General features: G+C 45.6%; 1 long non-coding RNA gene across 1 annotated transcript; it reads left to right on the top strand.

Moving 5' to 3' along the window:
• Positions 1 to 13739: 13739 nt before the first annotated feature.
• On the top strand, positions 13740 to 81833 carry LOC138672016 (uncharacterized). Its single transcript, XR_011319531.1, has 3 exons — positions 13740 to 13821; positions 14345 to 14383; positions 81543 to 81833. It is a non-coding gene; the product is annotated as an uncharacterized lncRNA (long non-coding RNA).
• Positions 81834 to 144179: the final 62346 nt, after the last annotated feature.

The following is a 144179-nucleotide window of genomic DNA, read 5'->3' on the forward strand; positions in this document are numbered from 1 at the left end:
GCTTCACAGAGTAACCGCGAGAGGCAGGCTCTGTGCCCTGTTAGACTTTCACAGAGGCACAGGCCAACTACCCAGATGTGAGCAGTGAGTGGTCATGCATGCATACACAATCTCCTCGCCGGAGGAGCCAGCATTCTAGGGGCTTATTTCAGCCGGGTCCCTGAACACACTCATACACAATCTCCTCGCCGGAGGTGCCAGCATTCTAGGGGCTTATTTCAGCCGGGTCCCTGAACACATACAAACGCATGACCACATTGGCGCAAAGCATATGACAAAAGACAATACTAGCGCATGGCCGTGCGGTCATGCACAGTTTATATAGTTACAGCACAGGAAGCTGCTACCAAAGTTTTGCCCTTTCAGGACCTTCCTGGAGGACCAATGGGATGCGCTGCAGTACCTGAACATGTGACCGAACATGTGACCCTCGACCTCCAATGGGAGACCTTGCCCTGGGCATGCTCAGTGTGTGTAAATAAGGACTTAGTCCCAGAGAGGCCTGCTCGCCGCAGATCAGTGCAGGGTACCATAGGAAAGCCAGAAAAGGCAGTAGTGACCCTATGCACCGAATCAGCCTCAGCGAGACGCTGGGAGCGACGACTCCGCTGAGCAGACCCCACTGCGGCCGATGCTGAATGGGAGACCGCAGCAGACACGGATCGAGATTCCCCCTGTGCAGCAGAGGAAACTCGACTCCTAACATTACCCCCCCCTCCCAGGGCCCCCCCCCTCCTTGAGCCTCACTACGCTCAAAAGCTGCAATAAGCAGCGGAGCCCGAATGTGCTCCACAGGCTCCCAGGTTCTATCCTCTGGGCCGTGACCCTTCCAGTCCACCAGATAAAATTTCTTGCCACGTACCACCTTGCACCCCACAATAGCATTCACCTCAAACTCATCCGTGGATGAACCCGATGTCCCAGCAGGTGACTCAGAAAACCGGGACAAATGAACGGGCTTTAAAAGGGAAACGTGAAAAGTATCGGTGATATCAAGGCGTGGAGGAATAGCCAAACGGTAGACCACAGGGTTGACCTGTTCCAGAACCTTAAACGGGCCAATGTAGCGAGGAGCAAACTTAGTGGACTCAACTCACAGCCTGATGTTACGGGCGGAGAGCCACACTAAGTCGCCAGGAGCAAAAACCGGAGCGGGGCGCCGGTGTGTATCAGCCGAAACCCTCATTCTCTCCTTGGAGGCCCGGATGGCATCCTGTGTGCGGTCCCAGATGTCACGTGCCTCCACCGCCAAGTCTGCCACCCTAGAATCGGTGGATGACACGGGCATGGGCACAGGGACACGCGGATGCTGGCCAAAATTAAGGAGAAAAGGAGTTTGACCAGTGGAATTGGCTACGGCGTTGTTCAAGGCAAATTCCGCCCAAGGTAGCAAAGATGCCCAGTCATCCTGCCTAGCAGAGACGAAATGTCGCAAATATGTCACCAGAGTCTGGTTGGTTCTCTCCACCAACCCATTCGTCTCGGGATGGTATGCAGAGGAGAGGTTTAACTCTATGCTGAGTAAACGGCAGAGCTCTCTCCAAAACCGAGACGCGAACTGGGGACCCCGATCGCTGACAATCTTATCAGGCATACCATGCAATCGGAAAACGTGCTTAATGAACAACACCGCCAAGGCCCGTGCTGAGGGTAACCGAGGAAGCGGCACCAAATGCACCATCTTAGAGAAATGGTCGGTGACAACCCAAATAATGGAGCAGCCATGCGACTTGGGTAGGCCCACCACAAAGTCCATCCTGACCATCTCCCAGGGCCTGTCTGCCACCGGTAGAGGGTAAAGCAACCCAGCAGGCCGTTGCCGAGGAGACCGATTCTGGGCGCAAGAAACACACGCCTGAATATAGTCCCTGACATCTCGGGCCATATGCGGCCACCAGTATGTTCTCACCAAAAGCTCAGATGTCCTCTTGGTCCCAAAATGCCCGCCCACTCTGGAGGAGTGAGCCCAAGAGAGAACCTCCGGTCGCAAGTTAGCTGGTACGAAAGTCTTGCCCGGGGGCACAGACTCAAGCGAAACCGGAGCTACAGTTCTCAGGCTCTCAGAAGGGACAATAAGCCGAGGCTCCTCCTCCTCCTCCGATGACACTACGGAGCGGGAGAGAGCGTCAGCACGAACGTTCTTCTCCCCGGAGAGGAAATGGAGAGTAAAATGGAACCGGGAGAAGAACAGGGACCATCTAGCCTGGCGAGAATTCAGCCGCTGGGCCGTTTGTAGATATACCAAGTTCTTGTGGTCAGTGAAGACTTGGAAGGGAAAGCGAGCTCCCTCCAAGAGATGTCTCCACTCTGAAAAAGCCAACTTCATGGCTAGCAACTCCCTGTCCCCGATGGAATAATTCCTCTCCGCTGGTGTGAAGGTCTTGGAGAAGAAGAAGCAAGGATGCTTCCGACCTTGAGCATCCTTTTGGAAAAGGACTGCTCCAGCACCAACGGATGAGGCATCCACCTCCAAGATAAATGGTTTATCAACATCGGGGCGATGTAGGATGGGAGCGCTAGCGAAGTGTGACTTGATCGAGAGAAAGGCTTTGGAGACCTCCTCTGACCACAACTTGGGATTTGCTCCCTTTTTGGTGAGGGCAATCAAGGGAGCTACCAAAGTTGAGAAGTGTGGAATGAACTGGCGATAGTAATTAATGAACCCCATAAAGCGCTGCACCGCTTTAAGAGAATGGGGTTCCTGCCAGTCCATTACAGCCTGTAGCTTGGCAGGATCCATAGCCAAACCCTGGGCAGAGATGATGTAACCAAGGAAAGGCAAGGACTCCTGCTCAAACACACACTTCTCCAACTTGGCGTAGAGGGAGTTTGCCCGTAAGAGGTCGAAGACTTTGCGAACATCTCTCCGATGGGAGTCAATATCTGGAGAGAAGATGAGAATATCATCCAGATAGACTACGACCGAGGTGGTGAGCATATCCCGGAAGATGTCGTTCACAAAGTCTTGGAAAACGGCTGGGGCATTACAGAGCTCAAAGGGCATCACCAGATATTCATAGTGCCCATCCCTGGTGTTAAAAGCCGTCTTCCATTCATCCCCCTCACGGATGCGAATCAGGTTGTAAGCACCCCGCAGATCTAACTTCGTAAATACCCTCGCTTCCCGTAGCCTATCAAACAGCTCAGATATCAGGGGTAATGGGTACTTGTTCTTAACGGTGATGGCGTTAAGACCCCTGTAGTCTATGCACGGACGTAAGTCTCCAGTCTTCTTCTGTACGAAGAAGAACCCAGCCCCTGCCGGTGACACTGACTTCCTAATGAATCCTCTTGCCAGATTTTCTTGGATGTACTGAGACATTGCCTCCGTCTCCGGAAGAGATAACGGATAGACTCGACCCCGGGGAGGCTCAGCACCAGGCAAGAGGTCAATAGGACAGTCATAGGGGTGGTGAGGCGGAAGGGTCTCCGCAGCTCTTTTGGAGAACACGTCTGCATAGGGCCAATAGTGCTTGGGGAGAGAGGAAAGATCTGCGGGTACCTGTGTAGTAGCAACCTGAACGCACTCCCTCTGACATCTACCCTCGCAGGATTTACTCCATCCCAAAATTCTCCCAGAGGACCACTCAATATGAGGAGAATGGTAGCGAAGCCATGGTATCCCCAACAGGACCTCATCAATTCCCTCAGGAATGACTAATAGGGAGATTATCTCCTGATGTGATGGAGACACAGAAAGCGTGAAAGGAATGGTTTGGTGGGTAATCTGTGAGGGTAGTGTTGACCCATTTACCACTCGAACGGTTACAGGCTTGGCGAGCATCACCAAGGGTATTACGTGATGCTGGGCAAAAGAGGAAGACATAAAATTACCCTCTGCCCCAGAATCCACGCATAGCTCGACCATAAGAGTGGATGGGCCTATGGTAATTGTCCCCTTGAAGGACAACTTTGAGGCAAACGTCGCCGTGTCTAGTGTACCTCCTCCAACTGCCACTAGACGCTGACGTTTCCCCGATCGCTGAGGACCCTTGGAGGCAAGATGTCCTGACTGCCGGCAAACATGAGGGACCTTATGTGCACGGGTGGACTGAGACTTGGATCCCGCTCGTGTCACCTCTAAGGCCTCATGTGACTCGGACGCCTGGACTGGAGATTCCAAAGGTTTGGCAAAGGTGGGAGCCAGCCGAAACCTCTGCCTACACTGGGCTCGCTCCAACCTTCGCTGAAAACGAAGGTCTATGCGAGTAGATATGGCTATGAGCTCCTCCAGTGTGGCGGGAATCTCCCTAGTGGCCAAAGCGTCCTTCACATGGTCAGCCAGCCCCCTCCAAAATACGGGAATGAGGGTTTTATCTGACCATTCCAACTCAGACGCTAATGTCCGGAAGAGAACAGCAAAATGGCTGACCATGGTTGAACCCTGAGTCAAAGCCAGCAGTTGGAGCGCTGTATCCTTGGTGACTTGAGGTCCTAAAAAGACCTGTTTCAGAGAGTCCAGAAACCGAGGAACACTCCGCACCACATGATCGTTGCGCTCCCACAGCGGCGTAGCCCACTCCAACGCTCTGTCCGACAAGAGGGAGATTATGAATCCCACCTTTGCCCGCTCAGTAGGGAAACGTGCAGCCAGGAGCTCGAGGTGTATACCACATTGGCTCACGAAACCCCTACAGGACTTACTGTCCCCAGAGTATCTCTTAGGCAAAGGAAGGTGAGATAGGGTCGGAACAGAGGTGGCAGTGGGTAAAGCTGCTGCAGCCACGCTAGCAGCCTGAACAGCTATTGCGGTAACATCCACCGCCGAGGTTGCACGCTCAAGAGACGCCAACCGGCCCTCCAGCAGCTGGATGTACCCCTGCAATCGCTGTTCATCCGCCATTACTTAGCCAGATCCTGGCGCTAGTATACTGTTAGGGTTGGCGGAACGCACCAAATATATTGTTTATTAAATGGAATTGGTGCGTTCGCAACCTGGGATCCACCGTGCAGGAAAGTACCTGCTGCTAAATAATGGCGGCTCTATATGGCGGTATATACCAACTCTGTTAGCTTCACAGAGTAACCGCGAGAGGCAGGCTCTGTGCCCTGTTAGACTTTCACAGAGGCACAGGCCAACTACCCAGATGTGAGCAGTGAGTGGTCATGCATGCATACACAATCTCCTCGCCGGAGGAGCCAGCATTCTAGGGGCTTATTTCAGCCGGGTCCCTGAACACACTCATACACAATCTCCTCACCGGAGGTGCCAGCATTCTAGGGGCTTATTTCAGCTGGGTCCCTGAACACATACAAACGCATGACCACATTGGCGCAAAGCATATGACAAAAGACAATACTAGCGCATGGCCGTGCGGTCATGTGCAGTTTATATAGTTACAGCACAGGAAGCTGCTACCAAAGTTTTGCCCTTTCAGGACCTTCCTGGAGGACCAATGGGATGCGCTGCAGTACCTGAACATGTGACCGAACATGTGACCCTTGACCTCCAATGGGAGACCTTGCCCTGGGCATGCTCAGTGTGTGTAAATAAGGACTTAGTCCCAGAGAGGCCTGCTCGCCGCAGATCAGTGCAGGGTACCATAGGAAAGCCAGAAAAGGCAGTAGTGACCCTATGCACCGAATCAGCCTCAGCAAGACGCTGGGAGCGACGTCTCCGCTGAGCAGACCCCACTGCGGCCGATGCTGAATGGGAGACCGCAGCAGACACGGATCGAGATTCCCCCTGTGCAGCAGAGGAAACTCGACTCCTAACACTAGCTGCCACCACCAATTATTTATACAGGCCGATTGGATACCTTTGTCACAACTCTGTTCCTACCCTGTCCTTAACGCTAGGGGCGCCCTAGCTATACCTGCTCACCAGATTATTTCTGTTGGTGAAGATGTCGGGGGCCACATACTGTATTCCTGAATCAGCCTTATATCTGTCCCCTCCCCATGCCCAGGTAAATGTTGATCCATAGTGTATGTATATACACAAACCAGACTAACAAGGGAGGATGTATATGGATAATTGAAAATACCTATCATAGAAATATGCACTTACAGACAACAGAGAGGAACACCGGGGAGAAAAGAAATGAAAAACAAATAAGAGAGAATGAGAATTTGTACGCAGCCGAAACATCAAGCAACAGTCACAGATCATCACTCCAAATGCCTCTACCAACCACCACTCCACACCAGGCAGTCTAAGACTAACACTGGCAATTCAAATTGCCAGAGGTGAGTATATATAGGAGTGGCCAGTGCTGAGCAGCTGAGATCATCAAAGCAGGAAATCTTTAGAGACTCTAAGCTGCACAGTTTAACCCATGGACCATTTAATATGAAGGAGAAGTGCTTCTAATCAGAGCAGGAGTATGTGAAATCAGACGCTGTGGATTTCTGGCCCCTCTTTGTCACGGTAAACCCATGACAACTTGATATACTGTAGGTAGCATATGGCTTCAGGAGTGCAGTTTACAGAGCAAGAGGGACGGAGCTATTAAATATTATATCTTTTATCCAGAAAGGTAGGCAGTGTTTATACAAATATTACAAAGATGTTACAAAACGGGATCAAAACAATACGGTATATACAATTATAAAAGAGACTAGATGGTTGCCCGATTCTAACGCATTGGGTATTCTAGAATATGCATGTCCACACAGCCACGTAGTATATTGCCCAGTTACGTAGTATATTGCCCAGCGACGTAGTATATTCCCCAGCCACGTAGTATACAGCACAGAGGCACGTTGTATATTCCCCAGCCACGTAGTATACAGCACAGAGCCACGTAGGATATTGCCTAGCCACATAGTATATTGCCTAGCCAGGTATGTCACCGGTTAAAAAATAAAAAATACACATACTCACCTTCCGATTCGAGGGCCCCTTGTAGTTCTGCCGCCTGTGCGAGGTACAGGCGGCAGGTTCCGGATTATCGCTGGCGGCGGCCATCTTCCAGAGGTCGGCCGGGGCTTCAGGAAAATGGCTGCGGGATGCCGCGCGTGCGAGATGGAGATCGCGGCGGCCATTTTCCTGAAGCCGAGTTCCATTGCAAGTCCCAGGCTGGTGTGAGCAGGACCTATGATGACGTCACGGTCACATGACCGTGACGTCACGGCAGGTCCTTGCCGCACACCAGCCCTGGGACGGGACCGGAGGCTGGCGCTTGCAATTGGAGCGGTCCGGGGAGCGTGGCGAGGAGCGAGAAAGGCAGCGGAGGGTGAGTATCGCAGGTGTTTTGTTTTTTTTATTATTTTTAACATGCATATTTTTACTGTTGATGCTGCATAGGCAGCATCAATAGTAAATGGTTGGGGGACACACAGGGTTAATAGCAGCGGTAACGGAGTCCGTTACACCGCGGGCCGTTACCGCTGCCATTAACCCTGTGTGAGTGGGATTACGGAGCGGGCGCCGAACAGTGAGTGCAGGGGAGTAGGGGAGGGACTAATCCGACTGTGGCCGTCGCTGATTGGTCGTGGCAGCCATGACAGGCAGCTGCCGAGACCAATCAGCGAACGAATAACCGTGACAGAAGGACAGAAAGACAGACGGAAGTACCCCTTAGACAATTACAGTGGGGCAAAAAAGTATTTAATCAGTCAGCAATATTGCAAGTTCCACCACTTAAAAAGATGAGAGGCGTCTGTAATTTACATCATAGGTAGACCTCAACTATGGGAGACAAACTGAGAAAAAAAAATCCAGAAAATCACATTGTCTGTTTTTTTTTCTTTTTTTTTGCATATTATGGTGGAAAATAAGTATTTGGTCAGAAACAAACAATCAAGATTTCTGGCTCTCACAGACCTGTAACTTCTTCTTTAAGAGTCTCCTCTTTCCTCCACTCATTACCTGTAGTAATGGCACATGTTTAAACTTGTTATCAGTATAAAAAGACACCTGTGCACACCCTCAAACAGTCTGACTCCAAACTCCACTATGGTGAAGACCAAATAGCTGTCAAAGGACACCAGAAACAAAATTGTAGCCCTGCACCAGGCTGGGAAGACCGAATCTGAAATAGCCAACCAGCTTGGAGTGAAGAAATCAACAGTGGGAGCAATAATTAGAAAATGGAAGACATACAAGACCACTGATAATCTCCCTCGATCTGGGGCTCCACGCAAAATCCCACCCCGTGGGGTCAGAATGATCACAAGAACGGTGAGCAAAAATCCCAGAACCACGCGGGGGGACCTAGTGAATGAACTGCAGAGAGCTGGGACCAATGTAACAAGGCCTACCATAAGTAACACACTACGCCACCATGGACTCAGATCCTGCAGTGCCAGACGTGTCCCACTGCTTAAGCCAGTACATGTCCGGGCCCGTCTGAAGTTTTCTAGAGAGCATTTGGATGATCCAGAGGAGTTTTGGGAGAATGTCCTATGGTCTGATGAAACCAAACTGGAACTGTTTGGTAGAAACACAACTTGTCGTGTTTGGAGGAAAAAGAATACTGAGTTGCATCCATCAAACACCATACCTACTGTAAAGCATGGTGGTGGAAACATCATGATTTGGGGCTGTTTCTCTGCAAAGGGGCCAGGACGACTGATCCGGGTACATGAAAGAATGAATGGGGCCATGTATCGTGAGATTTTGAGTGCAAACCTCCTTCCATCAGCAAGGGCATTGAAGATGAAACGTGGCTGGGTCTTTCAACATGACAATGATCCAAAGCACACCGCCAGGGCAACGAAGGAGTGGCTTCGTAAGAAGCATTTCAAGGTCCTGGAGTGGCCTAGCCAGTCTCCAGATCTCAACCCTATAGAAAACCTTTGGAGGGAGTTGAAAGTCCGTGTTGCCAAGCGAAAGCCAAAAACATCACTGCTCTAGAGAAGATCTGCATGGAGGAATGGGCCAACATACCAACAACAGTGTGTGGCAACCTTGTGAAGACTTACAGAAAACGTTTGACCTCTGTCATTGCCAACAAAGGATATATTACAAAGTATTGAGATGAAATTTTGTTTCTGACCAAATACTTATTTTCCACCATAATATGCAAATAAAATGTTAAAAAAACAGACAATGCGATTTTCTGGATTTTTTTTTCTCAGTTTGTCTCCCATAGTTGAGGTCTACCTATGATGTAAATTACAGACTCCTCTCATCTTTTTAAGTGGTGGAACTTCCACTATTGCTGACTGACTAAATACTTTTTTGCCCCACTGTATGTATATAGATAACAAAAGTACTAAACCTGATGTGAAGGAAATTGCTCAGAGCTTAGCGGAGGGAAGTACTCCTTAGGAGAATGGATAGAACAACAGCAAACTGTACCTTCTAGGATTGACAAATAACCAAAATTCAAACTCTTATTTTTATTAAATCAAGGTTATGCTCGCATATTTCTCCTTGGTGAGCTCATATGGGGACTGATTGAGGAATGTCCTAGATCTTTTAGAAGTTTGAGATCCTCACCTTTCAGGATATCTTCTCCCCTGGAGTTCCCAGGCTGGAAATATCATTCTCATGTTTCCTATCACAATTATATCTTCTATAGAGAAACATGGCATGGATAGCATCATCCATCTGATGATCCATCGACCAGCCTTACGGTGATATGAGTAAATGCATTATGTTCATCCCTTTGCTACGATGATGAAAATATACCTCCCGTGAATATCGGATTGATGCAAACACCAATATTGATCACTGACCACTTGCTCCAGAGCGCCTGAGATTACTCCTTTGAACAGAGGAAGCTAATTCCTTTGAACAGAAGAAGCCTCTGTACCTCTCTGCCTTTGAGTACATGAATCCTAGTCTTGTGGCTGGTTCTTATCAAATCCCCTGTGGTAATTACCTGTTCACAGCAGGAGGTCCTACTTTAATGGAGGTTGAAGTGTCAGCTCTTTCTCACTTCCCCAGTTATTATTAATTCCATACGTTCGTTGTAAGGGTGATATGTCCCCTCTCCTGAAATGTCTTTATTCATTTAATTTTTTTCTCTACAACAGTCTTGCTATGTTTGAGTCCTATCAGTCAACTAGATATGTGGTGGGGAAAAGCAGGCTGGGGTTGATGCCAGACTAGTCTATGGTTCCCGGCTGGATATTCTAACTATATTTTCACTGATATGACTAAGTGTTTCAGAGAAGTATATATCTGTTTGCAGTCACGCAGACAGGCTTTGATTTATGTTGTCTGCGGTATGGACAGCACGAATCAAGTAACAGGTTCCCTTTAAAAAGCTGCAGTTACTCTTGCATAATGTACTTTGATGCTTGAAGGTTTTTTATGTGATGACTGTGGCTGAAAGAAGCATAAAACAAACATCATAAAACATGACCACTAGTGCTGCTTGTCTAGTACTTACAAGAACTCCATGCTATAGGCTATTACATCTACTGTATATACAAATAAGGACACAACTGATACAGAATCCCAGAAGTCTTCATAATTATTTCCTTTTTACAGGAAATGCTTAACAGCCCTGTAATCTGGAGTGACTGCTAAGTAGTAAAGCTGTCATTTACCCTCTAGATCTTTTTCCTAATATAATATGGAATATATTTTCACCATGTACTAAATACTTAGAGCTTCTTTGTAGTACTCTGACTTAGACTAAACTATCCCTTTACTGACTTCCTGTAACAACTTCCCCATCAAAAACTGAAGTTAGAAGATTTATAACGAAACTCTGAACCCCAAACAAGTTCAGTATTGGAAATTGTTTCAGTGTATGTCAGCCTAGGAAATAACCATCTCTAAGCATAGATTGTGTGATTTGTCATTGATCAAGTGCATGTATAATATTAGAATGAAAGCAGATTGTTACATAACTATCATCTTCTGTCATATTTATGCCAGGACCGTGACCATTTGTACAATTATAAAATTTACCATGAAATGTCGGTCATGCTGTATTTCACAGGAAACCTAACATCACTTCCAAAAATACTTTGCGAATCTAGATGCTGTTAAAGGGGGTGACCCATTTGGGAACCCTACTTTTTAAAGGTAGCTCGCATTATGGCAGACTTGAGCTGTCCATATATCACACTAAAAGCCATTAACCTGAAAGGCAGTCAAGTAATGCTACTTTTTCCATGCAATGGCTACTGTATGAGAAATACCAAACTGATCACGTCTTCATTTTGCTAAGCAAGTGCTATTTTACCAAAGGAGTTGGAAAAGGGATATGGAACGCTCTGATAAGACAACCCCATTAGCAGGGCCGGTTTTAGACAAATTGGGGTCCTGGGCAAAATTCAAAGTGGGGCCGCCAATCCTGAAATATTCCACCAACAACACTGTTAGGCCATGTCCTCATAACACAGGTATGTGTTACACCGATATCGGTGTCACCAGTGTTTTCAATCAGTGTGTCGTCCATGTGCCATCTGTGTTTTTCCAGTATGGATACGGGAAATTAAATTGCAAAGCTTCTCACATACTTTCTGTGTTAACCCCTTAACGACCGTCGATACGCCTTTTAACAGCAGGAGTTAAGGGTACTTAAACCACAGCGCCATTAATTAACGGCGCTGAGGAAAAATTGTATAGCGCCCCCCAGAGTCGAAATTTCTCTGGGGTCTTGGCTGCCCAGGGTACCGAGACCCCAGAGAACCTGAGTGTAGTGTGACCACCAGATCAATAAGTGTAGGTAAACAAGGTTCCTCTTCTCCCTATGCGTTTCATCACCAATGCAGGAGACTCATCAGGGGAGTTCAAACAAGTATAGGTACCAATAGGCACTAAAAAGTCCAAGTATCAGAGAGTCCGTGTATCAATGCGGGTCCCGCAGTGGCCAGGTACCCATAAGGCTGATGTGACTGTCTGCATTTGCAGTCTAAGGTGTTGTTGTGAATTCTGTTGTCGAACTCCCTCCTGTGGTCGTGAATGGTACTTCGGCGAGTTCTGTCCATGGACTCCCTCTGGTGGCTGTGAGTGGAGCTGCTGCTTCTGAGGATCCTTCCACAGGTGACGTGATTTATCCTTTGGTTGGCTGCTCTATTTAACTCCACTCAGATCGTTACTCCATGCCAGCTGTCAATGTTCCTGCATTTGTTCAGTTCGCTCTTGGATCTTTCTGGTGACCTGTCTACTCCAGCAGAAGCTAAGTTCCTGCCAGTTATTATTTGTTCATTGTTGCCTTGTCCAGCTGGATATCATGATTTTGCCTTACTAGCTGGAAGCTCTGGGATGCAGAGTGGCATCTCCGCACCGTTAGTCGGTGCGGAGGTCTTTTTGCACACTCTGCGTGGTCTTTTGTAGTTTTTTGTGCTGACCGCAAAGATACCTTTCCTATCCTCAGTCTGTTTAGTAAGTCTGGCCTCCCTTTGCTGAAACCTGTTTCATTTCTGCGTTTGTGACTTTCATCTTTACTCACAGTCAATATATGTGGGGGGCTGCCTTTTCCTTTGGGGAATTTCTCTGAGGCAAGGTAGGCTTTATTTTCTATTTCTAGGGCTAGCTAGCTCTTAGGCTGTGAAGAGGCGTCTAGGGAGAGTCAGGAACGCTCCACCGCTATTTCTAGTTGTTGTGATAGGATTAGGGGTTGCGGTCAGCAGAGCTCCCACATCCCAGAGCTTGTCCTGTGTCAGTTTAACTATCAGGTCGTGCCGGGTGCTCCTAACCACCAGGTCCATAACAGGTGTATCCTCTGGATACACGGACTCTCTGATGCTTGGACTTTTTAGTGCCTATTGGTACCTATACTTGTTTGAACTCCCTTGATGAGTCTCCTGCATTGGTGATGAAACGTGTAGGAAGAAGAGGAACCTTGTTTACCTACACTTATTGATCTGGTGGTTGTCCATAGCAGGGCCCACTTGGGGACTGTCCTTGTCAGGACAGGAGTTACAGAGGGATTACAGGGTAGATAGCACCCATATACCCCATCCCGTTGCTACTCCCCTGGACCATCACTTCTTTAAACCTGACAGGCTGAAAATATCTGCTATATCCATGTGTCCGTCTTGATTGGTGAGACCGCTCCAATGTTTTAACTTTTGAGCACTGGTTATTTTTGAGCACTTTGTGTTTCTTGTATGTGTTTGTTGCTGTTGGATTCCAATGATTTTAGATTTATTTAGTAATAAAGGTTATGTTTTATAATGGTTACCCTCCTTAGCTGATATTATTATGCATTATACTATATGGAGGACCATGGGGTGTATTATACTAAATAAGCAAAATGCTGCTTATTCATTGAGTAAGTGGCTTGTTTATGCCAGAACAAAAATCATTGTTCTCGGCAGCACATCGCACAGTGAAAACTGCAGATATGCTGCTGATAACATGATGATACTGTATGGGGACAGATTGATCTATTAGTGATTGTTCTGTCCCTGTCATTATTACTCAGCCAGTGGAAAGAGGCCAGGAAACAAAAAATGAACAACTTCAATATTGTCCATCACGCTCGTTTAGCGGACTGAACTCAGTGCATGTAAATACAACAGAAATGCTTCTGGGTGATGTGCAATATATGAGCATTTGGGGCCCCATTTTAAACTTTTGCCCAGGGCCCCACTGTGTCTAAAATCATCCCTGCACCCAAAAACAGCATACAGCAATCTCCAGCAGCAACTACGAACTCCAACTTCAGCATACTAACTGCAGCAAGCAGGGAAGAAAAACTTTTACAGACGGGATAAGGTCTGGTCAGATTTTATAGCAATAGAAAACAAGCAGATAAGGAGCAGGTGAGAGATGGAGCTGAATGTCTCTAACCAGCATACAAAGAGTTGTTAACCTCTTCAGCGCCAAAGGAAACAAAGTCCATTTAATATGAGGAACAAAACACACAGGCTAAATGGAAGATCTGCGATTCACACTACGCAAAGATCGCCTAACCTCAGATATCCCAGGAGGACATGACAAACTTGTGACAATAAGTTCAAAAGGTAGAAAGAAGTGTCTTATAAATGGAGCCAGAAGCATATTTCAGATTGCACGAGCTACTGATTTGTGCAAAGATTGATGAAATAATATTGACTATTGAAGAGAGCAAAAGCGTACTTAGATTAGTCTCCACAGCCTGACAGATGAAGTATATACACGGGGGCATCGAGGTGAATGTTAGTTCTTCTATTATTTTTAGGACATTAAAAGCTGTATGCAAAACATTTTATGGGGCTAGAAATTCCCTTTAAAACACTATTCTAAGATTGGTGATGGTAGAAAGCCTCTTCTTAGGGTGCCATATTATCTCCCACCGCAGTTAAATTGCATTCTCTAGTTTCATTACAACCGACCTTAAATGAACTGAAACAAAATCTGATCATTCAGCAGGATTAAAATACATCTGAAGTACCACCTCCCTAACATGTAGTATAATATGTTTGAATTACTAAGGTTACTAATAAAATAAAATGTGGATAAAGGGAAATTATTATTTTACTTGCTTTGCTCTTTTCTTTTAAGCAGATCTGTCCTCGAATTCCAGGAAACAAACTGGATTATGAAGTAAGTGCAGGACTTAAAGGCCTATTTAATAATGTATGCATGATTTAGGGACTAATGCACTTCAAAGGAGTTGTCCAGGCTTGGGATAAAAATCTGCAGTTACTCGACATTATGTTGAGCACAGATTTCTGAATACTGAGAACTTGAGGTGTGCACGCTCACAGATTCTTCGGGAACGATGGTCATTTGATCAGAAGTATACAATTTGCATACTTTCGCTCACATTCCAACTACAAGTTCTAGATCTCGCTCGGAGCACTTCTATTAATCTCTTAACCCCCAAGGGTGGTTTGCATGTTAATGACCGGGCCAATTTTTACAATTCTGACCACTGTCCCTTTATAAGGTTATAACTCTGGAACGCTTCAACGGATCCTGATGATTCTGTTTTCTCGTGACATATTGTACTTCATGATAGTGGTAAAATGTCTTTGATATTACCTGCATTTATTTGTGAAAAAAATGGAAATTTGGCGAAAATTTTGAAAATTTCGCAATTTTCCAACGTTGAATTCTTATGCTCTTTAAATCATGTCACACAAAATACTTAATACCGGTAAGTAACATTTCCCACATGTCTACTTTACATCAGCACAATTTTGGAGCCAAATTTTTTTTGTTGGGGAGTTATAAGGGTTAAAATTTGACCAGCAATTTCTCATTTTTACAACACCATTTTTTTTTACAGACCACATCACATTTGAAGTCATTTTGAGGGGTCTACAGTCATGGCCAAAAGTATTGACACCCCTGCAATTCTGTCAGATAATACTCATTTTCTTCCTGAAAATGATTGCAAACACAAATTATTTGGTATTATTATCTTCATTTAATTTGTCGTAAATGAAAAAAACACAAAAGACAATGAAGCAAAAAGCAAAACATTGATCATTTCACACAAAACTCCAAAAATGGGCCAGACAAAAGTATTAGCACCCTCAGCCTAATACTTGGTTGCACAACCTTTAGCCAAAATAACTGCGACCAACAACGTCCGCTAACCATCAATGAGTTTCTTACAATGCTCTGCTGGAATTTTGGACCATTTTTCTTTGGCAAACTGCCCCAGGTCCCTGATATTTGAAGGGGGCCTTCTCCAAACTGCCATTTTTAGATCTCTCCACAGGTGTTCTATGGGATTCAGGTCTGGACTCATTGATGGCCACCTTAGAAGTCTCCAGTGCTTTCTCTCAAACCATTTTCTAGTGCTTTTTGAAGTGTGTTTTAGGTAATTATCCTGCTGGAAGACCCATGACCTCTGAGGGAGACCCAGCTTTCTTACACTGGGCCCTACATTATGCTGCAAAATTTGTTGGTAGTCTTCAGACTTCATAATGCCATGCACACGGTCCAAAAGTCCAGTGCCAGAGGCAGCAAAGCAACCCCAAAACATCAGGGAACCTCCGCCATGTTTGACTGTAGGGACCATGTTCTTTTTTTTGAATGCCTCTTTTTTTCTCCTGTAAACTCTATGTTGATGCCTTTGCCCAAAAAGCTCTACTTTTGTCTCATCTGACCAGAGAACATTCTTCCAAAACGTTTTAGGCTTTTTCAGGTAAGTTTTGGCAAACTCCAGCCTGGCTTTTTTATGTCTCGGGGTAAGAAGTGGGGTCTTCCTGGGTTTCCTACCACACAGTCCCTTTTCATTCAGATGCCGATGGATAGTACGGGTTGACACTGTTCACTGTTATACCCTCGGACTGCAGGGCAGCTTGACCTTGTTTGGATGTTAGTCAAGGTTCTTTATCCAACATCCGCACAATCTTGCATTGAAATCTCTTGTCAATTTTTCTTTTCCGTCGACATCTAAGGAGGTTAGCCACAGTGCCATGGGCTTTAAACTTCTTGATGACACTTCGCACGGTAGACACAGGAACATTCAGGTCTTTGGAGATGGACTTGTAGCCTTGAGATTGCTCATGCTTCCTCACAATTTGGTTTCTTAAGTCCTCTGACAGTTCTTTGGTCTTCTTTCCTTTCTCCATGCTCAATGTGGTACACACAAGGACACAGGACAGCGGTTGAGTCAACTTTATTCCATGTCAACTGGCTGCAAGTGTGATTTAGTTATTGCCAATACCTGTTAGGTGCCACAGGTAAGTTACAGGTGCTGTTCATTACACAAATTAGAGAAGCATCACATGATTTTTCGAACAGTGCCAATACTTTTATCCAACCCTTTTTTATGTTTGGTGTAGAATTATATCCAATTTGGCTTTAGGACAATTCTTTTTGTGTTTTTTGACTTAAGACAAATTAAATGAAGATAATAATACCAAATAATTTGTGTTTGCAATCATTTTCAGGAAGAAAATGAGTATTATCTGACAGAATTGCAGGTGTGTCAATACTTTTGGCCATGACTGTATATGATAGAAAATAACCAAGTGTGACAGCATTCTAAAAACTGCACCCCTCAAGATGCTCAAGACCATGTTCAAGAAGTTTATTAACCCTTCAGGTGTTTCACAGAAATTTTTGGAATGTTTAAAAAAAAAAAAACCGAACATATAACTTTTTTTCACAAAAAATTTACTTCAGCTCCAATTTGTTTTATTTTACCAAGGGTAACAGGAGAAAATGGACCCCAAAAGTTGTTGTAAAATTTGTCCTGAGTACGCCGATACCCAATATGTGGGGGTAAACCACTGTTTGGGCGCATGGCAGAGCTTGGAAGAGAAGGAGCGCCGTTTGACTTTTCAATGCAAAATTGACTGGAATTGAGATGGGACACCATGTTGCGTTTGGAGAGCCCATGATGTGCCTAAACATTGAAACCCCCCAAAAGTGACACCATTTTGGAAAGTAGACCAACTAAGGAACTTATCTAGATGTGTGGTGAGCACTTTGACCCATTAAGTGATTCACAGAAGTTTATAATGCAGAGCTGTAAAAATAAAAAATCATATTTTTTCACAAAAGTGACCTTTTCGCCCCCAATTTTTTATTTTCCCAAGGGTAAGAGAAGAAATTGGACCCCAAAAGTTGTTGTGCAATTTGTTTTGAGTATGGTGATACCCGATATGTGGGGGTAAACCACTGTTTGGGCACATGGCAGAGCTCGGAAGGGAAGGAGCGCCATTTGACTTTTCAATGCAAAATTGACTGAAATTGACATGAGACGCCATGCTGCGTTTGGAGAGTCCCTGATGTGTCTAAACATTGAAACCCCCCAAAAGTGACACCATTTTGGAAACTAGACCCTTTAAGGAACTTATCTAGATGTGTGGTGTGCACTTTGACCCATCAAGTGCTTCACAGAAGTTTATAATGCAGAGCCGTAAAAATAAAAAATCATATTTTTTCACATAAATGATCTTTTCGCCCCCAATATTATATTTTCCCAAGGGTAAAAGAAGAAATTGGACCCCAAAAGTTGTTGTGAAATTTGTTTTGAGTATGGTGATACCCGATATGTGGGGGTAAACTACTATTTGGACACATGGCAGAGCTCGGAAGGGAAGGAGGGCCTTTTGACTTTTCAATGCAAAATTGACTGGAATTGAGATGGGACACCATGTTGCGTTTGGAGAGCCCCTGATGTGCCTAAACATTGAAACCCCACACAAGTGACACCACTTTGGAAAGTAGACCCTCTAAGGAACTTATCTAGATGTGTGGTGGGCACTTTGACCAACCAAGTGCTTCACAGAAGATTATAATGTAGAGCCGTGAAAATAAAAAATCATATTTTTTCACAAAAAGGATCTTTTCGTCCCCATTTTTTTATTTTCCCAAGGGTAAGAGAAGAAATTGGACCCCAAAAGTTGTTGTGCAATTTGTTTTGAGTGCGGTGATACCTGATATGTGGGGGTAAACCACTGTTTAGGCACATGGCAGAGCTCGGAAGGGAAGGAGCGCCGTTTGACTTTTCAATGCAAAATTGACTGGACTTGAGATGGGACATCATGTCGCATTTGGAGAGCCTTTGATGTGCCTAAGCATTGAAACCCCCCACAAGTGACACCACTTTGGAAAGTAGACCACCTAAGGAACTTATCTAGATGTGTTGTGAGAGCTTTGAACCCCCAAGTGTTTCACTACAATTTATAACGCTGAGCCGTTTTTTAGCCCCCCAAATTTTTATTTTACCATGGGTAACAAGAGAAATTGGACTCCAAAAGTTTTTTTCCAATTTGTCCTGAGTACACTGATACTCCATATGTGGGGGGTAGCCACCGTTTGGGCGCATGGCAGAGCTCGGAAGGGAAGGAGCACCTTTTGGAATGCAGACTTAGATGGATTGGTTTGCAGGCGTCACGTTGCATTTGCAGAGCCCCTGATGTACCCAAACAGTAGAAACCCCCCACAAGTGATCCCATATTGGAAACTAGACCTCCCAAGGAACTTATCTAGATGTTTTGTGAGAACTTTGAACCCCCAAGTGTTTCACTACAGTTTATAACGCAGAGCCGTGAAAATATCAAAAATCATTTTTTTTCCACAAAAAAATATTTTTTAGCCCTCAGTTTTGTATTTTCCCAAGGCTTACTGGAGAAATTGGACCCCAAAAGTTGTTGTCCAATTTATTCTGAGTATGCTGATACCCCATATGTGGGGGGGAAGCACTGTTTGGGTGCATGGCAGAGCTCGGAAGGGAAGGAGCACCGTTTGGAATGCAGACTTAGATGGATTGGTCTGCAGGCATCACATTGCATTTGCAGGGCCCCTGATGTACCTAAACAGTAGAAACCCCCCACAAGTGACCCCATATTGGAAACTAGACCCCCAAGTGTTTCACTACAGTTTATAACGCAGAGCCGTGAAAATAAAAGATTTTTTCCGCACAAAAATGGTTTTTAAGCCCTCCAAATTTTTATTTCCCAAGGGTAACATGAGAAATTGGACCCCAAAAGTTGTTGTCCAATTTCTCCTGAGTACGCTGATACCCGTACACAGGCAGAGATGCTTACCTGCTCAAGGCCTATTATTGCACCTGAGCTTCTGTCACCTACCATCTTAACTTGGGTCGGCTGCACTTTGGTTAGTGTAATTCTTTGGAGGCCTTGAACAGGTAAGCATCTCTGCCTGTGTACTGTTTATTTTATGTAAAGAATAGTGGAGTTTTTTTCCTCCTATGGTGTGTTTTTGTTAGAGTAGGACTGGCAATACGTAAGGACCCTTTTTCGTGGGTTGCCAGCTTAAATATTATGGCCAAAATACCAACCAATACCTTACATACATTGTTATGTTTTTGGTCACGTCTTTTTTTCAGGGTGCAGTTGGGCCCTAGATGGCTCTGTAAACTGTGGCCTCTGTTCACACAGGATGCATTATAGCAATGGCTGGCCCGCTTTGTGGCGTCATTAATAGGCCTTGAGCCATATGCTCTGCATTTCTGTGTGAACATGCCACATACAGATCATTTTGCACAGGTGTGCCAGGTGGCCAAATCCTGATTGTAGGCTGGCTGCATTATCGGTATTATTGCACCTGTGCTTCTGTCATCTACGATCTTAACTTGGGTCCGCTGCACTTTGGTGAGTGTAATTGTTTGGAGGCCTTGAACAGGTAAGCATCTCTGTCTGTGTACTGTTTTTTTTGTAAAGAATAGTGGAGGTTTTTTCCTCTTATGGTATGTTTTTACGCTAATTCCCCATATGATAGGGTAAACCCCTGTTTGGGTGCACGGGAGAGCTCGGAAGGGAAGGAGCACTGTTTTACTTTTCAATGCAGAATTGGCTGGAATTGAGATCGGACGCCATGTCACGTTGGGGCCCTTGATGTGTCTAAACAGTGGAAGCCTAACCCTAACCCAAACACACCCCTATCCCTAATCCCAACTCTACCCATAACCCTAACCACACCCCTAACCCGAACATGCGCCTAACCCTAACCCCAAACACGCCCCTAACCCCAACACACCCCTAACCCCAACAGACCCCTAACTGTTGTGAATTCTGTGGCTGAGTTCACTTCTGTGGTCACAAGTGGTATTGCAGTCTCTGGGCTTCCTCCCTCAGGTGTTTTGGTGAGCTCGTTGGCTGCCTTGCTATTTAGCTCCACCTGAGTCTGTCTTCCTTGCTCCTTGTCAATGTTCCAGTGTTGGATCTGAGCTACTGCATCTTTCCTTGGGCCTGCTGCTCTGCTAGATAAGTGCTTCTAGTTTGTTTTCTGTTTTTTTCTGTCCAGCTTGCTATTGTCTTTTGCTGGAAGCTCTGAGAAGCAGAGGGGTGCACCGCCGTGCTGTTAGTTCGGCACGGTGGGTCTTTTTGCCCCTTTGCGTGGTTTTCGTTTTAGGGTTTTTGTAGACTGCATAGTTCTCTTTGCTATCCTCGCTCTGTCTAGAATATCGGGCCTCACTTTGCTGAATCTATTTCATTCCTACGTTTGTCTTTTCATCTTGCTAACAGTCATTATATGTGGGGGGCTGCCTATTCCTTTGGGGTATTTCTCTGAGGTAAGTCAGGCTTGTATTTCTATCTTCAGGCTAGTCAGCTCCTCAGGCAGTGCCGAGTTGCATAGGTAGTTGTTAGGCGCAATCCACTGCTGCTTATAGTTGTGTGAGGATAGATCAGGTACTGCAGTCTACAGAGATTCCACGTCTCAGAGCTCGTCCTATTGTTTTTGGTTATTGCCAGATCTCTGTATGTGCGCTGATTACTGCACGCTGTGTTGCCTGATTGCCAGCCATAACAGTACAAGGAGCCTACCAATGATTCCCAATAGAGGGAAAAAAGAAATCCTGACATCATTTTTTTTTCTTAGCTCTGTCTTCAGTCTTTTTTTTCCCCTAGACATTAGAGTGCTTCAGGACACAGCTGTGGACATGGATATTCAGGCTCTGTGCTCCTCAATGGATAATCTCGTTGTAAATGTACAAAAGATTCAAGATACTATTGATCAGAAATCGATGCTAGAACCAAGAATTCCGATTCCTGATTTGTTTTTTGGTGACAGAACTAAGTTCCTGAGCTTCAGAAATAATTGTAAGCTATTTTTGGCCTTGAAACCTCATTCTTCTGGTAATCCTATTCAACAGGTTTTGATTATTATTTCTTTTTTGCGCGGCGACCCACAGGACTGGGCGTTTTCTCTTGCACCAGGAGATTCTGCATTGAGTAATGTTGATGCATTTTTCCAGGCGCTGGGATTGCTTTACGATGAGCCTAATTCAGTGGATCAGGCTGAGCAAAATCTGCTGGCTTTATGCCAGGGTCAGGATGATGTAGAAGTATATTGTCAGAAATTTAGGAAATGGTCAGTACTCACTCTGTGGAATGAATCTGCACTAGCGGCTTTGTTCAGAAAGGGTCTCTCTGAAGCTCTTAAGGATGTAATGGTGGGATTTCCTATGCCTGCTGGTTTGAATGAGTCTATGTCCTTGGCCATTCAGATCGGTCGTCGCTTGCGCGAGCGTAAATCTGTGCACCATCTGGCGGTACTGCCTGAGAGTAAACCTGAGCCTATGCAGTGCGACAGGACTATGACTAAAGTAGAACGGCAAGAACACAGACGTCTGAACAGACTGTGTTTCTATTGTGGTGATTCTACTCATGCTATTTCTAATTGTCCTAAACGCACTAGGCGGTTCGATAGCTCTGCCGTTATTGGTACTGTACAGTCCAAATTCCTTTTGTCCATTACCTTAATGTGCTCTTTGTCATCGTATTCTGTCATGGCGTTTATGGATTCAGGCGCTGCCCTGAATCTGATGGATTTGGATTATGCTAAACGTTGTGGATTTTTCTTGGAGCCTTTGCGGTGTCCTATTCCGTTGAGAGGAATTGATGCTACACCTTTGGCCAAGAATAAGCCTCAGTACTGGGCCCAGCTGACCATGTGCATGGCTCCTGCACATCAGGAAGTTATTCGCTTTCTGGTACTGCATAATTTGCATGATGTGGTCGTGTTGGGGTTGCCATGGCTACAAACCCATAATCCAGTATTGGATTGGAACTCTATGTCGGTAACCAGCTGGGGTTGTCAGGGAGTACATGGTGATGTTCCATTTTTGTCTATTTCGTCATCCATTCCTTCTGACATCCCAGAGTTCTTGTCGGACTTTCAGGATGTATTTGAAGAGTCCAAATCTGATGCCCTACCTCCGCATAGGAATTGTGATTGTGCTATCGATTTGATTCCTGGTAGTAAATTCCCTAAGGGTCGTTTATTTAATTTGTCCGTACCTGAACACACCGCTATGCGCAGTTATGTGAAGGAGTCCCTGGAGAAGGGACATATTCGCCCATCGTCGTCACCATTGGGAGCAGGGTTCTTTTTTGTAGCCAAGAAGGATGGTTCGCTAAGACCGTGTATTGATTACCGCCTTCTTAATAAGATCACTGTTAAGTTTCAGTATCCCTTGCCATTGATTTCTGACTTGTTTGCTCGGATTAAGGGGGCTAGTTGGTTTACTAAGATTGATCTTCGTGGTGCGTATAATCTGGTGAGAATCAGGCAGGGAGATGAATGGAAAACGGCATTTAATACGCCCGAGGGTCATTTTGAGTATCTGGTGATGCCGTTCGGACTTGCCAATGCTCCATCTGTTTTTCAGTCTTTTATGCATGACATTTTCCGTGAGTATCTGGATAAATTCTTGATTGTTTACTTGGATGACATTTTGATCTTCTCAGATGATTGGGAGTCTCATGTGAAGCAAGTCAGAATGGTTTTCCAGGTACTGCGTGCTAATTCCTTGTTCGTGAAGGGATCAAAGTGTCTCTTCGGTGTGCAGAAAGTTTCATTTTTGGGGTTCATCTTTTCCCCTTCTACTATCGAGATGGATCCGGTTAAGGTTCAGGCCATCCAGGATTGGACTCAGCCGACATCTCTAAAAAGTCTGCAGAAATTCCTGGGCTTTGCTAATTTTTATCGTCGCTTCATCTGTAATTTTTCTAGCATTGCCAGACCATTGACCGATTTGACCAAGAAGGGTGCTGATTTGGTTAATTGGTCTTCTGCTGCCGTGGAAGCTTTTCAGGAGTTGAAGCGTCGTTTTTGCTGTGCCCCTGTGTTGTGTCAACCTGATGTTTCTCTTCCGTTCCAGGTCGAGGTTGATGCTTCTGAGATTGGTGCAGGGGCGGTTTTGTCACAGAGAGGTTCTGGTTGCTCAGTGTTCAAACCATGTGCTTTCTTTTCCAGGAAATTTTCTGCTGCTGAGCGTAATTATGATGTGGGCAACCGAGAGTTGCTGGCCATGAAGTGGGCATTCGAAGAGTGGCGTCATTGGCTTGAGGGTGCTAAGCATCGCGTGGTGGTATTGACTGATCATAAGAACTTGACTTATCTCGAGTCTGCCAAGCGCTTGAATCCTAGACAGGCCCGTTGGTCGTTATTTTTTGCTCGTTTTGATTTTGTGATTTCATACCTTCCGGGCTCTAAAAATGTGAAGGCGGATGCTCTGTCTAGGAGTTTTGTGCCCGACTCTCCGGGGTTATCTGAGCCGGCGAGTATCCTCAAGGAAGGAGTCATTGTGTCTGCCATCTCCCCTGATTTGCGGAGAGTGTTGCAGAAATTTCAGGCTAATAAACCTGATCGTTGTCCGGCCGAGAAACTGTTCGTCCCTGATAGGTGGACTAGTAAAGTTATCTCTGAACTTCATTGTTCGGTGCTGGCCGGTCATCCAGGAATCTTTGGTACCAGGGAGTTGGTTGCTAGATCCTTCTGGTGGCCATCTCTGTCACGGGATGTGCGTGCTTTTGTGCAGTCCTGTGGAATTTGTGCTAGGGCTAAGCCCTGCTGTTCACGTGCCAGTGGGTTGCTTTTGCCCTTGCCGGTCCCGAAGAGGCCTTGGACACATATTTCGATGGATTTCATTTCTGACCTTCCCGTTTCTCAAAAAATGTCGGTCATTTGGGTGGTCTGTGATCGCTTTTCTAAAATGGTCCATCTGGTGCCCTTGGTTAAATTGCCTTCCTCCTCTGATTTGGTGCCTTTGTTCTTCCAGCATGTGGTTCGTTTACATGGCATTCCTGAGAATATTGTTTCTGACAGAGGTTCCCAGTTTGTCTCGAGGTTCTGGCGAGCCTTTTGTGGTAGGATGGGCATTGACCTATCTTTCTCCTCGGCCTTCCATCCTCAGACTAATGGCCAGACCGAACGAACCAATCAGACCTTGGAAACATATCTGAGATGTTTTGTTTCCGCTGACCAGGATGATTGGGTGTCATTTTTGCCGTTGGCTGAGTTCGCCCTTAATAATCGGGCCAGCTCGGCTACCTTGGTCTCTCCATTTTTCTGCAATTCTGGGTTCCATCCTCGTTTCTCTTCAGGACAGGTTGAGTCTTCGGACTGTCCTGGTGTGGATTCTGTGGTGGACAGGTTGCAGCAGATCTGGACTCAGGTAGTGGACAATTTGACCTTGTCCCAGGAGAAGGCTCAGCTTTTCGCTAATCGCAGACGCCGTGTGGGACCCCGACTTCGTGTTGGGGATTTGGTTTGGTTATCTTCTCGTCATATTCCTATGAAGGTTTCCTCTCCTAAATTTAAACCTCGTTTTATTGGTCCGTATAGGATTTCTGAGATTCTCAATCCGGTGTCTTTTCGTCTGACCCTCCCAGACTCCTTTTCCATACATAATGTATTCCATAGGTCGTTGTTGAGGAGATACGTGGCACCTATGGTTCCATCTGTGGAGCCTCCTGCCCCTGTTTTGGTGGAGGGGGAATTGGAGTATATTGTGGAGAAGATTTTGGATTCTCGTGTCTCTAGACGGAAACTCCAGTATCTGGTCAAATGGAAGGGTTATGCTCAGGAAGATAATTCCTGGGTTTTTGCCTCTGATGTCCATGCCCCAGATCTTGTTCGTGCCTTTCATGTGGCTCATCCTGGTCGGCCTGGGGGTTCTGGTGAGGGTTCGGTGACCCCTCCTCAAGGGGGGGTACTGTTGTGAATTCTGTGGCTGAGTTCACTTCTGTGGTCACAAGTGGTATTGCAGTCTCTGGGCTTCCTCCCTCAGGTGTTTTGGTGAGCTCGTTGGCTGCCTTGCTATTTAGCTCCACCTGAGTCTGTCTTCCTTGCTCCTTGTCAATGTTCCAGTGTTGGATCTGAGCTACTGCATCTTTCCTTGGGCCTGCTGCTCTGCTAGATAAGTGCTTCTAGTTTGTTTTCTGTTTTTTTCTGTCCAGCTTGCTATTGTCTTTTGCTGGAAGCTCTGAGAAGCAGAGGGGTGCACCGCCGTGCTGTTAGTTCGGCACGGTGGGTCTTTTTGCCCCTTTGCGTGGTTTTCGTTTTAGGGTTTTTGTAGACTGCATAGTTCTCTTTGCTATCCTCGCTCTGTCTAGAATATCGGGCCTCACTTTGCTGAATCTATTTCATTCCTACGTTTGTCTTTTCATCTTGCTAACAGTCATTATATGTGGGGGGCTGCCTATTCCTTTGGGGTATTTCTCTGAGGTAAGTCAGGCTTGTATTTCTATCTTCAGGCTAGTCAGCTCCTCAGGCAGTGCCGAGTTGCATAGGTAGTTGTTAGGCGCAATCCACTGCTGCTTATAGTTGTGTGAGGATAGATCAGGTACTGCAGTCTACAGAGATTCCACGTCTCAGAGCTCGTCCTATTGTTTTTGGTTATTGCCAGATCTCTGTATGTGCGCTGATTACTGCACGCTGTGTTGCCTGATTGCCAGCCATAACACCTAACCCTAATACCAACCCTAACCACACCCCTAACTCCAACACACCCCTAACCCTAATCCCAACCATAACTGTAACCACACCCCTAACCATGACACACCCATAACCCTAATCCCAACCATAAATGTAATTCAAACCCTAACCCTAACTTTAGCCCCAACCCTATCCCTAAATTTAGCCCTAACCCTAATTTTAGCCCCAACCCTAACTGTAGCCCTAACCCCAACCCTAGCCCCAACCCTAACCCTAGCCCCAACCCAAACCCTAGCCCCAACCCTAACCCTAGCCCTAACCCTAGCCCCACCCCTAACCCTAGCCCCAAACCTAACCCTAGCCCCAACCCTAACCCTAGCCCCAACCCTAACCCTAGCCCCAACCCTAACCCTAGCCCTAACCCTAGCCCCAACCATAACCCTATCCCCAACCCTATCCCCAACCCTAGCCCTAACTCTAACCCTAGCCCCAACCCTAACCCTAGCCCCAACCCTATCCCCAACCATCACCCTAGCCCCAACACTAACCCTAATGGGAAAATGGAATTAAATAGATTTTTTTGTTTTATCATTTTTACCTGACTAAGGGGGTCATGAAGGGGGGTTTGATTTACTTTTATTGCAGGTTTTTTAGCGGATTTTTGTGATTGGCAGCTGTCATACACTAAGACGCTTTTTATTTAAAAAAATAGTTTTTGTGTCTCCACATTTTGAGAGCTATAATTTTTCAATATTTTGGTCCATAGAGTCATGTGAGGTCTTGTTTTTTGTGGGACGAGTTGACGTTTTTATTGGTACCATTTTCGGGCATGTGACATTTTTTGTTCGCTTTTTATTCCGATTTTTGTGAGGCAGAATGACCAAAAAATAGCTATTCATGAATTTCTTTTTGGCGAGTGCGTTTATACCATTCATAGTAACATACATAGTAACATAGTAATATAGTTAGTAAGGCCGAAAAAAGACATTTGTCCATCCAGTTCAGCCTATATTCCATCATAATAAATACCCAGATCTACGTCCTTCTACAGAACCTAATAATTGTATGATACAATATTGTTCTGCTCCAGAAAGACATCCAGGCCTCTCTTGAACCCCTCGACTGAGTTCGCCATCACCACCTCCTCAGGCAAGCAATTCCAGATTCTCACTGCCCTAACAGTAAAGAATCCTCTTCTATGTTGGTGGAAAAACCTTCTCTCCTCCAGACGCAAAGAATGCCCCCTTGTGTCCGTCACCTTCCTTGGTATAAACAGATCCTCAGCGAGATATTTGTATTGTCCCCTTATATACTTATACATGGTTATTAGATCGCCCCTCAGTCGTCTTTTTTCTAGACTAAATAATCCTAATTTCGCTAATCTATCTGGGTATTGTAGTTCTCCCATCCCCTTTATTAATTTTGTTGCCCTCCTTTGTACTCTCTCTAGTTCCATTATATCCTTCCTGAGCACCGGTGCCCAAAACTGGACACAGTACTCCATGTGCGGTCTAACTAGGGATTTGTACAGAGGCAGTATAATGCTCTCATCATGTGTATCCAGACCTCTTTTAATGCACCCCATGATCCTGTTTGCCTTGGCAGCTGCTGCCTGGCACTGGCTGCTCCAGGTAAGTTTATCATTAACTAGGATCCCCAAGTCCTTCTCCCTGTCAGATTTACCCAGTGGTTTCCCGTTCAGTGTGTAATGGTGATATTGATTCCCTCTTCCCATGTGTATAACCTTACATTTATCATTGTTAAACCTCATCTGCCACCTTTCAGCCCAAGTTTCCAACTTATCCAGATCCATCTGTAGCAGAATACTATCTTCTCTTGTATTAACTGCTTTACATAGTTTTGTATCATCTGCAAATATCGATATTTTACTGTGTAAACCTTCTACCAGATCATTAATGAATATGTTGAAGAGAACAGGTCCCAATACTGACCCCTGCGGTACCCCACTGGTCACAGCGACCCAGTTAGAGACTATACCATTTATAACCACCCTCTGCTTTCTATCACTAAGCCAGTTACTAACCCATTTACACACATTTTCCCCCAGACCAAGCATTCTCATTTTGTGTACCAACCTCTTGTGCGGCACGGTATCAAACGCTTTGGAAAAATCGAGATATACCACGTCCAATGACTCACCGTGGTCCAGTCTATAGCTTACCTCTTCATAAAAACTGATTAGATTGGTTTGACAGGAGCGATTTCTCATAAACCCATGCTGATATGGAGTTAAACAGTTATTCTCATTGAGATAATCCAGAATAACATCCCTCAGAAACCCTTCAAATATTTTACCAACAATAGAGGTTAGACTTACTGGCCTATAATTTCCAGGTTCACTTTTAGAGCCCTTTTTGAATATTGGCACCACATTTGCTATGCGCCAGTCCTGCGGAACAGACCCTGTCGCTATAGAGTCACTAAAAATAAGAAATAATGGATTATCTATTACATTACTTAGTTCTCTTAGTACTCGTGGGTGTATGCCATCCGGACCCGGAGATTTATCTATTTTAATCTTATTTAGCCGGTTTCGCACCTCTTCTTGGGTTAGATTGGTGACCCTTAATATAGGGTTTTCATTGTTTCTTGGGATTTCACCTAGCATTTCATTTTCCACCGTGAATACCGTGGAGAAGAAGGTGTTTAATATGTTAGCTTTTTCCTCGTCATCTACAACCATTCTTTCCTCACTATTTTTTAAGGGGCCTACATTTTCAGTTTTTATTCTTTTACTATTGATATAGTTGAAGAACAGTTTGGGATTAGTTTTACTCTCCTTAGCAATGTGCTTCTCTGTTTCCTTTTTGGCAGCTTTAATTAGTTTTTTAGATAAAGTATTTTTCTCCCTATAGTTTTTTAGAGCTTCAATGGTGCCATCCTGCTTTAGTAGTGCAAATGCTTTCTTTTTACTGTTAATTGCCTGTCTTACTTCTTTGTTTAGCCACATTGGGTTTTTCCTATTTCTAGTCCTTTTATTCCCACAACTGCATTCCACGCAGTTTTATTTTCCACATCAGTACAATTACAGCGATACCTCATTTATATCATTTTTTTATGTTTTGGAGCTTTTATACGATAAAAACTATTTTATAGAAAAAATAATTATTTTTGCATCGCTTTATTCTGAGGACTATAACTTTTCTATTTTTTCGCTGATGATGCTGTATGGTGGGTTGTTTTTGTGGGACAAGATGACGTTTTCAGCGGTACCATGGTTATTTATATCCATCTTTTTGATCGTGTGTTATTCCACTTTTTGTTCGTTTTTTTTAATTTTTTTATGGTGATCACTGAAGGGATTAACTAGTGGGACAGTTTTACAGGTCGGGTCATTACGGACGCACGGATACTAAATATGTGCACTTTTATTGTTTTTTTTCTTTGCTTAGGAATTTTTTTTTTCACATGTGTGAATATTTTTGGGTCATCATGTTATAGGGTCAGATCGCTGATCTGACACTTTGCAGTGCACTGTGTCAGATCAGCGATCTGACAGGCACTGCAGGGATGCTTGCAAGCTCTTGCTCTGAGCAGGCGCTTGCAAGCCACCTCCCTGCAGGACCCGGAAGGCCCCCCACGGCCATATTGGATCTGGGGCCTGCAGGGAGGAGGAGGTAGGAGACCCTCGGAGCAACACAATCACATCGCGTTGCTCTGAGGGTCTCAGGGAAGCACGCAGGGAGCTCCCTCCCTGCGCGTTGCTTCCCTATACCACCGGAACACTGCGATCATCTTTGATCGCAGTGTGCCGGGGGTTAATGTGCCAGGAGCTGTCCGTGACCACTCCTGGCACACAGTGCCGGATGTCAGCTGCGATAGTCAGCTGACACCCGGCTGCTATGGGCCGCACTTCCCCCGTGAGCGCGGCCGATCGCATATGACGTACTATCCCGTCACTGGGAATTAAGTCCCAGGTCACCTCGATGGGATAGTACGTCATATAAGGGGTTAAGAGGGGATGAACATGTCTAGTCAGCATGCAATCACTATTAGACAAATCACATATGTGCGGTAACCTGACTGCCTGCCTGCTCTCACCAGCAATGCCAGAGAATCCAATCAATGTGTGCTCAGCATGCTGTCAGGATTCAGTAGTCTGCAGTCACATAGAGTCACATGATTTCATAGAGACTTACTTCATGAAGCGAGTATTGTTCAATGACAGAGGAAGCTCATGTGAGTCCTTTCACATGCAATCATTGGGATTGTACTGTATGTGACTGAACAAACGTTAGGGCTATTATTCATTCTGTGGCAAAGTCACTGGCAAAATCCTGGAGGGGAGATATGTATCACTGAGGTTATTAGATTTAGTGATATGAACCTAGGAAAATGCTCTGGCACACGAAGTGCTGAGAGGGATTTATCTGCCACGTTAAGGGCTAGGTTTAGTGAAAATCTGAAGAGTTGGTGGGAGGCTGTTCATCATATCTCTACCGTCCGTAGGGTAGAGTACACAAGGTAAATACACAGCCTTCTGCCTCATTCAGAGTTGTGCCTGCTCATGATAAGAAAATGTGGACCTTTTTATTTTTGTTCCTGAGTGGTTGGATCCCTGCAGCAACACGGACGGTGCAATATGCTATGTTTTTTTATTTTCCTGTTAAAGGGAATCTGTCACCCCAAAAATCGTATATATGAGCTAAGGCCACCGGCATCAGGGGCTTATCTACAGCATTCTGTAATGCTATAGATAAGCCCCCTGATGTAACCTGAAAGATGAGAAAAACAGGTTATATTATACTCACCCAGGGGCAGTCCTGCTGAGGTCCAGTCCGATGGGCATCGTAATCCAGGTCCAGCGCCTCCTATCTTCATGCGATGACGTCCTCTTCTTGTCTTCCTGACGTGGCTCCGGCGCAGGCGTGCTTTGTCTGCCCTGTTGAGGGCAGAGCAAAGTACTGCAGTGCGCAGGTGCTGGGCCTCTCTGATCTTTCCCGACACCTGCGCACTGCAGTACTTTGCTCTGTCCTCAACAGGTCAGACAAAGTACGCCTGCGCCACAGCATAAAGACAAGAAGAAGTCATCGTAAGAAGATGGGAGGCCCCGGACAGGACCGCGACACCCATCGGACCGCAGCGGGACCGCCCCTGGGTGAGTATGTTACATCGGAGGCTATCTACAGCATTACAGAATGCTGTAGATAAGCCCCTGATGTGGTGGCCTTAGCTCATATACGATTTTTGGGGTGACAGACTCCCTTTAAGCCAGAAAGGTGGTGTTTATTTTGCTAACTCTGCACTGGTTTATGCAGTACCTTTAATAAACCAGTGTGTGATTTGAATAGACAGCATTCCTGTGTCTACCTCTATGTGCAGCCGAGTTAGACGATCTACCACAATTCCCATGCAGCCTTGGCAGCACATACCTGTTGTGGTGATGTTAATCGGTGATTTTAATGTCGACATAAAAGATGCGATTAAACAAGCGTTTGCTGCTTAAATTTTGCTACGATGTTCCTTGATCTTATTATTAGCCCATGTTAAGGAGCCTTTAGGTTTTTTATCTACAGCTGGGAGTCAGGAGATATCTTCTAATGTTTGCTTTCTGTCAATATTTTATGGGACAGAACAGAGGACTATAACTCTCAGACATCTAGCATTGTCAATTATATTAGCTCACAATCATCACGGCATATAATATTACCATGCATTATTACCTATACCTCCCAACTTTTGAAGAAGGGAAAGAGAGATAAAGTTTGCAGCGTGCGCCGCTGCAAATTTTAGGCAGTGCCTCTGACCACACCCATTTCACAACTAGTCACACCCATATCCACGCTCCAACTACACCCATTTAGCACTGCTGATCACTCTGTTTCATAAACAATAATTATAAACAAAAAATAATATGGCCACACAGTGCTCCATACTGTATAATGGTCCCACATTGCTGCATACTGTATAATGGTCCCACAGTGCTCTATACTGTATAATGGCCACACAGTGCTCCATACTGTACAATGGCCACATATGATGCTCCATACTGTATAATGGTCACACATAGTGCTCCATACTGTATAATGGCCACACATGATGCTCCATACTGTATAATGGCCACACAGTGCTCCATACTGTACAATGGCCACACATGATGCTCCATACTGTATAATGGCCACACATAATGCTCCATACTTTATAATGGCCCCACATGATGCTCCATACTGTATAATGGCCACACATGATGCTCCATACTGTATAATGGCCACACATAATGCTCCATACTATATAATGGCCCCACATGATGCTCCATACTGTATAATGGCCACACATGATGCTCCATACTGTATAATGGAATCGCCACACAGTGTTCCATACTGTATAATGGCCACACATGATGCTCCATACTGTATAATGGCCACACATGCACAACAACTTTTGGGGTCCAATTTTTTCTCTTACTTTTAGGAAAATAAAAAATGTGGGGCCGACAAGATCATTTTTGTGAAAAAATATGATTGTTTATTTTTACAGCTCTGCTTTATAAACTTCTGTGAAGCACTTGGTGGGTCAAAGTGCTCACCATATATCTAGATAAGTTCCTTTAGGGGGTCTACTTTCCAAAATGGTGTCACTTGTGGGGGGTTTCAATGTTTAGGCACATCAGGGGCTCTTGAAACGCAACATGGCGTCCCATCTCAATTCCAGTCAATTTTGCATTGAAAAGTCAAATGGTGCCCCTTCCCTTCTGAGCACTGCCATGCACTCAAACAGTGGTTTACCCCCACATATGGGGTATTGGCGTGCTCAGGACAAATTGCACACCAACTTTTGGGGTCCAATTTCTCCTATTACTGTTGGTAAAATAAAAGAACTAAAGCTGAACTAAATTTTTTGTTAAAAAAAGTTAAATACCATAATCATTTTTTTTAAACATTCCAAAAATTCCTGTGAAACAAAAAAAAAATGGTGTTGTAAAAATGAGAAATTGCTGGTCAACTTTTAACCCTTATAACTCCGTAACAAAAAAAATTTTGGTTCCAAAATTGTGCTGATATAAAGTAGACATGTGGGAAATGTTACTTATTACCCCCCTAATTTTGCCACAAAAAACTGCGAAAACTTAATGACTCGAGTATAAGCCTAGGGTGGAAAATGCAGCAGCTACCGGTAAATTTCAAAAGTAAAAATAGATACCAATAAAAGTAAAATTAATTGAGACATCAGTAGGTTAAGTGTTTTTGAATATCCATATTGAATCTGGAGCCCCATATAATGCTCCATCAAGTTTGATGGGCCCCATTAGATGCTCGATATTAAAATATGCCCCATATAATCCTGCATAGAGGGTAGTAAGGGCCCCATAAGATGCTCCATAGAGATATTTGCCCTATATAGTGCTGCACAAACGTTATGGCCCCATAAGATGCTCCATACAGACACTTGCCCCATATAATGCTGCACAAACGTTATGGCCCCATAAGATGCTTCATACAGTCACTTGCCCCATATAGTGCTGCACAAGCGTTATGGCCCCATAAGATGCTCTATACAGTCATTTGCCCCATATAGTGCTGCACAAGCGTTATGGCCCCATAAGATCATCCATACAGTCACTTGCCCCATATAACGCTGGACAAGTGTTATGGCCCCATAAGATGCTCCGTACTGTCACTTGCCCCATATAATGCTGCACAAGTGTTATGGCCCCATAAGATGCTCCGTACTGTCACTTGCCCCATATAGTGCTGCACAAACGTTATGGCCCCATAAGATGCTCTGTACAGTCACTTTGCCCCATATGCTTTTGCTGCGATAAAAAAAAAAAATCACATACCTCTCTTCGCTCAGGACCCCCGGCACTTTCAATATTTACCTGCTCCTCGTGCGGCTCCGTCTTCAGCACTGACGTTCAGCAGAGGGCGCGCACTGACTACGTCACCGCGCCCTCTAATCTGAGCGTCACAGCCAGAGGACGATGAAGACGGAGCCGCACCAGAACGAGGAGCGGTAAATATCGCCCAGTGCAGCACTCCCCTCCCCATATACTCAACTACTGCTGGCGCTGTGCAGTCCCTGCTTCTTCCAGCGCTGCATCTTCTTCCTGTATTGAGCGGTCACCGTTACCGCTCATTACAGTAATGAATATGCGGCTCCACCTCTATGGGAGGTAGAGCCGCATATTCATTACTGTAATGAGCGGTACCATGTGACCGCTCAGTACAGGAAGAATCTGCAGCGCTGGATGAAGCAGGGACGTGCAGGGACCGCGCCAGCAGTAGGTGAGTATAATTAGACAGCCCACGCCCCCCCTCACCTGCCGACCCCCGGGTATGACTCGAGTATAAGCCGAGAGGGGGACTTTCAGCCCAAAAAATGGGCTGAAAATCTCGGCTTATACTCGAGTATATACGGTAAGTATTTTTTGTGACATATCTCTGTGATTTAAGGGCATAAAAATTAAAAGTTGGAAAATTGCAAAATTTTCAAAATTTTCGCCAAATTTTTGTTTTTTCATGAATAAATGCAGGTAATATCAAAGAAATTTTACCACTATCATGAAGTACAATATGTCACAAGAAATCTGTCAGAATCATCAGGATCCGTTGAAGCGTTCCAGAGTTATAACCTCATAAAGAGACAGTGGTCAGAATTGTAAAAATTGGCCCAGTCATTAACGTGCAAACAACCCTTGGGGCTTAAGGGGTTAAACTGTTCATGGAACGTCTTTAGCTGTGGCTCAACTCCGTCCAGATGCTTAAAATATCATCAATGTAGCGGTAGTAGGCCAGAGGCCTGATGGGACACGAGGACAACTAGTCGCTTTCAAGCTTGGCCATGAAAAGATTTGCATACTGTGGGGCCATTTTCTTCACATTGCTGTGCCAGTCTCCTGTAGATATATCTTGTTGTCAAATTCAAAGTAATTGCGGGTGAGGATGAATTTTATAACTTTCACCACAGAATCTGCATCGGTCCCTGTGTTTTCCAGGAAGAATTTGCAGGCATTTAATCCATCCTGGTGGGGGATATAAGAGTACAAAGATTCCACATCCATGGTCGGCATGATGGTTCCTTCTGGTAGAGGACCTATTGCTGATAGTTTATTCAATAGGTCAGTTGTGTCCTGAATGTAGCTGGGTGTATCATTTACCAGTGGTTTACGAATACCCTCTATGCATTCAAACACCTGCTCAGTAAGGGTGCCCACACATGAAATAATTGGTCTTCCTGGATTTCCAGATTTGTGGATTTTGGTAAGCATGTAGAATGTCCCTATATCCCTATTCTTGAACTTCCTGGTATCAGGTCATCGGCTCTTAAGGATTCATCAGGCAGACAATATACCAACATGTTTAGTTCCTTGTAATAGTCCTGTGTAGGATCTGACTCCAATTTTTTGTAGTAGCGTGTGTCCATAATTTGTCTGTGTGTTTCCTTCATATAGTCTGATGTAGTTGGAGTGCCTCCAGATGCAGGGCCGAGGGTTACTCGGTACCGATCCTCTCTTTCTCGGTGCTGGGGTTGTCACGGTGGCTGGACCCGGTCCGTGACCCTGCTAAGGGGCGTCCAATGAAAGGGGTGATAATGGTTTGTCAAGCGTTCGTGACGCCACCTGTGGTATTCGGTCAGGGTGACCGACGCTGCTTAGGGGTCCGCTGGGGTGATGGAATGGCAGCTAGATGGTATACCTTCCCACAGGTGAAGTGTGTCCCCAGGGCTTCCCAGTAGTGTAGGGGGCGATGGTGTGAGGCGCAGTTAATAACGAGGACACAGGGTTGCAGTCTCTTTACCTTTTACTGAAGACTTCGGGATCCTCATTCCAGAGCACTGTTAACAGGGCTGTCTGAGACCGGCCGGTCCGAAGGCACATCCAGAGTTCCCTTTGCAGGTGGAAATCGGTGCCTACCACTAGCGCCTGTGTGTTGTAGTTCTCCCCTGCTGAGCATTCGGGATAGTCCTCACAACTCTCGTGTTTGTTCTTTCTCTCTCTCTCTCTCCGTCCCCCAAGTTTATCTGGATAGGACGCACCCGTTTGACGGGAAGGCTCGGAGCTATTCTGGGGCCCTAGAGACGCCCCTCTCCAGGCTTGCCCCCTATGTCTGCTTAGGTGATGTATGGTAGACAGCCAACCTATAATCAACTGTCCTGCGGTATTTGAAGTAATGCTTGAAGTCAGTTACTCCCTCGGTGTTCCGGTCACCGGCTACGCGCCTCAGTAGGATGTTGCCGTTCTCAGGGCACAACTCCTACTGGCTCTCCTTTGTGCTTTGATCTCGTTTCTCGCTTTTCCACAATATCCTTCTCTTCGTGTCCTTCCTTGGGATACCGCCGCAAGGTAGTGCAGGCGCAGTTCCGTCACTCTCTGTCCTTTCTGCTAGGCCCCTGTCAGGAACCCACCCCCGACAGGTCCTTCCTGGAGCTCTCCCAGGCTGCGTTCTGTTCTAACTTCCTATCCGACCCCCAGTTTTACCAGTGTGAGGAGTGGCCTAATACATAGTGCCTTTTGCTCCCCCTGGTGGCCGGAGTGTGAAGTGTAATGTGTGCTTGTGATACCTGGTCAGGTGAACTCCTTTAGTGCAATCAGACATAACATCACTCCCCTTAGTGGCAGAGCGACATTACTGTAACGACCAGGACTCTGGGGCGCTGCATGTTCATCATGACTATTGCACCACCCTTGTCAGCAGGTTTGATGATGATTTCTTTGTTGGTTTTCAGAGACTGTATAGCCTTTCTCTCCTGGGCACTGATGTTGGATGCTTGTCTCCTGTTAGTATCTATGGTGGTGGATTTTATCAAATGTCTGAAGGAGTCTATATATTTATCCAAATGAGGGTTGCGTCCAGGTGAAGGTGTGTAGTTTCTTTTTCTTGTTATGAATCAGAAAGGTCCGTAGTTTGTTGTAGTATTGTTGTAATTTTTGCTCTGTGTCTTCTGAAAGTGTTTTCCTCAGAGTGGAACAGTTCTGCACATGGTAGCATTATCTCCATGGGAGAGAGCTTATTATACCGTTCATGACTACTACGCGAAGTATGGATCTGTGCCACTTCCAGTGCCAACTGGGACAATAAAGGGAATCTGTCAGTAAAATCCAAATACATGGACCCCTTTATAACTTCTATCTGATTTCCTTGCCAGGCACCTGACATTATAGGCAGTGGCTATCAATGAACCTAAAGAGGCTGGTGCTGTGTTAGCAATCAAGCAAAGGAGGGTGAGGCTAGTTAAGTGCTCTAGCACACCCAGAGCACTTCACTCTGATTTGCATATGAATTAAAATGCTAAATTATCAGGAATGCAGCACAAGATAAAATATATACAGTAAATGTGTTGATGTCTTTACAAGACCTTCATGCCCATATATGCTGTATAAATTCCCTTTAAATCATTTGGTCAAACTTTAATGACTTATGCTAATTATTTCATCAATATTATATTCTCGGAAAAGCTCTTTCAGTTAAATATTCTTTAACTTATACTGCTGAATAGCTTTCATGACCGTGACAGTGAAAATCCAAATCCATAATGGAACATTTCCCATCAGTTGTTCATCTGAAACTTTTTCCATTAAGTCTTTTTCTTCAGTTTGCTTCTAAAGATCGGAATCCAGTGTTATCAGACTGCTAGAGGCTCTGATGTGATACTGAATGGAGTAATATCCATTACGTGTTATAGATGGCTGCTTTAAAGGCTTATCACGCCTGAAGCAGCTGACGTTGCAAACCTCAGTTGTAATTAAACCTGAATTATGCAAACGATAAGAACTTTCTTCATTCCGCAGCTAAATATATGACTTGCATTATCTGTTTTCATAGCTGCTCTTTCAATTAACAAGTATAATCTGTACTGCATTCGAATATCAGTCTACTGCAATATTGATTTTTTTTCTTAAACTTTGACACTGACCTGCTGTATTAGGCCTCTTTCACACATCCTGGCAATTCTTGTACAGGAAAAAACAGTATCGGTGAGATCAATGGTCCTTGGCTGTGTGTGCATATGTGACATCCGTGTGCCATCTGTGTGTCCATGTTTGCTGTCTGTGTGTCAGTGTGCCCATGTGTTACATCTGCGTGCCATCCATGTGTCCATGTTTGCTGTCTGTGTGTCAGTGTGCCCATGTGCTACATCTGCGTGCCATCCGTGTGTCCATGTTTGCTGTCTGTGTGTCAGTGTGTCCGTCTGTTACATACGTGTGAAGTTCATGTGTCCATTTTTGCTCTCTTTGTGTCCATATGTTACATCTGTGTGCAGTCCGTGTATCCATGTTTGCTGTCTGTGTGTCACTGTGTCCATGTGTTACATCTGTGTGCTGTCCGTGTGGCGTTCATGTGTTTATATGTGCTGTCTGTGTGTTTGTGTGTCAGTGTGTCCATGTGTTACATCCATATGCCGTCTTTGTGTCCGTGTTTGCTGTCCGTATGTTCGTGTGTCAGTGTGACCGGGTATTACATCCGTGTGCCGTCCATGTGTCTGTGTGACACGTCCCGGCGCCATGGAACAAGAGGTACAATTCGCACCGTTTACTTACATAATGACTATAGCCACAGGTGTATCTAGGGGGGAACAGCCGGGGCATGTGCCCCAGGCGCAGCCGGCAGGGGGGCACAGTGGGCTGCCTAATGCTGACAGCCGGCACAGAGAAGCTGCAGCGCTTCAGCTCCCTGGCATCAATTGTACTCGCGTCTAACAGATGTGAGTACAATTGAGGCTCTGACCGCTGGGTCAGAGTGACTCCAGCAGCGTGATCAGGTCATGTGATCACGCTGCTGACGTTGGAGCGACCGCTAGGGCCGTGGGGTACTCGGACCCTGGACGTCCCAGAAAATTGAATTGAAGGGGAATAAAGTTTATAGCGGATTAGTTCGTGACGCCACTTGTAGTGTTTGGCAATGGATGGCCGACGCTGCTTAAGGGGACCTCTGAGACCAATGGCGAAGGAGCTGGGATGGTTCTGCTCCCGACAGGTGGCACGGGGCTCCAGGGCTACCGATACTGTTGTAAGGGATTGTGGACGTTGGGGTGGAGGACTGAGGGTGCGAGAAATGACTGGAGGACACAAGGGCTGTAGTTTTCTTTACCTTTACTCGATGGCTGAAGGTGCAGTCCGGGGCACGGGTAACAGATGGTAGTGGAGATCCAGGCAGTTTGGAAGCAATTTAGGATCCACCTAGCCAGGTGGGTTTGGAGGCCTTTCTACTGCGCTGTCCTGTTAGGTCCTTGCTCCTTTAAGCTCTGCTCAAGTTCATCTCACTGACTGACAGTTAAAATAAAACAGTACCCACATGGCAGGCCGCTTGCGCTTATTACAATTGTCGCTCCTTCGTGGCGGCTTCGGGCTCGTGGATGCTGCAGTGCTGCTGGGTGTTAGATGGGCCAGGAGACCTGCAGTCTCCTGCCCTCTAGATTTAGCTGCCGGGACTTCAGTACCCATGCAACCACGTACTTCGGTGTCTGGTTTCTAGCGCTCAGCTCTGGGGTGAGCTTGGTTACAGCTCCACTCCCCAGATTGTCCTCGACTTCTCACCTCTCCTCTCCCAGACTGCCTCCAGGCCAGAACTTATAGGGAAGCTCCCCTGAAACCAGGTGTTAGACCTCCCCCTTCTGGTCTGGAGTAAGGAGAAGGTGTTGGATGCTGGTGTTACCTGGTAACGGGACCCTTCCTTGCTTCGATGCATGATGTCATCCCCTGTGAGGGAGGTAATGCCACTGTGGCAAGTGGAGTCCTGGGGTGCCACAACGTCACTCTTCGGCACGCAGAAGAGAGAAGAGAGAAGAGACTTGGTGGTAAGTGCGTCTGTATTTGTGGAGCTGAAGACACCGAAGATTCAGTGTGGGGTGGCTGAATATTTTTTCAGTGTGTGTGTTTATTTTTATTTCTTCAGAATTTGATGCGGATTTATTCAGTGTGTGTGTGTGTGTGGGGGGAGGTTGGGGATTCATACAGTGTGTGTGTGTGTGTGTGGTTAGAGATCTATTCAGCGTGTGTGTTGAAGGGGTCGGGACTTATTCTGTGTGTGTTTCTGTGTGTTGAGGGGGTCGGGATTTATTCTGTGTGCATGTGTGTGTGTGTGTGTGCAGCGGGGTCAGGTATTTATTCAGTGTGTGTGTGATTTACTCAATGTGTGAGGGTGGGGTGGGGATTTATTCAGTGTGTGTGTCTGTGTGTTGGGGTGTCAGGATTTATTCCATGTGTGTGGGGTCAGGGATTTATTCAGTGTATGTTTGATTAGGGATTTATTCTTTGTGTGTGTGTAAGGGAGGGTCAGGGATTTATTCATTGTGTGTATATGTGTGTGTGGGTGGATTTATTCAGTGTGTGTGAGGGGATTTATTCAGTGTGTGTGTATGTATTCAGTGTGTGTGTGGGGTATTTATTCTGTGTGTGTGTGTGTGTGTGGGATTTATGCATTGTGTGTGGAAGGTTGGGAATTTATTCAGTGTGTGTGGGGGTTTCTGGAATTTATTTAGTGTGTGTGGTCCAGGGTGTAATTATTCTGTGTGGAGGGGATGGATTTATTTTCTGTGTGGAGGAAGCTAGATTTATTCTGTTGGAAGGGGAGTGGATATATTCTGTGGGGGATGAGTGGGGAGATGGGGGTGAATAGTGAAGGGAAAAATTTGTGCTGACAGTATTGGGAGCGAGGGTGATGGGATGTGTGAGGATGAACTATGGGGAACGAGGGTAATGGGATGTGTGCAGACACAATATGGGGAGTCGGGGACATGTGTGAGGAGGAAATATGGAGAGCGAGGGGGTAAATAAGTGAGGAGACAGTATAGTTAGCAGGGGGGACGTACATGAGGAGAGAACAAGAAATGTGTTCAGACAGTATAGGGGGAGAAAAGTGTGAGTGGGCACAGAATAGATACTGAGTAGCGTAACAGCCAGGAGGAGATAGTATGCCAAGTAGGAGGAGTGTAATGAAGGGGCACAGTATAGAGTCCAGGCTCTATAGGAGGGACACAGTATGAGAAGACAGTGTGAAGTATGGAAAAGAGATGGCAGTGTGGAGGGCATGTACCATAAGAGGGACAGTGAGGGTCATATTTTCTGCTAATATAGTGAGGGGCAATTATTTATTTAGGGGCTCAGCTTAGGGCAGATATTTTTATTCAGGAGCATTATAATAACACTGTTATTATGGCACCCCAGGAGCTCGGGTACCACAGTAGTGTTTCCTTCCTCTTGGGGAGGGTAGTGCTATGCCTGGAAACAAGTGGCATCTCTTTGGCAGGCAACCTCACACACACAACACCTTCTGAATCCAGGCCAGGAGGTGGAGCTCAAAACCCGGTTTTAGGGCCAGCTTCCCTGTATAAAGATCCTGGTCTGGAGGAGGAGTCAGACAGTCTGAGAGAGACAGTCGACAGAGACAGTTAGTCCAGAGAGACCAGTGAGTGCAGTTCAGTGTGGTGCAGACGAGTGATAGGAAAGGAGCACAGAGGAGAGAATAGGGCTTAAGGAGGCTGCGAGTGTGCCTCCGAGGAGCCAGAGCGCACAGACCGGGTACCAGGAGCCCGAGGCTGTGGAGAGCTGCAAGCCCCAGAGCATACACCATCATCGCCATACACCTTGGGAGCCCTGGAGACCTTGCTTCACCTGTGGGAAGCGTCACCATCATTGCTGCAACAACATCCCCCAGAGGACCCCTTTAAAGCAGTGTCGGTCCCCCTATTGATCAAACTCCACAGGTGGTGTCACGGCAGACTTTATCACAATTCCCTTTAAAGACAGTTCCCCTTTTACAGTGAGTCCCAGGGCCACGGACCGGGTCGCAGCCACCATGACATCTCCTTTAATAGCGACCGGTCCCGGTGGCGAGTACCCCACTGCCCTGGTGGGCGACTCATATTTTGGCGTCACGAACAGGATTTCGTGCCCTGGCATCGCCAGGTACTGTGTGCCAGAGACTGTGACAGTTTGTTTGAGATGAGGTACTGGCCTACCCTGAATATGACCAACTGTTTGTGCTGTATATGGATGCTAGCAACGTGAGACTGGGAGCAGTGTTGTCCCAGGTGCAGAAAGGCAAAGAAAGAGTAATTGCCTACACCAGCAGGAAGCTTTGTCCCACTGAAAGGAACCCTGAAAGCTACAGTTCCTTCAAGCTGGAGTTCCTCTCCATAGTCTGGGCGGTAACAGAGCGCTTCAAACACTACCAGGCCTCAGCAAGATTCACAGTTTTCATGGACAACAACCCACTGACACACCTGGAGACGGCAAAACTGGGTGCCTTGGAGCAGCGATGGATGGCCCGGTTGTCCAACTATGAATTCACCATCAAGTACCGTGCAGGGCACAAAATTGCCAATGCCGATGCGTTGTCTAGGATGCCCACTTACCAGAGGTGGACGAAGATCCGGAAGGACTTGAAGAGATTGAGTTACCAGCTTTCCATCGCCCCGGGGTGACTCAGTATTCCAATTATGTGAGAAACAGGCATAATGACAAGCAAGAAGCTACGTTGAACCCATTGCCCCACCATGGATGGACAGAGACACAGGACAGTGACCCCGCGGTCCATCTGGTAAAAGAGCTGCTGACGCAAGCAGATTCACACCCTGGTACAGATGATCCACAAGACACTCAACAGCTGTGGAAGGAGAAGGGCATTGTTTATCTACGACGGTAAACTGTGCCGGAGAAATATCGACCCACGCACTCACGAGTTATGTGAAACCAGAACACATGAGCTGCGCGCACAGTGAACAAGCCCGTAGAGACATGTTCACACCACCAAGAGACTTGAAAACACAAAAAAGCACAGTAAAACCAAAAACACTCTGTTGCAAAAAAATCACAGTGGACAGCAAGTGCTAGTAAAAAGATGGAAAAAACAGGGTATTTGGTCGATACGTTTTTTGCAAAAAATGTATATTAAGCCGCTCTACCAAACGTCAAGGTATACCCATATCAGAGCAGTCCTAACTAATGTATGTAATCCCTATCTGATGTATTTAAAACCTGGTCATATGTACAATACCTGTATGAGCAGGATTCAGAAAAGGAATGTCCATGTGGACACGCTGGACAGAACGGCTCCTGTGCGCACAGCTCAAAAAAAGAGGGGTGGAGGCCTCCCCAGTCTTGTGGACACAAGAAAACAATTATGTGAAACCAGAACACATGAGCTGCGTGCACAGTGAACAAGCCCGTAGAGACATGTTCACACCACCAAGAGACTTGAAAACACAAAAAAGCACAGTAAAACAAAAAACACTCTGTTGCAAAAAAATCACAGTGGACAGCAAGTGCTAGTAAAAAGATGGAAAAAACAGGGTATTTGGTCGATACGTTTTTTGCAAAAAATGTATATTAAGCCGCTCTACCAAACGTCAAGGTATACCCATATCAGAGCAGTCCTAACTAATGTATGTAATCCCTATCTGATGTATTTAAAACCTGGTCATATGTACAATACCTGTATGAGCAGGATTCAGAAAAGGAATGTCCATGTGGACACGCTGGACAGAACGGCTCCTGTGCGCACAGCTCAAAAAAAGAGGGGTGGAGGCCTCCCCAGTCTTGTGGACACAAGAAAACAATTATGTGAAACCAGAACACATGAGCTGCGTGCACAGTGAACAAGCCCGTAGAGACATGTTCACACCACCAAGAGACTTGAAAACACAAAAAAGCACAGTAAAACCAAAAACACTCTGTTGCAAAAAAATCACAGTGGACAGCAAGTGCTAGTAAAAAGATGGAAAAAACAGGGTATTTGGTCGATACGTTTTTTGCAAAAAATGTATATTAAGCCGCTCTACCAAACGTCAAGGTATACCCATATCAGAGCAGTCCTAACTAATGTATGTAATCCCTATCTGATGTATTTAAAACCTGGTCATATGTACAATACCTGTATGAGCAGGATTCAGAAAAGGAATGTTCATGTGGACACGCTGGACAGAACGGCTCCTGTGCGCACAGCTCAAAAAAAGAGGGGTGGAGGCCCCCCCAGTCTTGTGGACACAAGAAAACAATTATGTGAAACCAGAACACATGAGCTGCGCGCACAGTGAACAAGCCCGTAGAGACATGTTCACACCACCAAGAGACTTGAAAACACAAAAAAGCACAGTAAAACCAAAAACACTCTGTTGCAAAAAAATCACAGTGGACAGCAAGTGCTAGTAAAAATTGGAAAAAACAGGGTATTTGGTCGATACGTTTTTTGCAAAAAATGTATATTAAGCCGCTCTACCAATCGTCAAGGTATATCCATATCAGAGCAGTCCTAACTAATGTATGTAATCCCTATCTGATGTATTTAAAACCTGGTCATATGTACAATACCTGTATGAGCAGGATTCAGAAAAGGAATGTCCATGTGGACACGCTGGACAGAACGGCTCCTGTGCGCACAGCTCAAAAAAAGAGGGGTGGAGGCCTCCCCAGTCTTGTGGACACAAGAAAACAATTATGTGAAACCAGAACACATGAGCTGCGCGCACAGTGAACAAGCCCGTAGAGACATGTTCACACCAAGAGAGTGTTTTTGGTTTTACTGCACTCACGAGTTAGTCTGGCAGATAGTGGTCCCAAGACAAGATGCGTCAATGGTTCTGGAAGCGTACCACGATGGAGCAGGACACTTCAGATGGAAGAAGTTAGAGATCCTACTACGTGAAAGGTTCTACTGGATTGCTATGAGAAAAGCCATTGAAAAGTGGTGCAGAGAGTATGGCCCATGCAACCTGCGCAGAAAGGACCAGCCAGAGGGCTCCCTTACAACCCATAGTCACCAAACAGCCACTTGAATTGGTGGCCTTAGACCACATGAAGCTAACTCCAAGCCGGTCAGGCTATGTCTGTGCCTTGACCATTGTGGACCATTACTCCAGATTCCTGGTAGTAGTACCTGTCAAGGACCAGATAGCGAAGACAGCAGCCAAAGCCTTCCAGCAACACTTTTGTCTCCCAGAGCTTCTTCCGGGGGCGTGTTCTAGTGAGGAGTGGACGGTCTTTTAACCTAGCGCATAGCCAATAGAAGTTCGATACATGGTGAAGGGGCAGGTAATAATAATAATAATAATAATAGGCAGGCAATATAATAATGTCTCCCTCGCATGTCGGCGCATGCAGCTTCCGTCCCGCTCTGGATGTAAGATGCATTCTCGGGCAAGTGCTCCTTGGAACGCGTGCTGGAACGCAAGCGTATCGAGATGCGAGCGCTCCCGGTAATGTTAAGAGCCAGGACGTACCGTGTATGCGCACTGCAGGGGGGCTCTACTCAGGTGGAGAATCAGTGCAGATAAGTGAGAGTGCTTAGTTAGAAAAAGGGGTCCGGTGACAGGCCCATTACCAATCTATAATGAGCTGCTTAAAATCAATATGTCCTATTTAAAGTGACCTTACCCAAAAATAAACATGTTTGCAGGTGCCAATTCGATGCAAATAATAAGTGAACCGCGGGAGAAGAATGTATACTATATTGAGTGAGCTCAATAATATTAAAAGAAATAAGCTTAGTTCAAAGTGCCAGCTTAATATCAATGCGTCACGTAAAATCACCCCAGTCGCTATATTTGGTGATATAATTTTATTTAAAATCACTAAATCAAGTTATAAAGTGCCAATATAATATTAATATAAAGTGCATAGTGCTGTGAAAGTAAAAAATAACTATCACTATCTACACATGCGAATCCAACCCACCATTGTACTCCCATCTATACGTACAATTCATAAAATCTGCTGCAACCTCCATACATAGAAAAATCCATCTTAAAAATATAAGGAACCTGTATTATCCTAAAGTGTTATTAAATCTATTTATACTACAACCTATATCCAGCATAAATACAAAAGGGATGTACATTGAAATTGCAATACATATATAATACAATAACACTAATAATTCCCATGTACATATTGAACGTCCCAAATATTACCTATACACATATCATATAAAAATTCCGGATAAAGATCCTATCTCAATATTTTCAGAAGGAGTTAGAGGTTTCCTGTTTAAACATTTCTCCGAAGGCATTAAGATGAAGGAAGAGAACCTATCATCCATTGAAGGAGACTAAAATCTCCATTTGTCCCACATCCATCCAACTTTATGTCCATGGGCTTGGTTACAGGTGTACACAAATTATCACCGTCCAAAATGCCCCATATGGAACTATCTACAGAACAAAATAAGAAAATTAATAACAAAATATACATAAAACACAATCCAACCATAAAATATATAAAAATGAGTCTCCTCACAATTAAAAAAAATGCCCTTTAATTAGAAAAGTTTAAAGAAATGCTGCTAATCCCAGACTCTCATTAAGGCCTTGCGGGCTCATGGCACCCAGACGGTAAATACATTTACTCTCTAGTTGCGCCAGGGTCCGACCCAGGTTCCCACCTCTTGTCCCCAGACTCACATGGTCTATACCTTTAATAGTTAAATCTCTACTCAGGCAGCCATGATATTTTTTAAAATGCCTCAGTAGAGATTTCAATGTATTGATCTCCTCAATTGTCTTAGCTTTTTCTATGTCCCTTACCTGCTCACAGGTTCTTATCCTAAGTTCTCTAGTAGTTAGGCCAATATAGATTTTTCCACAAGTACATTGGGCTTGATATATGACACCCTTTGATGTACAATCCAAATTTTTTCTGATTTCATATCTGCGAGTACCATCATGGTTAGTAAAAGTGGTGGCCTTGATATGGTTTAGGCATCCCTTACATAGGCCATAAGGGAAAAAGCCAATATGATCCCCTCTAGTCGAATTTTTATTACCCCCTCTTATTGATTCGTAGTGGCTGTGAACCAAAATGTCCTTTAGATTGGCTGCTCTTTTTGCCACAAAAGAGGGTTGTCTAGGTAATACTTTTTTTTTAGGACCGGATCGACCATGAGGACATCCCAGTGTTTTTGGACAATTTGAGTTAGATCCTGCCATTTGTTGCTAAAAGTAGATACAAAACGTACCTGTTCCACATTCGTTTGATGGTTAATGATAGTCGGTGGACCATAGAGTAATTGATCACGTGGGGTCTTTGTCGCTCTCAGGTATCGTCTCTTGATTGCTCTTTTACTATAGCCTCTCTGTATAAATCTTGCAGTCAGATCTTCAGATTTCTTCTCAAAGTTTATATCGTTAGAGCAAATTCTCTTAGCCTGTAAGAACTGGCCAATTGGGATGCCACGTATAGTGGAATCAGGATAGGATGTGTCAGCCCTAAGCAAGGCGTTGGTGGCTGTGGGTTTTCTGTAAATATCCGTTTGAATTCGTCTTTCCTGATCAGCCATGATCTTGATGTCCAGAAATTTGATCGTCCTGCCGGAAGTGAAGGTCAACTTGATATTTTGATTGTTATTGTTCAATTTTAACATCAAACTGTCAAGCCCCCCTAAATCTCCCTCCCCAAAAAATAGAATGTCATCGATACCGCAAATATCGGCGGATACCTGATATTTGCAGTATCGGAATGCTCAACACTATTTATTATGCATTGCTTATACTTTTCTTCAATTTCCACACCATCCCATTAAAACATTTGACCTGACTATAAGAAGATATCACTTTTCTAAAAAGTTTGACATAAGAGTAAAAAATTGAAGAAATAAAATTGAAAATCTTCAGTTATACATGACTTCCATGCAGACCATCTTCTAGCTTTCCAAAACTTCTGAATAACAAATCTGAGAAACCATACAGGTCATATATATATACCATAAATAAGATGTGTCTCATCTGTCAGAAGCCTCTCCATCTGACAGATTCCAGAGTAACCCAAGACTTCACCCTTTAATCCCTGTACAAGAATATGGGCTTAATATGGTTACTACTGGATTGCTTCCATGGAAGAGCTGCCATCCAGAGGGGTGAACCAGAGACAAGAGAATTACCAGGCAGCCAGGTCAGAATCAGGAGGTTGGTGTAGGAACAAAATTGCAAAGAATAAGAATAGTAAAAAAAGCCAGTGGAGGTCAAAAGTCAGGATTATCCACTGGGAGAATAGCAAGGCAAGTTACACTGAGGCAGGCCAAATTATAACTTGCAATGGACAACAGGATTTCTGGATCTTACATAGCTTGTAGCCCCACACAAACCACACAGCAGGTAACTATGTCTCCCAGTATGGATGACACAAAACTAGAACTGTCGCCCTGCATCTTTGGATTTGTTCCTTTCCTCCTCCTGTGCACACCGTGTTACTTTCTTCCTTCCTGGCTGCCCTGCTGACTTTGCTGCATCCATCCTGATGTTCCCAAAATTCCTGAGTGTTTCGGTCCTTGCTCCACATGTGTCATCTTGTCAGTTGTACCCACTCGGTCCTTGTGCTTAGTGGGTTCACTTCACCAAGTGAGCCCAAATACTATGTTTCAAGATATTGCTGAAAAATGTGGAAGTCTTTTTGGGCAACAATAAGGCATGGCTCATACTACCATTTTTTTAGTGATCAAAATGGTTTGAAAAATATTTAGAATTGAGAGTCCTCAGTGGTTGATACCTTTTAATGGCTAACTGAAAAGATGGTAACAAATTGCAAGCTTTCGAGACTACACAGGTCTCTTCATCAGGCAAAGATTAAAACAAATTCTGAAGAATCACATATTTATGCACAACATAGCATAGAAAAAAAAAAAGCCATTAAAAGGTATCAACCACTGAGGACTCTCAATTCTAAATATTTTTCTATCTACTGGCTAACACGGTACCAAGATATATTTCTTTCCTGTATCAAAATGGTTTGGAAACTTTGGCAAAATATGATCGATATGGATCAATACATTATATGTTTAACGTATCAAGGGCTCTGTCCAGATTTGCACACTTTGTACCCTATTCATTATTTGAGTTCTTGAGGTATATTCTATCTTGGCTTTCCGTTTTCAAATAATGGACTTTGCACCAAATTAATCTAATTGGTGTTTGATGAATTTAGCATAAAATTAAAGATTTTTTGGGGCCTGATTCATTTTTTTAATTTATATCTTCTTTTTGTCTAGGTTTTGACGTTTTATTCTGGTTTGGATTTACATTTTTGATTTACTATTTTTGAAGTCTATTTTATGTGTATGTATGTTTGCCATTGTGGGCATAGTTTTTGTTTTTCAGACATTTAAGGCTGATTCATCAATATTGACTTTTTAAAAATTTGCAATATTTTTGTGCACATCTACTTCAGTTACCACCTGGAGTGATTCTATGAATTCTATGAATGTGTGATTTTCTTGTGCAAACTTTGTCATGTTAGGCTACTTTCACACTAGCGTTTTCTGCAATCCGTCACAATGCGTCGTTTTGCAGAAAAAACGCATCCTGCAAAAGTGCTTGCAGGATGCGTTTTTTCCCCATAGACTTGTATTGACGACGCATTTGCGACGGATTGCCACACGTCGCATCCGTCGAGCGACGGATGCGTCGTGCTTCTGCGGACCGTCGTGAGCAAAAAACGCTACATGTAACGTTTTTTGCTCCTGACGGACCGCTTTTTCCGACCGCGCATGCGCGGCCGGAACTCCGCCCCCACCTCCCCGCACCTTACAATGGGGCAGCGGATGCGCCGGAGAAATGCATCCGCTGCCTCCATTGTGCAATGCGCTAAACGCTAGCGTCGGAATCTCTTCCCGACGCATTGCGACGGGGAGATTCCGACGCTAGTGTGAAAGTAGCCTTAGTGTAATTTTTGCTCTTTTGCACCTTTTTAGAATAAAATGTTATTATTCCCATAGTCCTAGTTCGGTTAAGGAGCACTTCAAACAATACATTATCAACATAATTTACCATGGTAGGTGCCATGCAGATAAGAAGTGAGAAAAAAACACAGTATTTGTTTAGAGGCTTTACTCTGCCCTGTCTTTTTAAGTACCGTATTTTTCCGACTATAAGACGCACTTTTTCCCCAAAAAAATTGTGAGGAAAATGGGGGGTGCGTCTTATAGTTGGAAGGTAGGCTTACCGGCATTGTGGCGGCGACAGAGGTGGGTGATTTACGGTTTTCCCGGTGGTGGCGGCCATCTTCCTGAGGCCGCGCGTGCGCAGATTGAGTTTTCTGCTTCCTCGCACTTCAGGAAAATGGGCACGGGAGGCCGCGCGTGCGCAGATAGAGATCGCGGCGGCCATTTTCCTGAAGCCGAGTTCGCAGATTGAGATCTCGGCTTCAGGAAAATGGCCGCCGCGATCTCCATCTGCGCACGCTCGGCCGCCCGCGGCCATTTTCCTGAAGCCCTGTGAAGCAGAGTACTGAATCTGCGCACGCGCGGCCTCAGAAAGATGGCCGCCGCCACCGGGAAAACCGTAACTCACCCAGCTCTGCTGCTCTCCTTCAATACCGGGCCGCGGATTCACCTCAAATGTGGACGGGACCCTGCTCACGCCATACTGGTCACCGCGCCACAGCATCCCTGCACCTCTGTCGCCGCCACAATGCCGGTATGCCTGCCGCCACCGGGAAAACCGTGACTCACTCAGCTCTGCTGCTCTCCTTCAATACCGGGCCACGGATTCACCTCAAATGTGGACGGGACCCTGCTCACGCCATACTGGTCACCGCGCCACATCATCCCTGCACCTCTGTCGCCGCCACAATGCCGGTATGCCCGCCGCCACAGGGAAAACTGTGACTCACCCAGCTCTGCTGCTCTCCTTCAATACTGCCGTGGCGTCACCTCAAATGTGGAAGGGACCCTGGGTGCCGCCACCTGAGGATGTGACCGCACATCTGCCGCCGTCACAGCACTGCCGCAACCTCCCCATGGACACCAGGCCATGGCGTCGCCCACCTAAGCAGGATGGAACCCTGCTCAGGTGCATGCCGTTCCGCCCACCGCACCTCAGCATCACCTCACCTCTGCCACCACCATGCCTCCTGTGACCCTGCTCTGCCACTGCCTGCCCTCAGGTAAGAGATCTTAAATTCGGACAATAAGACGGACCCCCATCTTATAAAAAAATCTTTTTTTCTGCAATTTTCACCCCAAAATTGGGGTGCGTCTTATGGTACGGTGCGTCTTATAGTCTGAAAAATACGGTATTTTTTTTATCTTTGTTATTCAATAAAGTATTTCTTTTAATTTTACTACTGTGTTTCTTCTCACTTCTTCTCTACATGGCACCCACCATAGTAGATTATGTTGGTAATGATAGAATAAAATGTTGTACGGTCTCTTCATTAAACTGTAAAATGTCACAAGTATGCTTTAGTTGCACAAATTTTGTACTACACTAGGGTCCTGGACTACCTTTCTGCAGAAATTCTGCAACATTTTTAAAAGTTGCAAATGATGAATTAGCAAACCCAAAAATGACGAGGGATAAAAAGAATAGTGTAAAAAGGGTGCAAAATCCATAATTAATTTGGTCCCAACATTTTCTGAAAAAAAGGCTAAAAATGAATGATGACTCAGGGAATTTAAGTTTCATATTTTTTCACCTTATTCACTCTGTTTAAGCACCAAAAATGCATAAAGTGTCCATTAAGATGTAATATACTATATGTCATAGCACAGGAAGAATCCCTGATGCTTGTCGAGCCTTATGTGATTATCTGACAAATACTGGGCTTTCAGAGATACCAGTTTGGATTGCTCACACAAGGGCAGTGCTCATGTTTTACAGTCAGTCCCTGCCTGGTTGTAACAATTAATTTATACATAAGGCTGGGAGTTAACTGTGGACGGCACAAACATTTACTTATGAAACAGTAAAACACCGCTAACATTAAGTACATGTTTGAGATACAGGAATAACTTTGCACACCCATAACAGGAGAGATTTGACTATTTACTTGCTGAAGACAACACTTTATAGTTTAACGTTAGGAACAACAGGCAGATATACTGTATATATGTAGCTTTGTCGCCATAAAAGGAGTGGGGCCCAGACACTTTTCTTGCACAGGGGCCACAAGCTTTCAGTGTCCTCCCCTGCACCCTATAGTACTAAAATGCACCTCATAGTAGTATAATGCAGCCCCATAGTAGTATAATACACCCCCGTAGGAGTATAATGCACCCCATAGTATAATGCAGCCTCATATAAGTATTATGCACCCCATAGTATAATGTACCCCCACAGCAGTATAATGCACCCCCATAGCAGTATAATGCACCACCATTGCAGTATAATACACCCCCATAGCAGTATAATGCACCCTATAGTACTAAAATGCACCCCCATAGTAGTATAATGCACCCCCACAGGAGTATAATGCAGCCCCATAGCAATATAACGCACCCTATAGTACTATAATACACTTCCATAGTATAATTCACTGCAGAGCAGTATAATGCATCTCCATAGCAATATAATGCATTCTATAGTACTGTAACGCACCCCCATACAGTATAATGCACCTTATAGTACTATAATGTACCCCATAGTATAATGCAGCCCCATAGTAGTGTAATCTACCCACCATAGGAGTATAATGCACCCCATAGTATAATTAAGCCCCATGGCAGTATATTGCACCCTATAGTACAATAATGAACCCTCACAGTAGTATAATGCACACCCATAGTATAATGCACCCTCACAGTAGTATAATGCACCCTCATAGGCCCTTAGGAGTATAATGCACTCTATAGTAGTATAATGCACTTCCATAGTAGTATAATGCACCTCCATAGCAGTATAATGCATCCCCATAGCAGTATAATGCACCCTATAGTAGTATAATGCACCTCCATAGCAGTTTAATGCACCCCCATAGCAGTAAAATGCACCCTTTAGTACTATAATGCACCCCATAGCAGTATAATGTACCGCTATGGCAGTATAATGCACCCTATAGTATTATAATGCACCGCCATAGGCCCTTAGGAGTATAATGCAGTCTATAGTAGTATAATGCACACCCATAGTAGTATAATGTACCCTATAGTACTAAAATGCACCTCCATAGCAGTATAATGCACCCTATAGTATAGTTCAGCTCCATCAGGGCCAGACTGAGCATCGGGCACATCTGGCAAATGCCAGAAGGGCCGGTGCCTGCAGTGGGCCGCTCGATCCGTTCATGCTGGCTCCTCCACTGTCAGCGCAGCAATCATGCAGCATTCTGTATTCACCACCGCGCTGGACAAGAGGAAATGGGCGGTTTTCCATCCAGATCATGAGCTGCAGTGACGTAGTTGAGGAGGCAGGGCTGGAGAAGTACAGCGCACAGCTCCCCCGACTCTGCTTCTTCAATTGCATCACTGCAGCTCTTAATCTGGAGGGAAGACTGCCCACTTCCTCCTGTCCAGCGTGGCAGCAGGGCAAGAAAACTTGAACTCATGTGGCAGAGAGAACCGGAGTTCATTTGTTGTAAGTTGATTTCAGGCAAGCATCAAAATAAACATAAGCATACCTCCCAACCATCCCGGATCCAGTGGGGCAATCCCCATTTTGACAGTCTCCCCCGCAGTCACGGGCAGGACCATAGTTTTCTCGCATTGCAATTTCAGGCTCAGCCTCATCCCTCCACTCGCAGAGCAGCACACCACACCACATATATGGCTGCTCTGTGCACACAGGACCTGTGATGAGGTCACTGGAGGGTACGAGTCAGGGGTCACGTGATCGGGGCCTCTGTGTATGCATGCAGGACTCTGCTGATTGTCATGGCGCTGGATGAGGGTAAGTTTATGTGTGGGGTCAGGAGTATTTACAGTGTGGATGTGGCAGAGCTGTGTATGTATGAGGTGTATGGAGCGGAGCCGCGTGTGTACAAGGTGTACAGAGCGGAGCCGTGTGTACACGGTGTAAGGAGCGCAGCCGTGTGTGTATGAGGTGTATGGAGCGGAGCTGTGTGTGCAAGGTGTATGGAGCGAAGTCGTGTGTGTGTACGAAGCGAAGCAGCGTGTGTACGAGGTGTATGGAGCGGACGCTAGCTGTGTCAGATCGGAGGAGATATTGCTCCTCGCTCTAACACTGACTGGCACGGGAGACACGGAGAGGTCTTTATTAGTGGCGTACCGGAGCTGCAGCGACGTGAGCAGTCAGCGGCGTGGCTGGAGGACATCATCCAGGATCAGCGGGAGTGGAAGCTGCTAGCTGCTGTGAGGGAAAGGTGTGTGTGTAGTGATGGAGAAGGCAATGATGGGGGTGTGAGGGCCATGATGGGGGTGGGGTAACCATGTGTGGCCCATATTCTGTACCCAGTATCATGTGGGGCCATTATACTGTACCCAGCTTGATGTGGGGCCAATATACTGTACCCAGCATCATGTGGGGCCATTATACTGTACCCAGCATCATGTGGGGCCATTGTACTGTACCCAGGATCATGTGGTGCCATTATACTGTACCCAGCATTGTGTGGGGCCATTATACTGCATGGAGCATCATGTGGGGTCATTATACTGTACAAAGCATCATGTGAGGCCATTATACAGTATGCAGCATCATGTGGGCCCATTATACTGTATGGAGCATCACGTGGGGCCAGTATACTGTATGCAGCATCATGTGTGGTCATTATACAGTATGGAGCATCATTTGTGGCCATTATACAGTATGGAGCACTGTGTGGCCATTATACAGTATGGTGCACTGTGTGGCCATTATACAATATGGAGCACGGTGTGGCCATTATACAGTATGGAGCACTGTGTGGCCATTATACAGTATGGAGCACTGTGTGGCCATATTTTTTTGTTTATAATTATTGTTTATGAAACAGTGTGATCAGCAGTGCTAACTGGGTGTGCTTGGGGCGTGGATATGGGTGTGACTAGTTGTGAAATGGGTGTGGTCAGAAGCACTTGCTTATTACTGTGATTTTTTTAACAGAGTATTTTTTACCTCACTGAGCTCTTTTGTGTCTTCAAGATTCTTGGTGGTGTGTGAACAGGTTCCTACAGACTTGTTCAATGTGCAAGTAGCCCATGTGTTCGTGGCCTAAAATGTGCCTTATTGCTCCCTTCATTCCCAGATCCATAACTTTTTTATTTTTCCATCAATATGGCCATGTGAGGGCTTATTTTTTGCAGGATGAGTTGTACTTTTGAACAATATCATTTGTTTTAACATGTCGTGTACTAAAAAATGGGAAAAAAATTCCAAATGCGGTGAAATTGCAAAAAAGTGCAATCCTACACTTATTTTTTGTTTGGCTTATTTGCTAGATTTCCTGAACACTAAAACTGACCTGCCTTTATGATTCTTCAGGTCATTACGAGTTGAGAGACACCAAACATGTCTAGGTTCTTTTTTATCTACGTGGTGAAAACAAATTCAAAATTTTGCTAAAAAAAAAAAAATTGTGCAATTTTCCGATACCCGTAGCATCTCCATTTTTCGTGATCTCAAGAGTGGGTGAGAGCTTATTTTTTGCGTGCTGAGCTGACGTTTTAAATTATATAATTTTGTAGCAGATACGTTCTTTTGACCACCTGTTATTGCATCAGGTTAATCCTTTTATTTATTGATAGATTGGGCGATACTGAACGCAGCGATACCATTTTTTTATTGTGCTATTTTGAATGGGGCAAAAGAGGGTGATTTACACTTTTACATTTTTTTTCTAGCACGCCTCGGCCCCCACAGTTGCCACCGTGCCTCCTGGATAAAAGGTCGGGCAACTAATATGGAATTAGCTGTCCTGCTGGTCTCTGGAGCCAGGCTTGGAGACGATGACTCCCTCTGTGTTCCGGCTACCGGCTACTGCGCCTCAGAAAGGAGGCAGCCTTTTACAGGGCAGAACTCCTTCTGGTTCCCTCTCCTCTTGCTATGACTTCATTTCTCACTCTCTACAACACAATTCTCCTTCAATGTCTCTTTCTTAGGATGCTGCCGCATCGGTAGGCAGGCGCAGCTCTGTGTCCTTCTGTCTTGGCCTCTGACAGGATCCCACCCCTGTCAGGGACCCACTACCTGAGTGGAGCTCAGATGACAGCTCACTGGGTGAAGCCCCGCTCGCTTCTGCCTAACGTCCTATTCAGACCACCAGTTTTACCTAATTGTGAAGAGTGCCCTACTAAATAGGAGCATAGCTCCCCCTGGTGGACTGGAGTGTGAAGTGTGGTGTGTGGTTTGTGATACCTGGTAAAGTGATCTCCTTTATTGCCTTCAGACGTAACATCACTTGCAGCTCCCCAGAGTCCTGGTCATTGCAGTAATGTCGCTCTGCCACTAAGGGGAGTGATGTTATGTCTGCTTGCACTAAAGTAGTTCACCTGACCAGGTATCACAGTCACACACTACACTTCACACTCCGGCCACCAGGGGGAGCAAAGGGCTCTATGTATTAGGCCACTCCTCACACTCTGGTAAAACTGGGGGTTGGATAGGAAGTTAGGCAGAAAGCAGCCTGGGAGAGTTCCAGGGAGGACCTGTCAGGGGTGGGATCCTGGCAGGGACCTAGCAGAAAGGACAGATCGTTACGGAGCCGCGCCTGCACTACTTTGCGGCAGCATCTTAAGGAAGGACACGAAGCGAAGTATATTGTGGAGAAGTGAGAAATGAGATCACAGCAAAAAGGCGATAGAACCAGTAGGAGTCGTGCCTAGAGATCGGCAAGATCCTACTGAGGCGCGTAGCCGGTGGCCGGAACGCCGAGGAAGTAACAGACTTCAAGCATTACTTCAAACAGCGGCAGGACAGTTAATTACAGGTTGGCTGTCTCACCTAAATCACCTAAGTGGACATAGGAGGCAATCGTGGGAGAGGGGCGTCTCTAGGGTCCCAGAATAAGTCCAGGCCTACCTGTCATACGGGTGCGTCCTAGCCATATCATCCTGGTGACAGAGAGAGAAAGAACAAATACGACAGTTGTGAGGACTATCCCGTGGTGCTCAGCAGGGAAGGACTACAACACACAGGCGCTAGTAGGTAGGCACTGATTTCCACCTGCAAAGGGAACTCTGGATGTGCCTTCGGACCGGCCGGTCTCAGCCAGCCCTGTTAGCAGTGCTCTGGATTGCGGATCCTGAAGTCTTCAGTAAAAAAGATAAAGAGACTGCACCCTTTGTGTCCTCGTTATTAACCGCGCCTCACATCATCACCATCTACACTACTGGGAAGCCCTGGGGAAACACTTCACCTGTGGGAAGGTATTCCATCTAGCTGCCATAACATCACCCCAGCGGACCCCCAAGCAGCGTCGGTCACACTGACCGAATACCACAGGTGGCGCCACGAACACTTGACAAACTTTCATCACCTTTCATTGGACGCCCCTTAGCAGGGTCACGGACCGGGTCTAGCCACCGTGACAACCCCAGGACCGAGACAGAGAGGCCCGGTACCGATTACCCCGCGGCCCTGTGTCTGGGGGTGCTCCCCACTCCCCCTGGTGGAAGAATGACATTACTGCAACGACCAGGACCCTGGGGCGCTGCATTTTTAAATTACTGGGGTAGTAATGGGGGTGCCTGATAGATTCCTCTCCATTACTAAAACCGGGGCTTGATGCCATCTGTGTGTTTGGACAATTCACAGCTGACATCGACATCAACTACCATTACCTTGATTGCCACCGCACCAGGGCAATCGGAAAGAGTCAAAGTGAAGATGTGATTATATGTTATATACTCGTGTTACACTCCCCTCACTTCTTGTAACCTACAAGTGTACAAAGATATTATACAGTCACCATGTGACAAGTGGGCCTGTGTAACTTCAAATGCCAGGGCTGAATTTTAGTCCCAGTCCGGCCCTGAGCTCTGTAGTATAATGCACCCCATTGTATAATGCACCCCCATAGCAGTATAATGCATATATATATATATGCGTATTTGAGTCATATGCGAGGGTCACTATGTGTTCCCCAGGATTCGCTCAGAAGCGTATTAGATCCGCTGGAGTGCCTTGTGGTCACAGCAGGTTGACTGTGAGTCACAAGGCAAAATAAAAGTAAGTGTGAACTTGGTCAAGTTATTTGACTAAGGAATTGTTCAGGAAAACCCGGTATGGGCTTTTATTTTTTAAACGGACTGCAGGAAGGTAGTGGGACCCGTCCGTTTCCACCAGCCCAGATCTTATAAGTGTCCCATGGCCACAGAATAGAGGGAAGGGAAAGAAAACCCTGCAGGAAGAGTTTGGGGTGTGTCAGTTTTAAGCTTGCTGGCAGACAGAGCAGTAGGTCTGCAGAGCACTCCCTGTGTGAGGTAACACAGGGCCAGTATAATGCACCTCCATAGCAGTATAATGCACCCCCATAGCAGTGTAATGTACCCTTTAGTACTATAATGCACCCCCATAGCAGTGTAATGTACCCTATAGTAGTAAAATGCACCTTTATAGCAGTATAATGCACCCCATAGTACTATAATGCACCCCATAGTATAGTTCACCACCATAGGAATATAATGCACCCCGATAGGAGTATAATGCACCCTATAGTACTATAATGCACCCGATAGCAGTATAATGCACCCTGTGAGACAGTGATTGGAGTCATATGCGAGGGTCGCTATGTGTCCCCCAGGATGCTAAAATAGGCACTAAAATGCACCTCCATAGCAGTATAATGCACTCCATATTATAATGCAGTCCCATAGCAGTATAATGCACCCTATAGTACTATTATGCACCTCATAGCAGTAAAATGCACCCCCATAGGAGTATAATGCAGCCCCATAGCAGTATAATGCATCTCTATAGCAGTCTAATGCATCCTTTAGTACTATAATGCACCCCCATAGCAGTATAATGCACCCTATAGTACTATAATGCACCCACAAAGCAGTATAATGCACCCCATAGCAGTGTAATCTACCCTATAGTAGTAAAATGCATCTCTATAGCAGTATAATGCACCCCATAGTACTATAATGCACCCCATAGTATAGTTCACTGTTGTGAATTCTGTGGTCAAGCTCCCTCCTGTGGTCATGAGTGGTACTTCGGCTGGTTCTGTCTATGAGCTTCCTCTGGTGGATGTGAGTGGGGCTGCGGCTTCTGAGTTTCCTTCCTCAGGTGACGAGGTTAAGTCGTTAGGTGCTGCTCTATTTAACTCCACCTAGTTCTTTGTTCCTGGCCTCCAGTCAATGTTCCAGTATTGGTCTTGCTTTCTCCTGGATCGTTCTTGTGGCCTGTCTGCCCTGCATAAGCTAAGTTTTGCTTGTGTTACTTTTGTTTGCTATATTTTCTGTCCAGCTTGCTATATTGATTTTTCTTGCTTGCTGGAAGCTCTGAGACGCAGAGGGAGTACCGCCGTACCGTTAGTCGGTGCGGAGGGTCTTTTTGCCCCCTCTGCGTGGTTGTTTGTAGGTTTTTGTGCTGACCGCAAAGCTATCTTTCCTATCCTCGGTCTATTCAGTAAGTCGGGCCTCACTTTGCTAAAATCTATTTCATCTCTGTGTTTGTACTTCCATCTTAACTTACAGTCATTATATGTGGGGGGCTGCCTTTTCCTTTGGGAAATTTCTATGAGGCAAGGTAGGCTTATTTTTCTGTCTTCAGGGCTAGCTAGTTTCTCAGGCTGTGCCGAGTTGCATAGGGAGCGTTAGGCGCAATCCACGGCTACCTCTAGTGTGGTATGATAGGATTAGGGATTGCGGTCAGCAGAGTTCCCACGTCTCAGAGCTCGTCCTATGTTAGTAACTATCAGGTCACTTTGTGTGCTCTTAACCACTAGGTCCATTGTGGTTCTGAATCACCTGTTCATAACAGTACTGGAGGCCCAAAGTACTAATGCTTCTCAATAGAGGGAAAAGAGAAGTTCTGAGACCATTTTTTTTTTCTCTGTACTGTGTTTTGTCTTTCTTTTCCCCTAGACATTTGGGTGGTTCAGGACACAGGTGTAGTGATGGACATTAATGATCTGTCTTCTTGTGTGGATCATCTCCCTGCAAGAGTACAAAATATTCAAGACTTTGTGGTTCAGAATTCTATGTTAGAACCAAGAATTCCTATTCCTGATTTGTTTTCTGGAGATAGAGCTAAGTTTCTGAGCTTTAAGAATAATTGTAAACTGTTTTTGGCTTTGAAACCCCGCTCCTCTGGTGACCCAGTTCAACAAGTTAAGATCATTATTTCTTTATTACGTGGCGACCCTCAAGACTGGGCATTTTCCCTTGCGCCAGGAGATCCTGCATTATGTAATATTGATGCGTTTTTTCTGGCGCTCGGATTGCTGTATGATGAACCTAATTCAGTGGATCAGGCAGAGAAAAATTTGCTGGCTCTGTGTCAGGGTCAGGATGAGGTAGAGATATATTGTCAGAAGTTTAGGAAGTGGTCTGTGCTCACTCAGTGGAATGAATGTGCGCTGGCAGCAATTTTCAGAAAAGGTCTCTCTGAAGCCCTTAAGGATGTCATGGTGGGATTTCCTATGCCTGCTGGTCTGAATGAGTCTATGTCTTTGGCCATTCAGATCGGTCGACGCTTGCGTGAGCGTAAAACTGCACCATTTGGAGGTATTATCTGAGCATGGACCTGGGCCTATGCAGTGCGATAGGACTTTGACCAGAGCTGAACGGCAAGAACACAGACATCAGAATGGGCTGTGTTTTTACTGTGGTGATTCCACTCATGCTATCTCCGATTGTCCTAAGCGCACTAAGCGGTTCGCTAGGTCTGCCACCATTGGTACGGCACAGTCGAAATTTCTTTTGTCCGTTACTTTGATCTGCTCTTTGTCATCCTATTCTGTCATGGCATTTGTGGATTCAGGCGCTGCCCTGAATTTGATGGACTTGGAGTATGCAAGGCGCTGTGGGTTTTTCTTGGAGCCCTTGCAGTATCCTATTCCATTGAGAGGAATTGATGCTACGCCTTTGGCCAAGAATAAGCCTCATTACTGGACCCAGCTGACCATGTGCATGGCTCCTGCGCATCAGGAGGATATTCGCTTTTTGGTATTGCATAATCTGCATGATGTGGTCGTGTTGGGGTTGCCATGGCTACAAGTCCATAACCCAGTATTGGATTGGAAATCAATGTCTGTGTCCAGCTGGGGTTGTCAGGGGGTACATGGTGATGTTCCATTTCTGTCTATTTCATCATCCACCCCTTCTGAGGTCCCAGAGTTCTTGTCGGATTACCGGGATGTATTTGATGAGCCCAAGTCCAGTGCCCTACCTCCGCATAGGGATTGTGATTGTGCTATCGATTTGATTCCTGGTAGTAAGTTTCCTAAAGGTCGAATGTTTAATTTGTCTGTGCCTGAGCACGCAGCTATGCGGAGTTACGTAAAGGAATCCTTGGAGAAGGGTCATATTCGCCCGTCGTCGTCGCCATTGGGAGCAGGGTTCTTTTTTGTGGCCAAGAAGGATGGTTCGCTGAGACCTTGTATTGATTACCGCCTTCTAAATAAAATCACGGTCAAATTTCAGTACCCCTTGCCGCTGCTGTCTGATTTGTTTGCTCGGATTAAGGGGGCTAGTTGGTTCACCAAAATAGATCTTCGTGGTGCGTATAATCTTGTGCGTATTAAACAGGGCGATGAATGGAAAACAGCATTTAATACGCCAGAGGGCCATTTTGAGTACCTGGTTATGCCATTCGGGCTTTCTAATGCTCCATCAGTGTTTCAGTCCTTTATGCATGACATCTTCCGAGAGTACCTGGATAAATTCCTGATTGTATACTTGGATGATATTTTGGTCTTCTCGGATGATTGGGAGTCTCACGTGAAGCAGGTCAGAATGGTGTTCCAGGTCCTGCGTGCGAATTCTTTGTTTGTGAAGGGGTCAAAGTGTCTCTTTGGTGTTCAGAAGGTTTCATTTTTGGGTTTCATTTTTTCCCCTTCTACTATCGAGATGGACCCTGTTAAAGTTCAGGCCATTTATGATTGGACTCAGCCGACATCTCTGAAGAGTCTGCAAAAGTTCCTGGGCTTTGCTAATTTTTATCGTCGCTTCATCAATAATTTTTCTAGTATTGCTAAACCGTTGACTGATTTAACCAAGAAGGGTGCTGATGTGGTCAATTGGTCTTCTGCTGCTGTGGAAGCTTTTCAAGAGTTGAAGCGTCGTTTTTCTTCTGCCCCTGTGTTGTGCCAACCAGATGTTTCGCTCCCGTTCCAGGTCGAGGTTGATGCTTCTGAGATTGGAGCAGGGGCTGTTTTGTCGCAAAGAAGTTCTGATGGCTTGGTGATGAAACCATGCGCCTTCTTTTCCAGGAAGTTTTCGCCTGCTGAGCGTAATTATGATGTTGGCAATCGAGAGTTGCTGGCCATGAAGTGGGCATTCGAGGAGTGGCGTCATTGGCTTGAGGGAGCTAAGCATCGCGTGGTGGTCTTGACTGATCACAAGAACTTGACTTATCTCGAGTCTGCCAAACGGTTGAATCCTAGACAGGCTCGTTGGTCGCTGTTTTTCTCCCGTTTTGACTTTGTGGTTTCGTACCTTCCGGGCTCTAAAAATGTGAAGGCGGATGCCCTGTCTAGGAGTTTTGTGCCCGACTCTCCGGGTTTGTCTGAGCCGGCGGGTATTCTCAAAGAGGGGGTAATTTTGTCTGCCATCTCCCCTGATTTGCGGCGGGTGCTGCAAAAATTTCAGGCTAATAGACCTGACCGTTGCCCAGCGGAGAAACTGTTTGTCCCTGATAAATGGACGAGTAGAGTTATCTCTGAGGTTCATTGTTCGGTGTTGGCTGGTCATCCTGGAATCTTTGGTACCAGAGATTTGGTGGCTAGATCCTTTTTGTGGCCGTCTCTGTCACGGGATGTGCGTTCGTTTGTGCAGTCCTGTGGGATTTGTGCTCGGCCTAAATCCTGCTGTTCTCGTGCCAGTGGGTTGCTTTTGCCCTTGCCAGTCCCGAAGAGGCCATGGACACATATCTCTATGGATTTTATTTCGGATCTCCCCGTCTCTCAAAAAATGTCGGTCATTTGGGTTGTTTGTGATCGCTTCTCTAAGATGGTCCATTTGGTACCCTTGTCTAAATTGCCTTCCTCCTCTGATTTGGTGCCATTGTTCTTCCAGCATGTGGTTCGTTTACATGGCATTCCGGAGAACATCGTTTCTGACAGAGGTTCCCAGTTTGTTTCGAGGTTTTGGCGAGCCTTTTGTGCTAGGATGGGCATTGATTTGTCTTTTTCCTCGGCTTTCCATCCTCAGACAAATGGCCAGACTGAACGAACCAATCAGACCTTGGAAACATATTTGAGATGTTTTGTTTCTGCCGATCAGGATGATTGGGTGTCCTTTTTGCCTTTGGCTGAGTTCGCCCTTAATAATCGGGCCAGCTCGGCTACTTTGGTTTCGCCGTTTTTCTGCAATTCTGGTTTCCATCCTCGTTTCTCTTCAGGGCAGGTTGAGTCTTCTGACTGTCCTGGTGTAGATACTGTGGTGGATAGGTTGCAGGACTCATGTGGTGGACAATTTGACATTGTCTCAGGAGAAGGCTCAACGTTTCGCTAACCGCAGGCGCTATGTGGGTCCCCGACTTCGTGTTGGGGATTTGGTTTGGTTGTCATCTCGTTATATTCCTATGAAAGTTTCCTCTCCTAAGTTTAAGCCTCGTTTCATTGGTCCGTATAGGATTTCTGAGGTTCTTAATCCTGTGTCTTTTCGTTTGACCCTTCCAGCTTCTTTTTCCATCCATAACGTATTCCATAGGTCATTGTTGCGGAGATATGTGGCACCTGTGGTTCCATCCGTTGATCCTCCTGCCCCGGTTTTGGTTGAGGGGGAGTTGGAGTATATAGTGGAGAAGATTTTGGATTCTCGTATTTCGAGACGGAAACTCCAGTACCTGGTTAAGTGGAAGGGTTATGGTCAGGAAGATAATTCCTGGGTCTTTGCCTCTGATGTTCATGCTGCCGATCTGGTTCGTGCCTTTCATTTGGCTCATCCTGGTCGGCCTGGGGGCTCTGGTGAGGGTTCGGTGACCCCTCCTCAAGGGGGGGGGGTACTGTTGTGAATTCTGTGGTCAAGCTCCCTCCTGTGGTCATGAGTGGTACTTCGGCTGGTTCTGTCTATGAGCTTCCCCTGGTGGATGTGAGTGGGGCTGCGGCTTCTGAGTTTCCTTCCTCAGGTGACGAGATTAAGTCGTTAGGTGCTGCTCTATTTAACTCCACCTAGTTCTTTGTTCCTGGCCTCCAGTCAATGTTCCAGTATTGGTCTTGCTTTCTCCTGGATCGTTCTTGTGGCCTGTCTGCCCTGCATAAGCTAAGTTTTGCTTGTGTTACTTTTGTTTGCTATATTTTCTGTCCAGCTTGCTATATTGGTTTTTCTTGCTTGCTGGAAGTTCTGAGACGCAGAGGGAGTACCGCCGTACCGTTAGTCGGTGCGGAGGGTCTTTTTGCCCCCTCTGCGTGGTTGTTTGTAGGTTTTTGTGCTGACCGCAAAGCTATCTTTCCTATCCTCGGTCTATTCAGTAAGTCGGGCCTCACTTTGCTAAAATCTATTTCATCTCTGTGTTTGTACTTTCATCTTAACTCACAGTCATTATATGTGGGGGGCTGCATTTTCCTTTGGGAAATTTCTATGAGGCAAGGTAGGCTTATTTTTCTGTCTTCAGGGCTAGCTAGTTTCTCAGGCTGTGCCGAGTTGCATAGGGAGCGTTAGGCGCAATCCACGGCTACCTCTAGTGTGGTATGATAGGATTAGGGATTGCGGTCAGCAGAGTTCCCACGTCTCAGAGCTCGTCCTATGTTAGTAACTATCAGGTCACTTTGTGTGCTCTTAACCACTAGGTCCATTGTGGTTCTGAATCACCTGTTCATAACAGTTCACCACCATAGAAATATAATGCACCCCCATAGGAGTATAATGCACCCTATAGTACCATAATGCACCCCATAGCAGTATATTGCACCCTGTGAGGCAGTGACCAGAGTCATATGCGAGGGTCACTATGTGTCCCCCAGGATGCTAAAATAGGCACTAAAATGCACCTCCATAGCAGTATAATGCACTCCATATTATAATGCAGCCCCATAGCAGTATAATGCACCCTATAGTACTATAATGCACCCCATAGCAGTATAATGCACCCCCATAGGAGTATAATGCAGCCCCATAGCAGTATAATGCACTCTATAGTACTAAAACGCACCTCCATAGCAGTATAATGCACCCCCATAGTAGTATAATGCACCCCCATAGTATCATAATGCATCCCCATAGGAGTATAATGCATCCCCATAGGAGTATAATGCACTCTATAGTACTATAATGCACCCCATAGCAGTATAATGCACCCTATAGTACTATAATGCACCCCATAGTATATTGCACCCCCATAGAAGTATAATGCACCCCCATAGGAGTATAATGCACCCTATAGTACTATAATGCACTCCAGAGCAGTATAATGCACCCCCAAAGGAGTATAATGCATCCCCTTAGCAGTATAATGCACCCTATAGTGCTAAAATGCACCTCCATAGCAGTACAATGCACACCCATAGTAGGATAATGCGCCACCATAGTATAATGCATCCCCATAGGAGTATAATGCACTCTATAGTACTATAATGCACCCCATAGCAGAATAATGCACCATATAGTACTATAATGCACCCCCACAGAAGTATAATGCACCCCCATAGCAGTATAATGCACTCTATAGTACTATAATGCACTCCATAGTATAATGCATCCCCATAGGAGTATAATGCACCCCATAGCGGTATAATGAACCCCCATAGGAGTATAATGCACCCCATAGTATAATACAGGCTCACAGTAGTATAATGTATCCCCAGAGGAGTATAATGTACCCCATGGTATAATACAGCCCCATAGCAGTGTATAATGCACCGTATAGTAGTATAATGCACCCCCATAGTAGTATAATGCACCCCCATAGTAGTATAATGCATCCCATAGCAGTATAATGCACCCCCATAGGAGCATAATGCATCCCCATACCAGTATAATGCACCCCCTTTCCCTCCCCCCCATAGTAGTATAATGCACCCTCATACCGGTATAATATGCCCCATACTTTACGTGCTTTACAAAAAAAAAGTTTTTCCTTACCTGGCTGAGCTCCAGCGGTGTCCTCTGCTCCATATATCTGAGGCGCGCAGCGTCGTTCTGGCATATGACAGTGGCGTCTTATGTTGGCGACGTGCACACTGACATCAGCTGCCGGCCTGTAATTGGCTGGCGGCTGTTAACTTTTGCCATGCAGGAGGAATCTCCTTCGTGGCAACAGATTTTAACTGATCGTGTGTCGGAGGACGCGCAATCAGTTACTGAAGAGGCAGGATCCTGCCGCTGGGGCCCGGTGAGCAGAAGAGAGAGGGCCTGCTGCGGGTTCCCTCTGCTCATAGTGCCCCATACGCCAGTAAGGGCAATAATGCCCTGGTGGTGGCCCTGGTCAGACCGTTTAGGGACAGAGCCCCCAACTGCTAACACACAGTTGTCAATTTATCATAAATCTTAGGAGGTGTAACAGAGGAACAGTACAATGTAGAGAACAAAGAGAATATGTTCCAGGATTATTATATTACCTGGAAGGAATACAGTCATTTCTTACCACTCTTCTATCACTGGGTACAATGTTATAAACATACCATCATCTAATATAATTATATTATTTTGATGTATGTGTCATGATTACTACTGTAGTAAAATAAATTTGTTTGGAAGGCTTACTACTATAATTTGATGTGGTCATGTGATTGCAACACTATTATTAATTACTTCTTGTATATAAGTATCTCTTATTTTAATTTACCATTGTCAAAATTTGAGTCTGATCATCTCTGACGTGTAAACAATAACCCAATGCTCTGTAGCGCATAAGATTTATATCAGAACACTGATCCACAGAAAACTATTTAGTTTGTGCCAATGATAAAGATCTTACAACAAAAGAGCACCATACTTAGTGTAAAATATTACATTTTATTAAATATTGAAGTGCAGCAGTAGCACACTTATGCAGTTAGAAGGCAGTGACCCAACAGAGTTCCAAATCAAAGTCTTTTTAATACGTTTACTTCACAGCATTAATATCCAATTCACACAAGTATACACCATTAGCCCCTTTCTGACCTCGGACGGGATAGTACGTCTGAGGTCAGAAGCCCCGCTTTGATGCGGGCTCCGGCGGTGAGCCCGCATCAAAGCTGGGACATGTCAGCTGTTTTGTACAGCTGACATGTGCCCATAATAGGCTCGGGCAGAATCGCGATCTGCCCGCAACTATTAACTAGTTAAATGTCGCTGTCAAACGCAGACAGCGGCATTTAACTACCGCATCCGGCCGGGCGGCCGGAAATGACGGCATCGCCGACCCCCGTCACATGACCGGAGGTCGGTGATGCTTCTCCATTGTAACCATAGAGGTCCTGTGGTCGGCGCTCACAGCACACCTGATTTTCTGCTACATAGCAGCGAACAGCAGATCGCTGCTATGTAGCAGAGGCGATCGTGCTGTGCCTGCTTCTAGCCTCCCATGGACGCTATTGAAGCATGGCAAAAGTTAAAAAAAAAGTGAAAAAAAGTGAAAAAAAAATAAAAAATAAAAGTTTAAATCACCCCCCTTTCGCCCCAATCAAAATAAATCAATAAAAAAAAAATCAAATCTACACATACTTGGTATCACCGCGTTCAGAATCGCCCGATCTATCAAATAAAAAAAAGCATTAACATGATCGCTAAACGGCGTAGCGAGAAAAAAATTTGAAACGCCAGAATTATGTTTTTTTGGTCGCCGCAACATTGCATTAAAATGCAATAACGGGCGATAAAAAGAACCTATCTGCACCAAAATGCTATCATTAAAAACGTCATCTCGGCACGCAAAAAATAAGCCCTCAACCGACCCCAGATCATGAAAAATGGAGACGCTACGAGTATCAGAAAATGGCGGAAATCTTTTTTTTTTTTTTTTTAGCAAAGTTTGGAATTTTTTTCACCACTTAGGTAAAAAATAACCTAGTCATGTTAGGTGTCTATGAACTTGTACTGACCTGGAGAATCATAATGGCAGGTCAGTTTTAGCATTTAGTGAACCTAGCAAAAAAGCCAAACAAAAAACAAGTGTGGGATTGCACTTTTTTTGCAATTTCACCGCACTTGGAATTTTTTTCCCGTTTTCTAGTACACGACATGCTAAAACCAATGATGTTGTTCAAAATTACAACTCGTCCCGCAAAAAATAAGCCCTCACATGGCCAAATTGACGGAAAAATATAAAAGTTATGGCTCTGGGAAGTGAAAAGGGAACACGGAAAAATGAAAAATCCCAAGGTCATGAAGGGGTTAGTGACCAATTCACAGCACTACATAGTACCCAGTATCCTCTGGATCGTAGCCAGGAACCATACCCTCCAGTGTGCAGCCGAAAAACACGCTAGTCCACCTCCTTCAGGCACAGGACAGTCTACCTCCAGTTCACTGCCAGGCACATGACAGTCCACTTCCGAGACCAGTTGCTGTGGGCGACTGCACCGCTATGTACACTGTGGGTGCCAGGCCCCTGAGCTGCCTTGGCTGCTTGGCTCCGCCAGTCTATGTTGCCTCACACAGATGAAGCACTGCAGAACCGACTGCTTTGCCCTCTAGCACACACCAGACTGACACTCAAACTGACACCCAAACCCTTTACTGCAGAGATTTTAACTGGAATCTGTGGCTTTCAGCCACATGGAAAACCTGTGCCTGGAATGAAACGGACTGCACGACTACCATCCTTCAGTCTGTTTCAAAATACAAAAACCCCAGAGCAGGTTTTCCCAACTCTGCCCTGGACACGAACATGCCCAAGACTAACACTTGTTTTTAGACTGCATTGCAATCACAGCTACACCTGTGACTGCAATGCACTCTCATGGCCTCCATACGCCTCTGTGCACATCCTTTGGAGAACACACAGAGACCCCTACCTATGACATCGGCCACTGCCTCAGAATTGCACTCATAGATACGCGTGACTGCAGTGCACCCCCATGGCCTCAATACGCCTTCGTGCGCATCCTGGAGGGAAACCACAGCAACCCCTACCTGTGACACCTGTCAGTGCCTCACATACCCCCCTCTGTTCAAACCTGTGGGGCTGAACACTTGTCACCCCACATGGGTGCGTTACAGGGCATCCGCACGACCCTGTGACATCCCGCCCAACACTGCACTGAGCAACCAAAGTAGGGACCGAAACCATCCGTTGACTCATGCATCCCTCCCCTTTGCCTTTCTCCTCCATACTTCATTACGGGACCACCCACCACCCCGTTCTCCGTTGCAGACGACACGGCCACCTTCCTGATTAACCGTAGATTTGGGCCAGTTTTGGGTGGTCTCGACCTTGTTTATTTTGGGTTCACTAACCCCGCAGCTTATCCCATGACCTAAGTACCTGCCTTCGGGGCTTTGGTCCTCCATACCCTTACCTGTGCCTCAGTGACTACGCCACGCCGAAACACTGCAGTCCGCACTGGCAACTTCGGGTATACATCCATATTTCGTCGCACCCAAACCCGAGGTTCCAGACACTGCTGACTAACAAGAGCTCTCTCCATTTTACCCTGACCCGGCCACATCCTTGGCCGATGCCAGAGGGTTCCTTGTGGGTCTGACCCTAGTCACCTCCACAGCCCCACACTCCTGGCTCCTCCAGGCTTTCTTTCTATTTGCGTGTTTCTTATACCTGCGTCTCTGCGTGGGAGTCTGGAACTGAGCTGTTCCAAACTTACCAGGAGACATTTCCAGCTCGAGGTTCAGTGAGGTCTCTCCTGCCACAACCTCTAGGGGAACCTATTGGGGTTACACTCTGTCCCTAGGTTGGCGATGCCTATGGCAGGTATCCCTGACATGGGATCTTTGGGTTCTGCACCCGAACAACATCTTTGACCTCTCCTGCTATTACCTCTAGGGAAAACCTATCGAGGGTTAAACTCTGTTCTGTCCCTAGGTTGATGACTCCTGGGGTAGGTATCCCTGACTTGGGATCTTCGGGTTCTATGCCCGGAACAACATTTACCTTGGGAGGGTTGACCCTGGTCTCCCACAGAAACCAGAACAGGAGCAAGTCTCTCCTCAACACAGTCCCACATGGAAGGGTCTTCACCACTCCCACCACATGTTTAAAATCCCCACATGGTGTGGAAAAAATAACCTCTGCAGTTGGGTACTCCCAGATTTCCCTGTGGATACCCATCAACTCCACTTTCTGTCCTTTGGGGTTGTCCTTGGCAAGAAGGGATCCACGGACCAAAGTTACTATGCTCCCCAAGTCCAGGAGAGCCTCTGTTTGGCAACCGTTCATGAGTACCTGGCACAGATGGGCATCGCTGTCGGAGGAGCCAGTAGTAGTAGTGCAGACTGACTGGACGTACAAAGACACCCGGCGAGCATACCTGCAGTCCATGGGCTCAGATTTCATGAGACAGTTGACAGCCACATGTCTGGGCTCCTGACACTGCCAACACTTAACAACTTCAGCACGACTAGACCTTAGGGCCTCTTTAGGGGAAATGGGAGTTTTGTCATCCTCCCTTCGGGTTACCCCCTCATCACAGGCTTGGTCCTGGTTAGCCCCACCAGTGGATTGTGGACTTTTCCCATGTTCCGACACAAAGTCCTGATTGGCTGTTTACTACTCAACCCACATTATCAGCTGGTCTAGGGTGCCCAGGTCCCCTTGCCCCACCCAACGCTGCATGGCGGCCAGCAGAGCCCTCACCAGTCGGTCGACCACCACCCTCTCTACCATCTGGGCCGAGGTAAAGGTCTCAGGCTGGAGACACACCTCCACCAACTGTAATTAGTCATACATCTGAGACCTGGCGGGACAAGACACTGCAAAGGACTACTGGAACACCCTCTGATCACCCCTTACCTTTGGGGTCTCCTCTTTACACTGCTGATCGCCCCTCACCTTAGGGGTCTCCTCTTTACACCACTGATGCTCTGGTTGCTGCTGCAGCGCTTCTTGCTTCTGCTGGTCCCATAGCTCCTGCTGCTGCCACCGGAACTGTAGCGCCTCTTGCTGAAGCCGCTGGATCTGGAATGCCTCTTGCTGCTAGAACTGCAGTGATTTTTGCTCCTGCTGCTGCTGAATGAGGACCAACTGCTTCAAAAGTTCCTCCATTTTTTCTAGCAGGCTTGAGCTGTAGAAATGACAGCTTGCTCACGGATATGCAGCTCGCTTTGTGGTATGCCTCAGTTCACACTGCCTGCACTCTCCACCATATGTAGTACTGCGGTAGCACACTTATGCAGTGAGGAGGCAGGGACCCAACAGAGTTCCAAATCAAAGTCTCTTTAATGCGTTTACTTCACAATATTAATGTCCAATTCACACAAGTATACACCATTAATGTCCAATTCACAGCACTACATAGTACCCAGTATCCTCCAGATCGCAGCCGGGAACCATACCCTCCAGTTTGCAGCCAAAAAACATGCTAGTCCACCTCCTACCAGGCACAGGACAGTCTACCTTCGGTTCACCACCAGGCACAAGACAGTCCACCTCTGAGACCAATTGCAGGGAGCAACTGCACCGCTATGTATGCTGTGGGTGCCAGGCCCCTGAGCTGCCTTGGCTGCTTGGCTCTGCTAGTCTGTGTTGCCTCACACAGATGAAGCACTGCAGAACCGACTGCTCTGCCCTCTAGCACACACCAGACTGATGCTCAATCTGACACGCAAACTCTTTACTGCAGGGATTGTAACTGGAATCTGTGGCTTTCAGCCACATGGAAAACTTGTGCCTGGAATGAAACGGACTGCACGACTACCATCCTTCAGTCTGTTTCAAAATACAAAAACCCCAGAGCAGGTTTTCCCAACTCTGCCCTGGACACCAACATGCCCAAGACTAACACTTGTTTTTAGACTGCATTGCAATCACAGCTACACCTGTGACTGCAATGCACTCTCATGGCCTCCATACGCCTCAGTGCACATCCTGGGGAGAACACACAGCGACCCCTACCTGTGACATCGGTCACTGCCTCACATTTGCAATCACAGCTATGCTTGTGACCAGGGCCGTATTTGCCACTAGGCACTTGAGGGCACGTGCCTAGGGCGGGGCGATGCGGGGGGGGGGCGGCACCTGAGCAGGTGTGTGTGTGTTTTTTTTTTTTTTTTTTTTTATGAAGTCCGGTCTGGCCAGGGTCACCTTAAACACCCCCCTCCCCTCCCGGCCGCCCGCCGCTGCCTCCTTGGCTTGCCCCCTTGAAGACATCATGATACGGTATGATTGATTCATACTCACCTCACCTGCAGCTCCAGCGATGCCTGGTCTGCTCTCAGTGACTGCACGCCCTCGCCTCGTCCTGTGTGAGCGGTCACATGGTACCGTTCATTAAGGTTCATGAATATGCATGCATATTCATGAACTTAATGTGCGGTACCACCTGACCGCGGCGCCGGCGCTTACACAGGACGAGGGTGCTGCCCTGCCGCTGGGAGTCGGGACAGAGGTGGAGCCGGGATTCCGTTCTACGCGGTGTGAGGTGAGTATGATGATGACAGCCAGGGAGGACGGGGGAGCCGGGGAGGATGAAGCAGGACCGTGGATGGGGGGCGGCAGGGCAGCCGATGAGCCACGCATTGGGGGGGGATTGTTTGATGACGAGTCTGAGCCGCACCCATGCATACAGAGGAAGGGGGAGATGAGCCACGCATGGGGGGGGTGGAGGGGGGAGATGAGCCACGCATGGGGGGGTGGAGGGGGGAGATGAGCCACGCATGGGGGGGGTGGAGGGGGGAGATGAGCCACGCATGGGGGGGGAGATGAGCCAGCCACCCCCATGCATACAGGGAGGGAGGGGGGATGAGCCACGCATACAGCCAGGGAGGGGGAGGGGGAGATGAGCCACGCATACAGCCAGGGAGGGGGAGATGAGCCACGCATACAGCCAGGGAGGGGGAGATGAGCCACGCATACAGCCAGGGAGGGGGAGATGAGCCACACATACAGCCAGGGAGGGGGAGATGAGCCACGCATACAGCCAGGGAGGGGGAGATGAGCCACGCATAGGGGGGGATGGGAGATGAGCCAGCCACCCATGCATAAAGGGAGGGAGGGGGAGAAAGCCACGCATGGGGGGGATGGGAGATGAGCCAGCCACCCATGCATACAGGGAGGGAGGGGGAGATGAGCCACGCATAGGGGGGGGATGGGAGATGAGCCTCAGCCACCCATGCATACAGGGGGATGGGAGATGAGCCTGAGCCACCCACACCCATGCATACAGGGAGGGGGAGATGAGCCACGCATACAGGATGGGAGGAATGGGGGGTGGGCCATTATACAGTATGCATGGAGCATCATATGTGGCCATTATACAGTATGGAGCATCATAGGTGGCCCTTATAAAGTATGGAGCATCATGTGCGGTTATTATACAGTATGGAGCATCATAGGTGGCCCTTATAAAGTATGGAGCATCATATGTGGCCATTATACAGTATGGAGCATCATAGGTGGCCCTTATAAAGTATGGAGCATCATGTGCGGTCATTATACAGTGTGGAGCATCATAGGTGGCCCTTATAAAGTATGGAGCATCATATGTGGCCATTATACAGTATGGAGCATCATAGGTGGCCCTTATAAAGTATGGAGCATCATGTGCGGTCATTATACAGTATGGAGCATCATAGGTGGCCCTTATAAAGTATGGAGCATCATGTGTGGCCATTATACAGTATTGAACATCATGTGTGGCCATTATACAGTATGGAGCATCATGTGTGGCCATTATACAGTATTGAAGATCATGTGGGGTCATTATACAGTATTGAACATCATGTGTGGTCATTATACAGTATGGAGCATCATGTGTGGCCATTATACAGTATTGAACATCATGTGTGGTCATTATACAGTATTGAGCATCATGTGTGGTCATTATACAGTATTGAGCATCATGTGAGGTCATTATACAGTATTGAGCATCATGTGGGGTCATTATACAGTATTGAGCATCATGTGAGGTCATTATACAGTATTGAGCATCATGTGTGGCCATTATACAGTATGGAGCATCATGTGTGGCCATTAAACAGTATGGAGCATCATGTGGGGTCATTATACAGTATGGAGCACTGTATGGCCATATTTTTTTTTGGTTATAATTATTGTATATGAAACAGTGTGATCAGCAGTGCTAAATGGGTGTGGTTGGGACTTTGATATGGATATGGGTGTGACTAGTTGTGAAATGGGTGTGGTCAGAGGCGTGGCGTAAAATTTTCCAACCTTTACAACCTCTTTCCCTTCAAAAGTTGGGAGGTATGGTACCGCATTTGCCAGATCACAGCAAGTACCGCAAATCCCATAGGGAATGAATGAGGCCGAACACAGTAATGCCATAAGTGATCCGTTACACGGCAGATGCAAAAAAACTGCCCGATCTGCTGCAAAAGGCGACTTTCACAACAGCGATTCTTACCAAAGTTACTGCCGATAGTGTCATACTCACCAATGGGGGAGGCAGCGCTAAAAGTGCCTAGGGCAGCAGAAACTCTAAATACGGCCCTGCTTGTGACTGCAATGCACCCCCCATGGCCTCAATACATCTCCGTGCACTTACTGGGGGAACCCACAAGGACACCTACCTGTGACACCGGTCACTGCCTCACAATATGGCCGGCGTCACACACAGCGTAAAACAATACGGTCCGTATATTACGGCCGTAATACGCTGAAAAGTCCCGAAAAAAGTGGTCCGTAGCTCCTCCGTAGGCAGGGTGTGTCAGCGTTTTTTGCGCATGGCATCCTCCGTATGTAATCCGTATGGCATCCGTACTGCGTGGTTTTCTCGCAGGCTAGCAAAACCAACATACCGCTATAGAAGTGATCCATGTGTCCCAAAAAGAAAAGAAAATATATATATACTGTCAGTAGACACATATATTAGAGAGAAAAGCCGGTAATTCAGTGCGGTGTACAGTAAAATCACACTGACAGCTTACAGTAGAATAGGTAGAATAAATGTGTACACATAGAATAGGTATATATATATATATGTCAGTGAGACACATATATGTATATATATTAATATTTATTCCAGCGCTAGACAGCTTGAAAGCCGGTAATTCAATTACCGGCTTTTTCCTTCTCCTTCCTAAAACCCGACATGATTTGAGACATGGTTTACATACAGTAAACCATGTCTTCTCTCCATTTTTTTTGCAGATTCCACACTACTAATGTCAGTAGTGTGTATCTGCAAAATTTGGCCGTTCTAGCTCTTAAAATAAAGGGTTAAATGGCGGAAAAAATTGGCGTGGGCTCCCGCGCAATTTTCTCCGCCAGAGTAGTAAAGCCAGTGACTGAGGGCAGATATTAATAGCCTGGAGAGGGTCCACGGTTATTGGCCCCCCCCTGGCTAAAAATATCTGCCCCCAGCCACCCCAGAAAAGGCACATCTGGAAGATGCGCCTATTCTGGCACTTGGCCACTCTCTTCCCATTCCCGTGTAGCGGTGGGATATGGGGTAATGAAGGGTTAATGCCACCTTGCTATTGTAAGGTGACATTAAGCCTAATTAATAATGGAGAGGCGTCAATTATGACACCTATCCATTATTAATCCAATACTAGTAAAGGGTTAAATAAAACACAAACACATTTTTTAAAATTATTTTAATGAAATAAAAACAATGGTTGTTGCAGTATTTTATTCAACGCCCAATCCAGTCACTGAAGACCCTCGTTCTGTGAGTAAAAAAACATAATAAACCAACAATATACTTACCCTCCGCAGATCTGTAACGTCCAACGATGTAAATCCTTCTGAAGGGGTTAAAACATTTTGCAGCAAGGAGCTGTGCTAATGCAGGCTGCTCCTCGCTGCAAAACCCCAGGGAATGAGGCTAAAAATAGATCAATGATCTATATTTAGCTTCATTTGCGGTGAGGCGCCCTCTGCTGGCTGTTCATAGATCGTGGGAAATTACCTAGAAAGCCAGGGAGCTAAATGAGGCTAAAAATAGATCAATGATCTATATTTAGCTTCATTTGCGGTGAGGCGCCCTCTGCTGGCTGTTCATAGATCGTGGGAAATTACCTAGAAAGCCAGGGAGCTTTCTAGGTAATTTCCCACGATCTATGAACAGCCAGCAGAGGGCGCCTCACCGCAAATGAAGCTAAATATAGATCATTGATCTATTTTTAGCCTCATTCCCTGGGGTTTTGCAGCGAGGAGCAGCCTGCATTAGCACAGCTCCTTGCTGCAAAATGTTTTAACCCCTTCAGAAGGATTTACATCGTTGGACGTTACAGATCTGCGGAGGGTAAGTATATTGTTGGTTTATTATGTTTTTTTACTCACAGAACGAGGGTCTTCAGTGACTGGATTGGGCGTTGAATAAAATACTGCAACAACCATTGTTTTTATTTCATTAAAATAATTTAAAAAAATGTGTTTGTGTTTTATTTAACCCTTTACTAGTATTGGATTAATAATGGATAGGTGTCATAATTGACGCCTCTCCATTATTAATTAGGCTTAATGTCACCTTACAATAGCAAGGTGGCATTAACCCTTCATTACCCCATATCCCACCGCTACACGGGAATGGGAAGAGAGTGGCCAAGTGCCAGAATAGGCGCATCTTCCAGATGTGCCTTTTCTGGGGTGGCTGGGGGCAGATATTTTTAGCCAGGGGGGGGCCAATAACCGTGGACCCTCTCCAGGCTATTAATATCTGCCCTCAGTCACTGGCTTTACTACTCGGGCGGAGAAAATTGAGCGGGAGCCCACGCCAATTTTTTCCGCCATTTAACCCTTTATTTTAAGAGCTAGAACGGCCAAATTTTGCAGATACACACTACTGACATTAGTAGTGTGGAATCTGCAAAAAAAATGGAGAGAAGACATGGTTTACTGTATGTAAACCATGTCTCAAATCATGTCGGGTTTTAGGAAGGAGAAGGAAAAAGCCGGTAATTGAATTACCGGCTTTCAAGCTGTCTAGCGCTGGAATAAATATTAATATATATACATATATGTGTCTCACTGACATATATATATATATACCTATTCTATGTGTACACATTTATTCTACCTATTCTACTGTAAGCTGTCAGTGTGATTTTACTGTACACCGCACTGAATTACCGGCTTTTCTCTCTAATATATGTGTCTACTGACAGTATATATATATTTTCTTTTCTTTTTGGGAATTACCGGCTTTTCTCTCTAACAGCGCTGCGTATTTCTCGCAAGTCACACTGCTTGTCCGTGTGTAATCCGTATTTTTCACGCTTCCATAGACTTTCATTGGCGTATTTCTTGCGCAGTACGGTGACAAACGCAGCATGCTGCGATTTTGTACGGCCGTAGAAAGCCGTATAATACTGATCAGTAAAATACGGCAAATAGGAGCAGGGGCATAGAGAATAATTGTGCCGTATTTTTTGCGAGTTTTACGGACGTAGATTCTGCGCTCTTACGTCCGTAAAACTCGCATGTGTGACGGCGGCCTATGTGTAAAATTATTAATTCATTATGTGTAAGACTTCAGAAACAATAAAATACAATATATCATGGAAAATCATGCACAAAAGTGGACTTAAAAGGTGTGATAATGGTGGATAATATGGGAATTGTAATGAAAGATAATTCAGTGCATAGTTCTCATGTAGAAAGGTAATAAGTAATATTGGAGTAAATAAGTGAGAATGTAACCAATTACATAATAAATAGCATGGAAAATAGTGGACACATAATTACCAAAATCATCCCCAGAAAACGTCCACGCCCCTTACATATCTTAAATATAATGAATTATTGATTTTATATATATTGAAGACAATTTAATATTTTACTCTTTATCCTTTTTTTGTAGGATTTAATTCAAAAGATTTGCAAAGTTTTCAAAAATATTTGATGAAAGTCTCCACCAGCACCCACCAGTCCTTCTGTTGTTATGTTCTGAAATCTTGTACTATACAGGGACAGTTTTACTGCCTTTACATTAATACAACTGGATTTTTTTTAATTATTATTATTAATTATAGCAACACACAACATTGTATATGTCTCATTAGCGTGTCATATATTGTAGCCTTATTCCCAGCATGACAGTTTTATGTTTTATCAGCATGCAGTTCATGGATAGCTTTGCTTAATTCCCTCACACAAAATATCCTCTCCGTCCAGAGTCCTGTTTCCTATATTGCTGACATTGACTGATGGACAGTGAACAGACGTCTCTGCCTGGTGACTGACCTGCTCCTTAAAGTCAACATTCCACACTGAAGGACATAAGTGACAACTTGGTATGACCCAAAATGTCAATCAGATGTCAATCTCTTCTGCACTGGGAAGTGCACAGCCCTCCAATAGGTCATGTTTTCAGGATTTCCATAGTATTGCACAGGTGAGAGAATTCCTGAGGATTGATGATACTTCTAAAACCTGTGCAATACTAAGAAAATCCTGAGAACATGACTTGTTGGGGGCCGTGAGGACTGGAGTTTGGGAAACACTGATCTAGACAATTTATAATACTGGCCATGTTGTGCTCTTTTTATGCTGCTTTGATCTTCTCCTGTTGTTTGATTACATTTTAGTCCCCGATCCGCTTTATACTCACTCTTGTCCCTAATCATGTGTTTGCAAATATTGATTTATCTGTTCCCCAGTCACCTTGCTTTACCTTGAGTTATGTGAATATTTTTACTCTTTTGCGCTTTTTTGTTCACTAAAATATTCATTTTAAAATTTATATCTTTTTGTAAAATATTTTCTTTGGCATTTTTGAAATACTTCTTTTGGTAGCAAAAATAGACATTGGACCTCGCTGGAGGTCAGTTTTTTATGATGTTAGACTAGCATATGTCGTATATCAGGTTTGATAAGTTTGGATGTGCACTCACTCTTTGTTTCCTTTGCTTTATTAGTTGTCTATATGCTTCTGGTCTGTTAGCACAGTGGTGATAAATAATTATATGCTTTGCTGACGCCCGTTGCTGTTTGTGTGGTTGCTACAACAACAATCTATTTCCGTACTGTACTCAGAAGCAGGCCAGTTCCTCGGTATAAGGCTGTTCGACAGAAATACTTGGCAGGTGTGTGTCAAGGCAGCTGCACCCTATTGCCCATACATTGGCATCTCTTCCACCTTCCCATCGCCACACTCCTGTGCTCGTATCTCTAAAATAAGACAGAAGATCTTCTCTTCCCAGCAACACAGCAGCTGCTGGATGGTCCAAACTGGCACATTGGGTTTCCAGGCATCAGCTTGGCACATTCGTTCTTATTATGTCCGTCTATCCCCTCTTACTTCAGCTACCGTCCTGTCATTTGTATGGCTTTTTCAATTAACAGTCAATCAATCTAATGTCTCTGCTGTGTGTCGTTGAGTCTTGTTAATATGGTACAGACGGTAACTTTCAACAAACTGTAGACTGGATGTCCTCATAGGCTTAGACAGGTACAGTATGTAGTGGCCATTACTTATTATTAACCTATAATTGGCACAAACTTAAATGGAATCTGTCACTAGGTTTTTGCCACCCCATCTGAAAGCAGCATGATGTAGGAGCAGGAAAACTGATTCTAGCGATGTGCCACTTACTGGGCTGCTTGCTGCAGTTTTGATAAAATCACTGATCTATCTTCTGCAGATCTAACAGTTCTCTGAATGCAGGGGTCTGTATAACCACGCCCACATCACTGATTGGCTGCTGTCTGTATACACTGTGCATAGGCAGAAAGCTGCCTATCAGTGGTGGGGGTGGGGTTATACCGAGTTCATGAATATGGGGGACTACATAGCAGCAAGTTTAATAATAATCTCCTGCTGATAAAAGAGTGAGTTTATTTAATCTACAGTAAGCAGAAAAGTAAGTGACACATTGCTGGAATCAGTGTCTCTGTCTCTACTTTATGCTTCTCTTAGATTAGATGGCACAAACTTGGTGATAGGTTCACTGTAATAGAATTTACACTGTGGGAAGCACTGAAACTCAGTCCTTTTCATGCATAATAAATATTCTACATCAGGATCCACATGTACATTCATTAAGAAAATAAGTCACAAAGGAGTGTATGAAAAACAGTATCACAACCACCCAATGTATCTGGAGTGCACTCTAGGACCGTGGGGTACTCGGGCCGGGTCCGGCGGTACTTAAAGGGGAAGGTCACGGCAGCGGTGACCCGGTCCGTGGCCCTGGGCATCCAATTGAATGGGATCAAATGTAGTGACAAATAAACTCTATGGAGAAATGTTCGTGATGCCACCTGTGGTATTCGGCCAGGGATGGCCAACGCTGCTTAAAAGCGACCACTGGGGCAAATCGTGTTGCAGCAGAGTTGGTATAGCTCTCCACAGGTAAAGTTTAGTTCCCAGGGCTACCGATTCAGTTGGTAAGGGATGATAGATGGTGGGGTGCAGGACTGAGCGTGCAGGAAGTAATTGGAGGGTATTGCAGCTCCCTTACCTTTTACTGGTGAAATTGCAGGTGCAGTCCGGGGCACAGGTTACAGGTGTTGATGGGGTCTGGGTGGCCTGGGAGTAACTTGGGATCCACCTAGCCAGGTGGGTTCGCAGGCCTCCCTTCTGCGCTGTATTTTCTGTCATTTGCTGCCTGAAGCTCTGCACAAGTTCCTCTCAGTGTCTGTTACTTCTAATCCGTATGGTTGACAGCATGAGCCTTTCATCGGCACTGTAATCTCCTGCCCTCCGGTTCTAGTTGCAGGGCCTTTAGTACCTGTGCAACCACGGACTCCGGTGGCCGGTTTCTTTTGCACTTAATCCTGGGAAGAGCTCAGTCGCAGCTCCACTCCCAGTCTCTCTCCTCACGTGCTTCCTCTCCCTTCACTATCTCACACTGAACTCACTAACCCCACCTACAGATCAGAACTTATAGGGAAGCTACCCTGAAATCAGGTTTAGAGCTCCCCCTTCTGGTCTGGAGTTAGAAAGGTGTTGTATGTTTGTGTTACCCGCTAAGTGGATCCCTTCTTACCTCCAGGTATGACATTACCCCCCCCCCCTTGAGGAAGAGGAAGGCAATGCCATTGTGGCAACCGGACTCCTGGGGTGCCACATATCAAAAAAGTAGTTAAAGTATCAAATATTGCAATTGATTCTAAAGTGATTATCTGTGATCATGGCAGACCAAGGGCATAGCAAATAGCACAAACATCTCAAGGTGCATTTTGATTCTCCTTCAGGAGTCTGTAGTGGCCTGTGGCACTTTGATCAATGCAGTCCCAGTGGTTTTTGCAATAATACATGTATTAATATCAGGTTGGTGACATAGACACAGTGCCATCCTGCAGGGAAAACATTGATGGAGGCATACTGTACACCTACATCAGCCCTTTAATCTCTTCATTGACAGGATTGGTAGAAAATCCAAGTGATAAAACCATCTCTCTATATGTAGAAATTACATGTTATCACCAGTGCACAATTAAACCATTTCTGCTGGATTACCTTTAGGAATTCTCATGTGAAAGTCTTCTATCATAAACCCACAGAAAACGAGCAATTGTTAAGGAAACTAAAGTTAGTATGAGTATGACATATTGAGAACAAGTTTGTATACCACTGGCTACAAATGTGGAATGTTTCTACGTTTGATAGTTATCAAAATATTTCTTTGGGACAGTTCAGGTCACCACTTGGATTTACTGAATAGCTATATTCAAGTCATAAACTACATTGTGAAGGGGCTGTGCCACAAATAGTCATAGCTTATTATCTAATCACAGAATAGAGGGTCCAACCGATCAAGAGAATGGTGTTCCCAAGTCCGCCTTTGAATCGAGTGGTGGTCAAGAATGTGCACTGCCGATGTATTTAATGTCTGTTGGATTGATATAGAAAACCTAGTGCTGTACTCCCTTATCTATCACTCTACCATAGATTTCGGATGGACCAAGCATGGGGAAGAGCATGCATGCGTAATAAGAAGCAGTGATATCTCTGAAGAGCACTTGCAGGATGTGCTATCAATGAGGAGAGGCTGCCATCTGCTGGCCAGGTGAAATCAAGAGGAACCAAATTGTGCTGAAAGATTTTCAGGGGGAGCGACTTTGTGTGCTGGACCTGATCAGGTGACCAAAAGGAAGGACTTCCTTGATATATAAGTCCCGGGTGCCAAACCTATGTGGAACCAGGGAAGAGAGTGGAGCAGACGTGCTCCGGAGACGCAGCTGAGACCAGCATGACAGGCCTCAGTGGTAAGTCTACTCCACCAAGGTGCCGGACACCACCTCGCAAGGTCCAAATTCTCCTCAGGAGAACTCCAACTTCCACCTACACTTGTCAGGACCATGATCTGCACCCTGAGCTGGTCAAGCCTCTGAGACCTGACGTAGCCTGTCAAAAGATGAGACCTAGTCCTCTCCGCCCTGAGCCTAAGAGACTTGGGGACAGTTGGTGTATGGAAGGCCCAACACACGTTAATAAACTACGTTAAAGTAAGACTTGCCGCCTAGTGGGAAAAACGAGGTGTCCCGCGCTACAGAGCTGTAGAGAGAACTCCCATGAATAGGCGCACCACCTTTGTAAAAAGAACATTAACGTTATGTAGTGAAAGACTATTTTTGTTTTTCCAAACTTATTGTTGTTTGTTTTAATGTTGATTTGCATTATTACTAATTCATTCACTGTCAAGTTACTGCTGTAAATAAATAGAACTATATCGATCCCTGACTATTCCCGCCTCGTGTTCTCTGTGCGTTGCATCCAGACACCTACATTACACATAGTGTATAATTTTGAGTGGCGCTCATAACACTGCACAGAGCGCCAATCCGATTGGTTATATTAGGCAGAGTTGCTCTTTGCAGCTGTCTGCTGACACTATGGCCGAGAAGATATAGTGAGCACTTCCTCGGTAACTAAGTAGGACTACTGACATGGATGAGGCAGCACTCAGTCACAGCCAACATATGAGCCTGCTCAACTAGATCAGGAGAAGCCTGCTGGCGGCGAAACACATGGCTAACAGCAAATAAGAAGTGCCTTATACATCTGGCTACATACAGTAGATATGAGCCAAATAGGAAAAGTATGCAATTTCAAAACGAATTGCATTTGAAAAGTTTTACCAAAATATTTTACACAGGATGGATTTATTATCATGGTTTATATTAATCTATCCGTATTCATCTATAAGTCAGTCCACATTCCATTCTTGTGCCATTCAGCTGAGCAATGTTTGGGATATGTAACAGGTATGCTCTGCACCACATCATGACCTATATATCATTGCCTACTTTTACTTGTGTGTAGTAGCTGAAGCTGCATTGACTACATTCCCACTGACAAACTCGGTATCCAGGCATGCTAACTTTATAACAATACATGTAGACATCATTCCAATGCTTCATGGAGTTTACTTAATAAGTTCGACAAATGTATCCTGCTGAGTAACATACAATAATTACAAAGCATGTCTCTCTCACCTTGGAGGACCTGTCCTGCTCAGCATTGCACATACAGACCATTCATATGCATAGACAATGTGCAATGCCTAGTTTGTCCTGTAGAGGTGCTACAGGGAAAATGAACACTTGTTAGCAGGATTTACAGGATTTACAGGATTACAGCTAGTATTAGAGGATCCAAATTGAGCAGGCTTTGTGATCAGTTTATTGTCATTGGAACTTTCTGACAAGAAGGGATCATCAAAAGTGGAAAATTTCTTTAAACTGTTTCACGACTGCCTGCTCTATCAAATTGATAATCCCAGAGTTAAATATAAATATATAGCATATAGTGCTCAACATAAATGAGTACACCCCCTTTTGAAAATGAAGATTTTAAGTATAAAAATCTCATTGAACACAGGGACAATTTCCAAAAGCTTGACAAGACTGAGTTTCACAGAACAATTTTTTTAACTCATAACATGTAAGTTTAATAATATTTTTTATTACAAATTATTTAGTTTTTCTTACATGAGCTGATGCAAAACTGAATGTCGCACATTAAAAACTATTACATTTAGCATTTTGCACGACCTACAGTATCATAGCTACCGGGGGGAGGGGGGGACAGATGGGGCAGTCACCCCTGCTTCCCATTCAGAGGGACCCACCCGGAATGGAGCTATCCTTAACAAGGAAACACATTCAACCTGCGCTACAGCTCTTCTTTATGTAGACATCAGGGTGTTTTAAGCCTGTGGTCTACAGAACGGCAGAAGTGCCGATGCACACACAGTATGCCAACATCCTGGCATGGTTATAGAAAAACAAGGGAGTAGGGCGTACCACTGAAGGGCATATTAATTTGGAAACATAAATTAATAGGGCTGTTGTACAATGCACGGTAAAGCTATATGAACAAAAAAAGGTCCGTGCATAAAAGGCGCATACCCAGAATAATATAAATAAAGAATCCAGTATCCATAAATCTATGTGCAAAATTTATTAGTAGACAAAATCCCACAGTAAAAACAATTAAAAAGCAAAACACATCACACAATGTCCCATATAAATAAGCAGCACACTAGTACAATAACATAAGAATCATATCAAGCAGTATGCATGCAAGCAAACAAGCGACCCTACAGATTTGCACCAATAACGCAAGGAAAAAAGTATATAGTCACTTATAACCTCAACTTGGGCGTCCCCAAAGAGGTAAATCAAGACCCTAACTAGGGTCACAAGAAGAACTGATACATGCAGGTAGCCCCTCCTATCAGATAAAAAAAAGTGGTTCCCTGAAAATATAGAGAAACGAATATGAATAAGGGAACGCTGCAGGTGACGCAAAAAAAGGGAGAGGGAAAAGGCAACATCACAAGCGGAAAAATATCCGATCACCAATTAAGACAATGCAGAGGCGTCGGTCCAAATCCAGAGGGTCAGTAGTCAAAGGAGCAAGGTGACGTGGAAAGCCCCATGCGTATCGCTGCCAAATGCCAGGAGCAGAGTGAAAGACTGGTGGAAAGCATGCCAAGACGCATGAAAGCTGCGATTAAAAATCATGGTTATTCCACAAAATATTGATTTCTGAACTCGTCCTGAGTTAAAATATTAGTATTGTTGTTTCTAAATGATTATGAATTTGTTTTCTTTGCATTATTTGAGGGCTTAAATCACTGTTGTTGTTTTTTTAAATTCTGACCATTTCTCCTTTTTTTTCAGAAAAAAAAACGCAAAATTTATTGCTTGGAACTTCGGAGACATGTTGTCACAAGTTTATAGACTAAATGAACAATTCACATTTTACTCAAAAATATTCCTATAAAGAGAAAAATCAGACAAACTGAACATTTGGCAGGGGTCTCTTAATTTTTGCCAGAGCTGTATGTATATAGTATGCACTAGCATGTAAAAGTTTGTGCACCCCTGGTCAAAATTGCTGTTATTGTGGACCGTCAAGCAAGTTGAAAATGAACAACATGAGCAACATCTTTTTCTGTGGCCTCCCTGCTAACACTCGCAACTCTCCAGTCCATCCTTAAGACTGGCGTCACACTAGGCGTAAGTAAATACGGTCCGTTTTTTACAGCCGTAATACGCAGTAATTGTCCCAAAACACTGTTCCGTATTCAATGCGAGGATGCGATTTTTACGCACAAATTTATCCGTGTGTCATCCGTATGGCATCCGTATGGCTTCCGTACCGTAATGGACATATCATGGATCCATCGGCTCAAATATTCTTAAAAACATATATACAGTCTATACATACATATATATATATATATATGTCAGCGAGACACACACACACATATATATATATATATATATCTAATATACTAGATTGTGGCCCGATTCTAACACATCGGGTATTCTAGAATATGCATGTCCCCGTAGTATATGGACAATGATGATTCCAGAAATCGCGGCAGACTGTGCCCGTCGCTGATTGGTCGAGGCCACCTTTATGACATCATCATCGCCATGGCAACCATTATGACATCTACGTCGATACTGTGCCCGTCGCTGAATCAGAAACGTGGGATTTCTACGTCCTTTATGACATCATAAAGGCGGCCTCGACCAATCAGAGACGCAGGATTTCCAGGACAGACAGACAGAAAGACAGACAGACGGAAAAACCCTTAGGCAATTATATCTACTATATAAAGCTGAATGTGTGTGTGTGTATGTATGTATGTATGTATGTCCGGGATTGGCATCTGCACCATCGCAGCTACAGCCACAAAATTTTGCACAGTCACACGTCTGGACCCCAAGAGCGTCATAGGCTATGTTGTGAGGCGAAATTTTAACCCCACGCGTTCCAATTCACCAAACAATTTTGCCCCTATCTACATAATGGGGAAAAAAGTGAAAGGAAAAGTGTTGGAGGCGTCGTAGCTACAGCCACAAAATTTTGCACAGTCACACGTCTGGACCCTGAGAGCGTCATAGGCTATGTTGTGAGGTGAAATTTTAACCCCGCGCTTTCCAATTCACCAAACAATTTTGCCCCCGTCTACATAATGGGGAAAAAGTGAAAGGAAAAGTGTTGGAGGCGTCGCAGCTACAGCCACAAAATTTTGCATAGTCACACGTCTGGACCCCAAGAGCATCATAGGCTATGTTGTGAGGTGAAATTTTAACCCCACGCTTTCCAATTCACCAAATAATTTTGCCCCTATCTACATAATGGGGAAAAAAGTGAAAGGAAAAGTGTTGGAGGCGCCGCAGCCACAGCCACAAAATTTTGCACAGTCACACGTCTGGTCCCTGAGAGCATCATAGGCTATGTTGTGAGGCGAAATATTAACCCCGCGCTTTCCAATTCACCAAACAATTTTGCCCCTATCTACATAATGGGGAAAAAGTGAAAGGAAAAGTGTTGGAAGCAAATTGACAGCTGCCAGATGTGAACAAGGGGGACTTAAAGAGTGAGAGCGATGGCGCCAAAGAGTATATACCGTACAGTTGCTAAGGTGGGGCCCCGACATGGGATACTCACCACACACGGGGATATGGACACACACAAAATGCGCCACACACTACCACGTGCTTGAACACATATACCACCCTCAGCACACATTTCACCACACATACACCAACCTCGCCACATAAAAGTCGAAACACAAAAGTCGCCGCTCAAAACTCGCCACGCGCAAAACTCGCCACATGCAAAAACTAGGCTCACGCAAAACTCGCCACAAGTGCAAAACTCACCTCATGGAAAACTCGCCACACGCAAAACTTGCACACGCGGAAAAATTGCCACATGTACAAAAGTTGCAGCACATGCAAAAGTTGCCTCACACACAACTTGCACATTCTCAAAAGGCACCACACATAAAACTCGCCACGCGCAAAACTCGCCATGCGCAAAACTTGCTGCACACAACTTGCTACACTAACCTGTCACATGCAACTCGACAGACAAAAAGTTGCTACATGCATGTTGCCACACAAAACTCATCTCACAAAAGTCGCTACATGCATGTCGCCACACGCAACTCAACACACACAACTTGACAAACGAAACTCGCCCTAAAACACACACAAGTCTGGTATTATCCTTCAAAAATAAAAATTAGATTAATAAGCAGACAAACTACAAGAGCAACAAATGTACCATATAGGAAATACGGCAGCTGTCAGTCACATGACCTGTCTATTATGTGTATGTGTGAGCTAATATATACTGCCAGGGGGAGGGCTTCCTGTTGGCTGGGGATTTATCAGGCTGCCAATTTAGCTTACAAATACTGAGGTAAAAATACTGAGCAAATAATGTGTGAACGAGGTCTAATACAGGAGGAGATGACACACAGGTATATACTATATACAGGGGAGATGACACACAGATATATACTATATACAGGAGAGATGACACACAGGTATATACTATATAGAGGAGATGACATACAGGTACATACTGTATACAGGAGGAGATGACACACAGGTATATACTATATACAGGAGGAGATGACATACAGGTATATGCTATATATAGAAGATGACATACAGGTATATACTATATACAGGAGGAGATGACACACAGATATATGCTATATACAGGGGAGATGACTCACAGGTATATACTATATACAGGAGGAGATGACATACAGGTATATACTATATATAGAAGGAGATGACATACAGGTATATACTATATATAGGAGGAGATGACATACAGGTATATACTATATACAGGGGAGATGACACACAGCAGGTATATTATATATACAGGGGAGATGACAAACAGGTATATATTATATACAGGAGATGACATACAGGTGTATACTATATATAAGGAAGATGACAAACATGTATATACTGAGGTGAAAATGAAAAGGTGTGAGTGCAAAATGAGAGGAGTGAGGGAAAATTGTGGAGTGATCGGAAAATGACAGATGTGAGGTCGAAATGACAAGTGTTAGGGGGGAATGAGAGGAGTGAGGGAGAAAATGAGAGGTGTAAGGGAGAAAATGAGAGATATGAGGGGGAAAATGAAAGATGTGATTGGGAGAATGAGAGGCGTGATGGAAAAATAAGAGAAGTGAGGTGCTATAACTAACCACAGATATTTACTATGCCCAGGCAACGCCGGGCTCTTCAGCTAGTCTACTATATAAAGCTGAATGTGTGTGTGTGTGTGTATGTGTGTATGTCCGGGATTGGCATCTGCACCGTCGCAGCTACAGCCACAAAATTTTGCACAGTCACACGTCTGGACCCCGAGAGCGTCATAGGCTATATTGTGAGGCGAAATTTTAACCCCGCGCGTTCCAATTCACCAAACAATTTTGCCCCTATCTACATAATGGGGAAAAAAGTGAAAGGAAAAGTGTTGGAAGCGTCGCAGCTACAGCAACAAAATTTTGCACAGTCACACGTCTGGACCCCGAGAGCATCATAGGCTACGTTGTGAGGTGAAATTTTAACCCCGCGCTTTCCAATTCACCAAACAATTTTGCCCGTATCTACATAATGGGGAAAAAAGTGAAAGGAAAAGTGTTGGAGGCGTCGCAGCTACAGCCACAAAAATTTGCACAGTCACACATCTGGACCCTGAGAGCGTCATAGGCTATGTTGTGAGGTGAAATTTTAACCCCGCGCTTTCCAATTCACCAAACAATTTTGCCCCTATCTACATAATGGGAAAAAATGAAAGAAAAAGTGTAGGAGGCAAATTGACAGCTGCCAGATGTGAAAAAGGGGGACTTAAAGAGTGAGAGCGATGGCGCCAAAGAGTATATACCGTACAGTTGCTAAGGTGGGGCCCCGACATGGGATACTCACCACACACGGAGATATGAACACACACAAAATGCGCCACACACTACCACGTGCTTGAACACATATTACCCTCAGCACACATTTCACCACAAATACACCAACCTCGCCACATAAAAGTCGAAACACAAAAGTCGCCACTCAAAACTCGCCACGCGCATACTATATACAGGAGGAGATGACACACAGATATATACTATATACAGGGGAGATGACATACAGGTATATACTATATATAGAAGGAGATGACATACAGGTATATACTATATATAGGAGGAGATGACATACAGGTATATACTATATACAGGGGAGATGACATACAGGTATATACTATATACAGGAGATGACATACAGGTGTATACTATATATAAGGGAGATGACCAACATGTATATACTGAGGTGAAAATGAAAAGGTGTGAGTGCAAAATGAGAGGAGTGAGGGAAAATAGTGGAGTGATCGGAAAATGACAGATGTGAGGTCGAAAGAGGAGTGAGGGAAAATAGTGGAGTGATCGGAAAATGACAGATGTGAGGTCGAAATGACAAGTGTTAGGGGGGAATGAGAGGAGTGAGGGAGAAAATGAGAGGTGTAAGGGAGAAAATGAGAGAAATGAGGGGGAAAATGAAAGATGTGATTGGGAAAATGAGAGGCGTGATGGGAAAATAAGAGAAGTGAGGTGCTATAACTAACCACAGATATTTACTATGCCCAGGCAACGCCGAGCTCTTCAGCTAGTATATAGATAAAGCTGAATGTGTGTGTGTGTGTGTATGTATGTCCGGGATTGGCATCTGCACCGTCGCAGCTACAGCCACAAAATTTTGCACAGTCACACGTCTGGACCCCAAGAGCGTCATAGGCTATGTTGTGAGGCGAAATTTTAACCCCGCGCATTCCAATTCACCAAACAATTTTGCCCCTATCTACATAATGGGGAGAAAAGTGAAAGGAAAAGTGTTGGAGGCAAATTAACAGCTGCCAGATGTGAACAAAGGGGACTTAAAGAATGAGAGCGATGGCGCAAAAGAGTATATACCGTACAGTTGCTAAGGTGGGGCCCCGACATGGGATACTCACCACACACGGGGATATGAACACACACACAACCACGTGCTTGAACACATACTACCCTCAGCACACATTTCACCACACATACACCAACCTCGCCACATAAAAGTCGAAACACAAAAGTCGCCGCTCAAAACTCGCCACGCGCAAAACTCGCCACATGCAAAAACTAGGCTCACGCAAAACTCGCCACAAGTGCAAAACTCACCTCATGGAAAACTCGCCACACGCAAAACTTGCACACGTGGAAAAATTGCCACGTGCACAAAAGTTGCAACACATGCAAAAGTTGCCCCACACAAAACTTGCACATACTCAAAAGGCACCACACATAAAACTCGCCACGCGCAAAGCTCACCATGCGCAAAACTTGCTGCACACAACTTGCTACACTAACCTGTCACATGCAACTTGACACACAAAAAGTTGCTACACGCATGTTGCCACACAAAACTCATCTCACAAAAGTCGCTACATGCATGTCGCCACACGCAACTCAACACACACAACTTGACAAACGAAACTCGCCCTAAAACACACACAAGTCTGGTATTATCCTTCAAAAATAAAAATCTGATTAATAAGCAGACAAACTACAAGAGCAACAAATGTACCATATAGGAAATACGGCAGCTGTCAGTCACATGACCTGTCTATTATGTGTATGTGTGAGCTAATATATACTGCCAGGGGGAGGGCTTCCTGTTGGCTGGGGATTTATCAGGCTGCCAATTTATCTTACAAATACTGATGTAAAAATACTGACCAAATAACGTGTGAACGAGGTCTAATACAGGAAATGACACAGGTATATACTATATACAGGAGGAGATGACACACAGATATATACTATATACAGGAGAGATGACACACAGGTATATACTATATAGAGGAGGAGATGACATACAGGTACATACTATATACAGGAGGAGATGACATACAGGTATATACTATATACAGGAGGAGATGACACACAGGTATATACTATATACAGGAGCAGATGACCTACAGGTATATACTATATACAGGAGGAGATGACATACAGGTATATGCTATATATAGAAGATGACATACAGGTATATACTATATACAGGAGGAGATGACACACAGATATATACTATATACAGGGGAGATGACACACAGGTATATACTATATACAGGAGGAGATGACATACAGGTATATACTATATATAGAAGGAGATGACATACAGGTATATACTATATATAGGAGGAGATGACATACAGGTATATACTATATACAGGGGAGATGACACACAGCAGGTACATACTATATACAGGGGAAATGACATACAGGTATATACTATATACAGGAGATGACATACAGGTGTATGCTATATATAAGGGAGATGACAAACATGTATATACTGAGGTGAAAATGAGAGGAGTGAGGTGAAAATGAAAAGGTGTGAGTGCAAAATGAGAGGAGTGAGGGAAAATAGTGGAGTGATCAGAAAATGACAGATGTGAGGTCGAAATGACAAGTGTTAGGGGGGAATGAGAGGAGTGAGGGAGAAAATGAGAGATGTGAGGGGAAAATGAAAGATGTGATTGGGAAAATGAGAGGCGTGATGGGAAAATAAGAGAAGTGAGGTGCTCTAACTAACCACAGATATTTACTATGCCCAGGCAACACCGGGCTCTTCAGCTAGTATATATATATATTTATATTTAATTCAGCGCTAGATAGCAGAAAAGCCGGTAATTCAATTGCCGGCTTTTCCTATCTCCTTCACAAACCCGACAGGATATGAGACATGGTCTACATACAGTAAACCATCTCAGTAAAACGCGAAACGCGCGTTGGGGCCATCAGGACTGCACGTGCAGGTTATGTATTGCACCCATACTCCATTACTATTTAGCTTAAGTATATATGAGACATGTTATGGCTACTAGTTCTTTCAATATAGGCTGAGTTCTGGACTGTTTACCATGCAGTGGCTGCCATGAGAGGTATTTTCATTAAGCACTGGGCACTTTAGTGATATGGCAGCTAGGATTAATATACCAGTCCACACATAATAAAGCAAGGAGATAGTGATCACCATATACTAAGGACACCTTATTAGCTGTCTTGACTGATCTACTACAGTATTGCACTATACGTATCTACCTTTTTGTCTCTGTGCATTTTTTTTATACTAACTTTGGAGATTCTATGTGGTTGCTGTGCATTATCTTGCACCTGCAGTTATATTTTGCATGTGTGTTTCCCTGAGGACAGTATATTTTAACTTTATACATGTAACAAATGGAATTTTTTTTTTTTTCGTGTGTGTATTTAATAAAATTTGATGATTTTAGACCTATGACAGTTTCTTCCTATATTCTCTTGTTGGTTTTCTCTATATTTTTGGGAAGAGTCATTTGAATAGGCCAGTTCTATATGTGATTCTGTATGCAAAAGAACGTCTAAACAAGCCTGATGCGATTTGGAAAGGAATCCAGTGGACCAGTGAGGTTAAAATAGAACTTTTTGGCCACGATGATCAAAAGTATGTGTGTAGAAAAAAGGGCACAGAATTTCAGGAAAACATCTTGCCAACCATGAAGCTTGGGGTGGATTAATCATGCTTTGGGGTTGCATGGCAGCCAATGGCACAGGGAACATTTCACTGAAGAATGGAATCAATGAAATTTCAACAAAAACTATACATAACATAACACCATCTGTGAAAAAAAAAAGTTTAAGTTGAAAAAAGGATGGCTTGTGCAAATGGATAATGATCCTAAACATACACGTCAAAATCCACAGTAGGACCTGAAATTTATACAAGGGCCCTAACAGCCCCCTGATCTAAACATCATTGAAAATCTGTGGCTAGACCTCAAAATAGCAGTGCATGCAAGACGACCCAGGAATCTTACAGAACTGGAAGAATTTCCCAAGGAAGAATGGATGAATCAAAATCTCTCGAACAAGAAATGAAAGACTCTTGTTTGGCTACAAAAAGGGGTGTCCAAACTTTTACATGCCACTGTATGTATATTTCTGTATCTTCATTCCCTGTGTTCTGGAAACGACAACTTGTAATAGCTTCCATTATAATGCCTCAGACTATGGCGCGACAGCAAAAAGGAATGATCTTTCATTTGTTTATGAAAACTGAGGGGCAACTTCTATTGACAGTAATTATAGGCGGTCACTTTGGAAACGGAAGATGGAAAATTGTTTTTGGATGATTTTTGAACATTGATGGCAATACTTGAAATACACATAGCAATAGTTTTATTGCACGTCCATTAGAGCACAATCTGAGTTAATATTTTCCCAGTCGAACGCTAGACATCTTGTGTCTATTATTTATAAAGGATGATATGGTTTATGAGTCTGCTCCAGTGTATGATTTACAGCTCCTGTCTGTCTGAGCAGGTGTTTTCCAAGCATCAGTGGAAAATCTGTAGTGATACCTGTGAATGATTGGAAGAGCAGTAACCCCTCGGCTAGTGAGCAGGTTTTTCCCATAATATGTTGAATGGTGTCACCTATTCTGGTGAGGTGTCATGAGAGGATTTGGGAGATCAGGTGGCAGAAGCTGGGACACATGGATGAGCATATACACAGGACACAAACCCAATGATGTCCACAATGGATACAAAACATACTCTGCTGTTTATATTTGGAGTTTTCTAGAATATTTTGGTGACAATATAATCGCGCTCAGCATTTAGCATAATGTTGACCCATTTTGCTTAGCTAATCTAATGGGCAGGGCATTTGCTAATAAGATTAGGTATGGAAATGTCTCTAAAATATTGTATTCTGTAATACATAATATTACTACTGATGCTTTCAATCATCATATCACATGCTTCTAACTGAATAATGAGCTTTCTATGATCACACATACAGTATATTATTATGTTATTATATTGTTTTACACAAAACCTTGAAGTCACCATTCTGTCCCGTGGTTTATAATACCCACTATAAGCTAAAAAGTACCAACATATACTGAAGCTAAGTTTTCAGCAAATTGTTTTTATTAGGAGAAATTTTTACAATGATAGAGAATAAGGGGGAAATGAAAAGAATTATACCAAACCATGGATCAAATGGAAAGGGAAGGTGAGGAAAAGAATAGGAAAAGCGGGATGGGAATGCGGATAAGTTAAGGGAAAAAGAAAGCAAAGGGAAAGAAAAGGACACTACTAGTGATGAGCAAACATGCTCCGATAAGGTGTTTTCTGGGCATGCTCGCGTGCTAACCGAGTGTCTTCGGCGTGCTCGTATATTATGTTCGAGTTCACGCAGCTGCATGTCTCGTGGCTGTTAGACAGTCGCTACATACAGTATGTAGGGATTGTCTATTTGTTATCCCACTTTTCTAGAAGAAACTCTGAATGATTGTTTATTCGCTCATGTGAACCTACCCAAAGAGGTGCCCATGGAATGGCGCACCATACATGTAAACACCGAATGTTGCACAGAAAAGGTGCCCCGCTGCAATGTGTCACATACCGGCTGTTTGCCTTGCCAACTTCTTCCATTCCCAGTGTTGCAAATATAATTATACGTAATTTCTTGTCTGAAGGAGAAATCTTAGATTTCCCTAAAAAATAAATAATGACTGAAAATGGAGAATTATCTCATGAGAAGGCTTGTGATCTACTTAACCTAGCAAGCACATTGTCTTCCAATTCTACACCCCAGGGTGGAAGTGTGTGACTTTCCGTATAATAGGGAATGAGTTCATTTGCCTTTGGGCACTGTTTCCAAGGCAGCATAAGGAAAATCTTCTACTACAAGTACCAATTATGATTCCACATGGACAATAGGGCAAAAATGTCAAGTGGCAGAGATGTTTCTGTTAGGAAACATTTCGTTACTATAAACATGTAAGAACAAGACAATGAATTTATTAGAGCTACATCAACAAATGGAACATGAGCATCTCTTATTTCAGCAAGTGTGATCTGAAGAGACACTTACTATAATTCATATATTTAAAGGGAACCTGACAGTAGATTCATGGGCAGAGACAGGCTTCGTTATTCTAGTTGTGTATGTTCTGGAATGCTGCAAATTATAAAAAAATAGCATATCTTGAAAAGCCAAATGATGACAAATCCGAGGTAGGTTCCTGGCAGCTTCTACACACACTGATCCCCTAGACTGACATATAGGGAAAGACTTGTCAGTTACGGCGAGCAGAGCGGAGGTTAAAAAGAAGCCACATCAAACCTGCCTCAGACAAATCATCTAAGATGCATGTATAATGCCCCAAACTTGTAGTTTATGTGCCTTTAAGGGCTTGTTTCCACTTGCAAGATACACGTCCGTGTCTCGCATGTGGAAACGAAAAGCTCTGGCACCGGCACTCCAGAGCGGAGCATGCGGCCACATAGGAACACATGGAGCCGCACGCTCCGCTCCGGAGTGCCGGTGCCAGAGCTTTTCGTTTCCACATGCGAGACACAGACGTGTTTCTCGCAAATGGAAACAAGCCCTAAGATGTAGCAGAGCTGGCAGCTACCTCATTATGTTTGCACTATGTTAATATTTTCCCTTGCAGATAATGAACATGAGCATTCAGTGCATAGAAGTGGTGTATACATGCACAAAGGGATGTACTTATTATGTTCTGGCATTAGGAGGTTATAAAGTTAACAAAGCAGCCCTGCTTCCCGTATGTGGTTAGACCACATGACCAAGTCTTGAAAGTAGTGGCGAAGAGGAATGAGACATTTTGTGCACAAGAGTTGTCATCCCGAAGAATCTAAAGCAGCAGGTAAGGGACCAGCCATGGCTCCCATATATCAGAAACCACAGCCTCTGCTTCAGGCCGGTTTCACACGTCAGTGGCTCCGGTACGTGAGGTGACAGTTTCCTCACGTACCGGAGCCACTGACACACGTAGACACATTGAAATCAATGCATCTTTTCAGATGTCATTGATTTTTTGCGGACCGTGTCTCCGTGTGCCAAACACGGAGACATGTCAGTGTTCGTGGGAGCGCACGGATTACACGGACCCATTAAAGTCAATGGGTCCATGTAAAACACGTACCGCACACGGACGTTGTCTGTGTGCACTCCGTGTGCCGTGCAGGAGACAGCGCCACATTAAGCGCTGTCCCCCCCACTGGTGCTGAAGCCCCATTCATATCTTCCCTGCAGCAGCGTTTGCTGTAGAGAAGATATGAATATTAGCGTGTAAAACCAATATCCAGGTCCCCACCCCCCTCCCACCCCCTGTGCGCCCCCCCGCTGTGATTAAAATACTCACCTAGCTTCCGGATCCCTCGCAGCGTCCTGTCCTGGCTGCACCTTGTACTGTATGAGCGGTCACGTGGGGCCGCCGATTACAATCATGAATATGCGGCTCCACCTCCCAAAGGGGTGGAGCCACATATTCATTACTGTAAATGAGCAGTAGGGGGTGGGAGGGGGTTTGGGGACCTGGATATTGATTTTACACACTAATATTCATATCTTCGCTACAGCAAACGCTGCTGCAGGGAAGATATGAATGGGGCTTCAGCACGATGCCGGGGACAGCGCTAAACTTTAGCGCTGTCTCCGGCACGGTGCGTGTGGTACCCAGTGGGCACACGGGCGGCACACGTGTGCCGCACTTGTGCCACACTGATGTGCCACAGAAACGGACACGGATAATTCCGGTACCGATTTTTCCGGTACCGGAAATATCTGGACGTGTGAGACTGGCCTCAGACAGCTGTGTGATCAGGCTGTGTATATAAGCAAAAAGTTGGAGTTTCAGGAATCACTGCACCGTTTATATATCTGCATTACTATACCGGAAAATAACTGTGATTGCTGCATAGGAATAGGAATCTCTGTTCAATCATCATTTATCTGGATGTACCTGTGTATTTGTGTAACAAGTAAATGTAATCAATAGCCCTTCTGGCCTCTCTGTTTTCTGGACTATTTGGAGTGCACCACATTACATCACACTACCAGGAAACATAGGTTAATTAAATGCAACTGGTGTCACAAACTTTATTTTCTTTTATTTTTGTCCCTGCCATAGCAAAGTGGTAATGTACGCACATCAAATGGTGCATGACTTATGGCATATTACGCATAGACCCCAGCCGTCTTTTCAAGGTTTTCTCTCATGCTGCCAGTGGTTCAGGAATCATTTTTTTTCTCATGCTGCCAATGGATTGGACAACATGAATTTAGTGTCAGGTTCCTTTTAAAATGTATGAACATCTTTGACCAGAATTTTATAGTTTATATGTGGCACAATCTACATAATAGAGCAGTTGTGAATATACCTTTTATTACTTGTACTCATCCTGATTCAGTTTGCTTTTTGTTTCCACTAGCTACCAGCCTGCATCTCAATGTATCTCTGATCTATAATACAGGTTGTAAAACTGATCATACACATTAGGTAGGATCTGGCTAAGTGCTCTAGCTTTCATGAATATTTCAATGCTCTTTGTGTTCATGTTTTTCTCAGTGTTAAGGGGAGAAAACCTGCTGTGTATTGCAAGATTAGCTTAGGGAACCTGACAGCTGATTCATGGTGCCTGTGTAAGCAGGTTACAGGATGCAGTGACAGGCAGGAGGCAGATCAAGGGTTAACAGATTTTGATAAACAGGCTCTTAGGGTACCGTCACACTATAACATTTCGATCGCTATGACGGTACGATTCGTGACGTTCCAGCGATATCGTTACGATATCGCTGTGTCTGACACGCAGCAGCGATCAGGGATCCTGCTGAGAATCGTACGTCGTAGCAGATCGTATGGAACTTTCTTTCATCGCTGGATCTCCCGCTGTCATCGCTAGATCGGTGTGTGTGACACCGATCTAGCGATCTAGCGATGCGATCCAGCGATGCGTTCGCTTGTAACCAGGGTAAACATCGGGTAACTAAGCGCAGGACCGCGCTTAGTTACCCGATGTTTACCCTGGTTACAAGCGTTAAACTAAAAAAAAACAAACAGCACATACTTACATTCTGGTGTCCGTCAGGTCCCTTGCCGTCTCTGCTTCCCGCACTGTGACTGCCGGCCGTAAAGTGAAAGCAGAGCACAGCGGTTGTGCTTTCACTTTCACTTTACGGCCGGCAGTCACAGTGCGGGAAGCAGACTGCAAGGGACCTGACGGACACCAGAATGTAAGTATATGCTGTTTGTTTTTTTTTAGTTTAACGCTTGTAACCAGGGTAAACATCGGGTAACTAAGCGCGGTCCTGCGCTTAGTTACCCGATGTTTACCCTGGTTACCCAGGGACCTCGGCATCGTTGGTCGCTGGAGAGCTGTCTGTGTGACAGCTCCCCAGCGACCACACTACGATTTACCTACGATCACGGCCAGGTCATATCGCTGGTCGTGATCGTAGGTAAATCGTATAGTGTGACGGTACCCTTACTCCACATGGGGAGATAGGGAAAATATGAGGTAAAATGTAGGCAGAATTTGGAAAACATGAGGTAAAATGCAGCCAGAAAAGGGAAAACGTGAAGTAAAATGCAGCTAAAACAAAGAAAGTCATTCTCAATGAAGTCACTTATCCATCAGGCATCTTCCTGACAGGAAAGGTTCCTGAGTAGATAATGGCGCCAACAGTCGTTAACGCAATGTGGATCTGGGGTGGTCCTGGGAAGATGGCGTCCTGGACCCTGGCGGCAGGGCTGCCACTAGAAATTTTGGGGCCCCATACTGGCAAAATTTTCGGGGCCCCCTTGAAACTCCGCCCAGGCTCCACCCCAGCCCCGCCTCCAGGCTCCACCCCACGAACTGTCCACAGTCCCACCGCTCTCTCTTGGAAAATCTCCACTTCTCACCTATCACACATTGACAGTTCCCATCACCAGATCACACATATAGCCGGCAGCTTTTGTTTTGGCCAAAAGACTTTTTAAGCCGCCACCATAACACGGTAGACACTTTTGGCCGGGCCCTACTCTACTGTAACCTACTAAATATTTGTTAAAATATGCAATACAATTTAGGTATATTTTTATTTATTTTTCAATTTTTAAAATGACCTATAATACTACATACAAGGAACAAATACCACAGCACTATGACCAGATGACATATTACCACCACAGTGATCGAATAATATAAAATACAAGGAACAAATACCGCTACACCATGACCAGACCGCATATAACCACAAATGACTGAATACTACAATAGTGATCAGTAATAAAAAAAACCCACAATACTATCACCATCAGTGCCATTATGCACAGGAGATCTGTAATTAGTAAGCAGTGTCTGTGTACAGGTAATACAGTGATCATCGGTGACATTATACACAGGAGCTCTGTATATAATGTATAGGTAATACAGTGATCACTGGTGACATTGTACACAGGACCTCTGTATATAGTATACAGTGTATAGTGTCAGTGTATAGGTAACACTGACTCACCAGTGACGTCTCTAGGTGAAGTCCTTCATCTTTCATCCAGCACAGACCGCCATCACTTCATCCAGCCAGGACTCGTCTCTGCAGGAAATAAAACAGTTATCTCGAGTTCCGCTTGTAGAACATGTGACGCCCAAGAGACCGGGGTACCCAGCACCGGACCAATGGGGTCTGTCTCTTGAGGGGGGTGTCACGGGTGGCTTGACCCGGTGCTGTGGCCTCAGGCAATGCACAGTGTAAAGGGTATCGTGAGGGAACAGGCACTTACTTGATCAGCAGCAGGTTCTCCCAGCGGTGATGATCCCAATCCTGGATAGATGGCTATTGTCCAAATGAAAGGCTGAGGCACTGAAACGTTTAACCAGTTTACTTTAACAAAAAAGGATTTACAACCAGTCCTGTCACCGGAGTCTGTATGGGAACTCTGAGTTACTTTGACCCTGCCGGGGTCTTCGCCTCTTATTGTACGCAATATCTGTGTGGCCCTGCTGCTGTATGTGAACTGGCTGCCGGCCCAATCTGTCCCCTCCGGGTCCTGGTTCGACGGGCAACCCGAGTCCTTTTATCGGCTTACCCCCTCCAGGAGTACCGCTGAACTCTGTGTCTGTTGCTGCGTCCGACCCTAGTGAAGCTGATATCACCTCACGTTTTTCCGGTTGCTGTATTATATGTAATGAATACAGCCACGGATCCGGTATCCGTCTTTGCGCCTGTTCTGGGTAGTGATTAATGCTACCCGGTTCTCACAATGTCCTTTTTCTCTATCCCTCTTCTCCTCAGGCCGGTGATTTAGGCCTGGTAACAGTCACAGGGCTGTTAGAGATTCAACTATATGACCTCTCACTATCAGCTCCTTAGCCCAACTGCCAGTTCTTCTCTCAGACCAGAATGGATCAAGGGGAGTCTCTGGAGCTCCCCCTTCTGGCCGGAGGTGGTAGTGCAGTCTTGCTATTTTAGTATTTGCATTTACTGTCAGTAACTATTTTTGTGGCAAATACCCCTAGGGGTGCCACATTCCCCCTTAGTTAAGAACAGTACTCCGGGACTGTGGGACAATAACATTTTGAAATAACAATTAATATGTACAGAGTCTTAAAAATGAAAAGTTACAAAAACCACTCGAGGAAACAAAAATATAGTTCTGTACAAAGTCACTTCAAATAGCGTCCATTAATACAGTTCTATCTTTGTGTCCAGGAATTTAGTTCCATTTTTCCAACGGAGTTATCAATATAAAGTCTAAAGAAAGTTCAAAAAGAGCGAGGAGCAAAGTTCAAAAAGCAGTCTTTCCGGAGCTTTGATTTAGTGCCTCCGGGCTGATAAAAAGTTCAAGAATATGCAAGAAGTTCATACAGACAAGTCTCTGTAGGCACTGGGCTTAAACGTTGCAGACTGATAACAATGACTATACTACATTTTCTGTTTAACTATATACGGCATAACATATATACAATTCACATTATGAGCTTTATAGTTGGTAATCTGCATACCTGGCCGGTAATTGACCCTGGGTACTACGCTGTGATCTACGTAATAGCGGTGTCTCTTCATGTGGTGTACTACTGTCTACTGCGGATGTAGTATCTGCCCGCTCTGCTAAAGATAATTCCACGACTATGGAGTTGGCAAGTCCACCGTGAATGGGATTACTCTGACCAGGAATCTGTTCTTCCTGGCCTGGAACCTCCTGTAGTACGGGGTCAGCCTCTTCCTGTCTTGGGACTTCTGGTATTGGGTTTGGTGTTGGGTAAAAGGCCACCATGGGAACCACTACTGCACCATGGTATGTTAGTAGGGTTTTGGGAAAGTCTCCTATACAGGTGTGATACACTTCCTCTTCTTTTTCCTTTACTGGTTGAACCTGTATGGGTTGAATAACTTCTGGTTCTGGCTGGACAACGTCTGGCTCTTTCAATGCTTCCGGACATAATTTAAGATTGTCTCTTGACACTAGTACAGATGTTAAGCCTCCGTTTTTGCTAATGAGACACATTTTAGGATTATCCACTCTTGTTGGTAAAACTGTGTAGGGTACGGCTTCCCACTGATTGTCCAGTTTATTGGTTCGACGATTTCTCTTGAGCACTTGGTCACCTGGTCTTAATGGGGTCGCTAGAGCATTCTGGTTGAAAGTTCGCTCTTGTCTTTCTCTAGTTTGCTGAAGGCTTCTTTCCACACTCTCTTGCACTTGGCGATACTGCTTTTGCCGTATGATATCCCAATTGGAGTCTTGGACTTCTGCGTCTGGTTTCAGAATTCCCATTTCTAGATCGATTGGTAATTGGCCGGGTATTGCACGCATAAGGTAAGCTGGGGTGCAATTGGTGGAACTCACCGGGACATGATTATACAGATCCACCAAGTCAGGCAATTTCTCTGGCCATTGATTCCTTTCTGCCTCAGGTAAAGTCTTTAGTAGTTCTATTACAATATGGTTCATCTTCTCGCATAAGCCGTTTGTTTGTGGATGATAGGCCGTCGTCCGGATCTTTTTGCAACCATACATATTACAGAATTCTCTGAAGATCTCTGATTCAAAGGCTGTACCTTGGTCGGTGAGAACCTGTTCCGGATATCCATGGGGTCTACAAAAGTACGTTTGGAACGCTTTGGCTGCTGTTTTTGCTGTCAGATCTTTTACGGGTACTACTACCAAGAAGCGTGAATAATGGTCCACGATGGTCAAGGCATAGACATAGCCAGACCGGCTTGGTGTCAACTTCACGTGGTCCATGGCTACAAGTTCAAGTGGTTGTTTGGTGATTATGGGCTGCAGTGGTGCTCTTTGGTTCTTTTGATCGTTTCTTCTGAGGTTGCACGGGCCACAATTTCTGCACCACTGTTCGATTGATTTTCTCATCCCGACCCAATAAAATCTTTCTCTTAGAAGTACTTCTAACTTTTTCCAACCGAAGTGACCAGCACCATTATGGTAAGCTTCAAGGACCATCTTGACATCTTGTTTAGGCACGATAATCTGCCAAACCAATTCATGTGTTTTCGGATTGGTGTACCTTCTACAGAGCTTCCCTTGATACAGGAACATTTTGCCTCTCTCTTTCCAGAGTTGATGCGTCTCTTCTGGGGCATCCTCATCGGGATATGCACTTTGCTCAGTTAACAGTTCCTTCATCAACTTCACAGCCGGATTGCTGTCTTGGGTGTCAGCCCATCTATGGTGTGCTAACGGATTTAAATTCACCTCTTGTTGTTTCTGATAGGTACTTGACTGATGATGTTTTGCCTTGGGATGATGGAAGGCTGGTAGTTCAATTTCTTCAAGCTCCCCCATTTCTTCTTCTACATCTCTCAAGTGTGGCATCCGGGATAGGGCATCGGCATTTCCATTCTTGCGACCTGCTCGATACTTGATCTTGAAGTTGTAATTAGATAACCGGGCTATCCATCACTGTTCTAACGCACCTAATTTGGCTGTGTCCAGGTGGGTCAACGGATTGTTGTCAGTATAGACAATAAATTCTGCAGCGGCCAGATAGTGTTTGAAACGTTCAGTCACAGCCCAAACTACTGCCAGTAGTTCCAATTTGAAGGAGCTGTAATTTTCTGAATTTCTTTCAGTAGGCCGGAGCTTTCTACTTGCAAAGGCGATGACTTTCTCCCGACCTTCTTGCTTTTGTGACAGCACCGCTCCTAGTCCCACATTACTGGCATCGGTGTAGAGGATGAAAGGTTGATGGTAATCTGGGTATGCCAGAACCTCTTCTCCGGTTAGTGCCTTCTTTAGTTGTTCAAAGGAGTCTTCCCTTTCGTCGTTCCACTGAAAAGGAGGGTTTCGGTTTGAAGGTTTCTTCGTCTGCCCTACCAAGGTGTCTTGCAAGGGTGCTGCCAACTTGGTAAATCCTTTTATAAATCTGCGATAGTAACCCACCAATCCCAGGAATTGTCTCACTTCTTTTGCGCTGGTAGGTCTTGGCCAATCCCTTAAGGCGCTTATTTTCTCGGGATCTGGTGCTACTCCCTCCGAACTCACGATGTGTCCCAGGTACTGTACCTTTGGCTTGAGAAGGTGACATTTGGATGGCTTGACTTTCATGCCATACCTGGATAAGGCTTCGAACACTTCTGCCAGGTCTATTAAGTGTTGTTCGTAAGTCTTTGAGTAGACGATCACATCATCTAGGTACAGGAGGACGGTCTCGAAGTTCTTGTGTCCGAGGCAGCATTCCATCAGCCGCTGGAAGGTACCGGATGCGTTGCAGAGTCCGAACGGCATGCGATTAAATTCACATAGACCCATTGGTGTGGTGAATGCCGTCTTTTCCTTATCTCGCTCAGCCACAGGGACTTGCCAATACCCGCTTGTTAAGTCTAAGGTGGAAAAATAATTAGCAGATTTCAAAGCAGTTAAGGACTCTTCTATCCTAGGCAAGGGGTAGGCGTCTTTATGGGTGATGTTATTAATCTTCCGGTAGTCTACGCACATTCTCATGGTTCCGTCCTTTTTTTTGACAATCACTAGAGGGGCCGCCCAGGGGCTACAGCTGTCTCTTATTACCCCGGCCTGTTTCATCTCCCTCAGCATATCTTTTGCACATTGATAGTGAGCGGGCGGTATGGGTCTATATCTTTCTTTTATTGGGGGATGGTCACTGGTGGGGATTGTGTGTTCTACCCCTTCTATCCGTCCGAAGTCCAATGGGTGTTTACTGAAGACTTGTTCATATTCTGTCACTAGCCTATACACCCCTTGTTTTTGATGGGTAGGTGTTGAATTTATGCCCACGTGTAGCTGTTGGCACCAATCCTCCATTTCTCCATCTGAGCCATTGCATTCTACCTGACAGGTTGGTTCTAAGGGCTCAATGGTTGTGATGGCATTGTTGTCAACAGTATATAGCTTTGCCATTGTAGCATACCTTGGCAAAGTGACCTCTTCCTCTCCACAGTTCAAAAGTCGTACCGGCACTCGTCCCCGGTGTACCTCGACTATCCCTCGTGCTGTGAGTATAGTGGGCCTGCTGTCGGTGTACACTGGTTCTATTAAGGCTTGATAATCTCGTCCCTTAGTACCAATGGCTGCTCTACACCATACCAGCATTTCTGTTTTTGGTGGGATTACAATAGATGTTGGATCACTTACCCTCACACTGCCGATTTCTCCACCTGCAACTTCTACCTGTTGCCTTAACATCAATACTTTTATTTCCCTCCGGAGAACTCTCTGCTGGCAGGATTGGGCAGTTTCAGCTATTTGCTGTAAGACAGAAATGACTTCGGAAAAGCAGTTCTCTAACACATTCATTCCTATCAATACAGTTGGTTCACAGTTCCGCCGGTCAACATCAACAACAATTATACCCTGTTTCTTCAATTCTACTTTACCAATCTTTATGGTCATCTCCCTGAATCCTAGTTTCGGTACCAACTTACCATTACTGGCCCATATATCTAGTTCAACATCAGAGGGCCCTTTATCAATATCTGCATCAGCCCAGTACCTCTTATAAAGGATATACGGTATAGATGAAATCTGGGAACCTGTGTCCAGCAAAGCGTTGAGGGGCATTCCGTCCAGCACGATAGGGATAATGGGTCGTCCTCCGATGTACCTGTCGTGCCAGGGTGTTGGGCCTTGAAAGTTCATTCCTGCGAAGCGGCCCGCATTCCCAGGGGATTCCCGTTTAAATCACAATCTCGTGCAAAGTGGCCTGGCTGCTGGCAACGGCGGCAAATGGGCTGTCCATCCGGTTGGTAGCGGTCGCGGGGTCGTCCTCTCCATGTCGGGTATCTCCGGGGTCTCATCCATGGAACACCTTCTCTACGGTTTGACAACTCCATCTTGGGTCCTCTCATCTCCTGCATGGTTTTAGCCATTGAAGCAACAACATCAGTTAAAGAGTCAAGCTTTTGTTGAAGAGCCTCATTAGTACTGGGCCCCAGGGGCTTAGCAATGGCCCCGGACATAGCTGATGTCACTGGTACTCCATGTTGTTGAGGAGCCTCTGCCATGAGTTGCGCAGGATCCTGATCCCGAGGTGCCTCTGCCAGCTGGAGACGTATAACGCTCTCCTTTAATTGGGCAAATGTCAATTCAGGGTTCTTAAAAACAAGCATGCTCACATGCCCCCGGTGAGAAGGGGTGTAGAGTCCCTCAATAAATTGATCTCTTAGCAGTTTATCCGCTCCGGTGTTAAAAATGGGTTCAGCCAGTGTAAGTGATTTAAGGGCTTCCTGCAGGTTTAAGGCAAAGTCTCTCACGCCCTCATTAACTTTTTGTTTGCAATTAAAGAATCGTATTTTAGCTTTGCTGCTGGCAGTGGTTTCAAATGTAGCTTTTAATCCAGCAAATATGCGTTCAACAGTGCCTTTTAGATCAGCTGCCCATGCTGTGACTTCTCGCTTAGCATGGCCACTTAACTGCATCATCAGGAGACTAACACGCTGAACTTCACCCACAGGGAACATGTCAAAATGGGCCAGCATCTTTTCTCTGAAATCGTCAAGGGTATTAGGCTCACCTTCATACATTGGAAGCCATGGGCCACCCGGGGTATATGGCATCAGCACCGGCATGATGGGCGCCACTCCTTGCACCGCTGCGCTACCGGACTCTCTATCGACACTCTGTCTTTCAGCTGCATTAGCGTCGCCGGGTGCTGCGGCGTCTCCGTGCTGCGACATACTGTGCCCCCTTAGTTAATCCGGACCCTTCCGGTCCTCCGCTTCCGTCGGGATAGTGTAGATTCGTTCCGCTGTGCAGCAGGATCGATTTTCCCCTTGCTCTGATGTCAGAGCGCTCAGCTTGGTGCCGCCCACAATGACACGCCCCCTGCTGCTCCCACCCACCGCGCTCTGTAATGGCGGATTCTGAAGTTTTTCAGTTAGACTGGGGCTCAGGTGATGGCGTAGCTCAATTAACAGTCTCGTGCCTAACGGTTATGAAGTGATTACTCAGGGGATGGCGGCCATCTTTACTCCATTATAACCAATGGGGAAAAGTCACTTTCAATAGTTTTCAATGGAGAATAGATTTTTCTTTAATAAAGTCAATTTTCAAGATTTTTCATCCAAGTTTTCACAGTTTTGGGCTCCAGTCACGGCACACAATACCCGGTATACGGGCTGGCTAGATCCTGTTCGTGACGCCAATTGTGACGCCCAAGAGACCGGGGTACCCAGCACCGGACCAATGGGGTCTGTCTCTTGAGGGGGGTGTCACGGGTGGCTTGACCCGGTGCTGTGGCCTCAGGCAATGCACAGTGTAAAGGGTATCGTGAGGGAACAGGCACTTACTTGATCAGCAGCAGGTTCTCCCAGCGGTGATGATCCCAATCCTGGATAGATGGCTATTGTCCAAATGAAAGGCTGAGGCACTGAAACGTTTAACCAGTTTACTTTAACAAAAAAGGATTTACAACCAGTCCTGTCACCGGAGTCTGTATGGGAACTCTGAGTTACTTTGACCCTGCCGGGGTCTTCGCCTCTTATTGTACGCAATATCTGTGTGGCCCTGCTGCTGTATGTGAACTGGCTGCCGGCCCAATCTGTCCCCTCCGGGTCCTGGTTCGACGGGCAACCCGAGTCCTTTTATCGGCTTACCCCCTCCAGGAGTACCGCTGAACTCTGTGTCTGTTGCTGCGTCCGACCCTAGTGAAGCTGATATCACCTCACGTTTTTCCGGTTGCTGTATTATATGTAATGAATACAGCCACGGATCCGGTATCCGTCTTTGCGCCTGTTCTGGGTAGTGATTAATGCTACCCGGTTCTCACAATGTCCTTTTTCTCTATCCCTCTTCTCCTCAGGCCGGTGATTTAGGCCTGGTAACAGTCACAGGGCTGTTAGAGATTCAACTGTATGACCTCTCACTATCAGCTCCTTAGCCCAACTGCCAGTTCTTCTCTCAGACCAGAATGGATCAAGGGGAGTCTCTGGAGCTCCCCCTTCTGGCCGGAGGTGGTAGTGCAGTCTTGCTATTTTAGTATTTGCATTTACTGTCAGTAACTATTTTTGTGGCAAATACCCCTAGGGGTGCCACAAACACATTACTTAATTTTCCCAACTTCTACATTACACCACATGAAGAAGGCAACATAGTATCACTCTACACAGTAACAGGACCTCCCCCGCATTTAAAACAGTATACTCAAAAAATAAAATAAATACATCACTGCAATAATAATATCCCTTAATTAGCCCCTATGGTAATATTCGCCATCCTAGCCCCCGTGTGTCTCATTCCAGGCTCCAGCCATATGTTCTCCCATCCTGCCCTCATGGGTATCCATTCTGCCCCATATGATCTCCCCATCCTGCCCCATCTGTCTCCATCGTATCCATCCTGCCCCATCTGTCTCCAATCTTGACCCATCTGTCTCCATTCTGCCCCATCTGTTTCCAATCCTGCCCCATCTGTGTCCAGCACTCTGCCCCATCTGTGTCCAATCCTGCCCCATCTGTGTCCAGCACTCTGCCCAGTCTGTGTGCAATCCTGCCCCATCTGTGTCCAGCACTCTGCCCCATCTCTGTCCAGCATTCTGCCCCATCTCTGTCCAGCACTCTGCCCCATCTCTGTCCAGCACTCTGCCCCATCTCTGTCCAGCACTCTGCCCCATCTCTGTCCAGCACTCTGCCCCATCTCTGTCCAGCACTCTGCCCCATCTCTGTCCAGCACTCTGCCCCATCTCTGTCCAGCACTCTGCCCCATCTCTGTTCAGCACTCTGCCCCATCTCTGTCCAGCACTCTGCCCCATCAGTGTCCAGCACTCTGCCCCATCAGTGTCCAGCACTCTGCCCCATCAGTGTCCAGCACTCTGCCCCATCAGTGTCCAGCACTCTGCCCCATCTCTGTCCAGCACTCTGCCCCATCTCTGTCCAGCACTCTGCCCCATCTCTGTCCAGCACTCTGCCCCATCTCTGTCCAGCACTCTGCCCCATCTCTGTCCAGCACTCTGCCCCATCTCTGTTCAGCACTCTGCCCCATCTCTGTCCAGCACTCTGCCCCATCTCTGTCCAGCACTCTGCCCCATCTCTGTTCAGCACTCTGCCCCATCTCTGTTCAGCACTCTGCCCCATCTCTGTCCAGCACTCTGCCCCATCTCTGTCCAGCACTCTGCCCAGCACTCTGCCCCCCGTGTCCAGCTTTACTGCCCCCCGGCCCCCACCCTGTGTCCAGCTTTACTGCCCCCTGGCCCCCACCCTGTCTCCAGCTTTACTGCCCCCCGGCCCCCACCCTGTGTCCAGCTTTACTGCCCCCCGGCCCACACCCTGTGTCCAGCTTTACTGCCCCCGGGCCCCCACCCTGTGTCCAGCTTTACTGTCCCCGGGCCCCCACCCTGTGTCCAGCTTTACTGCCCCCCGGCCCCCACCCTGTGTCCAGCTTTACTGCCCCCCGGCCCCCACCCTGTGTCCAGCTTTACTGCCCCCGGGCCCCCACCCTGTGTCCAGCTTTACTGCCCCCCGGCCCCCACCCTGTGTCCAGCTTTACTGCCCCCAGGCCCCCACCCTGTGTCCAGCTTTACTGCCCCCCGGCCCCCACCCTGTGTCCAGCTTTACTGCCCCCCGGCCCCCACCCTGTGTCCAGCTTTACTGCCCCCCGGCCCCCACCCTGTGTCCAGCTTTACTGCCCCCCGGCCCCCACCCTGTGTCCAGCTTTACTGCCCCCCGGCCCCCACCCTGTGTCCAGCTTTACTGCCCCCCCGGCCCCCACCCTGTGTCCAGCTTTACTGCTGTAAGAGGGTGAACTGTAGTCCCACTGAGAGGGCACTAGGACCCTGTGGTTTTTGCCTGTTGCAGCAGAGGACAGACCTCCCAGAGACAATGTGTGCTGCGGGGTGGGGTCTAGTGTCTCGAGTGAAAAGTGAAAGTAGGAAGTGAGAGCTGAGAGAGAAAAGGCGGGAAGAAAAGGAGAAGCTGCTGTGAGATCTTAAAAAGAGACTGTGTGGATTTACTGCAAGTGTTTTTGTAGGAAAAGAAGCTTTTGAGAGACTTTTTGTTGCTAACGTTTCCCTGGAGAAGAGCTAACCTTTTGTTTAACTCTGTGAGAGACTTGTGTTGCTAACGTTTCCTGGAGAGGAGCTAACCCTTTATCTAAGAAAAGACGGAGACTTTGCTAAGAACCCAGTACGAATTTGGAAGTCTGTGGATTCCCTGTGCATTGAGTGGAGGAACAAGTCTGGACAGACTGCTGATACAGAGACGGACGGATTGTCGTGGAACCATTCCTAGGAGCTACAGAAGCAGAGACTACATCGTGAGACCACTAACTAAGTCCCCGGCGTTTGGGCTCGGCATCGGCCGACAAGACAAGAGGAGCTTGCTGTAACTTATTGGCGCTGAAGATATGAACTGGCTACAGCCTCTGCGGATTCCTGCCTGAGACGAAATCCATCTCAGGATACGGTACCATAGTTATAGATACCCGGGTATCTCTGCTCAGAGTGTTAAATTGTTACTTTAGAGGTGTATCTTATATTAGAGTTGTGTAAGTTATACTCAATGTGCCATTCCAGGGGCTCCCTTAATAACACTACATTTAATTTACACTTGTTCCTGTTTTTAGTTGCCTGTTAGGTAAATTTCTTACTAGTCTGTTGTAGTACACAGTTCTCAGGAGACCTTTGAGTGGCACAGTGATTTCAGCTGCTGCTGAATTAGTGTATCTTTGGGGTGCATCTGCCTTAATATTCTCCATATTACCTTGATTAATTTGCCTTTGAGTAAATACCGTTGGAGATTTCTGCCTTGGTCTTGGTTTGTGACTCACTGGATCTTATTCGGACCTCTGGTCATTACATTTTTGGCGTAGTTGGCAGGATCCAGTGTTTGTCATGGACGAGGGCGAGGGTGGAAATGACCCCGCTGTATCCGCATCCTCCTCGGGGGTTGGGGTTCCCCTGGCAGCCGCTGCGACTCCGGGAGGGTATGTGCCTGTAGGAGCTTTACATCAGCACATGCCGAAATACGATGGGCGCAATATGGCGTTGCAAGATTGGGCTGAGAGAATCCGGAGTATTCTGCGCATGTGTAATTTGACCCCCGCGTTACGCGCTGAGCTGGCATTAAATGCACTGGAGGGTGATATTAGGCGTATGGTGATGGTGCGCCCAGAATCAGAGAGGGATACATTAGAAAAGATTTTGGAACTCTTAGAGGGGAGTTTGGGGGGCCGAGCGCGTGTGGCCCAGCTTCGGTCCCTATTCTTTAATCGTCCCCAGAGAGAGTGTGAGTCCCTGATGCAGTACTCTAATATTTTACAAGAGATGTTGAATGAGATGCAGCGACTAGACCCGGGGGCCATGGGGGCGTTCCGGGAGGTAGACCGCTTGCTCCGGGACCAATTCATCACCGGTTTAGCCCATAGACTTCTCCGGGACAAGCTGTTGGAAATGGCCCGGGTTGCACCAGAGTTATCTTTCTGGCAGATTTACCGAGCTGCAGTGGAAAGGGAAGAGAAATCAGCCTATGTTCCCGAGGGGTCAGTGAACAGTGCCCAGCTGGAGGAAGGTGTGTCATCAGGGTCAGGGGGAGAGGGGCTTGTAAGCGTGGTACAAGCTTTGCGTGCTGAGGTGAAGGAGTTGAAGCTGAAATTGTCTCAACTGACAGTTGATCCCGCCTCTACCACCTCACGGGAACCTCCTGCCCCACCCCCTGGAACGGTGACCCCGCAAATGGCCAGGTCGTCCTATCAGAATGAGTCAAGCCCTCGCCCACGAGGAACAATCACCTGCTGGAAGTGTGGCCGCCAGGGACACATCTCGCGTTACTGCCGGGCGCTTACAGCCCCAGAAACCCCGTCGCCGGCTTTAAACTTCCGGCCGCTGCCATGAGAGGGCAAGCAGCAGCGGCCCCACCCACACAAAGCCCTCAACGGAATGAACAAGATTTGTTTGCATGTAGTCCAGTGATAGAAGCAGAGTTTGAAGGGCGGAAGATCAGGTGCTTGGTTGACACGGGATCCGAATGTACTATAATGCCTCTAGAAGTATATGAGAGATACTTCAGTCGACTAGTGATTCCAGAGGATGGCCGAGTGATACGACTGACCGCCGCAAATAATGGTCAATTGTCAGTCAAAGGGATCGTGTGGATGCAACTAAAAATGTTTGGTCAAGAGCTGGGGCAGAAAGGGGTAGTACTGGTGGATCACCCCCCTAGAAGAGGGATGGAAGTGACGCTCGGAATGAACGTGCTGCGAGATTTGAATCACCAGATGTATGCCAGTGAAGGACCCCGATACTGGGCCCGTGCGACAAGACACCGACCCACACAGAGAATTCTACACCGTCTAGTGCTGAGTTGCGACTTGCTGAAAAGTGCGGTCCCAGGTGGCCGGGTGGGCCGGGTCCGAGTGACTTCGAGGGCCCCGATCCTGCTGGGACCCAGACAAGAGGAACTCTTAATGCTGCCTGTGGGAGCTGCACAGAGATTGAATGGGCTTGAAGTGCTACTTGAGCCCGCCCGAGAGGGTTCCTCATTTGCCAAGGTACATGTGGCCCGGTCTTTGGCGATTGTGAAGAATGGACGAGTGCCGGTCCGATGCATCAATGTTTTAGATGAAGCTGTTGCAATTCCCGCTAGGACCATACTGGCTGAACTGTTCGTGCCGGCAGAGAAGGTGCCGGAAAATGCAGGGTTCGAATTGCGACCAGACCAACAGTCATCCTGGACATTCGCGGTCGAGGTAGGCCGGACTGAACCTCCTACGGAGGAATGGAATGTTCATGTGATCATGGAGCAGATGGGAGTGGATCGGGAGAAGCTGACCCCCGTGCAGTTGGAGCAGTTGGAGAGAGTTTTGTGGGAACATCAAGAGACATTTTCCCGACATGGAGAGGACTTCGGGTGTACCCAGACGATTGAGCATGAGATTCCAACGGGGGATACTCCACCCATTAGAGAAAGATATCGTCAAATTCCTCCGGCGCTCTATCAAGAGGTGAAGAGCATGGTGGCCAGTATGCTGGACAACCAAGTGATCCGAGAGAGCCGGAGTCCCTGGGCGGCCCCTGTAGTCTTGGTCCGCAAGAAGGATGGGACACTCCGATTTTGTGTGGACTATCGGAAATTGAATGCCCACACCGTACGGGACGCATATCCTTTACCCCGTATTGAAGAATCCCTGTCGGCCCTGGGTCGGGCCAAGTATTTCTCAACGTTGGATTTGGCAAGCGGGTACTGGCAGGTCCCAATGGCTGAAAAAGATCGGGCCAAGACGGCGTTTGTCTTGCCAATGGGGCTCTTTGAGTTCAACCGGATGCCCTTTGGCCTCGCTACCGCCCCAGGAACCTTCCAACGCCTGATGGAACATTGCTTGGGCGATCTAAATTTTGAATCAGTCCTGATATATCTAGACGACATTGTGGTGTTCGGAACCTCATTTGAAGATCATCTGGAGAAGCTGCGTCAAGTTCTCCGGCGGCTCAAGAGCTACGGCCTGAAAATAAAGCCAAAAAAATGTCAACTGTTACGAAACCAGATTGAATATTTGGGGCATCTGGTGACCCCGGACGGGGTACTACCTTTAGCCAGTAAGATTAAGGCAGTACAAGAGTGGCCACCTCCTTGTGACCTGCGAGAAGTGCGGGCCTTCCTGGGCCTAGCAGGATACTATCGGCGGTTTGTGCCTAAATTCTCACAAGTGGTGAGTCCCTTGAATGAACTTTTGAGAGGGACAGCGCTAGGTCCTCGAAATCGCCCCATTCCATGGGGGCCCCTACAGAAAAAGGCATTTGATGGAGTGAAAACCGCCCTAACGAGTGCCCCATTGCTGGCCTACGCCCGGTTTGACACCCCTTTTTTGTTGTATACCGATGGTAGTCTTCATGGGTTGGGGGCAGTACTAGCACAGGTGCAGGACGGCCGAGAACGAGTGATTTCTTATGGCAGCAGATCTTTAAGAGACTCCGAGCGAAATCCGGCTAACTACAGCTCATTCCGGCTGGAATTGCTGGCCCTGGTGTGGGCAATGACAGAACGCTTCGCCGAGTATCTAACAGGGGCTGAGGTGCTAGTCATGACAGATAACAACCCGCTAGCTCACTTAGAGAATGCAAAACTGGGGGCGTTGGAGCAGCGGTAAGTTCAATTACCGCATTAAATTTCGCTCTGGTCGAGAGAATGGCAATGCAGATGCATTGTTAAGGGTGCCCCTTGGGTCATCCGAGGAAGATGTTGACGAACAACTTGAGGATACTGAAACTCCAGCTTTGGGGCAGATACCTATCTTCCAAAGTGTGGTACACTCAAGTGGGGTGGCCACCGGGATGCCCTGTGTCCTGGGTAAAACACCCTCAGATTGGACAAGAGTCCAGGATGAGTGTCCGGACATTGCACTTGTGCGCCATTGGGTACAAAACAAGGCCTGGCCCAGTGCAGAGGGCAAGGCTCAGTTGTCCATGGAAGGAATGAAACTCCTTCGACAATGGGATAAATTGTGTGTGGAGCAAGGTCTTTTGTATCGTAAGGTGTACCTGCCATCGGAGCTGCAGCATCGGTACCAACTGATAATTCCTGTGGGGATGGGGCCAGTGGTCGCTCGTGAGGCGCATGAGAAGGGGGCCCATTTTGGAAGTGAAAGGACACTTCAGTGGTTGCAGCGAGTCCTCTACTGCCCTGAGTTGGGAGGGATGGTAGCCGACGCGTGTCGGCAGTGCCGAATTTGTGGGCTCAACAAAAGCCCTGAGCAGCGGGCTCCCACACAGTCTATTAAGACTTCAGCTCCACTGGAGCTACTCATGATTGACTACGTGTTGATAGGGTACTCTACGTCAGGGTACTCCTATTGCCTGGTGATGACAGATCACTTTACCAAGTATGCTGTAGCGGTGCCGACAAGAGATCAGACGGCCAAGTCGGCGGCTGAGGCAGTGTGCCGACATTTCTTCCAAGTGTTCGGGTGTCCGCAGAGAATACATTCAGATCAAGGGGCCTGCTTTCAGGGGACGCTGATGAAAGAGTTGCACCAGCTCTATGGTATCGAGCAGTCGAGAACAACGCCTTACCACCCTCAGGGTAACGGGGCGTGTGAGCGTTTTAATCGGACCCTGTTGCAAATGTTGAGGTCCTTAGAGAGTCAGCAAAAGACATGCTGGCCTGAGTATCTCCCCGAATTGATGTGGGCTTACAATAACAGGGTGCACAGTACTACTGGTTACTCACCACACATGTTGATGTTTGGTAGACCTGGCCGAGACATTGAGGATTTGAACATGCCAGATCCCTCCTCCGCCCCCCTTCGGACTGCATCCGAGTGGGTACGAGAGCATCGGCGGCGGTTGAGGGTGGTGCATCAGGTGGTGGGCGACCGCCTTCGACAGGTGGTCCATAAGGACACGCGACCTGTACAAACAGAGCTGTTCTCTCCGGGGGACAGAGTGTTGGTGAGGACAAAACGACGGTCAGGAAAGCTGAGTGACCGATGGGAGGCGATACCGTATCTGATAAAAAAACAGGTGAACCCTGAGATTCCAGTGTACGAGGTCGAACCGGTGGGGACAGGGGGGCCAACCCGTAATTTGCATCGTAACATGTTACAACGGTGCTGGTTTGAAGATTCGGCGCCTACCCCCCTAGAGCCAGAGGCCATGTTCCAAGGGGCGGAAGCTCTGAATGATCTTGAGTTTGATGGTGTGCTTACTCCTGCGCCTGCTTATTTGCCCCCTGTGACCGATCTGGCCTCGGGTGATGAGAATGTTGGGGATATGGAGGATGTTGTTGAGGAGAGTGCATCAGGTCAACTGCTTGGTCCTGACGCTGTATCACAGGACATCGAGCCGCAGGAGGAGACAACTCCACTTACGCCCACTAACACGACCACGGAAGAGACTCTAGCTCCCTCTAAGGTCGCACCTGTTGATGTAGGACTCAGGAGAACTACACGATCTACGGCAGGAATACCGCCTCAGCGATATGCTCAAGATGAATTTGAGTGGGAAGGTATGTCGAGGACGCCAACCTCTAGTGGGGTGGCATGTAAGAGGGTGAACTGTAGTCCCACTGAGAGGGCACTAGGACCCTGTGGTTTTTGCCTGTTGCAGCAGAGGACAGACCTCCCAGAGACAATGTGTGCTGCGGGGTGGGGTCTAGTGTCTCGAGTGAAAAGTGAAAGTAGGAAGTGAGAGCTGAGAGAGAAAAGGCGGGAAGAAAAGGAGAAGCTGCTGTGAGATCTTAAAAAGAGACTGTGTGGATTTACTGCAAGTGTTTTTGTAGGAAAAGAAGCTTTTGAGAGACTTTTTGTTGCTAACGTTTCCCTGGAGAAGAGCTAACCTTTTGTTTAACTCTGTGAGAGACTTGTGTTGCTAACGTTTCCTGGAGAGGAGCTAACCCTTTATCTAAGAAAAGATGGAGACTTTGCTAAGAACCCAGTACGAATTTGGAAGTCTGTGGATTCCCTGTGCATTGAGTGGAGGAACAAGTCTGGACAGACTGCTGATACAGAGACGGACGGATTGTCGTGGAACCATTCCTAGGAGCTACAGAAGCAGAGACTACATCGTGAGACCACTAACTAAGTCCCCGGTGTTTGGGCTCGGCATCGGCCGACAAGACAAGAGGAGCTTGCTGTAACTTATTGGCGCTGAAGATATGAACTGGCTACAGCCTCTGCGGATTCCTGCCTGAGAGGAAATCCATCTCAGGATACGGTACCATAGTTATAGATACCCGGGTATCTCTGCTCAGAGTGTTAAATTGTTACTTTAGAGGTGTATCTTATATTAGAGTTGTGTAAGTTATACTCAATGTGCCATTCCAGGGGCTCCCTTAATAACACTACATTCAATTTACACTTGTTCCTGTTTTTAGTTGCCTGTTAGGTAAATTTCTTACTAGTCTGTTGTAGTACACAGTTCTCAGGAGACCTTTGAGTGGCACAGTGATTTCAGCTGCTGCTGAATTAGTGTATCTTTGGGCTGCATCTGCCTTAATATTCTCCATATTACCTTGATTAATTTGCCTTTGAGTAAATACCGTTGGAGATTTCTGCCTTGGTCTTGGTTTGTGACTCACTGGATCTTATTCGGCCCTCTGGTCATTACACTGCCCCCGGGCCCCCACCCTGTGTCCAGCTTTACTGCCCCCCGGCCCCCACCCTGTGTCCAGCTTTACTGCCCCCGGCCCCCCCCCCCCCCCCCCGCATCGCCGCTCTCAAAAAAAAAAAAAAAGTTCTACTTACCTGCCGCGCTCCTCTCTCCACGCAGCTGCACCGTGCACTCGCCGGCGACTGACAATGACGTCAGACGCCGGCGACCTGCACGCTGCGGCTGGCGGCTGTTAACTATTGACGTGCGGGCGCGGGCCCGCACGTCAATAGCGTACAGCTGTAGCGCCGGCCGCCGCTAAGGGCCCGGTTCAGCCTGCGGCTGCCGGTAGGGGCCCGGTGAGCAGGTAAGAGGGGGCCCGATGCGCGCCCCCTCTGCTCACCGGGCCCCATACGCCAGTCACGGCTGTAATGCCCTGATGGCGGCCCTGCCTGCCGGTGAACTCAATAGTGCCAGCACCGGCTCGTGCGGTGTCTTTACTAATGGGGTTCAGCAAACAATTCCCCGTCTTCAGATGACAGTGGTTGGTCTCTGGTACCTTCCACTGCCCCTAGTCCATATACTGAAAACAGAGATCCCAACTGCATAATGTGAGGAAACGAGGTCTGGCGAAAATGCCGCCAACCACCCCCGAACTCACTAAATCTGCTCAAAACATATCATGATGCAAGGAGAAAGATACAGAGCATTGATGAACATTTCATTAAACAAACTTTATTCCAAAAATGGTACAAAGACATATAATTTAATATTGGACATCATAAATTAGTAATAAGAACAAAAATGAATGCTTGAAACATGCTGTGAAAAAGGCCCCCCTACCGCCCACCCCCCAAAAAAAATGTAACTGCCGAGACAGGAGCTCACAGGCGACCCCTGCACCACCCCCCCAGAAAGAGGGGGGAGGGGAAAGTGGTAAGTAGCCCAACACTAATTACAGGCAGATAAAGGCACCAGTGTGCCTGACCTGAGAAGCAAGCACCCATGTATACAGCAGAAAAATGTGCATATTAGGATTCCATAGTGGCACCAAAAATCATGGTAGCTGACATGGGGGCAAAAACTTACCAGGTACGAGGGCAGGGTGGGAAGACAGTCAGGAGGTAGCCCCCGACCCACGTTTTGCGGCCGCACATTTAACTAGTTAATAGGTGCGGGCAGATCGCGATTCTGCCCGTGCCTATTACGGGCACATGTCAGCTGTTCAAAACAGCTGACATGTCCCGGCTTTGGTGCGGGCTCACCGCGGAGCCCTGCATCAAAGCAGGGGATCTGACCTCGGACGTACTATCCCGTCCGAGGTCAGATAGGGGTTAATATTATAAGAATCATAAAAAACCCTTACACTTACTAAATGCTGGTGTCCTGTCCACTGCAATGTCAATCTCCTCTTCTATTCTGTCTCTCAGTGGGTTGCACTTGCAATACTTACCTCTCCTGGTTCCACCGATGCGGCGTCTTCCATGTCTCCTGGCTGTGACGGTCAGATCAGACGGCGCAATGACATGACTAGTGTGTTCCCTCTGCCTGAGCAGTCAAAGTGCAGAAAGACGGAAGACGGCAATGCTGAGCAGTCTGGAGTAGAGCAGCGTCCAGTGAGGAGAGCTGAGTATTTCTTTTTTTTCTTAATGTTTGGAGCATCTTATGGAGCCAATTACATATGGAGCATTTTATGGGGCCAATTACATATGGAGTATCTTATGGGGCCAATTACATATGAAGGTTTTTTATGGGGCCAATTATATATGTAGAATCTTATGAGGCCAATTATATATGAAGCATCTTATGGAGCCAATTACATACTGAGCATCTTATGGGGCCAATTACATATGGAGCAGTATATGGGGCCAATTACATATGGAGCATCTTATGGGGCCAATTATATATGGAGCAGTATATGGAGATAATTACATATGGAGCGTCTTATGGGGTCAATTATATATGGAGCAGTATATGGAGCCAATTACATATGGAGCAATATCTGGGGTCAATTACATTTGAAGCAGTAAATGGGGCTAATTACAGTACATATGGGGCAGTATATGGGGCCTATTATATATGGAGCATTATGTGGAGCTCATTCTGTTTGGATCATTATATGGTGCCCATCATATACTGTATGGAGCATTATATGGGGCCTATTCTGTATGGAGCATTACAGTATATGGGACCCATTCTGTATGAAGCAATATATGGGGCTCATTATTCCGTATATGGAGCATTATATGGGGTCCATTACTCTGTATAGAGTGCTATGTGGTGCCCATAATACTGTATGGAGGACTATACTGTCAGACTTCTGAGCTATTGATATCACTCACGTAATGTAAGAAGTAATTGAAATCTTTGGCATTGTACTATACCTATATTTCTTGCATCATGAATTGTCGCATGTGTTAAATGGACCCACTGAGCCTCTTTCGCCCAGGGCTCATTAAAACCTGGAGCCGGCCTTGGCTGCCAGGTACCATTCCAAGGGCAGTACCCGGTACTGCGGCAGCTGACGCCAAGGGTTAGAATCACGGACGCTGACTCAGAGTTCAAGGGAAGACTGGATGCTAATGCAGGTTCAGACAATGCGGATCCTGGTATACTTGACAGCAGAGGCGTATCTGGGGGGGCATGTGCCCTGGGCGCAGCCAGCAGTGGGGTGCAGTCGGGCCACCTAATACCGCAGTCCGCAGTGTTTTCCCCGGCAGCTGCATTCTGCCGCCCCCAGACTTGCAGTCGGCTGTTCTCTGTGCCGACTGTCAAGCTGATAGCTGGCACAGAGAAGCTGCAGCACACACCCGCGCTTCCTCTCACACAGACAGCAGCGCCACTGGATGACGTAATCATTCAGCGGCTGGCTGTGCCAGAGAGAGGAAGCTGCCGATGGTGATGCTGCAGCAGAGCGGTGAGTGTATGCGTGTGTGTACGTGTGTGTGTATAGCACTGTGGGGGAATGTGCAGAGAGGTTAATGGTGCTGTGTGTGTGTGTGTGTAGGGGGAGGAGAGGGCAATGATGAAGCAGATGGGGAAAAGGCAATGATGGAGTGATGGAGAAAGCAATGATGGAGATGTGGGGGAGGAGGAAATGATGGAAGTGGTGGAATTGGCAATGATGGGCATGGTGGGGGAGGAAGAAATGATGTATGTGGTGGAAAGGGCAATGATGGGGATGGTGGGAAGTAGGAAATGATGGAGGTGGTGGAATGGGCAATGATGGGGGTGCTGGGGGAGAAGGCAATGATGGAGGTGGGGGAGAAGGGAATGATGGTGGTAATGGAAAAGACAATGATTGGAGTGCTGGGGAAAGTGGCAATGAATGGGGGTGGTGGAAGATAAGGCTGTGATGGAGGTGGTGGAAAGGGCAATGATGGGGGTGATGGAGAGGGCAATAATGGGGTGGTAGGGGACAAAGCAATGATGGAGGTGTTGGAAAGGGCAATAATGGGGGTGATGGGGAGGAAGAAATTATGGAGGAGGTGGAAAGGGCAATGATGGGGTGGTGAGGGAAAAAGCAATGATGGAGGTGGTGGAAAGAACAATGATGGGGTGGTGGAGAGAATGCAATGATGGTGATGGTGAAAGGACAATGATGGTGGTGGTGGAAAGGGCAATAATGGGGGTGTTGGGGAGGAAATGATGGAGGTGGTGGAATGGGCAATGATGGGAGTGGTGGTTGGAAAAGACAATGATGGGGGTGGTGGGGGATGAGGAAATGATAGAGGTGGTGGAATGGGCAATGATGGGAGTGGTAGGGGAAAAAGACAATGATGGAGTGGTGGGGGAGGAGGAAATGATGGAGGTGGTGGAATGGGCAATGATATGGGGTGGTGGGGGAGAAAGCAATGATGTGGTGGAGAAGGCAATGATGGAGGTGGTGAAGAGGGCAATGATGGGGTGAGGGAGAGGACAATAATGGGATGCGGGTGGAGGAGGAGAATGAGCGGTGTGGGGGACTGGGATGGGAGGAAGGGGGACTTATAATGGACTTAGGAACAGGGGGAGATGGAGGAAGACATTATTATCACTTATTATGTCTAACACAGTTCCTTAGTATAGAGTGTACATACTTATTATGTATAGCGCCACCCATAGTTACATAGTTTCTTCTTTTATTATGTATTACTCCGTCCCTTATTACATACCATCCTCTCTTGTTATATATGGTGCCAGCCCTCATTATATAGTTTAGTTTCCTCTGCAGTTATGTACAGTACTGTCTATTACATAGTGCATTCTTGTTGTTTTTGTTATTCACAGCGCCCTCTTTTTTTACATATTCCCCCCTCTTTTTAGATATAATATGACTGCTGATGGAGGAGCCGGTGACCAGACGACCAGTCCGTCAGCTCCTCCATTAAAAAAGAAGGCTTCCCATGCTCCATCAGCCATCATTGCATTATACAGCTAATAAGACAGGATGGTATGTAATAAAAAAAACAGGGCTCTATATAATCCAATATGTAAGGGACGGTACTATACATAACAAGAGAGGGCACTATAATAAGGGACGGCAATATACATAATAAAGGAGACTATGTAATATGTAAACATGTATATTTGTGTGTCCATATATATAAATATATATATATAGCTTTGTCGCCATAAAAGGAGGGGGACCCAGACATATTTCTTGCACAGGGGCCCCAAGCTGTCAGTGTCCGCCCCTGCTGCTGGGTCAGAGCAACGCCAGCAGCTTGATCAGATCATGTGATCATGCTGCTGACGTCACTCGCCCACGCTGCAGAGGTGAACACTGGTGGTAAGTGCTCCAGTGGAGCTGAAGACACCAAAGATTAAGTGCAGGGGGGCTTTATTATGTGTGGGGAGAATTTGAGTGGGGATGGGGGGCTTTTTTATGTGTGTGGAGAATTGGAGTGGGGATGGGGGGATTTATTATGTGTGGGGAGAAGTGGAATGGGGATGGGGGGATTTATTATGTGTGGGGAGAATGGAAGTGGGGATGGGGGATTTAATGTGTGTGGGGAAATTTGCAGTGGAGATGGGGTTATTTATTGTGTGTGGGAAGATTTGTAGTGGGGATGGGGCTCTTTAATGTATGGGGGAGATTTGAGGACACAAAATGAAGAGCAAAGGGGGAGATAAGGGCATGCTTGAGGAAACAGTAGTGGGGATGGGGGCATGTACGAGGAAACACTATGGGGGAATGAGGGCATGTATGAGGAAACAGTACTGGGGAATGAGGAGCATGTGTGAGGAAATAGTATGGGGGAATGGGCATATATGAGGAAACAGTATGGGGGATGGGTGCAGACAGTATAGGGAGCAAATGGGGAAATGTATGTGGACACAGTATGAGTAGCAATGTGAAAAATGTATGTGGACAGAGTACGGGGAGTGAGGGTGATGGGATGTGTGCAGACACAGTATGGGGAGTCAGGTGAGCAGGCAGTATAGAATGTGAAGGGGTAAATATATGAGGAGAAAGTATGGTGAACAGGTGGGATGTGAAAGGAGACAGTATGAGGAGCAAGGGGAATAGTGTGAGGAGACAATATGTGGGGAGAAAAGTGAGTGGGCACAGAATAGAAACTGAGTAGTGGGGGCGGAGCATGAAGGGACAGTGTAAGGACACAGCCAGGAGTGGACGGTATACCAAGGAGGGGGAATGTGATGACAGAGTACAGTATAAATACTGGGCCCTATAGGGGGGGCACAGTATGAGAGGACCGTGTGAAGAGAGGGTCAGTGTGGAAAGGAGAGGTCAGTGTAAAGAGCATGTACCATAAGAGGGACAATGTGGGGGTCATATTTTGTGCAGACAATATAGTGAGGGGCGATTTTTTTATTCAGGAGCATTATAATGAAACTTCTATCTTTAAGGGCATCATGTGGAGATTTTCTGCAAAAGAGAGGAGAAGATGGAAGTCAGCAGAGGCGAGCTGTGGATGAGAAAACTCATCATGGGGTCTGGACAAGATGAAGAAAAGAAGGAGAACGACTCCAGAGACGGTGTCATCTATAAGGTACCTGGATGTAAATGTTATTTGTGATACTAACTAATTCTCATGTTTTTATTTATGTTAGGAGCATTTAAAGGGATGTCCAGGTTTTTAATGAGTCTGCAGTCATTCTTTGTGACTGCAGACTTATGACTTCTCACAGTGCGCACTGCATGCTGTCAGGATTCTCTTGTACCGGCAATTTACATACTGTACATGTGCTCACTTGCTGACCAGACATGTGTGGCCTCAGTCAATGACAATGAACTGAGTGAGGCCAGGCACCTCTAGTCAGAATGTGGTCAGAAGTATACAGATCACATACTTGTGCTGACAGGACTGTCCACCGGCAAGGGAGAATCCCAAAAGTGTGCAGTGCATTCATTGTGAGAATTTAGAAGCCTGCGATGTCAGGATTCAGCTCTGCATCTCTTCTGCTTCTCTCAGTTTTTCACTGAACATTGAGTGCATTAGGGAGAGAAGCTCATGGGTATATGACTAAGTGTGCAAATCGCATATGTCCTTGGTGGGGGCAAACTGAATTCTTGCCCCGGGTTCCAGAAAACCTAGATACACCTCTGCTTGACAGGCCAGACACTGATGCATATTCAGACAGTACAGATCCTGGAACACTTGACAGGATGGACACTGATGCAGGTTCAGGTACTGAAGGAGCAGTTTCAGGTTCAGGTACTGAAGGAGCAGTTTCATGTTCGGGTACCACCGGAGCAGTTTCAGATAACACGGGTAACAGGAACAACAGGTTCAGGTTCTAACAGAATAGGTTCAGGGACCTGATAACTAACTAGCAGTGGCTGTGGCGGTGAGTATGTCGGCAACCACATAGCAAATCCTGTGCGTGCGTATTACCCATCTGCTCCCCGGGTATGTGCACTGATTCTTGGTGTACAGCCCCAGCTTTATATCAGATGTGCACTGGCTCCAGAGCATGTGCACATCTGATATGAAGCTGGAGCTGTACACCCAGAGTCCATGCGCATATGCGAGGAGCAGATGGGCAGTGTGCACTGTAGACATTTGCTAGGTGGTTGCTCTGATGTCAGTCCAGTTACAGCAGTCAATCACAATGTGGTGGGTATGAATAATTACAATAGGACCATGACAGAATGTGACTGAACCGTTACAGAGCACCATCCCTATTTCTGAAATAGAAGATATGTGATGCAGTCACCTTAGGATAAAAACTGTTTTCATAAGAAATAAACTGGGATCTTTTATTTGGTAAAAACATGTTGCACATTGCATCACTACAAGACATTGGGTTAAAAAAAATTACATGACAGGTTCCCTTTAAGATCTCTCCACAGATATTCAATTGGATTTAGATTCGGACTCATTGGCAACTTCAGAACTCTCCAGCACTTTGCTTCCATCCATTTTGGGGTGCTTCTTGAAGTATGCTTGGGGTCATGGTCCTGCTGGAAGACCCATTACCTAGGACACAAACCCAGCTTTCTGACACTGGGCACTACACTACCCAAAATCCTTTGGATAATCTTCAGATTTCATGATGCCTTGCACACAGTCAAGGCACCCAGTGCTAGAGGCAGAAAATGAACCCCAAAACATCTTTGATCCTCCACCATATTTGACTGTAGCTACTGTGCTCTTTTCTTTGTATGCCTCATTCTGTATTCATTAAACATTGGAATGGTGTCCATTACTAAAAAGCTCTAGCTGGTCTCATCTGTCCACAGGAAGCTTTTCCAGAAGAATTTTGGCTTACTCACGGACATTTTTGCAAGCTGCATTCAAACTGTATTATGTCTTTCTGTCAGCAGTGGGGTCATCCTGGGTCTTCTGCCATTGCATTTCATTTCATTCAAATGATAGTTTGCACTGGCACTGATGCACTCTGAGCCTACAGAATAGCTTGAATTTTTTTGTAACTTGATTGGGGTTGATTATCCACCATCTGGACAATCCTGCGCTGCAACTTTTCATCAATTTTTCTGTACCATCCACGTCCAGGGAAATTACCTATTGTACCATGGGTTGTAAACTTCTTGATTATGTTGCTCACCATGGACAAAGGAACATCAAGATCTCTGGAAATGGACTTTGAGATTGGTGATATTTTTCAACCATTTGGATTTTCATGTTCTCTATGAGTTCTCTTCTTTCTGTTCTGCATGCTTAGTGTGGCACACACAGACACACAATGCAAAGATTGAGTCAACTTCTCCCCTTTTTATCTGGTTTCAAGTGTTATTTTCATATTGCCCACACCTGTTACTTGCCACAGGTGTGTTTGAACGAGCATCACATGCTTGAAGCAGTTGTTTACCCACAATTTTGGAAAAGTGCCAACAATTTTGACCTGTTCACTTTTGAGGTTTTGTCCAATTTGTCTTTTTTTCTCCGCTTTTTTAGTATTACTCAAAAATACACAAAGGAAACAAACATTTGTATAATATAGGACGTGTAATTGCAATAAGTTTCTGAGAGCAGTATTTCATTTTCTGGGGAAGTTTCTATGGTACCAACACATTTGGCCATGACTGAATATTAATTCTTTACTGCCAATAAGGACTATTAATTTTCTGTGTTAGACTAGTTTCACACTAGCATTTAGCAGGGCTGCCGACTTCCTCCATGGAGCCCCACCCACTGCAGCGCCTCTTCATTCAGCTTCGCCTATGGCTGCATGCGTCCAGCGTACCCTATCTTTAACATTGGGCACGGATGTATGAGGATGCCTCCGCATGCACCGTTTTGACGGTGCTGCGACTGCATCAAATTGCAACTCGTTGTGTTCGGCACAGGTCACTGCACCGTCAAAACATCGCATGCGAAGGCATCTGCATACATTGGCATGGCCTGCATACCTATTAGTAAAGATAGGGTACGCAGGAATTGACAGATTCCCTTTAATGACCAGGCCAATTTTTACAATTTTAACCATTGTCACTTTATGAGGTCCTAACTCTAGTACACCTTCAACGGATCCTGGTGATTTTGAGACTGTTTTCTTGTGACATATTGTACTTCATGTTAGTCGTAAAATTTATTTGATATAACTTGCGTTCATTTGTTAAAAAAACGGAAATTTGGTGAAAGTTTTGCAATTTTCAAAGTTTTAATTTTTATGCCCTTAAATTAGGGAGTCATATTGCAAAAAAAGTTAATAAATAAAATTTCTCACATGTCTACTTTACCTCAGCAAATTTTTGGAAACATATTTTTTTTGTTAGGAAGTTATAGGGGTTAAAAGTTGACAAGCAATTTTTCATTTTTACAACAAAATTTGCAAAACCATTTTTTTTAGGGACCACATCACATTTGAAGTGACTTTGAGGAGCCTATATGACAGAAAATACCCAAAAATTACACCATTCTAAAAACTGCATGCCTCAAGGTACTTAAAACCACATTCAAGAAGTTTATTAACCCTTTAGGTGCTTCACAAGAATTTTTGGAATGTGGAAGGAAAAAATAAACATTTAATTTTCTTTCACAAAATGTTCCTATAGACCTAATTTTTTTTTACTTTCACAAGGGTTACAGGAGTAAATAGACCATACATTTTGTTGTGAAATTTCTCCTGAGTGCGCAGATACTCAACATGTGGGAGAAATCTACTGTTTGGGCGCATGGTGGTTCTTGGAAGGGAAGGAGCGCCATTTGACTTTTTGAATGTAAAATATGCTGGCATATTTAACGGTTGCCATGGTGCGTTTGGACAGCCGCTGAGGTACCTAAACAGTGGAAACCCCCCACAAGTGACACCATTTTGGAAATTAGACCCCCTAGGGAACTTATCTAGATATGTATTGAGCACCTTGAACCCCCAGGTGCTTCAGAGAAGTTTTAACGTTAAGCCGTGAAAATAAAAAAAATCACATTTTTCCAACATAAATATTTTTTAGCTCCAAATTTTGAATTTTCAGGAGGGTAACAAGAGAAATTGCTCCATAAAATTTGCTGTGCAATTTCTCCTGAGTGCACAGATACCCAATATGTGGAGGAAAACAACTGTTTGGGTGCATGGCAGGGAAGGAGCATCATTTGACTTTTTGAATATGCTGGAATAGTTAGCGGACGCCATGTCTTGTTTGAAGAGCCCCTGATGTGCCTAAACAGTGGAAACCACCCACAAGTTACACCATTTTGGAAACTAGACCCCTTAGGGAACTTATCTTGATGTGTTTTGAGCACCTGGAACCTACAGGTGCTTCACAGAAGTTTATAACGTTAATACACAGAAATATAAAAAAATCACATTTTTCCAAACTAAAATCTTTTTTAGCTCAATATTTTGCATTTTCATAAGGGTAACAGGTGAAATTGCTCCATAATATTTGTAGTGCAATTTCTCCTGAGTACGCCGATACCCCATATGTGTGGGAATACTACTGTTTGGGTGCACGGCAGGGCTTGGAAGGGAAGGAGCGCCATTTGATTTTTTGAATATAAAATTTCCTGGAATAATTAGCAGATGCCATGTCGCGTTTGGAGAGCCCCTGATGTGCCTAAACAGTGGAAACCCCCCTCATGTGACCTCATTTTGGAAATTAGAACCCTTTGGCAATATATCTACAGATGTAGTGACAATTTTGACTCCATGCATGTTTTCCAGAAACAGGCAGCAATTGCTGAATGAAAATTGCAAACTGCCATTGTAGTGACCTGTACGTTGTAGTGACCTGACCAGTACATTATGCCCAGCTCATGCTTCTTGGGACACACACCTGTAAATTTCGTGGGCTCTCTTTGGATTTGGGAGCGGAGAATTTGCTGAATTTCTTTTGGCGGGTGAGGAATCATTTTACTTTTCCAGAGCCTTTGTGCTACCAGTAACGTGGAAGCCCCCTATATTTCCATTAACAGATGACAAAGTGGGGACTTGCATTTTTGTGGATGGAGTTGAAGTTTTTATTGGGAACATTTTACATAACGTTTTGGATCACATTTATTTGGCGTTCTACGCTGACCACTTATTTTGGGGTTTCCATCTAAATCTCTGAGTGACGTGACAGATGAAATCCCTGAGGGATCCATTCACTATAATGAGGCAGCAGAGTAAGGCTGGGTTCCCATTGCGTTAATGGGAAAGCGCTAACGGACAGCGTTGCACGGCGAAATTAACGCCGTGCAACGCGTCCGTTAGCACGCCCATTCACGGCAATGGGAACGCGCAGCACTAGAGCGTGCCATGTTCGGCACGCGCTAGCGACGCGCCGGTGTTTCCTGGCGCGCCGCGGACGCTGCTCGCAGCGTCCGAGGCGCGCCCGCGGTCCGTTCCCCGCTCTCGCAGATCGGGGATCTGCGAGAGCGGGGACGTTACTGCGACCCCGGGACGCGGCCACATTAAAAACATTGCGTTAGCGCAACCCGCTAGCTCTAGCGCTAAACGGGTTGCACTAACGCAATGTGACCCTAGCCTTACTCTGGACTCCATCTGGCCTCTGTTCAGCAGTGCACAAAACTGTGCAATCCTAAAAAGATTGACACCGCCAATCACGGGTTATATGGCATCCACAGTATCTCCATCTGCCTCATTATGGGGAATTTTCCACTGGGGGTTCTGTCTGAATCACGTATTTCAGAGATTTACACAGAAACCCCAGCACAAGCGCTCAACGCAGAGCGCAGCGAAATGTGCACCAAGCCTTATTGCGATCTTTGGGAGGCAGAATGAAAAAATCTACAGCATGTGAAGAATTGGTTTTATTTTTTTTTGCGCCATTCCTTGTACGGTATAAGTGATTAGGCGATTTTATTCTTCAGGTCGGTGCGATTATAGCGATACCAGATTTATATCGGGTTTTTATGTTTGGCTGCTGTCACGCTTTTTATTGCGAAAACTAGTTTTTGCATCACCATATTTTGAGAGCTATAATTTTTTCATATTTCGACAGACAGTCATGTGAGGTCTTGTTTTTTGCAGGACGAGCTGATGTTTTTATTGGTACCATTTTCGGGCACATGACTTTTTTTATCGCTTTCTAGTCCGACTTTCGGAGGACAGAATGAACAAAAACCAGCAATTCAGGAATTGCGTTTTTTTTTTTTATACCGCTCCGCGTGTGGTAGAATTGGTAAGGCAGCTTTATTCTTCGGGTCAGTACGATTACAGAGATACCTCATTTATATCATTGTTTTAAGTTTTGGCGCTTTTACACAAAAACTATTTGATAGAAAAAAATATTTTTTGCATTGCTTTATTCTGAGAGCTATAATTTTTTTTATCTTTCTGATGGAGCTGTATGGTGGTTTGTTTTTTGCAGGACAAGATGACGTTTTCAGGGGTGCCATTTTTATTTACATCCATCTTTTTGATCGCATTTTATTGCACTTTTTGTTCGGTGGTATGATGATAAAGCATTGTTTTTTGCTTAGTTTTTTTATGGTGTTCACAGAATGGTTTTTCTAGTTTTATAGAACAGGTCGTTACAGACGCGGTGATATCAAATATGTGTACTTTTATTGTTTTTATTATTTACACAAATAAATATATTTATTCGGAAAATATATATTTTTTTATTTATTTAAGAATTTAAAAACATTTTTTTACACTTGCTAATATTTTTTTTTAAACTTTTTTACAATGTCCCAGTGTGAGACATCACTATAAAGTGTCAGATCGCTGATCTGACACTTTGCACTGCACTGTATCAGATCAGCGATCTGACAGTCAGTGATGGCGGCTTCTCAGGTCATGTTCTTAGTAGGCGCTGACAAGCCTCCTCCCTGCAGGACCCGGAAGAACTCCGTGTGCATCTTGTACCCGGTCGTCTGAAAGAAGAACCTCAGAACAACGCGATCGCATTGTGTTGTTCTGAGGGAAGCACACAGGGAGCGCCCTCCCTGCGTGATGCTTCTGCAGCGCCCCAGAGACCTGGTCGTTGCAGTATGACGCTCTGCTGCTAAGGGGAGTGATGGTACGTCTGATAGCACTGAAGGAGTTCTTCTGACCAGGTATCACCAGCACACATTACACTTCACACTCCGGCCACTAGGGGGAGCAAAAGGTTTTATTTACTAGGCCACTCCTCACACTGGTAAAACTAGGGGTTGAATAGGAAGTTAGTCAGAAGCTGACTGGGTTGGATTCAGGCAACATCCCATGGCAGGGGGTGTTGCAGGGAGAAGATTCAGGGGGGTCCCTGTCAGGCGTGGGAACCTGGCAGGTACCTAGCGACTAGAACAGAACGTTACAGAACCGCGCCTGCACACCCCGCGGCGGTATCCTAAGAAAGCGATACGAAGCGAAGAATAATGTGGACAGTGAGAAACGAGATCAAGCACAAAGGAGAGCTAGTAGGAGTCGTGCCCGGAGAACGGCAAAATCCTACTGAGGCGCGTAGCCGGTGGCCGGAACACCGAGGAAATAACTGACTATATGCCTTACTTCAAACTCCGCAGGACAGTTAATTATAGGTTGGCTGTCTACCTTACATCACCTAAGCAGACATAGGGGGCAACGCGTGGAGAGGGGCGTCTCTAGGGTCCCGTAAGAGCTCCAAGCTTTCCCGTCAAACGGGTGCGTCCTAGCCATAACATACCTGGGGGACGGAGAACTAGAAAGAACTGGAACGAATTAGAAAGAACGAGAATAGAAGTTGTGAGGACTATCCCGAATGCTCAGCAGGGAAGCACTACAACACACAGGCGCTAGTGATAGGCAACGATTTCCACCTGTAAAGGTAACTCTGGATGTGTCTTCGGACCGGCCGGTCTCAGACAGCTCTGTTAACCGTGCTCTGGATTGAGGATCCTGAAGTCTTCAGTAAAGAGGTAAAGAGACTGCAACCTTGTGTCCTCGTTATTGTCTGCACCTCACACCATCACCATCCACCTTACTGGGAAGCCCTGGGGACATACTTCACCTGTGGGAAGGTATACCATCTAGCTGCCATTCCATCACCCCAGTGGACCCCAAGCAGCGTCGGTCGCCCTGACCGAACACCACAGGTGGCGTCACGAAACCTTGACAAACTATCATCACCCCTTTCATTGGACGCCCCTTCACAGGGTCACGGACCGGTTCACAGCCACCGTGACAACCCCAGAACTGAGACAGAAAGGGCCGGTACCGAGTAACCTGTGGCCCTGTGTCTGGGGGCGCTCCACTTCTCTATACCGCTGTCACTGCTGACAGCGGCATCAGAAAGGTTAAAGGCCCACGAGCGGTGCTAGCACAGCTCATGGGCATTGCTGAGGGGTGTCAGCGTGAGGCCACGCGATCGCAGCGCCGTACTAGTACTGCAATTTGCGGGAACGCACTTCCCGCAGAGAAGTACTTGTACAGTGCATGTTGGGAAGAGGTTAAAAAACATAATTCAATGGTGTGTCACTTATGAAGCTGTGTACTGTTTACTTACGATGAAGGGTTTATCTCTAGGAGATTATCATTGCTGTGACTTTGTGGTGTGTGGGCACTCATCCGACACTGCCCCCTCCTGTGATAAGCAGCTTGCGGTCAATATACTGTGTACATACATAGCCTGGTGTGGGCGGGGTTAGCTTTCTGAGCTGTTCTGCATCCTACATCTAAAAACTTTGGGTCAAAACGGCTGCACCCAGTAATCTAAATAATACATCGTTGAAGATAGCTTCTATTTCTCTACAGCATACTGCTCTCCGATGAGTTAGCAAAACCCTTCTGACAGATTCCCTTTAAGTCTTTGTAGCTAGTGACAGGCACAGTTCTAGACTTGTTCTCTGCCAGATATACACATCATTTATTCTATTTTCTTTTTAGTCTAAGATGCACTATACAGAAACAATAGTTTAGGGTGCTAAATTTGCAAAATTGCCTAGTTTATGCAAGAAATGTATGCGAGAAATAGGTGCCCACCATTTAAATCAAATTAGTCACTTTATTTCATGCTATGAAGCACTTACTGAACTCCACAAACACATAAAACACGATAAATACCTACAACTATATGTGAATATTATAAGCTAGAACTTAAAGCGCCATTACAAATAATATGTTACCGTAAAAGTATAGAAGATCAAATCAACTCCCCAAAATGGGGGAGAAAGGTTCTATGCAGGTATTTGGTGTAAATAATATACAATGCGAGATCCGATATACAATAATACTATACTGAAGACTGTACCGGTAAAATCAAAATATCGCCATGAGCCCAACTTTACTTTATGTTCAGAAAAGAGGTCGCATCAAGACACAAGACTGATATTTCACTTATTTTCACTAAAAGTAACCAATCTGTGCAGAAATATAACACTTCAAGGCATATTATATATAAGCAACTTATTATAATTGTCACTGACGTCACTGTATAGAGCAAAAATATAAGAAACGAACAGTAAAGGAAACAGACATAAACATTGAATGCCATTATTTATTTTTGTACAGGAATAGTCAAAGCATGTATGATGAAAAAATAACAAAGAACCTGGTGTTTAGCTTTATGAAGTTCTTAGATAATAACACAGCCCCGAACCACGTAATAACAGACTAAATACCACACCGCGATAGATTGTTCCTTCCCTGGTAAATTGTTGCAAAGCCTCACAGGCAACAAATTATTTAACCCCTTAATGACCGCCAATACGCCTTTTAACTGACCTGACATATAAGAGAATGGCCTCCCCATACAGATGACAATCCAGCATCTGTTGGTTGTACACTATAGCTGACAACTTGCTGTATCAGCCATGATCAGTATTTGCACCTTCTAAATCTGTTTAACCCCTTAGATGCTGCTGTCAATAGTGACTACATCATTATAAATGGTTAACAGAGTGTGGGGGCTTTCTCTTTATCCCAATTGGTGCCCTCAGATCATGATTTTGTTGTCCTGATGTTTGCGATGGCAATTCATGACCAAATAGCGGCCTTAGAGTCTGACGGCTGTAGTAATCTGTTTAGAAGTTACCGACATTTAGGTGGTAAAAATACACATTTTCATTTCTGTCATGTCACTTTGCATTAATTCCTGTAAAGCACCTGATGGGTTAATAAAATACCTGACAGCAGTTTTCAATATGTTTAGGGGTGCTGTTTTTAAAATGGTATCAAGTTTGGGGGTTTCCCAATATATGGGACCCCTAAAGTCACTTCAAACATGGATAAGTCCCTAAAAAAATAAATGTGGTAAATTTCTTTGAAAAAATGAAAAATTGCTGCTACATTTTTAAACCTCCTAAAATGGTAACAAAATAAAATAACATTTTACAAATGGTGCTGATGTAAAGCAGACATGTGGGAAATGTTATTTATTAATGGTTTGCTGTTGTATGACTATCTGGATTAAAGGGATAATCATTCAAATTTAGAAAATTGCTAATTTTTTAACATTTTTCTCAAATTTTTTATATTTTTTATAAATAAACACAAAAAATGTTGAACTAAATTTACCATTATCATAAAGTATAATGTGTCACGAAAAAACAATCTCAAAATCACTGGGATTTGTTGAAGCGTTGCAGAGTTATTACCACATAAAGTGACACTGGTCAGATTTCAAAAATTTGGCTCGGTCACTAAGGGGTTAAGCCCCTTGAAGTAACTTAAACACTAAAGTGTAAAACTAGAGCAAAACACAGGCAACAATTCCCATAATGTTAATTACGAGATCCTATTATGTTTCAAATTATCTGAAAAGTTTAAAATAATGTCCTGGATTACTTTGTTCTATGTACTGGGACTTTAAAGGGCAATAATATAAGGGAATGGATAGGGTTAAGTCTCTTTGGATTGGCAATACATATCAAATAATTTTCAACCCAAAGCTAGTGAAACACCCACCTGGGCAGCAAGGTACTCGGTACCAGGTCCGGTACTAAAAGGGGATGTCACGGTGGCTGCGACCCGGTCTGTGGCCCTGGGGGCCCAATTAACGGGGAATGGTCTTTTAAAGGGTATTGTGAATAAAGTCTATTATCCTTGACGCCACCTGCGGTGTTCAGTCAGTGGGGACCAACGCTGCTTAAAGGGGTCCTCTGGGGTGATGGTAGGGCGGCTAGATGGTGACGCTTCCCACAGGTGAAGCGGGGTCCGCAGGGCTTTCCAAGTGTATGGCACCAATGATGTGATGGATGGTATAGGAAAGAACGAGGACACAGGTTTGCAGTCTTTACCTGGTTTACTGATGGTAGCAGTCCTCAGTCCAGGGTACCAAGTGCAGGGTAGCTGTGGTCCGGCCGGCTTGGAGGCAGTAGGAGATCCCTCTCCCAAGTGAGGTCCGTAAGCGTTTCCTACTTGCGCTATTTAGTTGATTAGGTCCCTGCCGCTTGAAGCTCAGTGCAAGTCCCCTCTCTCTTGTCTTAAGACAGATGTCTGTACGATAGGCCGTTCGAACCTGTTTATAGGGACTCCATCATGCCCCGGGCTCTAAAGTTACTGCTTCACCTCAGACTTGATGCAGGCAATTGACATACAGTACTATGCCCTCCGGTTCTGCTAAGTGTCCTAGAGTCCCACTGTAGCCTCGGTCTCCCGGTACCCGGATCTGTGCTCTGGCTCGCAGGGTGTCCTTCCGCTGTTCCCCTGCTGAGCTTCTTCCTCCTCTGTCCTTCTTCCCTCTAAGCTCCTCCACAATTCAACTCTCCTGCTCCAGATGTCCTTCTGCTCTCCTGGAGACCAAATGTCTCCCTCCACTGTCTCCCTCAGACTATCTAAGACTGACCGGCTCCTCCTCCAGACCAGGATACATAAAGTGTAAGGAAGCTCCCCTGAATCTGGGTCCTGAGTTCCCCCTCCTGGCCTAGATTCAGATGTGTTGAATGTGAGTGCCTTACCTGATAGAAAGAATCTCCCTTGCCTCCAAGCGTGTCATCACCCTCCCCGAAAAGAAGGTAACATCACTGCAACAACCGGTTACCTGGGGTGTTGCACTAGTTCGGCCGACAGCCAGATACTCATACTTATTTTTTTGTAATCTGATTTTACTTTGTGATGATAGATTTTTTTTTTCATGATTATGGCGGCTGCCATCTTGTCTGTAAACAGGCAGACAAAGAATAGGAAACAGTAAACTTAAATGACTTTCATAGAAGTGCTTTCTAGGCATGCACTGTGATTTGTACAGTTATCTCTGTGCAGGGAGAAGGAGGAGATAATATTTGCTGTGATCATCTATCCATGGATATAAAAAGTCTGCCCCCCCCCTCCTTTAAAATGCAGGGTTGTCACACCAAGAAGAATCATTTCAGAACTTTTTCCATATGTAAAGCAATTAAATTAAAAAACAAACAATCGTCGTGAGGGTAAAAAAAAAACAAAATTAAAGAGATTGCATAAGTGCGAAGAACACCCCCTTATAATTTGGGGATGTGGTTGTGTTTAGAATTAGAGAAGTCATTATACAGCTGCCATCTCTTAAAGTAATTCTGTCTAACCCCAATATAAAATTTGACTGTTCTAACATTTTTCAGATTTTGTTTTAGTTGCATGGCCCGTAAATAGCTTACAACACAGCAAAGGGATCTCATTATTGAAAGTTGGCAAAAATGGAAACTGACACGTTTAGACGGGCTGCACTGCGGGAATGAAGAGCCTTGGGATTCCAAATAGCAACGCATTTTGGAGCTGGACCAGCGCCTTTCTCAAGGTATAAAAACCAGGAGTGCAGGGTACATCAACTGGGGGCTTCAAATAGGATAAAATGGCTCCAAAAAGCATAAGGGACACCCCTGAAGGAGAGGGTGAGAAAGTCAATGAAAAAAGTGTTGACACAGAAAAGGTGGAGTGATTAATAAAGAGAAGAAAAAAAGAAGTGGGGATGGGAAAGGGAGCAGGAAAGAAACAGATTGATATGTAGATAAGTGGGATAGAAAGATGGGAATGTTAGGAACTGTGAAAGGATATAAAGGGAAAAATTAAGAAAAAAAATGGTTGGAGAGGAAAGAAAAGTATTGTTAGGGTTGGCGGAACGCACTGAGCATATGTATATGTATTATTAGGTGCATTTGCAACCCAGGGTCCACCGTGCAGGAGAGGAACCTGCTGCTGCCAAATGGCGGTGCTATATGGCGGTATAAGCGAACTGTGTTAACTCCACAGAGTTGCTAGGAACAAGATGCTGTGCCCTGTTAACCTCACAGAGGTACACATATAGCAACTGGAGCAAACTGTAGTCAAGCAGTCAAAGAAAAAACAGACAAACAATTCCTCACCAGAGGTTCTAGCAGCTTATTTCAGCTAAGGCCCTGAATACACTCATGCAAACTCCTCACCGGAGGTGCCGGTATTCTAGGGGCTTATTTCAGCCAAACCTTAACCGCATCCAGTTATGACCACACTGGCGCTGAGCTTATAGACATTGTTTTGATACTAGCGCATGGCCGTGCGGCCATGCAAACCTTTTATAGCTGCAGCAACTTCATGACCTTCCTAGAGGACCAATAGGAGCTGCTACAGTATCTGAGCAACTTCAGGACCTTCCTAGAGGACCAATGGGAGCTGCTGCAGTATCTGAGCATGTGACCCCCGACCTCCAATGAGAGGTCTTACCCTGGGCATGCTCAGAAGGGGAAAAGCAGGACTTAGTCCCAGAGATGTCTGCTCGCCGCTGACCAGTACTGGCTACAAAGGCAGAGCCTGGAAGAGCAGTAGTAACCAGTTTCCCAGTATCAGCCTGAGCCAGACGCTGGGACCGATGTCTCTGCTGAGCAGGCTCCACTGTGGCTGGAGAAGAATGGGAGACCGCAGTGGAGGTGGTTCGAGATTCCCCCTGTGCAGAGGCAGGAACTGACACCTAACAAGCAAGATTAGAGCTTGTCTCAAGGTGGGATTTATTTAACCCAACATGTGAAATTCATGTGTCGCTATATGAGAATCCGAGAAAAAAGGAATGGAGACAGATTTTATATAGCTTGTGTAGAAAATAAATTTGAGCTATTTCTCTTAGCATCTAAAGGAATGGACAGGACAGGAGTATTGAAATGGCCCATAATAAGGACCATGCAGGAGAAGAAGGATCAAGATAAATGTAAAAGATGGGCAAAAAGTGAGATAACATCAAGTCAAAGAGACAAAATTGTAAAATAGTATAGAAACAGCAGCATACAGAGAAAATGTGTCTAGGGAAAATTTAGCTAAAAATTTTTATTAATTGGTTAAGTAAGTTTGGATAGATATGTAGGGTGGCGGGAAAAGAAATTGTGTGGTGGAGAGTAGATCACGAACAATAAAATAAACAGAAATGGAGAGTAGTGGCCACAGGGATAAAGTGGCGCTGGTAATATAGGAATATCAGCATAAGCTGTTTTTTTGTTAGGGATCTGGCAGTTTAAAAAGTTCACAGCAGATTCTCCAACGTTCTATAATGGACATATAAATATTGGAGGCTGCGTGCAAAGGTTGAGTTACTGCGAATGTGGTGAAGGGAATTAAAAATATAGCAAAAATATAGACACATAGTAAAAGTACAGTGAGATAAATATAGTAAAAATAACAACAATAGAGGTCAATGTCAAAAAAGCATACAAAAATAACATAAAATAACAGTATAGCAGATATAAAAATAAGGTTCTATATCAGAAAGAGATTTGTGTGATTTAAAAAAATCTTTCTGTGATGGGCTGTATACCCTCATAAAACAAAAGAAAGATTGCACTGTATGTACACGTGAAAATAAAAATGACAATTACAGTATAAAATATGTTAAAATACGAAAATATTATGTGTACAAATGTAAAATACATATAAAAGGGCTCTAGAGAAAATGCATAGACTTGCCAAACTCATAAACATTTCTGTGATCTCATTAAGTTCATGAGGCTTTAAGTTATTCAACTTATAGATTTAATAAATTTCCCTTTTTAAGGATCTCCATCCGGTTAGGTGTTTCAGGGGGGATAAACTCAATAGAGACATTAAAAATAAATTGCTATTTTCATTAGTATAATGTCTGGAGAGACCTTGATACATAAAGCCTATATTATCCCAGTGTGAATTGAGCCTTTTACATAATGTTTGCTTTGTCTAACCAACATACTGCAGCCTGCATTTACACCCAATAAGGTATTATTGATTATGAATTGGGTCTGACAGGTCATATAAGTTTTTTAAGGGAAGGTTTTCCCTGTTTTCTATTGTGCCTGCACATAACACCTTCAGGTGAGTGATACCATCGTTTTCACTTATCTTTCACCAGACAGTATTGCTTAATTTTGTGTGTGCTTCTGTCTCTCTCCAGAGCTTCTCATTGTTGAAATGTATCAGTTAGGGTACCGTCACACAGTGGCACTTTTGTCGCTACGATGGTACGATCCGTGACGTTCCAGCGATATCGTTACGATATCGCTGTGTCTGACATGCAGCAGCGATCAGGGATCCTGCTGAGAATCGTACGTCGTAGCACATCGTTTGGAACTTTCTTTCGTCGCTTGATCTCCCGCTGTCATCGCTGGATCGGTGTGTGCGACACCGATCGAGCGATGCGTTCGCTTGTAACCAGGGTAAACATCGGGTTACTAAGCGCAGGGCCGCGCTTAGTAACCCGATGTTTACCCTGGTTACCAGCGTAAAAAAAAACCAAACAGTACATACTTACATTCCGGTGTCCGTCAGGTCCCTTGCCGTCTGCTTCCCGCACTCACTGACTGCCGGCCGTAAAGTGAAAGCAGAGCATAGCGGTGACTCACCGCTGTGCTGGTGCTTTCACTTTACGGCCGGCAGTCAGTGAGTGCGGGAAGCAGACGGCAAGGGACCTGACGGACATCGGAATGGGTTAGTATGTACTGTTTGTTTTTTTACGCTGGTAACCAGGGTAAACATCGGGTTACTAAGCGCAGCCCTGCGCTTAGTAACCCGATGTTTACCCTGGTTACCCGGGGACCTCGGCATCGTTGGTCGCTGGAGAGCTGTCTGTGTGACAGCTCTCCAGCAACCACACTACAACTTACCAACGATCACGGCCAGGTCATATCGCTGGTCGTGATCGTTGGTAAATCGTATAGTGTGACGGTACCCTTAGAAGAAGAGTAAAAAACATTTTCAGACATTAGATATACCATGGAACACTGTGAAGACTGACTTCAATTAGTGGCTTAAATTTGGCACAACTGTGACATAACCTAAAACTGGATGCCCCTAAAAATTTATGAAAAGACAAGAAGATAATTAGTCCATGAGGGTGACAAAAGGCCTACAGCAACATTAAAGGAGCGGCAGTAATTTCTGACAAATAATGTTTGTGCAATGTATGTGACAACAGATACGCCATGAAACAATGATGGTCATCAAGAAGAGGCAACAGTGATTTTACCTAGCGCTGGATGTACTCAAAACATGATAAAAAGACAAGAAGAAAATTGGTCTGGTAGGCTTACAGCAACATTAAAGGTGCTGCAGGAATTTCTGGCAAGTACTGGTTATGACAACAATCTCTCATATTCTTCATATGTCTGTCCTATGGGGTAGAATGGCAACATGAAAGCATTATCTTATGAAGAAAAACATCCAAGCCCAGCTATATTTTGCCAAAAAATACATCAAATTTGCCCAAAAAATGTGGGAAAACGTGTTATGGTCTAACATCATGTTATATGATTGTCACAAGGTGCTCATGCACATAAGACAGCAAGGCAGTCAGCTAAACAATAATGGGGTTCGGTTAATTTTGCTGTAATGTGCATGTGCAGTTGGGCATCTTAACTGTGCAGTAGAGATGAGCAAATAAATTGAGCGGAATTCAATTCTTCTGAAATTCTTCGGGAATTTTACAAAAACCTGCATTCACCAAAATATAGATTTTTTTGTAAATCGCTTCCACGTTGATCTAGCAAATGATGGCAGCCATTTTTCTGAACCATACAAAGCCATCGAAAGGTTAAAAAAATCTTTATACTTGTCTAACTGCTCACCTTCGTGTCACGCTGTGATGGTCTTAGGTAGGGAAGGGGGGCCTCAAACTGTCCCTGGAACTACTTGTCTAACTGCTCACCTTCGTGTCACGCTGTGATGGTCTTAGGTAGGGAAGGGGGGCCTCAAACTGTCCCTGGAACTAGGACCCTAACTATCCCTGTCCCAGGGGTACTCTTGATGGTAGAGAGGCCCGAGTCCCCGACCTCACTAAGCTCCTGTTAATCCCTGGTCTGTCTCCTACCCCACCACATGGAGCCTGTTACAGAAATTTAATGTGAACAAGACAGGAATACAAAACAGGGATAACAAAAACCCTTTATCATACAAAAGCACCAGCCAACAATAGGGATGAGATAGGGACAGGAAGGAATAAACTAAATGAGAAAAGGGAACATAAGATAAACACACACGTACTACATAACAGCTCCACAAGAACTTCTCTCCAAATACTTAGCTTAAGCTCACGGCATCAGAAGATGAATTTCAGAGAACACCTTGTCAAAATCAGATAGGAAAGATGGAAGGTTTTTAGTGGAGACAATAGAGATAGTAGCACCTAGGCAATCATTTTTGCAAAAATCACTCCACTCAATTATGTCTCTAGCCTGCCAGTGTATGACCGATTATGCTTAGTCAACCAGGGAAGACCTAACACAATAGGAGTAGGGAGACCTTCCAAGATATATCAAAAAAGGAGCTCCCTGTGACGAGCCCCTATGCGCAGGTTCACGCCATGCACTACATGCGTAAAATTTCCTTGACTGAGAGGTGCCGAGTCAATTGCAAATATGGGGACGGGCTCTGCCAGAGTACTACAGGAAAGACCAAGGTCCCATGCGATCCAAGAGGATAGATATTTTCTCAGTTTTTATACCAATAACAACTTCTACATGCTTAATAAATAGGACAGACTGTCCCTGAAATGCATTGTTTTAATCAATAAATCATTTCTCTACTATAATGTCTTCATCTACATTGTAGTTAGTGCTCGGAGACATCATCCTCATTTTTTTTCCAGATACCTCTTCCACCAGCTGTTGTCTGCATGTCTGAAGAAAAAAATAAAGTTGCACTCTGTAGTGCTAAGGCAAGTAAATATGAAATATATGACATATGAATAGCATTACTGCTCTAGATAATAAGAAACCAGCTCTGATTTGGAAGTGCCAGTCAGTCTTTTGTTATTTGTATAGTATCTCTCTGATCGAGAACTCTGCCCTTCCGCTTATAGCCGTTTTAGTTGCAGCAGGATCTTGCCTACCCATAAATTCAGGCTTTATCCTAAGAGAGGTGTTCACACTAGATATTGTAGGTTCATAGCAAAACTGGAGATTGCTTTGTTGTTGGCTGCCAGGCATGCATGAATTGTCCAAATTATGTGCTAAGTACTGTATATACTCGAGTATAAGCTGACCCGAGTATAAGCCGAGGCACCTAATTTTGCCACAAAAAACTGGGTAAACTTATTGACTCATGCATATCCTGGTATGCATGGCTCCCCGGTCCCTGTCCTTGTATGCATGGCTCCCCCATCCCTGTCCTTGTATGCACAGCTCCCCCATCGCTATCCTTGTATGCATGACTCCCCCATGCCATCCTTGTATGCATGGCTCCTTATCACCTATCCTTGCATGCACGGCTCCTTATCCCCTATCCTTGTATGCATGGCTCCTATATAAAAAAATCCTACTTCCCTTGCCTGCGTGCCCTCGCTGCTCTTCCTGCCGGGCGATCAATATTCACTCCACGCCTATGGGAGTGGGTAGGCGTGAATATTCATTTCCTTAAGGAGCTGGGCCATGTGATCACTCGGCTGGAAGAGCTGCTGGTGTGAAGCCCCAGGGTCCTGGTTGTCACAGTGGCATTGCTCTCCTCACGGGGAGAATGATGTCACGCTTGGAAGTGATGGAGGATTCATTTTAACAGGTAATTACAACACATACAACACCGTTCTGACTCCAGGCCAGAGGGGGGAGCTCTACACCCGACTTCAGGGGAGCTGGTTGGGAGGAGGATTTAGTTGCTAGGCAGTTGCTAGGCAGTTAGGAAGATTTAGACAGTTGGTGCAGGACAGCAGACTGGAGCAGTCTGCGGCAGAAGGATGGGTGAGGAGCCGTACAGCCTAAAGTGCTGTAGCTCCTGGATAGCGATATACAGAAGGAAGAACAGCTTTTAGTGAACATGCCGGAGAGCGAAGCCCAGGAGAGTGACAACAAGGGAGAATAGCTGCAATTGAGCTACCTCTTGACAGAGTGCAGACACTGGTGGCTAGAAAACCGAGGTTGTGAGGGGCTCTAAGACTCACAGCAGAAACTTGCAGGACAACTGAACTACAGGTCACTTGCCTGCCCTAACACCTGAAGACACAGTGGTGTATAGGGCCCGGGTTATGATAGAGACCTGTGAAAATGGCTCGAGCCACCTGTCATACAGGTTAGTGTCCCACTTACACAAGGGACAGAAAGCTTTCGAGGACCTTGTTGGACAGCTATAAGCAGCAAGGAACTACACCACAGTGCTAAAGGGAAGGCTTCTAACTCCACCTGGTAAGGGGGAAATCCAAACTTGCTTCCAAGCCAGCTGGACCACGACCAGCACCTGTGATCTGGCATCCTGGACTGTGGCTGCCTGAATTGCTTCAGTAAAGAGGTAAAGAGACTGAAACTTTGTGTCCTCTGTTTCTTATTACACCATCTTCATCTACTCACGGAAGCTCTTGGGACCTACTTCACCTGTGGGAAGTTATACCATCTAGCTGCCATAACATCACCCCAGAGGACCCCTTTAAGCAGTGTTGGTCCACACTGACCGAACACCACAGGTGGCGTCATGAACTTTCCTTATTTCCACAACCCCTTAAAAGACCGTCCCTTTTACTTGGATGTCCAGGGTACCGAGTACCCCACTGCCCTGACGGGAGACTCACTGGCGCCGGAACAAATGAGATGCAGCAAGGGCACGCAGGCGAGGTAAGTAGGATGTTTGCTGGAAGCCGGCGGCTGTCACAGTGCGCTATTACAGAGAAATGAATATTCTCTGCCAGCGCAGTAAATATTAATTTCTCTTTAGCAGTGGCACAGGCTTTAGCCGCAGCCGCTGGCTCCTGCATTTGTGAACCACTGCTCCCCGCCGTCTTTCTGGAACAATTGACTCGTGTATAAGCCGAGGAGAGGCGTCTTCAGCACACAAAAATTGTGCTGAAAAACTCGGCTTATACACAAGTATATACGGTATCTCCATTTTTTCTTATTATCTAGAGTAGTAATGCAATTCATATGTCATATATTTCATATTTGCATGCCTTAGCACTACAGAGTGCAACTTTATTATTTTTTTAAGAAGTATAGAGATGGCTACTCTTAGTTCATACCTGTTCACACCAGTTTTCTGATTTGGAAGTGCCAGTGAGTCTTTTGTTCTTTGTTGTCTGCATGCCTGAAACGGACGATGGGTGCAACAGCCTTTGGTGGAAACAGGTTGATCACAGTAGCATGAGGAACATGTGGCCTGGAGTTGTCATGTTGAAAACAACTCCTGGACACTTTTTGAGAAATTGGCGCACCACTGGTTCCACGATTGATCCATTCTGTTCTGCAAGTGTGATTAGACATTATTATTATTATTTATTTATATAGCACCATTACTTCCATGGTGCTGTACATGAGACGGGTTACATTAAAATACAAATATCACTTACAGTAAACAAAACCAACAATAACAGACTGATACAGAGGGAAGAGGACCCTGCCCTTGCGGGCTACAGGATTATGGGGAAGGAGACAGTAGGTTGAGGGTTCCAGTAGCTCGGATGGTGTTGAGGTGGCTGTGTGGTCATTACAGGTTGTAAGCTTCTTTGAAGAGGTGGGTTTTCAGGTTTCTTTTGAAGGATCCAAATGTGGTGGATAACCGGACATGTTGGGGCACATAATTCCAGAGGATGGGGGATATTCGGGAGAAGTCTTGGAGGCAATTGGGTGAGGAGCGAATAAGCGTGGAGGAGAGAAGGAGGTCTTGGGAGGACCAGAGATTACATGAGGAAAGATATTGAGAGATTAGTTTGGAAATATACGGAGGAGAAAGGCTGTGGATGGCTTTGTAGGTCAGTGTTAGTAGTTTAAACTGGATATGCTGGGAAATTGGGAGCCAGTGAAGGGATATGCAAAGAGGGGAAGCAGGAGTGTAGCGAGGAGAGAGATTAATTAGTTGGGCAGCAGAGTTAAGTACGGACTGGAGGGGTGCGAGAGTGTTAGAAGGTAGGCCAGAGAGGAGGATGTTGCAGTAGTCAAGGCGGGAGATGATTATTGCATGCACAAGCATTTTGGTAGAGTGAGGGTTGAGGAAAGGATGGATTCTGGAAATATTTTTGAGCTGGAGGCGACAGGAGGTGGCGAGAGCTTGGATGTGCGGTTTGAAGGATAGGGCAGAATTCAGGGTTACTGGGACAGGGGAAAGTATGATTTCATTTATTTTGATAGATAGATCAGGTAGGGAAGATATGCAAGATGGAGGAAAGATAATTAGTTTAGATTTGTCCACATTGAGCTTGAGGAAGCAAGAGGAGAAGGAGGATACGGTTGATAGACACTCTGGGATTCTGGAGAGCAGAGAGGTGACATCTGGGCCAAAGTGGTAGAACTGAGTGTCATCAGCATATAGATGGTACTGGAAGCCATAGGACCTTATGAGTTGTCCCAGGCCGAGTGTATAGATTGAGAAGAGTTAGGGCCCAAGGACAGAGCCTTGAGGAACACCAACAGAGAGGGGGCGAGATGAAGAGGTAGCATGGGAGTAGGAAACGCTAAATGTGCGGTTGGTAAGGTATGAGGAGATCCAAGAGAGGGCGAGGTCTTTGACCCCATAGGAAGAGAGGATCTGTAGTAGGAGGCAGTGGTCAACTGTGTCAAAGGCAGAGGACAGGTCTAGAAGGAGGAGTATAGAGAATCGTCTGTTAGCTTTGGCTGTAAGTAAGTCGCTAGTAATTTTGGTCAGGGCAGTCTCTGTGGAATGGTGGGGACGGAAGCCAGATTGTAGGTTGTCGAAGAGAGAGTTATATGCAAAGTGAGAGGAAAGTTCAGCATGAATGTGCTGCTCAAGGAGTTTGGATGCAAATGG

The sequence above is a fragment of the Ranitomeya imitator genome, chromosome 3 (genome assembly GCF_032444005.1).
Source record: "Ranitomeya imitator isolate aRanImi1 chromosome 3, aRanImi1.pri, whole genome shotgun sequence".
In the NCBI taxonomy this organism is placed as follows: domain Eukaryota; kingdom Metazoa; phylum Chordata; class Amphibia; order Anura; family Dendrobatidae; genus Ranitomeya; species Ranitomeya imitator.